The 121,896-nt window shown below is 40.6% G+C and overlaps 9 protein-coding genes across 18 annotated transcripts; 5 read left to right on the top strand and 4 right to left on the bottom strand.

The window, feature by feature from the left end:
- The first annotated feature begins 11,738 nt into the window (after nt 1-11,738).
- Nucleotides 11,739-24,183, top strand: LOC113136524 (retinoic acid receptor beta-like). 2 transcript variants are annotated; one of them, XM_026317405.1, is made up of 8 exons: nt 11,739-12,085; nt 15,274-15,422; nt 16,144-16,285; nt 20,409-20,575; nt 21,869-22,045; nt 22,578-22,782; nt 22,881-23,039; nt 23,529-24,183. In XM_026317405.1, the coding sequence occupies exons 1-8, from the start codon at nt 11,923-11,925 to the stop codon at nt 23,696-23,698; spliced, it is 1,332 nt and encodes a 443-aa protein (XP_026173190.1). In that variant the 5' UTR covers nt 11,739-11,922; the 3' UTR covers nt 23,699-24,183. The 2 variants fall into 2 exon arrangements, with proteins under 2 accessions (XP_026173190.1, XP_026173191.1); XM_026317406.1 differs by having other exon boundaries at nt 15,277-15,422.
- A 1,810-nt stretch (nt 24,184-25,993) lies between these two features.
- Nucleotides 25,994-38,522, bottom strand: nek10 (NIMA-related kinase 10). Its single transcript, XM_026317404.2, has 35 exons — nt 36,857-38,522; nt 36,568-36,708; nt 36,396-36,456; nt 36,135-36,271; nt 35,727-35,822; nt 35,571-35,655; nt 35,397-35,438; nt 35,211-35,289; nt 35,054-35,121; nt 34,701-34,780; nt 34,544-34,630; nt 33,927-34,151; nt 33,646-33,785; nt 33,071-33,132; nt 32,920-32,991; nt 32,753-32,817; nt 32,474-32,576; nt 32,186-32,314; nt 31,972-32,109; nt 31,826-31,871; nt 31,606-31,727; nt 31,036-31,138; nt 30,874-30,949; nt 30,248-30,377; nt 30,060-30,130; nt 29,565-29,848; nt 29,413-29,487; nt 29,250-29,295; nt 29,109-29,146; nt 28,847-28,947; nt 28,598-28,708; nt 28,157-28,262; nt 27,832-27,875; nt 27,222-27,277; nt 25,994-26,879 (listed from the first exon to the last, which is right to left on the bottom strand). Exons 2-35 carry the CDS (start codon nt 36,636-36,638, stop codon nt 26,852-26,854), a joined length of 3,177 nt encoding a protein of 1,058 aa, XP_026173189.1. The 5' UTR covers nt 36,639-36,708; nt 36,857-38,522; the 3' UTR covers nt 25,994-26,851.
- Nucleotides 37,476-51,544, top strand: septin7b (septin 7b). 3 transcript variants are annotated; one of them, XM_026317407.2, is made up of 15 exons: nt 37,476-37,593; nt 37,774-37,775; nt 39,471-39,573; nt 41,200-41,306; nt 42,190-42,290; nt 42,449-42,583; nt 45,182-45,299; nt 45,646-45,738; nt 45,829-45,925; nt 46,257-46,308; nt 46,486-46,614; nt 47,591-47,611; nt 49,272-49,407; nt 50,006-50,148; nt 50,283-51,544. In XM_026317407.2, exons 1-15 carry the CDS (start codon nt 37,590-37,592, stop codon nt 50,320-50,322), a joined length of 1,281 nt encoding a protein of 426 aa, XP_026173192.1. In that variant the 5' UTR covers nt 37,476-37,589; the 3' UTR covers nt 50,323-51,544. The 3 variants fall into 3 exon arrangements, with proteins under 3 accessions (XP_026173192.1, XP_026173193.1, XP_026173194.1); XM_026317408.1 differs by having other exon boundaries at nt 37,510-37,593; nt 39,474-39,573; XM_026317409.2 differs by lacking the exons at nt 37,476-37,593; nt 37,774-37,775 and adding an exon at nt 39,099-39,114.
- Nucleotides 51,300-52,736, bottom strand: LOC113136766 (protachykinin). The gene is made up of 5 exons (XM_026317800.1): nt 52,486-52,736; nt 52,160-52,262; nt 52,046-52,069; nt 51,904-51,957; nt 51,300-51,331 (listed from the first exon to the last, which is right to left on the bottom strand). The coding sequence occupies exons 1-5, from the start codon at nt 52,582-52,584 to the stop codon at nt 51,300-51,302; spliced, it is 312 nt and encodes a 103-aa protein (XP_026173585.1). The 5' UTR covers nt 52,585-52,736.
- A 672-nt stretch (nt 52,737-53,408) lies between these two features.
- Nucleotides 53,409-60,559, top strand: LOC113136365 (uncharacterized). Of its 3 annotated transcripts, none has more exons than XM_026317119.2 (12): nt 53,409-54,046; nt 54,969-55,108; nt 55,303-55,478; nt 55,578-55,738; nt 56,001-56,141; nt 56,865-56,986; nt 57,317-57,485; nt 57,849-57,994; nt 58,661-58,776; nt 58,849-58,975; nt 59,766-59,899; nt 60,350-60,559. In XM_026317119.2, the coding sequence occupies exons 1-12, from the start codon at nt 53,586-53,588 to the stop codon at nt 60,473-60,475; spliced, it is 2,019 nt and encodes a 672-aa protein (XP_026172904.1). In that variant the 5' UTR covers nt 53,409-53,585; the 3' UTR covers nt 60,476-60,559. The 3 variants fall into 3 exon arrangements, with proteins under 3 accessions (XP_026172904.1, XP_026172907.1, XP_026172906.1); XM_026317122.2 differs by having other exon boundaries at nt 57,326-57,485; XM_026317121.2 differs by having other exon boundaries at nt 54,972-55,108.
- Nucleotides 60,560-61,025: 466 nt separating this feature from the next.
- col28a1b (collagen, type XXVIII, alpha 1b) lies at nt 61,026-76,261 on the bottom strand. The gene is made up of 35 exons (XM_026317118.1): nt 76,041-76,261; nt 75,370-75,512; nt 74,360-74,925; nt 73,429-73,449; nt 73,288-73,341; nt 73,111-73,164; nt 72,987-73,031; nt 72,859-72,885; nt 72,724-72,768; nt 72,601-72,645; nt 71,809-71,862; nt 70,651-70,719; nt 70,473-70,541; nt 69,928-69,996; nt 69,465-69,533; nt 69,259-69,327; nt 68,972-69,040; nt 68,556-68,624; nt 67,929-68,000; nt 67,781-67,849; nt 67,557-67,628; nt 66,944-67,012; nt 66,795-66,863; nt 66,651-66,719; nt 66,491-66,559; nt 66,096-66,164; nt 65,924-65,992; nt 65,589-65,657; nt 65,358-65,438; nt 65,074-65,109; nt 64,862-64,898; nt 64,174-64,728; nt 62,727-62,905; nt 62,255-62,531; nt 61,026-61,556 (listed from the first exon to the last, which is right to left on the bottom strand). The coding sequence occupies exons 2-35, from the start codon at nt 75,509-75,511 to the stop codon at nt 61,384-61,386; spliced, it is 3,570 nt and encodes a 1,189-aa protein (XP_026172903.1). The 5' UTR covers nt 75,512; nt 76,041-76,261; the 3' UTR covers nt 61,026-61,383.
- Nucleotides 76,262-76,680: 419 nt separating this feature from the next.
- On the top strand, nt 76,681-86,745 carry mios (missing oocyte, meiosis regulator, homolog (Drosophila)). Of its 3 annotated transcripts, none has more exons than XM_026317688.2 (12): nt 76,681-76,814; nt 77,404-78,263; nt 78,414-78,903; nt 79,458-79,556; nt 79,904-80,158; nt 80,913-81,082; nt 81,712-81,777; nt 81,871-82,029; nt 82,750-82,902; nt 83,737-83,941; nt 84,211-84,340; nt 84,901-86,745. In XM_026317688.2, exons 2-12 carry the CDS (start codon nt 77,445-77,447, stop codon nt 84,989-84,991), a joined length of 2,637 nt encoding a protein of 878 aa, XP_026173473.1. In that variant the 5' UTR covers nt 76,681-76,814; nt 77,404-77,444; the 3' UTR covers nt 84,992-86,745. The 3 variants fall into 3 exon arrangements, with proteins under 3 accessions (XP_026173473.1, XP_026173475.1, XP_026173474.1); XM_026317690.2 differs by having other exon boundaries at nt 76,683-76,814; nt 77,411-78,263; XM_026317689.2 differs by having other exon boundaries at nt 76,716-76,814; nt 77,408-78,263.
- A 629-nt stretch (nt 86,746-87,374) lies between these two features.
- Nucleotides 87,375-105,656, top strand: glcci1b (glucocorticoid induced 1b). 3 transcript variants are annotated; one of them, XM_026317303.1, is made up of 9 exons: nt 87,375-87,535; nt 87,686-88,038; nt 92,043-92,188; nt 97,973-98,062; nt 99,880-100,005; nt 100,943-101,080; nt 102,351-102,543; nt 102,877-102,997; nt 103,318-105,656. In XM_026317303.1, the coding sequence occupies exons 2-9, from the start codon at nt 87,750-87,752 to the stop codon at nt 103,688-103,690; spliced, it is 1,476 nt and encodes a 491-aa protein (XP_026173088.1). In that variant the 5' UTR covers nt 87,375-87,535; nt 87,686-87,749; the 3' UTR covers nt 103,691-105,656. The 3 variants fall into 3 exon arrangements, with proteins under 3 accessions (XP_026173088.1, XP_026173090.1, XP_026173089.1); XM_026317305.1 differs by having other exon boundaries at nt 99,883-100,005; XM_026317304.2 differs by having other exon boundaries at nt 87,384-87,535; nt 87,737-88,038.
- A 241-nt stretch (nt 105,657-105,897) lies between these two features.
- Nucleotides 105,898-116,854, bottom strand: ica1 (islet cell autoantigen 1). The gene is made up of 13 exons (XM_026317400.1): nt 116,722-116,854; nt 115,067-115,096; nt 114,782-114,953; nt 112,784-112,856; nt 111,638-111,761; nt 111,160-111,358; nt 110,489-110,614; nt 110,145-110,243; nt 109,930-110,030; nt 109,704-109,750; nt 109,154-109,414; nt 107,544-107,633; nt 105,898-107,319 (listed from the first exon to the last, which is right to left on the bottom strand). Exons 2-13 carry the CDS (start codon nt 115,081-115,083, stop codon nt 107,198-107,200), a joined length of 1,431 nt encoding a protein of 476 aa, XP_026173185.1. The 5' UTR covers nt 115,084-115,096; nt 116,722-116,854; the 3' UTR covers nt 105,898-107,197.
- Nucleotides 116,855-121,896: the final 5,042 nt, after the last annotated feature.

Genomic DNA, 121,896 nt, shown 5'->3' on the forward strand with positions numbered 1-121,896 from the left:
TGTTTGCCTCGCAGGAGTCAACGCACTGTCCCCTCTGGTTTTCCTTGATGGAGCCGACAGGCCCCCTGGGCCAGGATGCTCTAGCCCATCCCTGGCCCCGGGGTCTTTTGTATGCCTTCCCGCCGCTATCCCTTGTGGTTCCAACACTCCACAGGGTTCTTCGGGAGGGTCACAGACTGTTATTGGTGGCCCCCTTCTGGCCAGCACGGCCATGGTTCCCACTGCTGTGCAAGCTCTGTCGCGGCAGGCCGTGGTGCCTTCCGCACAGGGCAGACCTTCTGTCCCAGCTGGGAGGGAGGATCTGGCACCCCAATCCTCGACGTTTCCAGCTGTGGGTTTGGCCGCTGCAGGGTCCGAACTGCAGTGGACAGTTCTCTCGGACCCTGTCTGGCAGACCATCCTGAACGCGAGGGCACTGTCCACTCGCCAGCAGTATGAGAACAGGTGGAAGCTGTTCGCACAGTGGTGTGTTGAGCGTGCGGAGGATCCGGTATCTTGCCCAGTGGCCACGATCCTGGATTTCCTTCAATCCCTCCTGGAGAGGGGCCGTTCCCCCTCTACCCTGAAAGTTTATGTGGCTGCGATATCATGTCACCATGTTTGGGTGGGCCACAATACGGTGGGACGTCACACACTGGTATCTCTTTTTCTGAAGGGCGCCCAGCGCTTGTGCCCTCCAACGCGTCCACATGCACCGGCATGGGACCTGCCGCTGGTACTGGAGGCCATGTGCAGGCCTCCTTTCGAGCCGTTGCAACAGGCGGAACTGAAGTGGGTATCTTGTAAAACTGCGTTTTTGCTGGCCATTACCTCTGCAAAACGCGTCAGCGAGCTGCATGCCCTGTCTGTCAGTGACACATGCCTGAGATGGAGTCCAGACGGGTCTGGCGTTACGCTGTGGCCAAACACAGCCTTCCTTCCAAAGGTGCTGTCTGGTTCGCACCGCAATCAACCCATACGGCTTGCGCGGTTTGACCCCCCCACCGGAATCAGGTGGGGACAGGCTGAGATTACTGTGCCCGGTACGCGCACTGCGGGCATACATGGCAGCTACAGCGGCGATACGAACAGCTGACCAGCTGTTCCTGTGCTATGGGGGACCTGAGAGGGGTCGCGCTCTCTCTAAGCAGCGCCTCTCCCACTGGATTGTCGAGGTCATCTCGCATGCCTACACGGCAGACAATCGCACCCTGCCGCAGAGCGTGACAGCTCACTCCACTAGAGGTGTCGCAACATCATGGGCGGCCTTGAGAGGAGTACCCTTGGCCGATATATGTGCTGCAGCTTCATGGACATCACCCAACACATTTTCCAGGTTCTATAGGCTGAATGTTGTCACTCCTCAGCCGCTGGATGTGGTCCTCCGGACGGAGGCCTGGGGGCCCTCTCCGTGAGAGGGATGCTCAGGATTCTTCGTGACTTCGCTGGTATAAGTCATTCAGTGCTTACAGCACCGCCCTCTGGCGGTCAGAAAGGATGAAATAGAACGAAAGTTACGCATGTAACTGCGGTTCTATGAATCCTGAATGACCGCCAGAGCTCTCTTGTCCCTCAGAATCCTCGCGTTCCCGCGAGAAGAATCTGTAGGAAAAGAGCCTTGGATGACGCCGGAATATATCACCTCCGGGGGTCATCCAGGGTCACACGTGACTTTGTTGGTATAAATACTCGAACTGCGCATGCGCGAAGGGAACATTCAGTGCTTACAGCACCGCCCTCTGGCGGTCATTCAGGATTCATAGAACCGCAGTTACATGCGTAACTTTCGTTTTACCTGTCTCTAGCACACCACCTTTTGCGTGGCTCACACTCTTTTACTTTACTTCATCTCTACCTGTTAACTGATTTGATTATGAAATTAACCATGTAATAAAATAGCAACATTTGACTTTTACCTGCCAACCTAAAGACATTTGAGCACTTACGAGTTCAGTTTAAGCGCTGACTGACAGTTAATACAAAACCTGACAACTGGATTGTGAGTAGCCTTTTCTCTTTATCCATCTGGAGAGCATTAACGTCACTGTGCTTTGACAATAAAGTAGGAATTCCTGGCAATACATCAAAAATCAATACATATTGTTTACAGTTGTGGCAAGTGAACACTGTTAATCTGTACAGACATTTTACCTAATAATTTTCTACATATAGTTCCCAAATTAATAAAACACAGAAACAGGTGTAGATTTTAGCAGCTTTATAGCAGTGTCAGTTGATGGAAGGTGTTACTCTGAATTACAGTTAATCTGTGGTTTTTATTTTTTATGCTTTTTAGTAAATTCACACAGGGATCACAAAGTGTTCATGGTGTTTGTCCATGTTGGTAAGAAACAAGATTAAAATGTGTCTGTTTGCCTTCCTGTGTTTCATTTCATGAACTAAATCAAAAGTCTCAGTATGTTCTGTAGTCTTTAATATTTTAAAGTGTGTTATGTGGCACAGATGTTCCTGTACACTATGCCGGCCACTTGGTTATGGCGTTCCATGTCTGCCCTGCCTGCTAGCATCTCCGACTCCGACCTCTATCAATCTTGTGCTCAGGGCCTGTTTTTGTGCTGCTACGATTAGTGCCTCTGTGCTGTCTTTCAGTCCAGCTTTTTCCAGCCACTGGGAGGACTTCTCAATATCAGCCACTTCTATCTGTTGGTGGTACATACCGTGCAGGGGTTTGTCCTGCCATGATGGTTCTTGCTCCTCACCCTCCTCATTGGGGTTCTGTTGTCTGAGGTATTCATTCACTAAGCGTTCCATCACTCAGGGCCGTCTTCCTGATGTACTCATGGATGGTGGCTCTGACGCTCACCAGTCCTCGACCTCCTCCCTTCCTCTTAGTGTACAGTCTCAGGGTGCTGGATTTGGGGTGAAACCCTCCATGCATTGTGAGAAGCTTCCTTGTCTTGACATTGGTGGCCTCTATCTCCTCTTTTGGCCAGCTTATTATACCAGCTGGGTATCTGATGACCGGCAGGGTGTAGGTGTAGCTCTGACCATTTAGCTGGCTTCTTAGGACTAGCCTACTCTCTGTAGGCATTGATGATGGATGCAGTGCTCACATGCTGTGTGTGGATCTTCTGTCTGACATTTATTGATCCAGCACCCGTCAAAGATTTTTATTTGACTACACTGTGATTATAACCACAAAATGGCTGTAACTTGGGTTTTTTGACTATGGCTGTTATGACAAAGCTTTCACATATTTGTTTGGAATGTAACATTAAATATATGTAAGGGTTAAAAAAAAATCTTTTAATGATTAACTTCATGCAAAGTGCAGTAAACTGTTCAAAAACTAAAACATTTGAGCTCCCTTTGCTTTTCAATCAGCACCAGTTCTTGTGCTTGGACGGTAAGTTACAGCAATAGCAGCAGCAAAAGCCACAATTACAACTGTAGTCATAGACTACACCAAACCCACAGGCAAGCATGGCCTGTCATCACTGCTGTAGCTACATCTGGGGCTCGACCGTGTTCAGGAAGTATGGATCAGGGTATGATTCAACTCCCACAGTGATCTTTCTACGCACCACAGATTATGGAAAAGTGACAAAGGTGACCTGCAGGCGTGTCCTGCAGCAGAGCGGTGCTGTGCACGTGATTCTGCCTGAACAAGCAGCAACACAAACCTCAGAAGTGTTATTTTATCTACCATTTGTATCGTTCCATTTTTTCTGCATGTGAAGTTATTTGTTTCTAACTTGTTAAATTTGGTTTTATGTTCGGTGTTGTCCTGTTCAATTCATGCCAGTACGTCTACAATTTAGATTTTTGTCATTTTCAAATTATTGATGTTATTCATATTCAGCTATTCAAGACTTAATTCAAAAGGCAGGTTTACAGTTCAGATACACAAAATAAAGTGTTTTTTGTGATTATTATGGATTATTATTCTACAATATTATTACAATTTATCATTAAATTGTACATTATACTTTTTTTTTTGGACTGCCATTGTTTACAGTAATTTTTCTAAGATTATTACAGCTAGATTTGAACAAGGATTGTGAAAAAGGTGGTGCAACTTAACACCCATCATCCTCATTTGCATATTTCCATTTGCATACTGAAATATGCACCTAGATGCTTCTAAAGAAGTCCCTGAAAAAATTACTGGCAGATGTGAGTACGTCTAACGTTGGGCATTTTGCTGCTGATTTTAAACTTGTGAGTATATTTTCTGTTAACATTTCTTATGCTGTAGAGCAGGGAGAATATGATGCACAAAGTCTTTTATATCGTCCTGTCCTGTCCTCTTCATTAGTTTTACTTTTTTAAAGTTTGTTTTTTCAGAATTTCATTTTCATTTAAGTACCAATTTTTCATTATTTAGGTTTTCACATAGTGATAAGCTGTACTTCCCAGAATACTTTTTTAGGATATTAATTCTGTGTGTTTCGGCTTAGAGCAAGTATTATTCTGTAAATATTTAAGCAGGTCTAAAGTCAGTGGATCTGTTTTCTCATGTTATTCTGTAAATCATTCATTTGGAGGTAGACCTTTCCTTTAGTGTCTATCGTCTTAGTGAATTATGTTTAAAATATTTGTTCTCTGCTTCTTTTTTTTTACTTTAGCAGTGAAATCGGAGATGATTTGTGCACTGATTCTGATTGTCCTTGTCACAGGTAAGAACCAGGACTGTGATTTACATATTCCTATCGCTCATGGTCTCCAGTTTGCATGTAGCTTATATTGCTTTATAGGCTTCCTTTGAATTGCACATTTGAGCCTTAAGCCTCCCATTTAGTGAAAGTAGAGAATTGCTATATACAATATATTGTATATACACCAATCAGCCATGACATAACACCGACAGGTAAAGTCAATATTACTGATTATCTCTTTACAATGGTACCTGTCAGTGTGCTGGGTGTATTAGGCAGCAAGTGAAAATCCAAGCCTTGAAGTTGATAGTTGGGAGCAGAAGAAATGGGCAGGTTAAGGATGTGAGTGACTTTGACAAGGGCCAAAATAAAAATTATATGGAGTCCTTGAAAATTAAACAACAGCAATCTGAACAAATTTATATTTTTAAATATTCCCTTTATCATCACCCCCCCAGGATTTCACTGCTCTCACTTCCCCTCTCGCATTTACTACTATGTTGGCACAAAAATGAGCTTCCCTCAAGCTCAACAGTACTGCAGAGAAAAATTCAAGGACCTGGCAACCATTGGAATCAAAGAAGAACTAAGCAGGCTGAGCAAGCCAAGTTTGACATGGACATGGATCGGTTTAAGTGACAACCCAATATCTTGGAAGGGAATTATGGGAAATGACTCTAACTCCTGGAGATGGTCAGTGACTGGTCAAACAAGCAAAAGCAAATATTCTAACTGGTCTCTCGGTCAGCCTGATTTTGCAGGAGGAACACAGAGGTGTGTGGGAGTAAACTCTTTTGGAGAATGGAATGATTACCACTGTGAAGAGCGACAAATGAGTATTTGTTTTGGTAAGAAAATAGGCTAAACACTTTCAGATGGCTAAAGAATAACTGTAAGGCTGTGGCCTTGTGCTCCAAGACTGCTAAATGTTTACTGTATTTTCTAATGTCAGACAGTCCAGTATATTTTATTTTATTCTATATTTAGTTAAAATCTATGTATTCTATATATTCTATGTTTAGTTAGTTAGTTCTCCAGATTTTTATGATGGTTATGCTTTGTAGTTTTTATCGTTACATTGGTTTTGTCAACCACGTTGTCATTATTGGCGTATCACACAGTGCATTATTCTTTAAAATCACAGACGTTAAGACAGTGGTGAGGTGTGCTGTAGGGGTGACAGAGGAGTTCAAGGTGGAGGTGGGACTGCACCAAGGATCGGCTTTGAGCCCCTTCCTGTTTGCTGTGGTGATGGACAGGCTGACAGATGAGGTTAGACAGGAATCTCTGTGGACCTTGATGTTTGCAGATGATACTGTCATCTGTAGTGAGAGCAGGGAGCAGGTGGAGGAAAATCTAGAGAGGTGGAGGTTTGCTCTGGAAAGGAGAGGAATGAAGGTTAGCCACAGTAAAACAGAGTACATGTGTGTAAATGAGAGGGACTCAAGTAGAACGGTGAGGTTACAGGGAGTAGAGGTGAAGAAGGTGGAGGATTTTAAGGATCTAGGGTCAACAGTCCAGAGCAACAGAGAGTGTGGAAAAGAAGTGAAGAGACGTGTGCAAGCAGGTTGGAACGGGTGGAGGAAAGTGTCAGGTGTGATGTGTGACAAAAGAGTGTCAGCAAGAATGAAAGGAAAGGTGGACAAGACAGTGGTGAGACCAGCAATGTTGTCTGGTTTAGAGACAGTGGCACTGAGACAAAGACAGGAGGCAGAGCTGGAGGTAGCAGAGCTGAAGATGTTGAGGTTCTCTCTGGGAGTGACGAGGATGGATAGGATCAGGAATGAGGACATCAGAGGGACAGCTCATGTTAGATGTTTTGGAGAAAAAGCCAGGGAAGCCAGATTGAGATGGGATTTGAGATTTGGACATGTTCAGAGGAGGGACAGTGAATACATTGGTAAAAGGATGCTGAGGTTAGAGCTGCCAGGAAGGAGGCCTAGAGGAAGACCAAAGAGGAGGTTCTTGGATGTAGTGAAGGAGGACATGAGGATAGTTGGTGTGGGTGAGGAGGATACAGAGGATAGGGTTAAATGGAGTCAGGTGATTGGCTGTGACGACCCCTGAAGGGAGCAGCCCAAAGGAAAAGAAGTTCATACCATAAACACAAGCTGTCATTTTTCAAATTAGCAAATTAAACAATTTGATTAGTTCACATTATGAATTTAATTGTGAATTTTAGTATGTCTCTAGAGAAGGTATGTAGCCAACCCCAGCCCTCCATCAGATTAAAAATTACCTTTAATTAGTGTGAGGTGTGACCTCGTTCTTCTTGCTGTACTTTTGTCATCTACTGCAGCTTTATGTGCATAAAATGGATGAGGATGTGAAAGATTACCAAAAAGTAAAAAGACCAAAAATAGTATCCCTCATGAGTGTAATCTGGTGACGCCCTGAACTGATTTCTCTTTTGTTGCAGATGCAAATGCCAATGGGAAAAGCTACGTGGTTGTTAACAGTCTGCTAAGGTGGCCGGATGCGCAGACATACTGCAGGAAGTTTCACACAGACCTGGCACTTGTCGAGAACGCTGAGGATAACGCTGCCTTGCCAGTCATACATGTGACGAAATTTGCGTGGATTGGTTTGTATCGGATGCCATGGAGTTGGTCAGACAAGAGTATAGTCACCTTTACAAACTTCGATGTTGGTCAGCCAGATAATCAAGGTGGAGAGCACTGTGTGGTGGACAACCCTGATCACTTTTGGCATGATGCTTCGTGCAGCATAGCCTTTACTTTCTTTTGCTATGAAGGTGATGCACAGGTTTTTTGAGTTTTATCAAGTCATTTTTGCAGATCCTTCAATAAAATTTCTGTCTCTTATGTCTCTGTTGGTTTGTGGATGTATGTCTGTTGGACTGACAAGATGCAAGTGTGCAGAACAGGCTGAGAATGAAGATTCAGACTTATGCTGACATGACGGATCCAGCCATTAACAACCAGATCCTCCAACAGGTACAAAAGCTTCTCTTCTTCATGGTCTCCTTCTGTCTTTGAATTGAAAGGATGAGGAGTAACAAGAGTTCCACTGTATAACTAAGGAGTGCTAATTAGAGTTTTACACTAAAACTTGAATTTCCTTTTAGGGATTAATAAAGTTTTTCTATCTATTTCTTCTCCCTCAACAGATTAGTGCAGCACTACAAAAACAGGGATGGACTGACCTAAAGCTGAAATGGGGCATTCAGCCCAGAAACAAATAGCAGGAGAAACGTGGAGAATAGTTTGAAGTCTCATGCTTTTTAATAAGTTGCAATAAACTACTGAATAGCTATTTAAATTGCAGTAATAGTAGTTGTTGTTGTAGTAGTTGTAGTGGTAGTAGTAGTAGTAGTAGTAGTAGTAACCCCAACCCTAACCCTTAAATTGCTTCAAAAAGTGGCAGAAATGAAAATGCAGAATTTTTATTTAACATTTAGCTGTTTTGTCATTGCTCTTTTATTTAACTAATACTATGAATAACAACCTATTTATGGTCTAAAGTTACTATTTTCTGCAAGAATGTTTTTATTTATTAGTTTTAGAAATAGGAGAACTGTGTTATTTCAATGTGGTAGTAGAAAACTCAAAAGAAAATGATTTTTATTTAAGTTGAATGTGGTGAGTCGTTTGGCATCGAACTCAACAGTTAATCAAACGTGAACGTTCTTCACTGTTGTTAGTGACAGTAAATGGTCAAATTGTCATTTGTAATAATGATGTGTGCAAATGCTTACAAACACATTACATTTCCAAGGACGTGCAGCACAGGTTGGCAGGGAGCATTGGTAATGTCCATGTCAGTCAAATCACTCCCTTTGTTTAATCCTTGGCAAATACAGCTCTACTGCCTGTTGTATAGGACAAAGAGATGTTTTCAAATCAAATTTCCTGGCACATCCACTGTGAAATCCCTAGTCAGCCAGGAAAGAATATTTGACAACTTTGCATTTGAACTCGCATTTGAAACTCAAACCAACGCTTAACTCTTTTACAATTAGTCTGCATGTCACCAGTGTGTGTTGCATGTCTATGACAAAATATAATATTAGCAATGCAAAGCTGTGCCTCTTCCTCCGCTAACGTGCTAAATCATGACACTCGACAGGTCTTAGATCAGGATTTGCAGTTAATTGACCTATTTTTTTTACATTTTGGCAAACTGAATATTTCTCCGGCCATTCATTGTTTTTCTGTGATAAAGACTAATAAACAATTCATCTGACTGAACAGTATCATTGTAGTATTTCACAGTCATTTTCGCAGCCATTGACCTACAACCTCAAATGAAAAAAATCATGCAGGCCATTCATTAATTGACAAGAACGATCTTGTGTTTCAGCTCTGGAGACTGAGCACTTCATGAAGTCACATGCAACTTCAAAGAATCTATTTTTAACCTGTTCAGTCCTTGACATGCTGTTCCTGTTTGAGTCCCAGTGAAATAAGGAGATGTATTGCACTAATAAATAACCACTTTATGCTTTACAGCTGGTTGTAAGGAAGCAAAAGGAAGGCTGAGGAGCTGTTATTCATTCTGTTCCTATGTGCCATTTGGTGCAAAGCTGTATTTGGACTCATTTCTATGCACAAAATGAAAAGAAAATAGGGCTGACTCCACAGCTTTAACCAAATATGTGGTTTGTGTTTCCAAATCACGACAAAATCCTAAAGTCGGGTAGGAAAACGTGAGAATGTACAGTGGTGAATAGACAAAAACACACAATCACCTCGCTCTATAATCCAGTAGTCACAGCAGCACAAACTATGTTTTCAACAGTCACAAGTCACAACAAGGATGAATTCTCATGATTTCGACCAACATGAGTTTTACATTCGTGGCTTTGAGTGAAAAATCTCAACAACAGCTAAATGGAAATCTAATTTCAATAATCTAATTTCAAACTAAATATCTGCTCTGTTTAGAGGTGCTGTCACGATATTTGATCTGTTGTTTGAACATTGGAAAAATCAAATATTCCACCTGTAATGACCTGTTTCAGTTTAAGTTACACTCCATAAGAACAATAGGTTGCTTTGGAGGAGCTTGTTTACAGAAAGTGGATTGATCTTGAATTACATCAGTTGAAAATTGGTTGAACTTGACTCTTGGAGATGTCACCAGTCCTAACCCTGACAGACGATGAACATGGTAAACACCACACCTGCTCCATACACCAATATTAGCTCCAGCATACTGCTGTGTCAAGGTATAATTACACAGAGCATTAATGTGGCAGAACTCATGTCACAGAGGTCACTGACCAAAGGCTAAACACAGGCACATCCACCACAGAATGAAAACTGAATGAACACTGGGAAGTGTGCTCAAAATGTGAGGAGCTGCGAGAGGATGGATAAAGGGGGACGGGGGGAGACTTAGCTGGGAGGAGGGTCCGGCAGCAGCAGCAGCAGCAGCAGCAGCAGCAGGCGGCTGCAGGAATGTTTCACATGCCTGTCCTCTGGATGACCCTGCCTCCCTGGAGTGTGGGAGATACTGGGAGTAATTAGCCCCTTTAACACTGGAGCTGTGCTGCCCCTATGCCTCAAAGGGGTTAGCAGTGGCATTGAAGGAGATCAAGTGTATTTATATTTTCAGACAAAATAGCTTTAGCATTCTTCATCTGGCACCACCCACATTTAGCACTACAGCAATAGATGATGCATTAAATTCCTTTTCAAGGTATTTCCTTTTTGTGCTGTGAGTTTTTAAGGCAGATAAGTTGTTTCCAGTCATTTCAGCTGACTGGGAGTTATTTTCAATTTTTTTAAACTGGAACAGATTTCCCTTCCCCCACCCACCAAGCCATCTTGCCGCTGACCTACTTTATCTTGGGTTGATTTAATTATGGATCCTTCTAACTGCAAATGCTTCTCACTTAGCGTCAAGGATCTAGAGTTAAGGTGGACGTGAATGAAGAGAAACAGAGCCTAAGAAGTATTGATTTTGTAAAAGGCCACATGGTTTCAGTCATGAAATGCCAATACTGGAACATCAGTGTTATCTGCTCTGCTCTCATGACCTTTGTTTAAACAGACAAATGTCCCTTTATGGCAAATCCAGGGCTATAAACCTAAATGCTCTCCGGCATCGGGACACTAATGCACTTGTGTGATTTTTTTGGGAGAGCAGAAAAAGTATCTTGTAATAATTTGTCTCCAATGAAAACAAGTCCCAAGTTTGCGCTTTTAACATTTTCAGGTTTACAGATCATTATATTCCCAGTTTTTTTTAGGCTTGTGAACTCATTTTAAAAGCCATCTAATATTTATTTATCTAATATTGCTTCTTGAAAGAAAGATTATGCAGCCACCTTGTTCCCAGTGGACAGTGGTGTGACCCGGTTGAATCATGTAGGATACTGGACACAAAATATTTACATATAAGAACAATGACATTCAAATCATGTTCATAATATGAGCAGGGTGAAGTTTTAGCCTCAGTCACCTACAAACTAGTCAGGTGTTTTACTGGCAGTCAAAATAATGAATCAATGTCGAAAAATTAAAATCTCTGAGCTGTGACAGTACCACTGGAAGAACTTTTGGGTTGCCAGGTTGTGGAAAATCTTCCTCAAGCATTCCACTTTCATCCTTTTAGCCACTGTAGAGCCCTCCAATCAAGTAGCTGACATTTGGAAAAGCAGATTTAGGGCATCTGGACCAAAACTCCACAGATAAACATCCTGAATATCAACTCTTATCCCTGTGAGATAACTGACAGCCTATAAATTGTGTTTGGAGGGGTTTTCACGATCTGGCAACCCAAAACCTGTCGTCTCATTGGCTAATATTTATCTGTAAAGCATTGGTAAAGAAAAATATGAATAAAGCCAGTGATAATGAGATTTAAAGCTGATCCAGGTTAGGCCGCTTTCACTCTTTTCCCACCGCAGCCGGTGATGTCAGCCTGGGTCATGTGAAGGGCAGAGCAGCGGAGGCGGTTCACGGAGAGTTCACTTGCATACATTAGGTGTCACCATCGGTCGCTGTGACATAACTAGTATGGAGCAGGCTGAGTGGAGACATCCGTCAATAAACGGGAGATAATAAGAAGAAGTCCTGCAGCAAACTTTGTTATGCAAAGCAGCCTCCAGTCCGGATGTGTTGGACTGCGCTGTCTGTGCGTCAGGGCCGCACTCTGCTGGCTGCAGGCTTGCGAACAACTTCTGACCGTGTGTGGGAAACGCAGACCTGTTCCTGAGCGCACACGCCCCTGAGCGTAACACAGTCATGTTTTTCTGTTGAAACGCCGGTTTCGTCAGGTCCAGCTCAGCAGAGAGACGCTGCGCTGCAGGGAAGGATCCTCTCCACCCGCACAGGGACTTCGCTGAAACCAGATCATGTTTGACTTTATGGAATTTCAAACTTTCGGGCACGGAGAGATCGTGGATTTATACAGCACATCCAGCCCTGGCTGCATGCTGCAGGAGCAGGACCCGGATTTTGCAGAATTTTTCCCCGAGCTGGTCGAGTCGGACTGGCAGGAGCGTCGGTGCTCGCAGTGTAGGTGTTCATGAATATTTTTAGATCAATTTTGGCAAAATTATAAAACTTCACCTTCAGCTAATCGTCCATGAGCAAAACATGTGGGTGTTATTTAAATCAAGACAGTTTTAGTTTGGCTTTATGGCCCAAAGTCAACATTTTTATTAATCATACCCAGGACAACCTCAACACATCCCACATCTTAACTGAACAGCAATATACCAGGAGACAGATAGACAGAGAGATTAGATAGATAGATAGATAGATAGACAGAGAGATTAGATAGCATTTACATGTACTGAGGTTACAGTATGCTCTAGTTCTTTGCCCTGCTCTGACTTTACTATAGTCTGGATCAGTCAGTGTTGATTTCCAAAGCAGCTTTAATGCAAAGTGCTTCCCATTAACATTTGGACTTAAGATGGTAAAAGAGAGAGTAAACTATAAAATAGATCATGAATAACAAATGAACATTGGCCTTTTTGTCTGTGTTTAAAGATATAAGCAGCTCAGTTTACAGCTGACAGGTAACCAATGTAATGGACGTAATAAAGTGTGTTCCTGGTTAAAGTCCTCTGTACAGCTGACCGTGTGTCAGGTTTGCGCCATAAATCACGTCAGTTCAGTCTCTTTATCACATGAACGTTTCAACATCTGGAGGATGGAACTTTGACTTTTTCATTTTTACTAGAAATATGAATCTTCGTCTAATCACATCTGTGATGAGTTTCCTCTTCCAGGAGCTTTCTGTTTGATAGAAAAGGGATCTGGAGAGCGGCACAACTGGGTGCTGGGGACTTTGAGACCAGAGCAGCTCATGGCAGTGTGGTCTGTGTTTGAGACGGGCAGGCCGGTCAGTTTGGGGTCACAGCAGGTTCACCAGCCGGTCAACAGCTCAGGAGATCAGAGGAGAGCCAGACGGCTGCTAGTACCTACTGTAAATCCTTTACTGCAGTAAAAGTACTAGAGTTACACGTCACTGTCCTACACTCAAAATCCAACGTCACATCTACATCTTTTTTGCATGGACTTGCTGGTTTCTGTTCTGACAAACTTTCATTAGTTCATTGAAATGAATTGGTTGGCTTCTCACATAGGAGGATTTTCCTTTTCAAATGTGACAGTAAAATGTCTTTGGGTTCTTTGGGTTCAGGTAAGGCAAAATTCTATTTCACCATTTATTGACATTGTCAGTCCAAAGGTACTGATCACCATGGCTGCTTTTATTATGGACAGATTTACAGGCCATTTGTTTGGTGAGACCCTGTTAACGTTTCTGTATGGTTTTTATTTAAGGGTGTAATATTGGGAATAGAGGTAATCACAAAATAAGAGTCTAATATCTTTTCCTAGTATAAGCAAAAATAGCATTTAGTAGCATCTTCTATCTGTGGATAAGGGTAAACACCTTTTTAACTTTGCCTCTTATCGATCATTGTCCAGAAACAATCCCACCCTACTAGAAGTTCTTTGTCGCTGTAAATGTTTGACTCCCACAGTGCATTGCAGTGTGGCCCACATCAAATAACACCATCTAAATTGAGTTGGGGGCAACTTCTTTTCCCTTCCCCCAACTAAATCACTTACACTGCCCCCACACACACACTCTCTTTCTGTTTCGTCCCGCTCCCTCTCGCTCCACTCATCAGTCAGTTGGGCTGGAGGCATCCTCCGGCATTGTTTCATATCAGGAGAGCACTCGGGCTGATGGGGGGGTGTCCTCATTTGACCTGGTGATTCCAGGTTCAACCAGAGGCCACGAGTTTAAGGGGATGAAGATGAGCTGCTTTCCCCTTTCAAACTGCCTTAATTCGTTTTCGGTCGGTGTTGGTCGACGCGATCAGAGCGTCAGAGGAGCCTGAAGTAAATTTCTTCCTTACTGTGAGTTTTAAGTCGGAGGAGTGTTGCAGGGAAATTAAACATTCAGCTGGAAGAAATGAAAGTTAAACCTGTGCTGTAGAAGGCGTCAACACCAGCTCTAGGTATTAGAATACCTTTCCAAAGAAATAACTGCTTCATGTAAAACCAAATGAGCTGTGCCTGGTCAGAGTGCCCACTTTCTTACTTGTGATAGTTTCAGTTTCAGTCTTTTCGTTTGGTTTCTTGGTTCCTGAAGGAAACGTACAGAAATGTCAGTCCACAGCTTTAATTGAGTAAACTGAGCAATATAGATGAACTGGGTGGGGTGAGGTGCTGATGAGATCAGTGCAGAGTTACATGAGGTCCAGCCCAGTGAGGTGGAAACACTGAGGTAATGCTCTGAAGTCATTGCTTGACTCTATGAGACTGAGCAGAACCTCAAAATGTAATGTTTTCATATCAGCTTGTCATCTATTCACATCATCTTTCTATAAATACTTTCTGCGTGTTAGAAGAAATGATGGCATTACAATAAAAAGTGACAATCCTTTAAGAGCATGAGAGCTCAGAAAACATCATCAGTCCGCCCTTTTAAAGAGATCCTGAAAAAAAGTTGACAATTGCTCTGTTCCTAAAGTCAGTGTGTGCTCAGTAAATTTCATTATGCCTTATCAAACAAATCTTATCAAACAAAGTGAGACAGCTTCCCCATTCGGGTTGTGTAAAGTGGAAGTATTCGTCATGCAGTTTGTTAGCTGTGCAATACATGCATGACTCCACACACACAGTTCTCACTGGTTTAGATTGATAGTGAAGAAAATCCTAAAATTGTAATGATTATCAGACAGACAAGTGTTTTCCTCTATGATTTGTAAGTGGATTTATGGGCAGTTTTCAAGAAGGACCTCAGAGATTGTATCTTCAGAAAGTCTAAGTCAGACTGAATCCTAAAATACAGGTACTGTGTGTGTGTGTGCGTGTGTGGTTAGAGTTGACTGCCTGGTCACTAAGGAGGGACTGCAGCCACAGAGGTCTGTGTCACAGAGCTGCTGCAGCTGACTGTGACTGTGTCGATAAATGGGCCAAATCAGCAGCTGGATTACAGTAACTAACTTTTCAACAATCAGTTTCACCCCACGCAGTGTCTTTGCCTCATGCCTCACCTGAGGTGTACTCACAGTATGAAAGAGTGTGCGATCGACAGGCCTGACCGTCTGTCTGACAAGGATAAGATCACCAGGCTTCTGCTGTGTTTGCTCAGATTGCAAGTAATATATTGTATTGTCATTGTGCCTTTGGTGCCTGTTCATCAGTGCTACGTTTGGTCTGATACTGTGTGTTTGCAGCAGTGGGCAGCCAGAGCTCCAGCTCAGACGACCTGTTCACCAGCCCGCCATCTCCACCTCCACCCCCTCGCACCTACAAGCCCTGCTTTGTGTGTCAAGACAAGTCCTCAGGCTACCACTATGGAGTCAGCGCCTGCGAAGGCTGCAAGGTAACGTGTCAGGCCGATGCTTCACAACACACTCGTGTGTATGAGGTTCATGATCCAAAAAAGGAAGATGTCTAATTCTGGTGTGACTCCAACCATCACAAGATAAATAAAAGAAATAACTAAGTAATATGTCACTGTAAAGGATGCAGGATGTTGCATTAATCAGTTATTGATCGCTCTGTTTGCTCGGAGAAAACACCAACTACTCTACACAGCTTGGACTTTGTCCTCATAAACAACGTGTGTGAGAAATGTCATGTCTTGTTAATCTATCTCCTGTCCACTCCTGTAGCACCACCAGCAGGTCAAACCTTTTTTTTCCTTAGTGATACATCTCAACATCAAATAGTGGGAATTATTTCAGTGAATGAATAACACACTGTTTTTGGACAGTCAACACACCCATATCACTATAAACTGTAAATGGGGAAATATATTTGTAAACATTATTGATTGTAGCTTCAGACATGATTTGGTTTTGGTTTTGTATACTAAGCTGCTAAGTGCCTTATGCTATTTGTACTTGTTTTTTTTTTCACTTATCCAAGTTTATTTTGCATGTCCTTATTTATAATTTTTACATTGTAGTCTGAAATTAACGAAATTTGGATTCTCTGTATGTCTTCTACATGTGGCAGGATTGACTTTGACTTTGATTATTCCCATTACTCTGGCATTTAGTCATTAATATAATTGTTTTCCTCCCCTGGTGGCTCTGCAGGGCTTCTTCCGCCGCAGCGTGCAGAAAAACATGGTGTATACCTGCCACCGCGACAGAAACTGCATCATCAACAAGATCACCAGGAACCGCTGTCAGTACTGTCGGCTGCAGAGGTGCTTTGCTGTGGGAATGTCGAAGGAGTGTAAGTGTCACCTGTAACAAATACAAAGAAAAGAACAATAATGGAGGTAAATCCAGTCAGAAAAAAAATACATAAATAAATGTTTACTGTGCTGTATAAAATCTAAACATATATGTAGCTCATAAATAGGTAAAATACCCAAGATTTCCACCCAAGAGGATAATCATCTCCTCATGCCAGTTTTTATTCATACACTGTATATTAATGGATTTACTATCAAAATCCATCAGTCTTCTCACTGTCCAGCTGTTGCCCACAAGCTCTTAGCTGGTAAAATATCAGGCCCTCTAATTATTATCGTACCTAGTAAAAAGCCCTCTATTACGGTGGCCGACAAGGGCAAACGCGCTGCAAAAGAGAAACGCTGCAAAAGAGAAACGCTGCAAAACAAAAACGCTGCAAAACAGAAACGCTGCAAATCAAAAACGCTGCAAAACAGAAACGCTGCAAAACAGAAACGCTGCAAAAGAGAAACGCTGCAAAACAGAAACGCTGCAAAAGAGAGAACACAACGGAAGTGCGCCAGGCCGATAGAGGGACCCCGAACTGAGGGGTGCAATGAACAAAGAACTTTTACAGAGGCGAGAGAGACACATGTAGTGACATAAGTCACGTCTCATTTTGGAGGCTGCGTAATGACGCAGGTTATAGTGTTGAATTGCAAAAGAATTGAATGAGCGACCTCTGATGATTGTTCTCATGTGCTAATATGTGCTAACAATGTTCTGTTACATTTGTTTACTTGATCAAAATGTCATACAACGTCGGGAGACGTGGCGGGGGGGGGGGGGGGGGGGTGTTGCAGGGTGGGAGATCTGAAGGTGCTGTAATGACTATAGGTTGTTGTCTTGTTCAGGGTGTTCTTTGGGGAGTCGGTAGGGTGAGCTAGAGGGAGATGGGTCAGGGAGGAGGGAAGAAGTGTGTGTGGAGGGAAGAGGGAGGGTGAGAGAGAGCTGTTCGGTGAGGGGAGTTAGCGTTACTGATGGGCGATACCACAGAATTTGGTATCGATCCGATACCAAGTAACTACAGGGTCAGTATCGACGATACCGATACCTTCTGCACCTTAAAGGAAAATCATTATTGCACAGTGTTGATTAATATCTTTATTGCAATGGCAACATGAATAATGCTCATGAACATAAATACTTGTTTAAATGCTAATAATAAAATGATAATAAATAAATAGCATTTCCCTTCGTAGTGGGTGAAAAATAGCACCACACAATGCTTCTTTTTCTATCTCTTCATGCTGCCGTGCCTGTCAGCACTGAGACGGAGGAGGTCCCTCCACGCTGCAGAGTGGAGAGGGTAATACTTCCTTCTGCAGTGCATGACTGGCTCTGGAAAGCTCTGACATCTGATTGGCTGCCATAATCATGTGATACGGAAGACCATTTAAAATACGCTTGGGCTGGTTTTCACACATCCAAAACTCTCAGAAGTGAAAACTAATTGCACGTTTTTTATTAGGAGTGGTATCGAGCGATACTTAAGAAAGTACCGACTCCAAAGTATGGAAGTATCGATTCCAGAGAGTCGATATTCCCATCCCTACTTAGCGTGGCTACGGCTGAAACAGTAGCCTGTTACCTGTTACCTGTTCTGACTAAAAACTTAAAGCAAAGTGACAAAAGAACGTCTGCTGGCTGTGAATTTAGCGGGCATTAGAGTACGTTTTACATTTATTATTTTTTAAACACTTGGCCGTCAAGTTTTACAGTATTATAAAAGTACAATGTTGTAAAAGATGACGGCCAAGTGTTAAGTAACAAATGGAAAACGCACCTTCAGATCTCCCAACCCCCCCGACGTTGTATGACATTTTGATCAAGTAAACAAATGTAACAGAACATTGTTAGCACATATTAGCACATGAGAACAATCATCAGAGGTCGCTCATTCAATTCTTTTGCAATTCAACACTATAACCTGCGTCATTACGCAGCCTCCAAAATGAGACGTGACTTATGTCACTACATGTGTCTCTCTCGCCTCTGTAAAAGTTCTTTGTTCATTGCACCCCTCAGTTCGGGGTCCCTCTATCGGCCTGGCGCACTTCCGTTGTGTTCTCTCTTTTGCAGCGTTTTTGTTTTGCAGCGTTTCTGTTTTGCAGCGTTTCTCTTTTGCAGCGTTTCTCGTTTGCAGCGTTTCTGTTTTGCAGCGTTTCTCTTTTGCAGCGTTTCTGTTTTGCAGCGCGTTTGCCCTTGTCGGCCACCGTACTCTATGGACCTTTTTTGCCCTGTTCTTTGACTCTGAGGCAACATCCAGCTGCCCTATTTCTCTGGGTGGAAGTTATTAGGCCTGAACGCAGGATGGCAAAAAAAAAAAGCTACATACACTGTTGAGACATCACTGTCACATCAACCCTAACTAGGCCAGTAATCAGATTCCTACAGTTATAAAAGTACCAAAACTGTAAAAATGATGCATTACAAGTAAAAGGCCTGAATCTTAACTTGTAAAACTTGTTCATTATTACAAATTATGTGAAGTATTATAAGGTGTGTATACTTTTAGTTTTAATAATTCTCATTCTTCTTGTAACTGACACACAATAATAATAATTAAATAAATTAAGATGGTTAATGGAAGAGTTAAGACAAAAGTGCCAAGTCTGTTTACCCTCAAACAGTTATTAAAATACAAATAGGAACATCTCTTTGGACTAAACAGAAGGCACCTGAAATGTGAAAAAGCTCTTTAGCAATGTGATTTTATTAGTTTATCATAATAAACTTGAGTATATGTAACTCAAGCTGTCAGTTGCACAATATTCTGCTTAGAGAAATGGTGCAATAAGAACTTTTGATGTAATTTTATGGGTTTCATAATTAGACAGATGGGTACATTCTGTCTAATTTCAGGAAAATACAGCTGATTAGAAAATAAATTCTGTGTGTTATTGTGACTATTGTTGAGAAAAACATCATTGGGTTTTGAATATTTTGTGTAATCAAGTCACTGTGGAGAGAAATGCATGCTGCTGCTGTTTCATGAATCAAACTGAAACTGGCACAGCTGGATCTTCTTGTTATTAATTGGGAAAGTGTTTTTTATGGCTTTGGTAACAATGACCCTTTTAAAATATTCATTTCCAAATGAGTCATTGAGAAGTTCTTGGAAGTGACCTAGATAAGTGTGTGTTATGTGGACAGAGCCAAGGGCAGTGATAGGGCAGCAGTGAAGGATCCACCCAGCCACATGTTCTCACTGCCTCTGGTCTGCAGTCAGACACACACATTACATAAATACATCACATGTAGCAGCCAGACACATCCTATGTAACCGGTTGCTTTCGTCACTGGGTAATTTGATCTCACTTGGAGCGTTTACACAATAATCACTGGATGTAGGGCATCCAGAGAGGAGGAGGTGGCTGGAGTGACAGAGGCGTAGACTGTGGTGTTGCATAATCCTGAGCTCCCCTGACATGTGTGTAGCTGCCTGAGCTAAGTCACTGAGCTAAGTCAGTGGGACGCACAGAAACGTGTTGACACCGTTACCGCAGTGATTATGAAAGGTTAACCTGGTTAGGCCGCGTTAGCCGTCTTCACGTGCTCCCTAGAGTAACGGATGATATACACACAGCTCACTGCCAACTGTTTCCAGCGTAAACTCTTTCTGAGCAAAGAAAGAAACTGCTGACAGTGAAATCTGCTGAGGGTTTCAAGCTCATTTCAAAACAAGTCAACAATTGAAATGCCCTTCACCTCTTTTGTATTTTCATTTGCATTGTCATCATATTTATGAAGTGAAGATTTACAGCAGTGCAGTTAATAAACTCTACACTATACATATACATATATATATATATATGTATATGTGTATACATATATATATATATATATATATATATATATATATATATATATATATATATATATATATATATATATATATATATATATATATATATATATATATATATATATATATATAAGTTGCTTCTTCTGTTTCCACAGCTTGAGTGACATGAAAAATGCTGGTGAAGCTTATTCACAATGTGAATGACCAAATCCAGTTTATGAAAGAATAACATTACAATGGTAAAAATTTGACTGAGCATTTAAACAAGCTGAATCCCTTTTTGATGTCTTATAACCTGCTGTGCTTCCTGTAGCAGTGAGAAACGACAGAAACAGGAGAAAGGGGAAGAAGGAAGCAGTGAAGATGACCATTATGGAGACGTACGAGCTGACGGCAGAGCTCGGCATGATTGTGGAGAAGATCTGCAGGGCTCATAGAGAGACTTTCCCCTCCCTTTGCCAGCTGGGAAAATACACTACGGTGAGCCATGTTATGAAACCCGACTCTTTAAATAATCTTCCACTATGGAGCCATCAAATACAAAATAAAAAATATGGTGGACCATAAAATATGCTGGACATATCTAAACTATCCCAAAACTCTCATTTCATTTTTTTAAACTTTACTGTATAAGGCAAGTTCATTTCCCACCAACTAGCACTATAGAATAAGTACAGAGGAGCAGAGTTTTCCACTGTCAGGATTGTTGAGACCTTAAAGCCTCATGGGAAATGTAGGAATGTGTTCTGTGATCCATATAGCAAGAAGAGATTTAGGATATTCAGGGGCAGTGGCATTTAAATCAGCACATGTGATTATCATTCAGAGAAGCTCTTGGTACTGAAAGGTCACATCTCGATGCTGAAGATTACTGTGCATCACCTGTAAACAACAAGCAGAGACCAGAACATCCTGGATGGTATCAAATCCAAACAATTTCATATTGATTTTATTTTTCAAATTGAAAACAGTGCATCAGTATTTAAACGTGAGCATCTTAACATACTGTAGTTTTCATTGAACATAGAAATAGATGACGGTTGCAGAACATCTGTTATAGTTTGTACTCTTTGTCGAAGATGTAAATTTAAACAGATTGTGTGTTTCTGTTCTGTTCGGTTCTGCAGACCGATGCTGGCTTTAAATTTGTTTTTGCATAGTGGTCAACAAAAACCACAAAAAGCTCTTTGTGTTGCTCGTGTGAACTGTCACGTGTTTGCTTTACAAACACAATAAACAGAAGCCTCACAGTGTAACACAATGCAGCAAACAAACCTGTGTTACATATAAAGGTGTTTCCTTTTCATACAATCAATGAAAGTATTTTATATCACGTGTTTGTGCATTAAAGAGTCAGATGTGCCTGGAGGCGTGAGTGAAACCAGAAAACAGAGACTGAATGACAGAGTCACTTATTTTTTGGTTCTGGTTAATGTTAATTGAATGTTCATCAGGATACACTTCACTCTTAAACACTGTGAAATGCCCAAACTGTCTAACTGCATCACCTTCACAGTATTTGTTTCTAAGGCGTTAAATAACATTACCAGGCTGCAGAAGTTAAAACACAGTTCTGACAGATGTAGAAGGTCAAGTCTGAGCCCACAGAGAAATTTCACCATATTAATATTTTCTTTTCAACTGCTGTGGTTCTGCATCTGTTTTCACTGATGAGCACAGAGGAGTCTTCAGGAGACATGTCCTGCATCGTCTCTGAAACATTAATCTGTCGTTAGAATGACAGATGTCCTTTATCTTGTCTCCTCCATCCAGAACTCCAGCTCAGACCAGAGGATCCAGCTGGACCTTGGCCTGTGGGACAAGTTCAGTGAGCTGGCCACAAAGTGCATCATCAAGGTGGTGGAGTTTGCCAAGCGAGTGCCAGGTTTCACTGGTCTGACCATCGCTGACCAGATCACTCTGCTGAAAGCGGCCTGCCTGGACATCCTGGTACAGCTACCACTATACTCTACTTCAAGATTTAGAGCTGAATTCTCAAAAAAGGAAAGTGTAGCAGAGATTTGTGGTGATGACCATAACAAAGCATTGAGCTGTACTTATAGTTATACTTTGTACTGCATCCATCCTCAACTGAATGACCTGAAGCACACTTAAATGTACGAAGATACACACATGCATTGTTCCTACTTCGATTTACACCTTCTGGATCTTTACTCACACTGTCCTTCAACATTCACATAAAAGACACACTGACAGGCAGGCTGGCAGGTGGAGAGTAGCCTCGAGGCTCCTGTCGTCTCCTTCATCATTCACTGTCAATCCTCTCTGTCATCACCACCATTGGAGCCTGATCATTTCTCTGACAGCAGCATTGTGTGCTGTGTGCAATCAAAAGCTCTGCTCCATTTCACTTTTATACATTTTCCCCTGATGACATGCTCTGAGATTTGTTTGCCAAGTTCTCACTTGTTCCACTGTTAAAAACATTCAGGCTTCTAAAATCTTTTCTTTTTCTGTCCAGATCCTGAGAATTAGCACTCGTTACACCCCAGACCAAGACACCATGACTTTCTCTGATGGGTTGACCCTGACCCGTACTCAGATACACAACGCTGGATTTGGACCACTGACCGATCACGTTTTCACTTTTGCTGGACAGCTGCTGCCGCTGGAGATGGACGACACAGAGAGCGGCCTCCTCAGTGCCATCTGCCTTGTCTCTGGAGGTGCTGAAGCCAACTATGTGCTTAACATGCTAAATCTTTACTTCTAATGCTGAAATGTTGAAATTCGATGTTTATGATCTGTCTCTGTATCCGATCAGACCGACAGGACCTGGAGGAACCATCTAAGGTGGAAGTGCTGCAAGAGCCTTTGCTGGAGGCTCTGAAGATCTATTCCCGCAAACGGAGGCCGAGTATGCCACTCATGTTCCCCAAAGCCCTGATGAAGATCACTGACCTCCGTAGCATTAGTGCTAAAGGTTAGGAAGCAATTTTTTATCGCAAAGAATCGTCCAACTGCACCAAATAATGAATTAGAAATTAAGAAAACTAAAAACTGAATTGAATGTGTAGTAATACTTGCAAAGAATGATGTATCACTGTTTCCCTCCTGGATACCTGCTCACTTCACTTATTTATTTTGTCTGTTAGCACAAAATAAGAAGTTTCTTTCTGATCATTACTGTGGACTATGTGCTGTAGCTCTGAGCTGTGGCTCTGAGCTGTGGCTCTGAGCTGTGGCTCTGAGCTGTGGCTCTGAGCTGTGGCTCTGAGCTGTGGCTCTGAGCTGTGGCTCTGAGCTGTAGCTCTGTATACTGTGTTTGGATTTCATCTGTGGTTTTGTGTCTATGGTCCTAGAATTCACTTTGTGATGACAGGTGTTAAACACGCTGCCAGTTGTTATCTGAAGAAGACAACTAACATGAATGTGTGTTGTAAAAAAAACATTACTGTGTCCATTTCCACAGGGGTCGAGCGGGTGGTGACACTCAAGATGGAGATCCCAGGCTCCATGCCTCCTCTGATCGAGGAGATGCTGGAGGATCTGCAGAACCTGGAGGAACATCAGGAGAAACACTCAGAGGAGAGTGGCACGGAGCAAAACACAGGCCAGCACACGCACTCCCTCACCTCATAGTACATAAACTCCTGTGGTTTCTTTCACTGAAGCTACTTTAAGAGCATTTTAACCATTTTCTCTCCCAGAGGAAATACTAACAATATAAACTAGAGATGCACAGATGCACTCTGGGAAGATGGACTCCAGAGGGTTACTTACCTCAGTCTTTGTTCTGTGAATATTTAGACTTTGTTCTGCAGACGTGATTGTGTTTAATGAAGAGATTCAGCTGTTACACTAACAACTTCCCTTGTAAAAGAACAGGTAACTCAAATCCTGCTGCCCAGATGGAGTGACAAAAGACAATGCAGTAACGTTTCATTCTTGAACTCATGGTCAACACGTTACCACTGAGAATCACTTTCAGTTTTTCTTTATCTGGTTTTAACTGTGTATTTGCGTGAGATGTCACAGGGACCAACTTTACCTCATTGAATAACAATACCTTTAGCATTAGTGTAGCAGTGAGAGTAAACATCTGGAATGGATGTTTTTTTATGGAGCCAGAACAGTAACAGTTGAACTTTGTCACTGAAAAAAAAAACTTATATCAATAAAAGCTGAGAAGATTGTAATTGTTTTCAGTATTAATACTTTTTTCAGTGCCAAGTGTTATTTTTCACTCTTCTGTCTGTACCAGATATGTGCAAAAAGAAAAAGGGAAATGAAAATGCAGGAACTTCATGAAGTTTGTACAATTAAGGTTGAATGTTACATTAACAAAACTTACAATATGATGTAGAAAATGGGAAATTTGAGTACAGAAAACAAAAAACACAGTTTACTAATTATCAGCTTGTTTCTCAGTGGGACTAAAAGAATTTTCTGGGGCAGTTGTGGTTGTTCCTTTGCAATATCGACTCTAGTGAGTCTGTAAACAGGCTAACCTTATTCTTTCATATACATATACATATCATATACATATTTTACAAGCAAAGTTTTAATCCCACCTAGAACAAACAGGATGTTATTTAAATGCTGAAATGTTGGTACCAGTAAGCCAATTTCTTCTTGCTTGAATATTAACTAACTCTACATGAATTTAGCCTGAATAAATGTGGTGTGCTGTGGAAACAACCACAAGACAGAAATTCAAATCACATTATATGGTTTTAATGCAAAACAGGAGAAAAGTGTCTGTGGCAAATGTGGTTTGAAAGAAATCAATGTCTTATCGTTACTAAATCAGGTAGGTCACATGTACCTGCTTAAATTTGCCAACAGCTTCTGTATCTGAGAAATTTATTTTCCAAATCTGTCAACCTAGAACCCAAAGTGTTAATGCTTTTACTGATTTGAGTTCCACATTTGATATTATGACTACTGTGTGAACAGATCTATAATACTTTCTTATGGTGCTTTTGTTTGTGATATTACTAAGCAGATGACATTTCATATGTTTTTCCTCTATTAAAGTCTTGTGTATTGGAGTATATAGTGCAGTTTCATGTTTCCAGTGATGCTGCAGGTTTGTTATTCCTGAATGGGACACGTTTCACTCTGTGAAGCTGTCAGGTTGAACACAAAAACACGGTGTGCACTGCCCCTTGTGGATGTTGTAGGGAATCACACTACAGCTCAGTAAATATTTCAGTGGTAATGAATTCCAGATTTAACAAAATAGGAAACATGTTAGTCTGTTGTGCAGATAGAGTAGACTTTTTTCACATATTCAGTTTGTTATATGAAAAGACATAGATTAACATTAAGAAGAGGTGATTTCTTTGTTAACATTAGAGTGCACATCTGCTCCTAAGTGAGATAACAGGACAAATGTAGTTAACATGTCTGTAAACTCTTGTTCCCAGAAAGTGAAAGTTTTGCAGTTGAGCTGCCTCTGCAGTGATTTGCTAAAGATGAAATGACGGTTTCCAAACATTTTGGCTTGTGTCTCTGGGCCTCAGGAGTTTTTAGCAGTTCCACCAAAGAAAACTTCTCACATGGTTTCATTTCAACAACAGTTTAAGACCTAAAGAGGTAAGATTACACAATATTTCACACAACTGTATAAACAATCTAATAATGTCAAACTGTATACAGTAGTATATCAGTCACTGAGCACTTTTACTTTTGATAAAATAGTGTACTGACTACGTAAGATTTTGAATGCAGGACTAGTACTTGTAATGCAGTAATTCTACATTCCTGCATCAGTATTTTTACTTGCACAAAACTTCATATTTGACATGCACATTTTATCAAAATCACTTTCTTCCAGTTTAAGATGTACTTTCCTCTCAGAACAGATAAAGAAGGCAAAAGTTGATATTATTATTAGTTGATATTGTGTCAAATGATTATAATGATATTCACTGAAATCAGATAGTTTATTTAGTAAATTATTTTACAATATTTTGCTCTTCCTTATACAGATTATACTGACAAATCCCTTTTGAATGAAAGTGCAAAAGAAAGCTTATCTTTGCCTTAATGCTTCAAATGACAATTAAAAATACACAGTGAATTACAAAAGATATATTTGATAATAAGAATATATTGGATTGCACGTTAATAGAAAACTAAACAAATCTGCAGTCAAACCTAGTGATATGTTTGACAGTCAATGCTAAATTAAGGTAAGGGCTGGGTTTCTTATCAGCTCTTTGAAAGTGAATGAGGAAAGTGCGGCTTGCAGCCACTTGAAACGCATGCTGTGGCATGTCATCCTGCAGTGAGGCATCAGAACAGTGAAACCACTGAGTTTGGTCCCGAGAAGTTAAAGTGCTAAACTCAGACAAAGCTGAAAAAACAAAACAAAAAGCTTCACATGAGCAGAGAGGCTGGATCCCGCAGATAAAAGGCTTTGGACAGTGGTGAAGGCTGAGTCCATTGGTTTCTGTTTGTGTGGCTTCCTCGTGCCGCTTAGAGAAGCTTAAAAGTTTGACATTTTGAGCTAAGTATAAATCTAAATCCGATTCAACCTTCTTTACATTCACATCTATACAACATAGTGTACATATATTCAATCATCTTTGGAGAAAAAAAGAATCGACGTGTGGTGAAATAAACATTTTACAGCTGCCTTGTTAACAGTATGTATAAACAAACCTGTTTACTTAGCACTTTCATATATGTCTTTAAAAACATACATATTATGTCTAATGGGTATTGTAATGAAGGTTAATGATACACATGTTACTATAATAGGGTCAATAAGTGTTTTCCAGCTGGTCAAAGGTCATTTCTTTGCTCTGTGACCCTAAAATAAAAACATAGACAAAACAAACAGTATAACTATTTTTTTCAACCTGTATCCAGCATTTCAACTGAAAACAGATGATGGACAATGGAAATTCAAATATTATTTAAGTTACATTTTCTGGGTTGGGGGCTTGACAATAAAGTGACACTGGAGTTCACATAGTAACTAATACAAAAAAAAAAACTGGCTGCTGACAATCAAATATTACAGGTTTAATGTTAAACCATGACGCAACTTAGAGCTAGTGAATACAAAACAGGCGTTTTAATGATAAATGATGGTTGAAATTTAGGCGTCTAATGTTTGTCAGAATAGTAAAATATAAACTCCGCTGCTCACCTGCTGCGTGTTGTTTCGTAGTAGCTGTTCTCCTCCAGCAGCTCCTCAATGATCCCCTGAAACATTTCAACAGGAAATCACTTCAGCAGCAGCAGCAGACATTAAATATGACTTTTAAACAGAAATGAGACTTTTCTTCCAAAATGTAGCACAAGATCAAGTAGGAGAAAACAAAGGTGACCACTACTCTTATAAAATAATAACAATTAAAGACTAGAAATATTCACTCTTAATTACATGAGAGGAATACTTCACTTTCTGAGAAATAACCCTCTATGTTAAATATGAAGTTAGGGCCAGCGGGAAATTACAGCTGGGAAATGGGAAGCAGTCTGACTTTGTTCAAAGGTTAAAAAAATGCTTCATATCTTGTTTGTTTAATCTGAAGGAAAATCTGTAGTTGTTGTTGTGCTTTTACTGAAGGTTGTGTGCTGAACTTTTTCTTGGCCAGACACCCTGGCACATCTTCTCAGCCAGTTCTTTGAAAGTCAATAAGTATGTTTCCCTAAATGCTGAACTATTCCTTCAATAACTCAATACATGGAAAAAGTCCAAATTCAATGTACACATTCAATTAAAGAAATTCCTTCCTCTTCTCAGAGAAACTGACCTGCATCTGCTGATAGGTGACTCCATCTTTGAGATTCTCATCATCTGTCAGAGGAAAAAAAAGGAGAATTAGCTTTACTTCTTTACCATAAGAATTTTTACATGAATTTGCGGCATTTGTGGACACTACTCTCTGCACACTGCTTCCTCACGAACAGCAAACCAGCCTGATGATAATCTAGCAAATCGCCCTCAGGAGTACGTCAGATTACAACAATAATTTCCTCTGAGTTTGTGAGCTCCGTTAAACAGGCTGCAGTGTTTTCTGTGTTGGTAAATTTTATTGGACATATATGGTGAAGCTGTAATAATAGTCCATCCTCTACCTGAGCTGTCAGCAATGTGGGAGTCTCCGGTGAAGGGGTGGCTCAGAGACCACCAGTCTGAACTGGTTAATCCTAATTCCATCAACTCTGGAGATCCTTGGAGAACCTGTAGGAAAAGAGGAGGGGGATTCTTAGTTTGCCTGCGTTCTCTAGCCACAGTATGTGTGAAATATAAAACAATATAAAACAACAATATCTAATTAAACCGGCAGCCTAAGATACTGGGAGAAAAGAATCTATTTTGTGACTTTTTTAGAAGCACAGCCAGTTTAAAAAACAAATATATCTCAGTTTGTCTCTCACAGTAGTAGTAATGTAGTAATGTAGTAATGGTGTATCTCACTCAGATGTTCAAATGACCACTTTTCCACCCAGCACATATTTTCCACTTTATTATCATTACAGCACTGAATGAATGAATTGTGATTTGACAGTACAAACCCTGCTGAGCTCCACTTTCAGGTTGCATGGATTGCTGCCACAGTGGAACAGAGACTTTTTAAATTTTTCTATAACTCGTCGTTTGATGTTGTTGTGTGGAGCCGGTGGAAGCTGGAAAAGACAAAGACAATCGATGTTACAATTCTAATTAAATTAATAAAACTACAATAATCAGATTTGGATTGTGGACCTGTGATTGTAGCTTCAAACTGAAATTTGATAAGATCTAATAAAATTATGTTTCTGTACTTGGGAGATATAAATAATTTTGTGCAACTGCACAAGAAGCCTCTGGATGGGATCATCAATCTGCCGAAGCCTCTTCTGGGACACACAGATACCTGCCGACACTGAGATAAAAGCAAAAGCGAACTGAATAACAGGCTAAATTACCAGAACAGACACATTAGGAGAGATTTTTATATCTTCCAGTGTTTAAAATGTCTCCTGTTCAGGCTCTTTTATTTACACACAATCAATTTCTTCTGAGAGATTTAAGAGCAGAGGGTACCTGGTCTTGGTTTTATATTTGCAGCAGCACAGTCCTCACTAACAAGAAAAGACAAGAAGGGAAAGGGACAGTGCTAGAGATTAGAGAATTAATGGTGGTGCTATGCCCAGTAGATACACATTTGTGAAGGTTTTCACATACCTAGATTTAAGTTGGTCTGGTGTAACACAGGCACTGCTCTTCAAACCTTTCAGTCAAAACAAACAAACTGTCTTTATCACAGTGTGTTTGTTAAGTAAACATGTACAAATAGAAACTGCTACCCAGCCTCATGATGAATATTCTCACAGCAGACAGAACTAACCGTAGTGTTTTTCTCCACAGGCAGAACTACTGTTTGGGGTTTGAGACGGTTCAGCATCATCATCAGAGGCATCATCTAAAAGCACATGCATAATTATTCACAACCTGTGCGGAGTTAGATCTTGCTGTGTTAAATCCTGTGTACTGAGGCACCTTGGCAGATTCTTTGGCGACCACAGGTTGAACTGCAGGCTGCAGAAGAGCTCAGAGTTGGATATTCAGTCTTCACTCGGCCTCCGTCCTGAACACAGTGCAACACGCTGTTTTTGTGCCTTTCCAGGAAGTACTTCTGTGCTCGTTTCCTGTCTCTCTCTGCTCTTCTTTCTAGTGCATTCTGGGAAGCGTAGAGGCCATCCATTAGCCTCATCATGAGGTCAGAAATTCTGGAGCTGACAGCCACGATGTCCGGACGCTGGTCTGCATCTGGAGTCAAACACCTGCAGGTCGTCCCATAAGACAAAAGAGTGCTGTATGAATTTGTTATGACTGTAATAGGATACCTTTAATCTACGACAGTAAGACAGTATTAGTTAAGTGGATTTTAATAACCTGCTTTTGTCAGATATCTTATTTGAAATCCTAACATATGAAAAAACCTCAAAACCCTCATTCTGTGCAGGTGCATTCATTTCAAAGTAAAAGTCTCACCATCTGATCATGTCTGTGACTCTCTCTGAGAAAGCTCCTTCTTTAATCGGCTCATAGACGCCCTCAACAATCTACCGGCACAAAGTGAGAAACAAAGAACATTAAGTAGAAGAAAAGGTGTGTGTGTGTGTGTGTGTGTGTGTGTGTGTGTGTGTGCGTGCGTGCGTGCGTGCGCGCATGTGTGTGACCTTGCTGGCCAGCGACAGCATGTTACTGCTGTAGAACGGCGGCTGAAAAGAGGCCATTTGGTAAAGGATGCAGCCCAGAGCCCAGATGTCAGCCTTCTCTCCGTACGGCTCGTTCTTCACCACCTCTGGGCTAAAACACAACCACAGGGACACACCAGTAAGTCTTTAATTATGAGGGTCACTGATATAATGGATCCCGGAGACCCTCCACCAATTTTACACATCAAATTCTGTTTACAGGTGTTGGGGAGCACCACTACAGACTGTGTAAAGTGACAGCACAACATAACAAATCTTGGTCTGCAGGGGTAAGTAGATACCAGGTTTTGATAAGGAAGAAGAATGCATGCAACAAAAGAAGGTTCCTTTTTTAAAGTGCAACACTAAATTAGTGGAGCCCTCTAAATCTGAGACTATAAAAGCCTTTTAAAGAAGTGAAAATCAGACAAAATATCCTTATTTTCCAGAACTTCCAAAACTTATTTTCTTTGCTCTTAAGTTGTACAACCCAAATTTAATCTTCTGTTCTGTTTAATCTTTTGGAGCGGCAGGTATACAGTAGAAATCTTTGGAAACATAAAACTGTTCTGCCATAATAAATCAAGCAGCTGGAAAAGTGTCCTCACCAGGAGTAAAGGATGGTCCCGACCACTGATGTCAGTTTGCTGCTCTCCTGTTTCTGCTTAGCAAGGCCAAAGTCAGCTTTAATGCAAGACAAATGTTAAGATAAGACAGGAAGCGATGTGACTGGAGATGTGACATGTGATGAACTGTAAATACACACTCACTGATGGTGACTTTGTCCTTCTCCCCCAGCATTATGTTGTTTGGTGTGAGGTCGCGGTGGACGATTCTCTTCTCCTTGTGCAGGTACCTCAATGCCAGACACATCTGAAGGAGCAGGGAGAAATTATACCAATTAAGTTGTTAAAAGGACATTGGAAAGACTTTCCATTCAACTATGATGCCTTTGCTTTGCCAGTGGAAACTATTTATATTGATATTTTAGGCTGTTATCCAAAACCTTGAAAGTTAGCACAGAAATGACTCAGGCCAAAATTCCTCAGCTGCTGGAGACACAAAAAACACTTGGCCTTTGCAGTACAGAGAGTAAGTCAATGGAAAAATGTAGGTATACTTTACATTAGGATTCCTCTACAGCAGCAGTACCTTGTTTCTTCTTGAAGGATTCGGTCAGTTTTCCAGCCACACTGTACTAACATTTAGTTGTTACTTTCAGATTTAAATTATTCTATAGTCTTTGCTCAGCAGGAGGTGTTAGGTTGACTCAGGTTGGCAGTGATAAGCTGTATTTTATTGATATTTGTCTCCCAAAGGTCGAGTTTGTTGTTTTTTACCTGTATGAATATATTCCATATTCTGTCCTCAGTGAGCTGCTGCTGTTTCTCCTTCAGAGAGTTCAAATGTTCAGCCAGAGGCACTCCCTCGATCAGCTCCATCACAATGTAAAGCCTGTCACCTAAAATGAACACTGTTCGTTTGTACATTGGATTTTTTTTTTTTTTTTTTTTTTTTTGAGGTATTCTTTCTCATAATAGTAAAAGCAATTATCTTCACCTTCTGTAAATGCCTTGTAATATTTAACAATGTTAGGGTGTGTCATCTAGGGGGGAAAAAGCCAAACAACACAAATTAGTGTGTCACTTTTTCTCATATCGTGTTACTAAATTCACTGTCAAAACATAAAACTGTAAAATTTGTGCCTGTTCTTTGATGATCGTGAGCTCAGAGATGATTTTCTCTACGTTACTGTCTCTGGACTTCTTGTCTTTGCCGAAGACTGGGTTGTGCAGGTTCACCTCCTTCAGAGCCTGGAGGTTCTGTCCACTCTGCTTTCGGACCTGTCGTTGAGTTCATTTACTGTAATCAGTGACACTAGATATAAACCACTTGAAGCACTCATGCATGAGGATGTACCTTGAAGACACTTCCAAAGGCACCAGTGCCCAGATGATCCAGTATGGAGTAACCACTGATGACTTTAAGTGGAGGTCGGTTCTGGTCCACATTCTCAATGCTTTCTCTCAGACTGTCTAGTTCCTCTTCCTCCATTAGAAAAGCACAAAAATGCCATCATTTAGTAAAGAATCTTCTTTGTTAGTCTTTTTGTTAGTTTTATTTATAGCAAAACACAGTAATATTTCTTTTTATTTTACAGCCCAAACGCAGCTGAATAAACAGATGGATTAAAACCTCTTTTCTTACAGTGTAGAGTGAAATTTTAGTTTGCAGTCCCTCGTAGGCTGTGAGGTCCCGCACATAATGGCCAACATCAATAAACAACTCAAAGAGGTCTGTGGGAAAGAGTCTGAAATGGATAAAGGATTACATAACAGCAGTGGAGCGCATCTGATAAAAATTTCTTTCCAAAGCAGACTTCCACCAGTAGCTCATTTTAAAGGATTAGTGCATGACATGGACATAAGGTTATATTCTCTTTTATCTTTTAATTGGCTTATAATTCTTTTAAATGCGTAACATCACCTCTTAAACAGATGTCTGTTTCTTTCCACACTAAAGAGAAATCGAAGAGTCCGAAATGCATAGCACTGCCAACATGACAAGAGGTTTGCAAACATGTTAGTTTCTGGAAGTTAAAACATCTTCACGTAGATCATAGTACAAAGTCATACACACATAAAGCTTTATACCTGTAAAGATGTGACATTTGCTCCAGAATTTTGTGGTAAAATCAACTTTGCTATAATGTAGACCCCATTTTCCTATGAACAGAGTGTCAAAATTAATGGCGCGATGTGATTTGCACAAAGGTGGACTGTGCACATTAGGGACTTTCCCTACCTGCACAATGTGGTGAGCAGATGTGTCATCCAGACTGAGCTCAGTCAGAGCTGTGCAGCAGGCTGGAAAATGGTTGGCTTAAATCAAAGAACTGATACATGCAATTTTCAGTCTCAGTCATCAGTCGTCTGCCTCAGACACTCAGAACAACAACTGTGAACATTAGCAGCTCTCTCCAAACCACATGACAGAACAAAGCCTGGAAATATTGATGCCTTTGAAATGTAACATTTTGAAAGTTTTTTCTAGACATTTGAAGGGAGACCTGTACTTATTCACAAAGTATTTACAGTTTTCCCAGATGAGTTTTACAGTGCTACTTTCAGACATTAAAAATGGATGATTTATAACCATTTCCACCTAAACCATAGCTATACATGTTTAGTCTGAGTGGTTTGAATTCTCATGTCATCAAAAGAAATATTAACTGATAAGAATCCTCAAGGGGGAGAATTTTCTTTAATGGCAAGCACAAGTGAAGATTTACTGTCAGTTTTCTCAATTTTACATGAACTTTTCTCAACTGGTTGAATTCTAACTTGAACACTGTAATGTCTTCTGTTACACTTGTATACCTGACTGCAGTGCCATCGTACTGTCCACCTCCTCCTGTGGGCTGAGCTCCTCTCTGACGTGCTCCCTCTGGATGCGACCGACTGCGTTGGCACTGGAAAGCGTCTCAATGGACGAGCGGTCAGACACGTAGTGCCCTTCACTGTAAGAGTTATTTTGGTGCAGAGGGTTGCCATGGTAAAGAAATCATAGCCCCTGGGACTCAACAGTCTCCACATAAACTAATATATTATTTTGAATTCAAATGGTGTAATATAACAATCAATTATGCTGTTTCACAAACCTGTTGAGCAGCCAGAGCAGCTGCTGCACCCCACCCCAGCTGCGGATCTCTGTCCTGGTGTTAGGATCCTCGCAGAGCTGGACCAGCACCCAGGTGACACTCCACAGCAGCTTCAGGTGCTGGCCATGCAGCAGGCTTAGCAGCACCGGCAGCCCCTCCAGCTCCCTCACCTGGTCCCTGACCTGCTGCACTGGAGACACGAGCCTCAGCAGCTCTGCACTCATCCTGAAGAAAACATTAGGTTAGAGAAGGTAGGGGACCATATCTTTCTTACATGCATGTAACGTTGACATTTGGAGCAGTATAGTGACTTTATTCATATGTCAGGAACATTTTAAAACCTTTATAGGCTTTAGACCTCATTTCACAAGCCTAAACCAGCACAATTTCTTAAATTACCCTATAAAACTTATTTTTACAAACTTGTTTTGTGTTACAACCTTCAAGGATTGTTTTCATCTCCATTTTCTGCCTGTAGCCTTGCTTCATTCCATGTTTTTATGGCTTCATGCTTTATCAGCACAAATGATGAGGGATAACCATAACAACTTAGACATAACATTTAAACTGACAGACAGAAAATACATCATGACCAGAACAGAGAAGTGGTTACTAACCTCTTTGACAGCAGGTTGTATTCCTGCAGTATTACAAGTAGGTTCTCCACTATTGGTAGCTTGCCAATCTCCTCCTTACATTCTGGGCTGCAGGAAAAAAATGTCTTGCAACAGATGAAATCATAACTGTATTTGCTCTATTTAAGCATTTGATTACCTCTCAGCCAAAGTGATGAGCGCCAGCAGGGCTCCCAGCAGCACACTGCTATCTGTTGTGGAGAGGAGCTTCACCAGGGTCTAGAAATTATTTACTTTATCAAGAGTTTGACTTTTTTCCCCACAAGATACATTAAAACTACTGTGATGATAAATTGATAAACTAATATGATCCCGTTCTAGTCTACACAAATACGTGTACTGTAATATTGCCCACACAATATATTAGCTCGCATAAAATCCATTACTCCAGCAATGACTTCCTAGTATGGTACAGTTTAGCTCAGACATGAATATGATTTGAAAATACACAGCCATTAATCACAGATAAGCTTATCACAACTTAGTACGTACTCTGTGAGCGCCACTCTCGATGACCCAGGCCCGTTGATTTTCCACAGCAGACAGTTTCTGAAACATGTCTGCAGACCAATCAAAAAAGCCAGGGTTGATAAGCAAGTAAACATCATTCACGTTATCAGTGTTGTTCTGTGATACTGCCTTCACTCACAAGTCATTGTGACCAGCTTTTGCACAGCAAATGCCTGTTCACCACAGGATATGTATATGGTCGTGACAGACTCCATATACTAAAAGAGAAAAAAGCAGGCATGAGGAGAATGTCATGAAATACATATGGATAAATCACATATTGAAGCATGTTTAGGCAGGTGAAAAACATCTGGTGAAACTTTACCCCGGCAAGTAAATTGATGCCTTGGAGCTGATGGAGTATTTTCTAAAAGAGGAAAGAGTTACAGTTTTGAATATTTTGTTGGACGAATATAACAAATGTGGAATTTTTTAGATGCATGATAAATATTAAAATAAATAAGCAGAAAAAGAACTGAAAGTATTGGTCATGTTGTACCTGATGGTGTGCGTCTCTGATCAATAATCGTAGGCAGATGAGAACCCTTAGGACTGACTCAGGAGGTGCATGCTCAATCCATTCACTACAGGAGTAGATATTGTCAGTAATTTAAACCCTGTGTGCAAACACTACAGGATTTAAGGGATATTTTACCTGCAGAGTCGGTTCTTGACCAGCAAGGAAAGAATGTCAGAGAAAAGTTTATGCAGCGGGTGGCTGCTGAAACATCTTTGGTCTCTGTATGTTATGCTGGAAAATTAATGCATCCATAATTAGGTCCAAAATAGTACAGATAGTATTTGAGTCTTTAAAGAAAAAGTTAATGACATTAATGAATGTTCAACCACCAACATTGACCATAAACACAATTCATGAACTTCTATGGCTCTTCTTCTTTCAGATTAGTAAGTGTGACAGGGTCCTGAAAAAATGTCACTGTAATACACATGTTGATTTTACTAAAAATGTGTCTTATTCTCTGTGTTTTGTGGTCCTTAAAACGTAATTTAAGTTTCAGCTGATGGGTAAAAGTGAGACTGCAAATTCCCTGGGAAAGTGAACCTGAATTTTTCCAGTTCAGAGGCTTCATTGTTGATGTTGCTCTCACTCCTGTGTCTGTTCGTGTCTTTTGGATGATGCAGGCCTTGAGATCTGCTGGCCCCACTGCTGCATGCTTTATTGTGACTCAGCGCTGCCACCTGCAACACAGGGTGTCTCACACTACAATATATAGACAAACCTGAAGAAATGTGAGCTGGTTTGTATCGTTATCAAAATGTCTAGACACACTGCCTCAGAGCGGCGCCACTGGTTTTTGTTCACCTCTTGTCTGGGGCCACTTTTGGCAAGCAGGGACTGAAGCCTCCTGAGATCATGAGATGCCCTAGAAAAAAAAAGTCTTATCGGTTAGTTTGCTTCTACCATATCACAGAAATTAAATTCAGATGATGTAAAGGCTATTAAACAGATGCAAGGTGGAGATGGCTCAACTTACTTGTTCTGGATTCCTGTGGATTTCTGGGGCAAATTTTCTCCATGTCTAAATTTTCTAACTGAGTTGGACATTTTCAGCTTTGCCTTTAGTTTCCATCAGTGACCTGTGGTTCAGCTGGAGCAGCAGTAGACATACTCACACCTTAAATAAAAGCAGCATTATTTAAAACTGCACTGTATTATAATTAATGATACACCTTGATGTCTATTTTTATGGCTACTTAAAAGAGAGCTAACGCTAACTTTAACTATTTTTATTCGACCCGAAGAATAAATATCAAGTCCCTTACCCTTACTCCAACCTCGAAAAGTAGCAGTAGACAGTTGTTTTGGATTGTTAAACATCTATATGGTATGTCCTTATTAAATATCCTCAGTCCCAGATACAAACGACATAGTTTTTTTATTACCCGAAGAGTAGACGCTCCAACATTAGCAAATAGGAGAAGACAATGCTAAAGTTTCCTGGATTTTAACCAATCCAAGGCAGTAGTATTAGAGAGTCTTGGTTGCCATGGATGCAGGTGGACGCTTTTCGCATTCCGTCATTTTAACTGTGGTGGGTCATTGACAAACAGCTACATGTAATAAATTAACTGCCACTAAAAATGCAAAACGGCAGACGGAAATAAGTTAACTATCCAGTGAGGTGATTTATTTAATCAAGTATCAAGTTGTGATGTAATTAATTGATGCGTAGCGCTATGTCGAGTGCGTGGGTGAGTGGTAGGTGTAATGAGTTTGGCGTGTTTGATAAGAAATTTGTTCTACTTAGTACAACGGTTGGTTACCGCGATAACACTTTGGCACTCAAAAGAATGACGCATTATCGCGAGACTTAAATGCGTCTTCCTTTGCGATTCACGTAGATTTTACGTTAGACTTCGGGCGTAATGTCTTTCAATCACAGGGGGCGTTGCGTGTATCATCGTGCATCTTCGTGCGTAACTCGGCAAAGTAGTGAGAAGGGGAATGTCGGCTTGTGAATGATCGGTTTTTGAGGCGGCAGGGAGCGTCAACGTTATGGGTGAGAATGCTACAGTCACGGATTATTTAGAAAACCGCGTTGTAAACTCCAGCTATAATGATTTGGGTTATTATTTGGTTTGCTGTTAAACATTTTGGCTTTGCCGCTATTTAGCTTCTGCAGTTGTCTGAGCAACCAACGCCCAGTCGTCCGCCTCCAGTTGGATTGGTTGCTAGCTAGCTGTTAGCCTCGGCTTCGCTAGCGGGCTGTCATTTCCTGTCTTTACTCAAGTATTTTTTTGTGTGTGCGTGTATTTTGTGCTAATAAACCGCGTTAACGTTCACGTTAGGGTAACATTCAATTGTTTCTTTTAAGTATTTGATTTTGAATTTGAGTTACAGGATAACTTTGTGTCGTCTGTTGGATTAAACAGCTCACGTTAACGCTAATTTGTAGTAATTTAGGATGAAAGGCATTTAACGTCGGTGTGTATGGTTATGAGCGTTTACTCTTGATGATATAACTAATTACAATAAAAATAGGCCCACAGTGTGCCGAGGACAGTCACTGTTGCTAGCAGTGGGTTTGTCCATGAAGACCTTTCCAGAATTCGTCTTTAAACGAGAAGAAAGCGGCTGTATGCCACAGTTGGACGTTGCATTAAATTAATGTGTGATCATTAATATGATTAAACTGCCATGACCATAACATCTAACTTAGGCTATCAACTTAAGTCAAAATTTCTGTGTATGGTAAAGGAGGGCAGGTCTGCCATGCAATTGCTGTACAGTAGCTCAGAGTTCACGTTTTGACTTTTATGCTCACTGGTCTCTGGCTGTAACGTGTAAGTCAGTTTTTTCCTCAAACTGAACCAGCATAGTTGGTGTTTTTTGCAGGAGGCTTATTCAAATCTGCATACACAAACTGTATCTCCACCTGCCACCACTTCCTTTAGCAGACCTGACAGACAATGCCGGAAAAGAAACCGACTGTCATTTTCAAAGAAGGCCGTGAACATTTTTATTTTTGTCAGTTTCATTTAACAGATAAACAGCGATTGATGGTATTTGATTATGCTTTGCTAGATATTTGCAGAATCCAATATTTAATGATTCTGAACCTGAAGCAGTTGGATGCTGCTGAGAATGTACTGCACATCCTGCAGGCAAATCAGCACAAGTCATAGCATCACACAGAAGACATGTGGGCTGCTGTTGGTAGGCAGGAGATGCTCAGGCATAACAGCAGAAATCCTCTCCTAGCCACAGGCAAAAAGAAAAAGCTGCAACAGTGAATGGGTCTTGTTTTATGGAGCTACTGACATGAAAGGAGCAAGTGGAGTGGAATATGCACCACACAGGCCAACTGTCTGTGTTGTTACAGTATCTGAGAATCTTGAATCATTTTCCTCCAGGCTTCACGGCTGGGGAAACTGATTCTGGAGACAGAATGGTTTGCTTGTCAGATGGCCTGAGATTGATTCTCTGTTGCTTTTTGTGCTCCCCCTTTTCTTTGTAACCCTGGAAATGCTGTGTCTTCCTCTCATCGGGACTGCCTCGAATTGATCTACACTAAATAGCTGTAAGTAGAGAAATTGTCTTTCCAATCATTTAGCTCTGTAGAATATATTTAATTTCTAGCCAGGAATCTCTAGTATACCAAATGTGTCCTTCTTGACTATAATAAAAATGTATATGTATATGCCGCTTCTTTTTATATATAACGGTGGCATCTTTGAGTGTAATATTTCACTTAATGTAAGAGCAAATCATAAAAATCTGAAATAAGCCAATGCATTACAAGAATGTGCAATTGTAAAACATTGATGGGAACATGTTTTGTTGTTTTGTTCTAAATTCGAATCTAGTTAGGAGGAGGGTGGTGCAAGATCAGATTTCTTGATGGTTGTAATGTTTAATTTTTTTTATGTCTTACAGCAGCAAAAGAATCTTGAAGGATATGTTGGCTTTGCAAGCCTTCCCAACCAAGTGTACAGAAAATCTGTCAAGAGGGGCTTTGAATTCACCCTGATGGTTGTGGGTAAGAACACACGCTGCTCAGCCCTTGTTTAATTTGAATCATTTCATTGTATTCATTGTGGTTGGTATTTTAGAGTCCTTTATTGTGGTTTTTTGTTGAGAGAGAGGCTGTATGTGTGTACAGCCAAATATTTACACAAGCCCCCAACTTTGTAGTGTTAATTGCTGAGTCACGGAGGAAGGTGACCACTGAAGAGACCATGAACCCAACATTAGGGCTGTACTTATCTAGAGTACTCAGTGAATCAAAAATGCAAACATTCTTTTAAAATGCTTGGATGTGGTGTTTGACACTGGGCCAAGACCCTTCTCGGCTGATCGGTCTCTGTTTGGAGGGAAAATGTTTCCTTGATTCAAAACCATTTCCTGTGGTCGGACCAGCAGAATTTGTACCCTGCATGCCTCTAAGAATAGTGCATCTCCCGCTTCATTCACACCACCCACTTTGTTTTACAGGTTTTTGCTTGTAGTGCTGCTAATAAATTCCCAAGCATATTATTGTGCAGTTTCTTTATTTCTGTTCATATGCATTTAGGGCCTTTGGCTGCTCGTATATCTTAATGTTAATGTTCTTAATAAAAGCTGGTGGATGGTGACAAAATGGTTCTCCTGGGCCTGTGAATGCCTCAGTGTATTCGGAATGAACTGTTTATTTCGAGAATACTCGGAGAAAAGATTAAAAATTACATTTTATCTAGAAAGAAGGAAAGTAGAGAAGGTCCTCTGGGCGTGCTGTTTTTTGGCATTGTCTTCTTACATGAACACACACAATATTCAGCTTGTCTTGGCTCTCATGTGCTGTAAGCCCACATGTCCCTGCAGTGCAGTGTGCCAACAGTGTGGTGTGAAAGAGGAAAGGATGATGAAAGATAGAGGAAGGGAAGGAGAGAGATAGGATTGGTATTACCAGCAGAGACTGGCACGTCTGTCCATGCCTCATGCAACACATGACCCACCAACCTGTTCATTTGACACATTGCAGAGCAGCTTTTTAAACAGGCCTGTCATCACTTCATATTGTGGTAAATTTAACAAGTGAATAGCACACCCATAACACATAGTTGCATACCATGCATAAAATGTACCAAAAAAATCAAGTGTTACATTATGTGCTCTATGTATTACCTTTTTATTGTAGCTATGGTGTGAAGGGTGGGTTGTTAAATATTGACTTGTGGCCATCAGCCAATGCAGGCAGTGCCAGTGGTCATTTCCACTAATGATCCTTTTCAATGGGAGCTTGGAAACTGGGCACACAATGGCCAATCAAGCTTGAGAAAACCTCCCAGACCACACAACCAGTCAGCTGCACAGAACAAGAGCCATTGTCTGTTTTGTCTCCTTAGCTTTTTAACTGTTAACACAAATTGATTAATCTTCTGAACAAATGTCAGTCTCATCACTGGTTAGACACGTGCTCTTTAAGTTGTCAGCAGTGACCTTTGTGTGACTATAATACAATGGGTTGGGTCTTGTAACTCAGATTTTTAGTGGGGGTTCTTTGTTTGTTTTTTTAAAAATAATTCAATTCTGTATTTCCAGACTAACTTTCTACCAATAATGTGAGGAGCAGAAAACACACTGTTCTAAAATCACTAATTTCTTCTTCTATCTTCTTATGTTTCAGGTGAATCAGGTTTGGGCAAGTCCACGTTGATCAACTCTCTGTTTCTAACAGACCTGTATTCAGCAGAATACCCTGGACCTTCACATCGAATCAAGAAGACTGTACAGGTACACTTTGGCAAACTTTTATCTTGAGGCTAAATGTACTTATGCAAGACAAACACACCTGGATTATTAACATCCACTTGAGGAAAAGTAAAACTGGATCCCTGTCTTTGTTTTTGTAAATGTAGTTGACATCCAAATAATTTTTTTCAATGTTTAAGTTGGAAGTCTGTCCTTTGCTGTGGTCTGTGTTCTGTCTGACAGCACGTCTGTGTCAGTGAGTTTGTTTTCATGTGTTCTTAGTCATGTAGCTTGCAAGTAGATTAACTGTCTTAGAGTCTTGTGACTATACATCATCTATTAGTCAGCGCAAAGCACAGAAATAGTTTCTCCTATGGCTTAGCAAACATAATGTGAATATTGCAAGGAGGAGACAATTACAGGGTTTGGTGAGGTAAATAAATACTGTATTGTTAACACATGACTTGATTTGTAAAAGAATAATAATTACCACATCATGACTAGATTGGATTGACTCTTGAAGCCATGAGGTCAATTCAGGTCATAAACAAGTAAAACTTGTCAGCTCCTGCAAAAAAACCCTTTATCTTCATCTTTCTAATTAAACAATGTTGTCCTGAATGTTGAGGGTCTCATGTGCAGCTCTTTACCTGTCTGTCTCTTGACTGATAGCATTGCTGTCTCCAGATGTTTGTGAGCTCAGGTTAGGTAATAGCACAGCGAGAGATGGCATGTTGTTACATGCTGCTAGCTTTAAGTGTTTTCTATGTGAAATACTTGGTCTGTGATGCTATTTGCTTATAGTGATATTGATTTACGCTCTATTTTGTTTTATTTTTGTTCTGAATCAAACAGTTTGATTTTAAAAGGTGGCGACTGTGGCAATAATAAACACTGTGCATCCTTCATTCTTTCTCTGTGTCAGGTGGAGCAGTCCAAAGTTTTAATAAAGGAAGGAGGAGTCCAGCTGCTGCTCACAATAGTTGACACCCCAGGCTTTGGAGATGCTGTCGACAACAGCAACTGGTAAAGAGCACCACAACTGCTGCTCAGCACAAAAAATAATCCTTCCTTTATAGTCCTTCAAATGTCAAAACAACTCTCCACTTGTCCTAGTTCAAGTAGCCTTTCTGGGTATTTTGACACATTTTTTCTTAACAGAAGTTGTAATTTGTGTTATGCAGCTGGCAACCAATCATCGACCACATAGACAGCAAGTTTGAAGACTACCTGAACTCAGAATCGCGTGTGAATAGAAGACAGATGCCTGACAGCAGAATCCATTGCTGCCTGTACTTCATTGCCCCTTCTGGACACGGGTGAGTCAAGGATACAGATTCATAAGATGATAAATACCTTTTTAGGGAATACCTTAATCCAAAGCGTGCTACAGCATCAGTGTAGTTAATATTCACAGTCCCACTTCTAATCCAATGGTTAAATGTAACTGTCTTGTTCAACACAATGAGAGGTGGGGAAGTTGGGACTCAAGAAAGGTTGGAAAGGGAATGTTGAACAGTGGAAGGAAACGTAAAAAAAAAAACTTAATGTAAGAGGGGAAATGAGAGGTCAGGCGTGCCTCAAAGGTCAGAGACGTACTAGAAGTGAAGGGTGCTGGTTTCAGCTTGATATTAAACCCTGTACACAGTGGCTACCAGCATGAAGCTGTGGTCGTATCAGCAGCTACTGAGCGGGTGATTTTGTGCGTGTGTGTGTGCGTGCGTGTGTGTGTGTGTGCGCGCGTGTGTGTGTGTGTTGTCTTACACCATCTCCCACAGTGGCTCCTCCAGGCTGTTGTTGTAAATAGGAACATGAGACTAAGTTGGCTTTTCTTGCAAAATAAGGGTTAGAACCTTGGACTTATACAAGGGGGGAGGGTGGGGGGCGGGTTCAAGCAATACAGATTAAGATGCTGGCAAAATGCCTAGCAGATTATCCTGATTGATTGTTTCATAAAGAGATGACTGTGTGGAATTTGATAGAAATATTTATTATCTGCAAACCATCATCTATACTTAGCTGAGAGCTCTTATCTTGTCTTTGTCTTCTAAGAAGTGTATGTGTCTTATGTGATGCAAAATTCAGTCAGAGCAGAAAGTGTTGGAGCAGTAAACTTGAAAAATGAGGCTTCAAGAAGTTATTTCCTGCCTTGAAAAAAGCTCTTTGTCTGCAGTCAGTACCTAATTTAAATGCATGGATGGGTTTAAAAAAATGTTAATATGGAAAGTGTGCCCCTAGACATAGCTCTTGACCTTTATTAAAAAAAAAATACAAAAGTAGATATTGCTGTTTGTCATTGTAAGGTTGCAGATTGTTGTGTTTTAGCTTGCTGCGTGGAGCTGGCCTGTGTGTGTATATGCAAATGTTGTTGTGACTTACTGTAAACAGCGAAGAAGGCTCTGTCCTTCCTTCTCCTTGCGTTCCCTCCCCCCTTCTTCAATCTGTCTGTCCTCTATGAAACATTGTGTTTGTACAAACATGTCCTCTGTACCCACACAACCAGTACTTCAGCCTTTAGGATGGGCAGCATATGTTCTCACAAACACACACAGAGCATCCCCTCATAGCAGCAGCTGACTGCTCTCACACAGCAGCACAATGACCTCCAACACTGAGAGACAATCTAGAGACTGAGCCCTCAGCCGAACTCTGGTGACTGATTTCCTTAAAGGTTTGAAGACAGTAACTTATTCAGGAAATTACCCACAGCAGTCTCTGTTAAATTATAAACCACGGCCTTCCCCAAAATGTGGTTAACCCACTTAAGAGCATCATTAATCATGTTTATTTTGTGTATGAAACTGCACAGTGCATCGGTACAATTACAGGACAAGAGAGAGGACAGCAGGAAATGAGAATAACACTAATGTAAAATGTTTTTCAGACAACAGTACATTTTTATTGCACATTAATTTAGTTCCTTATCTACAGCCAAGGCTGTAAACTAACAAGAACCACAGTAATGTTTGTCACCCTGTTTGTGTAAGACTGTTGAATGTACTTATTTGGTTTCTTCTCAGTAAAGAAACTGGTCTAGGACTTGTTTAGTTTAGCCTGACAGATGATGAATCACACTAATGTCGATGTGTTTAGTTTTTCTGAGTTGTAGCTTGTGAGCAGCACAGTCTGGGTCAAAGTTGGGAAACTCCTGACCCTCACAGCTAGTTCTATTCTAATGTCTATACAAGTTACTGCTTAAATTACATCTCCCTGTATTTAAGTATGTTTACAGAAATGCTTTTTTAGTTGAATAACTACAAAACCAACAGAAAAGGTTTTACTGTTGCTTTTCTCTGAGCCAGTCATTGTCAGGTGGTGTTATCTTTAGTGTGTCTGTGATACCTTGTTGGTGACGTGACAAACATGTATTTCACTCTAACCACTAAAACAATGATTGCTGCTGTAGAGTAGAATTAGACTCAGGGGTATTTCCACAATGCTACAGAGAGGCTGATATTATATTTTATATCAAAATAAAATGCAAAGTCAATAATTCAATAAGGCCAAATGTTATTTATTCAGCTCAGAAACAGCCAAGAATAGCAACACTTTCTCACGACTTCAAGGTCTTTTTTTTTTTTTTTTTTCTTTCTTAGACATTACAAACATCAGTTAATGCGTCACAGATGCTGTTCTATATTTGGTTTAGCTCCATGTGTCCTTGTATTGTCAGAGATCCAACCAGGAGAGAGTGATCAGATGTAAATTCAAAAGCAGAATCCCATTTTACAGCTATAATGTCGAAGTAACAAACTCCTGTGAGCTTAAATGTGCTAGGCAGACTTGTACAATTAAGAGACGAGTATTGTCAGTGCTAATCTAAATAATCAGTTTACAGTATACCGAGTCGATACAGAATTTGGCTCAACAGTATTCAGTTGAACTTTGCGTAAAGCTTTATCCTTATCTCCTTTCAGACTGAAGCCCCTGGACATTGAGTTCATGAAACGGTTGCATGAGAAAGTCAATGTCATCCCTCTGATCGCCAAAGCAGACACCCTCACCCCAGAGGAATGCCAACAGTTCAAGAAGCAGGTCAGTGGTTTCCACAGATGCATACTGCTGCGGAAAGATGGTCTGAGGCTTTGTTTTCTACTGTGGTCAGCAGAATGATGGTAATACTCAAGCAAAGACAAGTAAAGGACACCCTCACTGGTATTGCTCCAGTTTGTATAATGATGACCTACATGTCATTATCATGTCATTGTGTGGAAGTATGTATATTAAATTAATTAAAATCTGAGCGCATTTACATAAGATAAGTGTGTCTGAATGGTTTTCCCTGACTCAACATGAGGCTAAGGCAGCTCCTGTTCTTTTTAGCCGTCTTCAGTTAGCAGCTCTGCCAGAATTGTTAAAAGACCTTCCTTCTTCCTGCTAGATCATGCGAGAAATCCAAGAACACAAAATTAAGATCTATGAGTTCCCTGAAACAGATGATGAGGAGGAGAACAGGCTGGTGAAGAAGATCAAGGTACAACATGTCCACTACAAATTACTTTTTGCTGCTTTTGATAAAGCCAGCACCAAAGGTGTATTAATCATTATAATGTTCTTTTGCTAGGACAAGTTGCCGCTGGCTGTAGTAGGAAGCAATACCATCATCGAGGTGAACGGCAAGAGGGCCAGAGGGAGGCAGTACCCCTGGGGGGTTGCAGAAGGTATGAATGTTGAGTTCATGTGTGTTTTCACAATGAAAAATACTTAAATTGGAGGGATGAGATAAACAGGATGCAGTGATCCATTTGAACACATTTAGGAACTTGTCACCTCAAGAGTCAGAACAAGAAACAATGCAGTGTGCTTGAAGTTTTTGTGCAGTATTTCTCAACATCAGAACAATACAGCATTCCTGAAAAACTGCACCTTCATGATGTTACTGGTTGTTGTTTAGTTTATCAAAGCCAAGATGTCATTTAGTGTCACAATAAGTCTGCATTAAGATTTTTATCCTGATATTTTTTCTGACTGATGTTTTTTTTTCTGTTATAGTTGAAAACAGTGACCACTGTGACTTCACTATCCTCAGGGATATGCTTATCAGGTAGTAAAAAATACAAGGACATGTAATAAACACTTGATCAAATGTTGATGCTCCAATAGAAGGATAAATGATGATCACTTACTCTTTAACTGAGGAAATGCTGTAGCTGAAAGAGCAGTTTGAGCATTATTCAGAGGGCAATTTAAATGTTTTGGTTTCATGGTCGTCCATCCCCAGAACTCACATGCAGGACCTGAAGGATGTGACAAACAATGTCCATTATGAGAACTACCGCAGCAGGAAGCTGGCAGCTGTCACCTACAACGGAGTAGACAACAACAGGGCTAAAGGACAGTTGTCCACCAAGTAAGTCCTGGACAAAGTGCAAGTTTGCTTTCTGTTATTCACCAAATATCTTGAATATTTTACTGTGAAATGGAACTGGACCTCTCAGTTTATTGAGTTTGAGCCATTGGTGCAGGAGAGATGCTGCTTAAATATTTGCTGTGGCTGACAAAACCAGTCATTATATGAAAGTTTGAATCTGTTTTCAACCTTGGAAGAAGTTCATGTTTATTTAAAAACTACCAGTTACAAATGAAAATACATGTAAATGCATTTTTAAATGTATTTTTGAGCAGGGTGTAATCAGCATTGATTTATCCACATGCAGACATGTTGAGATTAAGCCAATAATGCCATTTCATATAGCAGTTTTGGTATTGGAACTTTTTTCCAGTTGCATGTGGAATATGTGTGTAAATGCAGCATTATTGAAATTTGGCCTTTACAAAGTGATTGCAGATGCCTGTGTTGTCACATCCTAATTTATTTGTGCATTTAGGTTCCAGGAAACTGGGACAGGCAAAGCTGAGGAGTTTAAGTCAATGTCCATGTATTTTCTGTTTGTGATGTTGTAAAACATCCAATGATTTTGCTTTTGTTGTTGCCTTTCACTTTACTTTGCATAAAATCATGCCACTGATTTTCATACATTGTAATTCAAAGCACTATGCTGCTTTCTACTTCATGTAGACACACGCAAGTGGCTAACTCACTTAGCTAACACTCTAGCTATACAGCTGATGAGTGATCTGACACTGCTGATGCTAACACACAGCTAAACATTTGACCAACTCTGCTAATGTGTTTAACACCCAGCTCAAGAGCTGACATTTTTCATGTTTTCCATTTGCACTGAAAAAGTAGTTGGAGTCACAGACCATGACTAATAGATTGTAATATGTTATTTTAGTGCATGACCTGATCATTGCATGCTGTGTGTCTCTCTGTGTGTGTGTGTTCACGTGTGTGTTTGGTTGTGTGTGTTTTTGTTTTTTAGAACTGACACAGTTGAAGGAATGTAAGTGGTCATTTTTTTAAACTTATTTTTCAGAACCCTTTCGAGATGTTAATTTCTCATTTGTCTTTTCTCTGTTATTCCCTGTTGGCTGCGTTTGGGTGTTTTCTGTCCTCCCTGTTGACTTGGGTCAGTTTTCCCCTCGACTTCCTCTGTCAGCAGGTGTTTCCAGGAATAGCAGGAGAAAAACTCAATTGCCACACCTTTTCTAAGTCTAGTTTGACAGCTGGGAATCTGATATGATTTTCCAACAAAAAAGGCTTAAGATTTTTCTGCTGTTGTGTTCATGTGCCTTCCATCTGTTGCTGCAGTTAGCCCTGCTTGGACTAATAATAACAGAGACCATGAGATGTTTGGAGTGGCTACCAGTGTTTATGACATACAGGGATAACTATGTTGATATCAAAACTTTAGCTCTTCATGATCTAGTGCCAATGATACGAACCGTATTTTTCTCCAGATACTATACTGTACTATACTACACTACACTGCACTATAAAGCCTAATTCATTCACACCTGAGTCGACAGCCTGATGTGACAACATGAAGATAATTTATGGTGGTAGCAATTAATTTCCATAATGTCATTAACCAGGAAACTGCATTTATCGTGGACTGGTTATATTAATATGTATGATGATATGATACAATATACTGTATGGTGACATATATGACACAGCTCTACTAGAAATAACCTGAAAAACATCATGACAAACATGGTGTATATATTGTACTGATTTTCATTTGAAATAGTATATTGCTCTTTGAGGATTATATAGTTTGTTTTTTTTTCCTGCCTCCTGATGGATTTTACAGACCAGGATCACATAATACTTGACGAGATTTGCTCCTGTTATCACTCATCACATTCTTTTATATCCACATATAATCTCTCCACATATTTCATGACTGGTCTCTGTACACTTTCACTGCAATAAAACGTCCCAGTGAGCTTTACTAACATTTAACCCACCACCTGCACTAACAACCAGCAATCGCAGGCTCCATGCTTTAGCTTCTGGGTCTCTTATCTAGTTCCCAGTAATGTCTCACAGTTGGTTTGGTTTCCTGTTCCTGTTTCAGCCTTGTTGGATCCTGTCATCCCTAAAGCTTTACCACATGGTTTGTTTTTCCTCCTGTACCCAATGTTTGTGTTTTGTGGGATTTAGGTGATTATATTGACACAACATAATTTGAGATTTCTAGAGAGCTAAAGATAGCTTCTGCACAGATTTTGCTTTCTTGTTTCCTTCAGCTCTGGAAAAGGTAAAGTTGAACATTTTACTTTGACCAGTTTTGTCATTGAGGGTAAACAAACTGAGATTTAGTTGGCACATTGTCAGATGCCAGGAATGCAGCTGTTTCATATCTCATTTTACTTTATCATCTTTTTTTTTTTTAACTCTGAAATGTTCCTGCAAGGATGCAGACAGCTTTAAAGAGGAGTGGAAATGAGATTTTAGTTTGCAGAACATGGTCAAGATGTTGAATTTAAATTATATTCAGAAAATTCAGTGTTTAATAGTCAAACTGGAACAATTATTCAATTAATGCTTGTAATGGATGACATTACTGTTAATCTGTCGTCTTCGTGATGTGTCTGTTCTTTGAGCTTTTGATCTAAATCTATCTGTGTGTGTGTTTCTTTGTGCTCCCTGTGCAGGAGTCCTCTGGCCCAGATGGAGGAGGAGAGGCGAGAGCATGTGGCTAAGATGAAGAAGATGGAAATGGAGATGGAACAGGTGTTTGAAATGAAAGTCAAGGAAAAGGTGCAGAAGCTCAAAGACTCTGAAGCAGAGGTAACGCACAAACACACACACCCAGGTTAATCAGTATCAGTCCTTGTCTTGTGACTCCTGTTAGTGTGGACTCCCTCCTTCCTCTCGTGCTCATGTGTTTCAGTGGTTAAAAGTGAGAGATATGAGACTGTTTCTGCTGATTTGTGTAAATTAATGTTTTCTTTGCCTGTTCCTTCCATTGTGTTTATTTGTCTGTCCAAAAACTGGTTTTTGGAAAATAACTTTTTATGTCAAATATAACATGCAGGCTGTTTCACTGCCTACTGGGGATCTTGCTCCATGTGTTGAACTGATGAACACATGGAGCAAGTAATCACCTTTTTGAATCGTCAACATCTGTTATTAACAAAATCAAAATTTATCTCTGCACAAATATTATGAAGCATAGTCAAATCAGGAAAACACTAAATTATAATTTGAATGTACTTGTTCATGTCGTCAAGAATTGTGCAACAGGCACATTAAAATTAAATCAACAAGGCAATCCATGCAAAAGCTGAAGGGTTCTGGGTACTTTCCGAAGCCACAGACCATGGTGTTTGTTCGAAAGTACGTTCAGTATAAAGCCGTGACACCCTCCTCCGTTGTGCCTTTGTAGCTTCAGCGGCGTCATGAGCAGATGAAGAAGAATCTGGAGGCTCAGCACAAAGAGCTGGAGGAGAAGAGACGTGTGTTTGAGGAGGAGAGAGCGAACTGGGAGGTCCTGCAGCGCCAGGAGCAGCAGAAACTTGAGGCCACCAGGTACAGTTCCTCTTGAATGGTGTGCTTTTACTAGACTGTACTAGTGCACATTCCAGTTTATGCTCATTTTGTTCAAAGTTCCCATTAAAAATGATAAAGTTACCTATGTTACACATGTCTTTCAACTTCTGCAGGACTCTGGAGAAAAACAAAAAGAAAGGCAAGATCTTTTAATAAAAACAGTCGGCAGGACCACCCCCAACCCAAGTTTTTTTTTTTTTTTGTTTTTGTTTTTGTTTTTTTTTTAATTTGCCAGTGTTGCCGGTCAGGTCACCATCGTGTGGCACTGACAACACCCCCCCACTCCTTCTCTTCCTTTTCCTCCTCCTCCTTTCCCCCCTCCTCCTCTTGTTCCTCCTTTGCTTCTGTTCCTCTTCTCTGTACAACTGTGCTCCTGCTCCCAGCCACTAGAGGGAGTCATGGGGTTATTTGTGGGTTTGTGAGGGGAGTGAAGGTGTTTTCAGAGTCGCCATCACAGACCCCTCCCCCCCACTGCCTCGAGACTCATTATCATCAAAAAATGTGTTTACCTTAATGACAAAGAATAACCCAATTTTAGAAAGGTCAGTCCCATGCTATAATTTTAATTATTATTATTGATGTTATTATTGTTGTTATAACTGAATACTGTCCCTGCCCCCACCAGCTGCTCTCTGTTTTTCCCTCAAGGTTGCTTTTAAATGACTGAAATGTACAGTTTTCTGGAGAGGAAGGAAAAAAATAGCAAGTCAATTCTGTCTGTTGTACAATCGAGTTGTGGTGAATTTTATTTTACGGGAAAGATGAAAAATAACAGTAAAACAACATTAGCTTGATCTTCCACCACGAGTTAAAGTAAGATGAGGACAAGGCAGTAACTAATCCTTTTTGTGTTTCAAGTCAACCTCATAAACCGTTAACCCTCCTCGTGCTGGTGCAACAGCGTCAAACATCCGAAACTAAGAGAAACAATAAAAATGCACCTTGGGCCTTTTTATAGATTTGTTTTTTTAAATGGCTAAAGCTTCTTTTTTCTTAAATGTAACTCTGCTTTCCTTTGTGTTTAGCCATCTCCACTAGCCTTGGACCACCATTTATATAAGTGTTATATTTCATGTTAGTTTATTTTTATATATCCCGAGCCAGCTGAAGTAATAACTTCTTTTGTATGTTTAGAAGATCCTCAGAGACTTGACTGAAGCCTCTAACATTTAAAACAAAACACATTTGACTTATAACAGCATCCAGTATGCGTTAAAACAAACAAAACATTTGTCACTCTGCAGAAACGTTCAGTGAGCAATGAAAAGTCAACACTGCAGTTTGCTTTGGCTATGTACTCCATCTCTGTATTTTTTAAAATGTATTTTTCATTTGTATTGTACAAAGTCACTTAATAAACCTGTGATGATATTCAGGAGTGCGAGGCTTTGTTATGGACAATGATGTGGACACTTAACGGTGAGGTGTGATGTTAAGATTTGTTTGTGATGCGGTTTATATTTTATATTCATTTCCACCAGATGTCACTGTTTGCTTAAATGTTTTCCCAGTAGTGTCACACTCCCCTATTAAATATAGTAATTTTATGACACAATTACCAAAATAACCTTTTTTTTGTCATTTTCAGATGAAGGAATAAATTAAACGTAGTCTTTTCTCAGAAATCCTCAGTCCTCTGTGCAGCTCAGGGGGTTCCTGCAGGGATGAAATCAGCTGTTACCAGGCAGACTTCCACTGAATTATGACTTTATGTGTCTGTTGAATTAATCATACCTTTCTCCTCAAAACTCCTTTTACCCATCAGACCCACAAAATGAAATTTATGCCCTGAGAGTGAAAACACTCGTTTAAGACATTTTAAAGCCACAGTGCCCCGTCGGTTTTTAAATGTATTCAAGAGACCAATAATACTTACGCTTACGCGTCATCTGTGTTTTTGCTGTTGAAAGGAAAGAAAGAAGTCAGTGATCAGGAGTCTCATGAAATGAATGCAGTACATTTATGAGTTACAGTTATAAAACAGCCCTACCTGACTCTTTCTTCCCCATCAGCCCGAGATGTTGACGTGGTCCTGGTTTTCTGACCATTCTCACTAATATATCCTGAATTTCTGCAGAGTTTGGCCATTTGTCCTTGTATGGGACAAATAATGTAAAGTTGAACAAAGACTGTTTGTCATATAGAATTTATAGGCACAGTCAAATTACCAAGAGCATCGAAACAGAAAACACAAGTAGTTGTTTTGTATTTGGATGAAGATTCAAAATGTCAGTGGAAGCATTGGCAACATGAATATATTATTTTGATAAACTTAATGCTAAATTCCCAAATGCGAATAAGTTTGATCATGCTTACCTCTTCTCTGCCTTCTCTCCAGTTAACATCCATTTCTTGACAGAAAACGTTTTTCAGAATCAGCACAAGTATTAGAAACAGTTTAACACGCTCCATCATTGGAGGCCGAGCGTAATTCACCCCAAAGCCTGTATATACAAACAGAAAAACAGAATGCCTTTGGTCTGGATTACAGCTAATGATAAATACTTGTGTGCGGGTATTTTACCCCTTTCTTCTGTAGTATTTTAAATACCGACAGAGAAAACAACAGCGCGTCTCATTGGGTAAAGTGCCACGGCGCTTTTACGCACAGCTTCAGTGGATGATGTGCGTCGATGGTCGTCTCCGGCAATTACTGAGTCACAGGGCTTCATTTTGACATGTGTTATAATTAGCATGTGTTTCAAGCCTTTGTCCGTGGAAAGATCATACTGGATTTAAAGACCCTGAAATATTTTGATGGGTATCAGGCGTGGGTCTGCTGCATGAGTCAGAAAGCTGTGTGGTCGTCCTAAAACTGGCTCTTCTTCCAAAACAGATTCATACAGATGCTGAAGTATCCTTCAGTAAAAGTAGTAGTAGTGCCATAATGTAGTCTACTTTATTAGAAGTAAAAGTCCTAACTAAGTACTAAGTATTTGGATAAATCAGTTTGTATTTATTGTGCTACCTTTTATAGGCTCCTGTATAAAGGCTGTTCTAGTTTTATTTCGTTTTTGCTGGTACACCACTTTTAATGTCCTCGTGTTGAATCAAGGTTTATTAACATCTGAATCCGTAAACTAGATACAAGGGGTTTTGATGGATAAGGTAAGCAAGTGAACCTACTTGGCCCAATTAGAAAACTTAAACTCTTCTTAAATGGGAATAATCGGTATCAGTTTGACTTCCAATGATTAGTGATACGCCTTTTATACCTTTCTGTCCCCGTAGGGCCGCCGTAGACGGCACCTCGTCCCGCCTCCAGCCCAAAATGTGGATGTGAAATAAGGAAGTGTTGGTTCACTTTCTAAAGATCTACGGGCTTTAAATTCACATCAACTCGTAGACTCTTTTCATGACATGCCGGGACTTTGCTGCTTGTGGTGAGTTCAGGGTCACTCGCTGTCATCGGGAACATGTTGCGTTTAAAGACTTCGCTGTTGTGGCTCCTTGTTCTTGTGACAGCTCATGTGACCGAAGGCGCGGGTAGACCGAGACAGCGGCTGAAACTGTCCGAAGATGAGGAACTGGTCTGGGGGTCGCGTGACCACACGACCAGCTTGAGATCCAGAAAAACCTCCAGTCCAGAAACAGCCGCCGGGCCCGAGCCAGGAGACGCCGCGGCCGCGTTCAAAGTGCCAACGCTGGATGGGGAGTTTTCCTACCAACCCGGAGCTGTGCGGGGCTCTCTGGTAATTCACGCCTTCACCAACAAGTCTGGGTTTCTGGAGTGTCTCTGGAGCTCGGAGGCGTCTCTGTTCAGCCTGGTTCAGGACCTACCGGAGCGCACACAGGTTCTCTTCGTGTCCCTGGACGAGTCTGCGGTCAGCGATGCTCTGTGGATGCGGGAGCAGCTGCAGCGGGCCGCCATGCACAGGTGACCGCACATGTCAGGGCTGACATCAGACCCAGTTAGTGCTGAACCCGGGCTAAGAAGAGTTCAGCACCTTGTGACACACCTGCTGCAGCGTCTCTCATGTGAACATTTACCAGTGTCCCAGTTTTCTAGGACAGTAAATGAAACATTTCAGCTTAGACCAAACAGTAGTTGTTCACTTTGGCCCCCCAAGACACATTTTAAAAGTCCCCAAGAGTCATTTTGTGTATTTTGTGGTCGATTTATTGATTTGATTGACTTTTCACTGGAAAGATTAACATCTCCCTCAAACCCTTTCACAGTTCTCTGGGCTAGGGGGACCCATGACCCACTGGGCCCCCAGGCCCATTCACTAATCTGTCCAGGGCTTTGTTAATAATAGCAACAAAAAACAGGCAGTGTTAGTATTAAACAGGTAAAACCAACCACTGAAAAACAAACAACAAGGGCTGGTAGTGACAGATAATTTAAAACAGTCACTGGTGTGGTGTGTTTCAGATGAACATTTAAAAAAAATCAATCGTCTGTTGTCAAATTTAACAGAAAAACTGTGAAATTACCAAAAATAACAAAAAAAAAAAATCATGACAACATAAACTAAACCCAGAAACCCAGAGAAAGAGGAAGCACAGTCAGAAGTTGAAACCTACTAACAGGGATCTGAAACTCACAGTTTAAAAACTCATCAGTTAATTCATATTAAAACTCAACTTGGTGACACTAGAAATGATGTGAGACGTGTCTGTTCTGCAGTTCATTGTTGGCCGATCCATGCAAAGATACTAACATGCCCTTGATGTTCGCTTGTGATTTGTGCAGTAGTTTTAATGTGATGCTGTATTTGCATGACCTTAATACACACACGAGGTTTTTGGTGCAGCGTTATAAGTTGATGTACTTAAACTCCTACGTGTTTCTGCAGGAAGAAGGAGGTTCTGTCCAGGCTGCACTTCTCTCCTGTGCCCGTCTTCGCTCTGGGAAACTGGATCCCCAGGGTGCTCTACTACTGGGGTTGCATGGGAATCAACTGTGGCCTGACCCAGGCTGTTTTTACCTCTGAGGGTAAGAGCTGCTTGGGCTTAATGGAGAAGATTTTGTGACTGATGTGATGCTTGATGTGCCTGGTTCTTTACAGAGAAACAAATGAAGTTTAAAGTATGACGTTGCAAAGTAACACCACAACCTGAAACTGTTTAGGCCGATATTAAAGCTTGATGAGAGGAGAAGCTCTGTAATTCTCATTTTGCTCCCTTCAGGGTGGAACATGCCCGTGATTGTCAAGAGACTTGACGCCAGATACGACTGGCTCATGGGCCGTTGGGGTCAGGGGTCGTATCAGCTCATCGATGCAGGAGATGGGTGTGATCCATCCCCATCGGTGGCGGGTGCTGTGGCCTGGGTGTCTGAGGGCAGATGCTCTTTCTTTGTTAAGGTGTGTAATAGTCATTATCTCTGATTATGGCCTGATTCCTTTTATTGCTGATTCTTCACATATTGTTCCCTTCAAACTGTTTGTTGTAATTCCCTCCAGGTGCAGAGCATGGCCAAATCCAACGCCTCCGGTGTCCTTGTCTATGCCCTCCCTGGTAACCCAATACAGGACATGAACTGTGTTGGGGAGGAGTGCTACTCGCCTCTGAGGATCCCAGCTGCCATGGTGCACCTGGAGCCTTCTGTCACCCAGGCTCTCCTGTAAGAGCAGCTCACCTGAAGGATTAAGAGCCTGCTTAGATTGATGTTCATCATCCTTGTACTCAGATTAACTGTTCTGGTCAAAGGGGTATTTGGAAAAACTGGGTTGTGGTCTCTCTGATTCCACTCTGCAGAGGTCTCTTAAGAACAGAGTGAATGCTTTAAACAGATTAAAACACTGTAATTTGTCTTAATTCTGTACTTTCCTTTTTCAAATGGTTCCTGTCTCCTGATGTTACGAATTTTTTAATTTGTTTTGTAGGTCTGCACAGAAGATTAATGTGTCCTTCCAGACCACTCCGTCCCCAAACTTCTTCATTGGCATTGACCAGCAGGGAGTTCTGTCTGAGATGGGCTGGTTCCTTTACCCCACGTTCAGCTTCATCAACTGGCAGGCCCAGTGGTAAGAACACGAATCATGATGGATGATTCCAGGTTTATCTGAAGAAGTCTCATATATCTAAGAAGAAAATAACTGTCAGCTTTGTTGCACAGTGGTAACATGTCCTCTCTGACTTCCTGTTTTTGCTTCCTGCATTATAACAAGTGGCTGTTATTAGCTGTGATCTGAGAGTGAGTGTAGAATATGAAACCAGTAATCACTTCTTAATCAGGTCTGATAAGTAACAGTGACAACAACATGCACAGAGTAATGAAAGTGACTCCCGAAGAGTTCATCTTACTTGTTATTTTTTTAAATATACATTTAAACCTCTGTTTATTTCCACATGCAGTGTGCACAATATATTGTTCTTGACGTGTGGATTGTGCAAAGAAAATGGTAAATGATCAAATTATATTTGGGGAACAATGTCCTCCCAAAAAGTCCCTGGACTTATCAGAGTTAAAGATCTGTGCTTCAGGTGGTGCTGGGGATTCCCTGGGGGACAGTGATGAGGGGAAGTCCAGGAGTGTCAGAATATCTGTGAACACAGAGCTCAGTGAAGCAGGACATGTTTAGGACTAAGACAAGATAAAACTGTACAATGATCAAAAAATGATCAGGGTTGCTGAATTAATTTTCCTCTTGAAAGAAATCTGTTAACCTCTGAATCTTCTACTGTTTTCATGTTTGAAAGGTATTTTATGTTCTTGCATTTATCAGGGATTTTGACTCTGTCTCCAGGTTTAATTTTTATGCAGATCTGCAGATGAAACTTGAAAATCCTGTGAAGAATGTTTCTGTCTTTGACAAAGTCCAAATGCAGGGACAGAAAGGAGCAGTGGCTACAGTCGACCTGCCTTTAGGTGAGTTCATCAACAGTATGTTGACATATGAAGTTTTAAATGCCTTTTTATTTTTTTATTTTTTTTTTTTTAATGCTTTATTATTTTGTTCTTAGTGACGATTGAATACTAGAATTCATGAGTTTCCTGCAGTTATCATCATTATTGAGATTAACAGCAGGGGAACTGAAAGTTTATCACAGATTTTGCAGAAGGTCCAAACTTCAGAACAGCCTCGATCTGAAGAACAACTTTAATGTGGGGAAGTGAGAGAATCTTCTCTTAGAGCATCAGTCGGAACCACATCAAGACTTTTAATGATACTAACGTGCATGTTCTATCTGTCTGGAGGCTTGTTAGACTTTGACACACTGGAGCTGGATGCGTCCCTTTCATGTCCTGGCAGGAGAGATGTGTCCTGTGCTCCGTGGGATCACACGGTGCAGCTGTTCGTCTGCTGCGATCAGCTCAGTCCGTACTGCAACATGGAGCTGGGCCGCTGGATCACCGCCTTCCGCAGGTATGAGGCAGATAACGGTAATGACTGCAATCCACACTTTTTTTTATACTGTACTGTATCTGAGCCATCTGTCCAAGGCTTTGGAAATATTTTTTATAAATAATCTAACATCATTGTTATATAATAAATGTCAGCTTTAGTATTTGATGTTAATGTAATACAACAAAAAGTACATTCATCAATATTCTTCTTGTACTGACATAAAGTGTTAATTAGGGAGCTTTAGAGATGCTGGCAGGCAGATTTGTTTTCTTCTGGTTTTGCTAAGTGGGATAATTGTCTCCAGACAGCAGCTTCATAATTGCTGCAGTGACATTAGAGTGGTCTCAGTATCTCAACTATCACTCTGTGTTATTTTGACAGAGGTATTGGGCGCTGGCTTACCGACGTGTCGCCCCTCATCCCCCTGCTCGACAGCAACAAATGCACCTTCACCATGAAGACGGTGCCTTGGGCGATGCCGTGGATCGTCTCCCTCAACCTGAGATTCAGTGTCAGCAACCAGACAGGTATTTAGTTTAACACTGAAGCCACTTTCATTCTGCAGCTGGAAGGGAAAGAGCGAAACCTGTTGTGTTGTTTGTGGATCTAATAAGTAGATATTGTAGCTGGACCGTTTGATGATCTCTGGGTTTATATCTCCCAGTGTTCCTCAGCTTAATTTACCAAACATGAACCATAGAATATTATTGTGATGTATATATTCATATACCATTATATAAATTATCTGTATAAGCAATCAGTGTTATCACACTGTTTAAAAGTCTAAAGAATCACAAATTCATTCATTCATTCACACTTGTAATGATAGAGTATTCATGATGCCCCAGAATGTAGCTCACATTTCTGTTTTCCAATCCATACAAAGTCAGTATGAGCTCATCAACCACAGCTCCACACAGTTCAACAACTCAACAGTAATTTAAGACTAATTTGCTTTATTGTAAACATGTATTCATCTATTCACTTAAGTATGAATTAAGTGAATAGCAACCACCAGACTACATGCAAAATATGCCTGTAGTGCCAGAAATGTGAACAGCAAAAGGTAGAAATACAAAATAAAAACAGGAAAAACCAAACTAGACAAACAAGAAGAAAAATAAGTGCAATTATAAATAAACAGGTACTTTTTTCAGTTGCTACAAACCTCTCTCTCTCTCTCTCTCTCTCAGGTGACAGGCTCCGCCCCTTCAGAGTGATGTCACTGTTCAGCGGTGGCACCTTCGACAAAAACTACAACAAGAGATACCAGCCAATCAAATTCCCCGTGCCAGCATCAACCAAAAAGGTACCAAGACCCCTGATCACTATTTGCAGTCGTGCCTGTGCAGCATCTCAGCAGCTGTGTGTCTGTTTTCAGGTGGAGCTGTTCGCTGTCATCACAGGACACGGCAGCGACGAGAACGGCTGCGGGGAATTTTGTGTTACCTCCCACCACTTCTTGATCAACGCTGTGTTCAACAACACCCACACATTTGACTCTGCAGGTGAGGAAAACACACTTTTAATCAGGAACATTTGACATAGGTAGTTGACAACTCAATCACGCATCAAGGTACAGGGTGTAGGACGTCATGTGGTCATGCTGCCGCCTGGGACTAATCTTAAACTTATTTTAGATGTGTAGTATGAAAAGTCAGATGTACTGTTTGCAAACATGTTCACCCTTGCATCTTCTTAAGGTGATAATATGTCATTGTTGTTCTGGCCTCAGCTGGTGTAGGAGGAGATTCATTTATCTTCTGAACAGATTAACTGAAGACCAATTAGAAACGTCATATTTACATACATTTGCATATTAATGAGGTAAATATGGTTCTTTTTGAAACCTCTGAAGCTTCAGATTACTGGAAGTGGGAGCCATGATGTTCTTTGGTCGTGAAGATTATGTGCCTCTTGTTAGAGAGCCTTGAAGTTTCATATTGAAGTGAATGAAAAGTTCTTAAAGTGTTTAGAAAAACAAGATCATCCAAAGATTCAGAGCAGCTTCTATTTGTCTGTTTGATGTTTAATCATGAGATGTATCAGTCAGCTCATGTGCATAATAATTACTTTGCCCGTTTTTAACTTTTCTCTCTGTTGTTCATTCAATGAATTAATCTTAAGGCAGAAAATAATGAACAGTGTCTTCAGAGTTGTTGTTTTATCCAGTCAACCTTCTGAGCACCACAAGCTGCTGAGTTTGTTATCATGTACAACAGATCTTCTCACTTTAATCTGGAACCAGCAAATCATTTGCTTCTTGACTTAATAACCGACTGAAGTGGTTTCCACCAGGGACGGCTCTGGGCTGTGCCATGCAGGTGACAGGTGGAGCGGTGCCAAACGAACATGGCACATGGCTGTATGGGCGAGGAGGCTGGTGTGATGGCCTGCAGGTCAACCCCTGGAGGACTGATATCACCAAACAGGTACAGGGTCATTTGAAGATCTATTATCTCAAGCTTCATCAGTTATTGTTTTATTTTATTGCAGGTTTAAGGTTCCTGAAATGTTGCTCAAACTGTTGTACAGCAGAAATAGAATAAATATCCATTTGTCTTCAGTGCCACCTTGAAGCCCAGTGAACCTCTGTCCCCACAGCCAAGTTAAAGGCATCTGGTACTGAAATCACATTGAAGTAAAGCGTCTGAGTGAAGTAAACCAATTAGAATTAGAGGGTGCTTTTTTATTCTGAAGCCAGTTATTGACCATAAAGACTCAGATTCAGTCATTTAAACTCCTGACTTGTTCCTGGCAGATCACAACCACCTGAATGATGTGTGTCTGTGTGTATTGTTTACACTCTGGGAGATCTTTATTCATTCCCTGAACTTTATTGCTATAGTTTGAAAAGTCTCTCTGTTTCTGTCTCCTTTCAGCTGGACATGACTGGGTTTGAGTCCAACACTGTTATCTACTTCGGTCTGTTTGACGGGCAGGATCCTAATCCGTCTCAGCAGCCGGGATACATCATCATGTCTTCTTTTCTTGTCTTCTACAAATGATCTCACTCCACTGTTTGGATGTAAATTTGAATGTGATGCTAAAAGTCCAATCAAGTCAAAGATTAAATTTATTTTCCTACTGTTTTCTGTGGATGTTTCTATTTCTCTTCCTCCTGTGTCATTAACTTGTGTAAAGAGGAAGTCCCACTTAAATCATAGCAGAGCACCGACAGCAGTGCTGATGCAAAATATCACCTGCCACACTCGTCCAGCACGACTGGTCATTTGTATTTTTCTCAAGATGTTACTCCAAACTCAACCAGAAGGCGCCTTACAGCTAAATAGGCACCCCATATGCTTTTTATGCCACAAGCTGAAGATGCATTGTTCTGAGAGCAGCCACTCCTCACTAATTATATGTAATCATGTCCAACTTGAAACTTTGGGGAGAAGAATGTGTTTCTGAGTGAGTCATTATCCTGTTGTGTTTTTTATGGGAGGTGATTCTGATTCTGTGCATCTTACAAGCTTTTGTTAAATACATAACTGTTTGATTCAGGAGACGCTTTGTTTCGAAGCGACTCACAATCAGAGCATCCAGCCTCCAACGTATGTGATCAAAACTGATAAGTTTATTTGTTTTTAAAGGCGTAACATGGTATTAAAAACATTAAAATATAAAATACATCATTGTATTATACAAAAGGTACTTTTTCCGAATAGAGGTTAGTGGTTACAGACGTTTGACTTATTTAACAGTGTGTAAGTAACAGTACAGACATTTTCTCTGCAGTAACTTGGCCTATAATAATATTCAAATCCTCTGACAAGAGAAAAAACATTTAATATCACTGAACATTTTCAAACCTTAAACTTGAAGGCTAATATGGTTTTAATGATGAGGTGAATTTTATGGCAAATTAATGTGAAGTCTGGGCAAAAGCATTTCTGAACGTGTCTCACTGACGTTAGACCTTGACGCAGGTTTTTCTGCAGCTCTTCTCAGTCTCAAACTGGTTGCTGTTTCCTAAACAGCCTCCAAACCAGAACTGAGCACAGGAATTAGCTATGGCGTCATAGTACCACTTCACCACGTAGTCCCGACATGGTCCTGGATCCAGGGTGAGGCTGCAGCGCTCCGCTGGAGACAACAGAAAGCAGGAAGTGTCAAACTCACAAATTGATGAGTGTCTGGTTTAATCCTTCCAATACAAGACATGAGTAGTAATTTACTGATTTAAATATTTTATCTGCTGAAGATGGTGGAGGTGTAGTACTTTACTTTGACGTTTATAGTCATGTCCTCAGACTTAATATCAGAACATGCACTTTTAATGTTGTTGGCTTTGATTACCGTTCTCCTTGTCCATGATTTATCTTATTTCTGAAAACCAGTTGCACTTAGGCTGATGTATGAAATATGGAGATGTTTTAGGATTTATAATAAATGCTTCCTTTACTTTTATAGAGGTGACACAAACAGGCTATGTTAATATGACAGTTTAGGAGGTGCAGATCGTGTTACGTTTGAAGAGGAACAACATACAAACAAAGTGATACGAATGTCGTGGACTAACCCTGGAACAAAAGCCAGTGTGTCTGTTTCCCAAAATGTACAACTCTTTCTAACATTGTGGCTGATTGGTGTTTGATTTGTTTATTTTTACATTCAAATCTTTACTTTCATGTTTCAGATAAAATGTTCCTCTATGTCACAGTGTAAAGTTTAGAGTTCCTGGAACTGGGATTATGTGGTAAATAGGATGTGAAATGTTAAAATCTAAAATATTCAAGACTTATTTCATTTGAACCAATAATTTCTCTTCTCTCAGGATTTACCAGGCAGCGGTGATGGAGGAGTGGGTGGAAACAGTAGTGGTGTCTCCTCCTCAGGTGGAGCCCTCGATGTAGGACCGGCAGGCCTGATGGCCTCAGTCATCCCCATGCGGCGTGTGGGGTTTTCCGTCTCAAACTGTGGGAGGAACTCTGTTTCCGGTCTGAAAGGCTCCCTGTTGAAAAATGGGAATCTCTGAGTTTCTGTGGAGGTTCTGCCGTCTGTCTTAGGTCTCCCTGGAGTAATGGGTCCTCTGTCGAACTGTGGTGCTGGAGGGCCGGGCTGTGAAACAGGAGAACAGGTTTTAATCTACTGTAGTTTCATTTCTGTAATAGCCAGTAAGGTAAAAATCCTTCTGTTGTGTTGCTGTAGTGCAGCCCCTTAAGGTCAGAGCAAAGGGACACATTTCTAATGCAACTTTAACTCTTACAATTTGTTTTACCTCAGTCTGCACGTTTACTCATTTGTTCTACTCACCACTTTGTGAACTCTCCTGAAGTCTCCTGTGAAGGTGGGGGTGTCCGTCCTGTAGGGGGGTTCCTGGACGTTACTGGAGACCTCAGGGATTCCTGGAGGAAACCTGGAGCTCGGGATGGAGCTGAACAAATGTCTTCCCTCATCTTCGCAGATACGACTCAGCAGCTTTCCTTCAAGAACTGAAAGACAGAGACCAGAGCAGTAAACAAGGTTGTTCTGAACAGTACAATATTATCCAATCTTTAAAAATGACACTACAAGTCTCTAAGGTACTTAAGAGTAAAAAAAACCATTCTTTACCAATCAGAGATATACACTGACCTCACATCTGGCACGTTTTACTATCTGTTGACAGTTGATTCAGTGATATATTATTCATTACACATATATTACTCATCATTTTTGTAAAGTTCATATTATTTGTGAGAAATCTGCTGATAATATTTTTGTAGTTTTACTTCTGTATACTGAATGCAGGACAATTACTTGCATCAGAGTATTTCTATACTGTAGTAGTACTTGTTTGAACTTTCTCAGACTAACATCTGGTGTGTTTTGTCTCCTTTCTAGGCCCAGAGTGTGAAGCAGTGCTGAGCCTCAGCCTTGTCTGTACCTACAGTACTTTCACTCTTTGGTGCCACCAAGTGTGAGAATCGCACACTTTCTGTACTTGACAAACATTTTGAACCTAAATTTGATCCTTTATGTTTCATGAAGGCAGAGAAGGTGAAAGTGTTGACTGTGAGGTACAGTCTGTCTGGACGGGTCCTGGTGCTGTTCAGGAAGTTTGAGCTTTCAGTTCAACTTTTAAATTCTCATTTTCTGCATATAATTTCCCACCAGTGGAAGTATTTTTGTGCACTAAGCAGATTCTTTGGAATCACAGTTCAGTGGAACAGGAATATTTATAACCTTTGGAACTTTAAAGGGCTAGTTCACACAAATTACAAATATACATATTTTCCCCTCTAGCAGTATCTGAGCATACTCTGGTTATACTTCAACACAGTGAAGGCAAAAAGGAGTTTTCTTGTGTTGCTCACAGTATTTGAAGGCCCTGAATATGTAACTCCTCTTCATAACATTGTATATTAATGACAAGCCACATCAAAATAAAAAATAGGCTATTAATTAAAGGGATTTGTTTGACGCTGACCAAATTCTGATTCTGATTCCAGTATTAATAAATCCTGATCACATTGCCTCATTACACAAACCCTCTTCCTACTTCACAGCTGTGATGAGAATTTTTTTTATCATAAAATAACATGTTCTCTTAAGATCAGTCACTCAAACTCAGAAGCTACGTTTTCAGGAGCTTCAAAAAGTTCAGCACTAACATCATTTCATCTTTTCTTCCCACAGAATTCACAGGTTTTCATTAAAATAATGAAAATAATAACACTAGAGATGGCACATTTATCATATGATCATAAAACACTGTCACCTGAAAGTTTTTTGAATTCACTAATCAGGTACACGTGCTCACTGTCCGGGTCCGAGGCCATGAGGTTGAGCTCCTTCTTGAACTCCTCAAACAGAGGGTCGCTCTCGTTCACCACCCCAATCACAAACATCTCGATGTTACTTCCCTGAGCTTCTCTCACCGCGCCCTCCAGACTGACTGAGTCCCTCTTATCAGCCTGCCCATCTGTGATGACGATGGCCACCTTCCTTACACCTGCCCGTGCCGCCTTGAACACCTGGTTGGCCTGTTGGATGGCGCTGCCTGTGAAGGTACCCTCACCCAGGTACGTCATGGAGCGTACCGCAGACTTGATCTCATCACGTGTGGCTTCCTGTCTGAGGCTGACCACAACCATGTTGATGTGGCTGTAGAGGACCACACCGACCCGTGTGGCTTCCCTGCTGACTGAGGCTCGATCGATCAGAGCGTTCACAAAGTCTTTGATCACGTTGAAGTGTTCAGGGCCGACGCTCTCTGAGCTGTCAATTACAAAAACGAGCTCTAAAGGGGTTTGACGGCAGGTCACTCCACAAGCTGGAGAAACAGAGCCGAGACAGACTGGTCACTTATAACCACCAGAGGGAAACTGAGGGTGTATGTAAGATAAAATGTATCGACAAACACTCAAATGTTGAACTTTAACACTGGATTCTGATTGGTTACTTACTGCATATGGATCTCACTATTTTGATGATTTCTTCCCTCTGTGGTAGACAGCAAACGGCAGACCTTTAGAATTGACGTCTTATTTGCTCAAAAATATTTAATTTACAATTATATTAACCCTGAGAAAGTCTGAAAACTCTAATATCTGACGAACACTTTGTCAAGCAGTTCATCAAGAAATTGTGATGTTTTTTGTGAGGGAGTGTTACTTACTGTAAGTCCAGGTTCTCCCTTCTGTCCAATTCTACCCTGTGAATAGAAATCACTATTAAAAAGCTCCTGACATACTAGAAGTTTTACTTGAGACTACAAAATAAATCCCTCATGAGACCCCTGCTCCTCTGTCCCAGCTGAGGCTGGACTTCAGTGTTATGCACAAGGTAACTGGACAGAGTAGGTCATAGCTGTTGTCATAAATGGACAGCACAGTTTTTTAACTCATAAAGAGAATTCGCTGCTAAATGAACAGATGTTAATAATTTCTAATATTTATATACCAAAGGTCCAACTGCTCCAGGCTCTCCAGGGTTTCCCCTGTCTCCCTTTTTGCCGTTCTCACCTCTGAACCCTCGGTCCCCCTGCAAGAGGAAAGAAGCAGCGGCCTTATTAACCGAAATAAGCTGCAGTACAAAGAGGGACACTCTTCTCTAACCAACGGAGTAACCAACAGTTCATTATAATAATTACCTTTCACTTTCATTATACACTGACTGACATTATAATCTTACCTTGTCCCCCTGAAGACCTTGTCCAGGAAGTCCTCTGGGACCAGGGATCCCTTGAAATCCAGGCTCACCCTGAAAATATCAAAAAGTCGAGGATAACTGATGAAACAAGATCTAAATAAACTGAAAGCATCTCTCAGCTTTCTCTTAGCTCTTTTTCTAAACTGCTATGCTCAAAAGTCCTTATCCTGCACAGCAGCAGACTATGGACAACACTTCCAGGAATATGTTTAAGCTAAAAAGATTACTCAAATACAAAAACAGACTGATGACACCAGTCAGGACACAGAACAGGCTGTAGTTACTGATCAAACTCAATAATCAGATGACACTGGTACCTTTTGCCCTTGGATGCCCTCACCAGGTAGCCCCTGTGGGCCAGGTGGTCCAATTTGGCCAACTGAACCCTGCAGATCCATTATAAGAAGACACCAACATGTCATTAACAGGTAATGTCTTTAAAGTTTTCACAAATCACACACAGGCCAGTGTTTAAACAGGACTGATTACCTTGAGACCAGTTAGACCAATGCCTGGTGGCCCAACAGGTCCTGGAGGTCCAGGCAAGCCTCGATCTCCCTGTAAATAAAACAGCTTTTAGGTTTATTCCCAACTGAAAGAAAAAGAATAGCTAAAAAACAGATAATGGATCAGGCACACAAAGCATGCCACCTATTACACACACAAGTACAGCAAACCACATGAAATACTAGAGTTAAATGAGTTGTTTTTATATCAGACATATCCAGTTATGAGTATTTGTGGTTCTGTATCTCACATATTTGGAACAGATATAAAAAACATTTTTTAGATTAGACCTGTTAACATTATTTAATGACATGAAATACGAAAAAAAAAATTGTCCTACTGCAAATAAAAAGACCTGAAAATGTGTAAACATTTACCTTTGGTCCAGGTAAACCAACACCTTCAGGTCCAGGTTCTCCAGGCAAACCTGCAGGTCCTCGAAGTCCCTAAAACATAGGACGGAAACATCACATGGTGTAGGGTGGGGATGAGACGCACAAAGGGAAAAAGGAGGATGTGATGTAGCCTGATACTCACTTGAGGACCATAGAAGCCTTCACCTTTCAGTCCAGGTGCCCCAGCAGGTCCTGGTGGCCCTCTGTCACCCTACAAACAAAAACACACCACTTGGTCTGGACTAATTGGGAGGATCAGTGAACAGTTCACCTGAGCTGAACTCACCTTTGGACCAGTTAAACCAATCCCCGGCTCTCCCAGAGCTCCAGCTGGACCCTGTGGACCCGGTTCTCCCTGACAAAAACCACCAAGAGATGAATTAACTAAAGTCACTGCTGCTCAGTTACAATCGCTTTGTTAGGACTTGGGCTTACTTTGGCACCAGGTATACCCCTCCCTGGTAATCCAGGTGCACCTGGTGGTCCTATGATTCCTGGTTCTCCCTGGAAGAGAAAACATGTAGTGTGTAATAATCTGCGAGAACAGATTCCACTGCATAAATCAGTTGTGGACTGTATTTAATCCACATCAGAGCCTTAATCCAATACCTGTGGATTTTCTCTGTATTATTAAGTGTTGATACAATTACATTTCCTTTAAAAGTTCATATGGATATACATTTTTTATATCTGCTCATCTAACATTTCAAGACCTTCCTTTCAGCTCTAGGAACTTGTGATTTTTAATGTTTGCTAGAATTTTACCAACTGGTTGATTAATCAAGAAAATAATTAGTACATGAATGAATAATAATCCTTAATTACTTGCCACCTTAATGTTTTCTAAACAAATCAGGTCAAATTCTCTTGAACCTCCTGCTGGTTTACAGACACGATGGAGCTTAAAGGTGAATTCATTTATTTTTACAGGCAGGTTTGGCTCTAATTTAGTAAAAAGATCTATTGATGCAGCAATGTAAGTTGAAGAAGTAAACAGTACAGTGTGAAATGATTATAGACTATGTGCATATAAAATGCATAAATGTACCTTTGGTCCCATTGGCCCCACAGGACCAACTGCACCCAGGAGGCCTCTGGTCCCCCTGTCCCCTCTGTCTCCCTGAAAAATAAAGTACTGTTCAACAGTACTCATAGTTTTCCGAACTATCTTCAGACCCACCGACACTGAGTTGAAGATAATTACATATATTAAAGCATATTTACTCTATACATATTTGTTATATACACATCAATGTGTAAATGTTTTCTTACCTTCTCTCCAGGGACTCCTTTACCAGGAGTCCCATCAGGTCCTCTGGGGCCCGGTAACCCAGCGTCACCCTGCCGACATTTGGGAAGCAAGAAATAGTTAAGATAGATTTTAAAAACAGAGAGAACAGGATTTAAACCATGATGTTACCTTTGGTCCTGGGGCTCCGTCCTCTGCTGGTTGCCCTGGTATACCTGGTAACCCTTCGGCCCCTGGGTCGCCCTGACAGGAGAATATAACATGCAGAAAGTGGTCTGACTTTTACTCTGCTCACAGTCTGTCTCTTGTAACGTCTGTGATTTGTGGATTAAGGTTTGTTTTATTGTAATTCATGTAACTAGATTAAACAAGACTATCATCTGCTGTTATTAATTTGTTTCTAAGGATGGTTCACATTTTAGAGCCCGACTTACATGTGTTACCTTTAATTTTAGATTTTTCCTCATAGTTTTTTACAATTCAAGTTGAAGACTTACTTTCTTTTTTTAAAGCTTAGGAATAAGACTGGAAGGAGACGCCTCCACAGTGGCTCTTTCTAAAGGTACTATTACCTCTATTTACTTACTGCTATGTCTCATCTGATCATGCAGACTGAAGTCTTCCTGCTAAGCTAAGCTAACATATTCTGGCTCTAGCAAACTAACATGAGAGTAGTATCAATCTTCTCATCTGACTCTCAGCAAGAAAGCAAATAAATGTAGTTCCAAAAATGTTGAACTATTCCTTTAAAGGAAACTAGTGTAGAGTGATAAGTGTTTTAGTGTTCAGAGGACTTACTTTGGGTCCTGGTTTTCCCACTCCTCTCTCACCTGGCAGTCCAGGCTCACCTTTGAGGCCCTGATTCCCCTGAACATTTACACAGGCATTGGACATTCAGTGTGTGTGTTTCTACTGTCGAGCTTAACACTAACAACCAGCAAATTAAATGTAGGTGAAATGAATGTATCACAGACTATAAGTTATCTACCAAAAACAGCTTCTCTGCTTCCTCCATAATTGAGATCCTGAGTCAGACTTGCAGGCGTTTGATTGACAAGGCAGCTGCCTTTCACTCACACATTTATGTCACAAAATATGCAGAACAATTTAGATGCAATCAGGCAGAGAATGAGCTGACTGACAATCACAATTAGTGCTTTAGTTTCTGAAACAAACATCCTGGGAAGGTAATGGATGTGACTCCCCTGTCTTACCTTAGGTCCTGGTATTCCAACGCCTGGAGCACCTCTGGGTCCCGTGGGTCCAACTGGGCCTCGATCACCCTGAGAGAGAGAAGATGAAAATGAAAACATGAATCTGTACTGGAGCAACATGAGTAGGTGGAAAACAACTTTCTGCACAAAAATGTAACTTATTTTGTTCTTTTCTAAACTGGTCAGCCTGTGATAAGTAATGTTTTCTTCCTTTGGGCTTGAGATGTGGCTTTTCACAAAAGCAAGTCAGCACCAAATAGTTTTACATCAGTTAATCCAGAGTGTACCTTTTCTCCTTGCAGCCCTATACCAGGTGTGCCAGCTGGACCTGGAGCCCCAGGTGGACCAGCACTGCCCTGGGAAAAGATTTTAGTGTATCATCACTTCATAAAGACATGCAAAAGTAATCAGTCGCCCCTAAATTAACTGGAGAATGAAAATACTTCAAATGGACTAAACATTTAAAGTGTGTTTCACTTTCAGGTATATTCACCTTGTCACCTTTGACCCCAACACCAGGAAGCCCACGATTGCCCCTTGGACCTTCATATCCTCGGTCGCCCTAAAACAAGACAGTAAGTCTGATCTACAAATCACTGTTTAACAGTTATTTTAATAAGGACAAGTACACAGCATGGCCCAGTGCCACAAACCACAGAATTTATAGCCTAAACTAAGCCCTAGAAGGAAATTCATGTAATACACACAACTTAATATGGAAGCAGATCCAGAACAGTTATAAAGTATTGTCTAATTATAAAATAACAATCTCTCTGTGACCAAATGCCTCATGTTTTTCACTCAAACACCAGCAGCTGATGGTTATGACAGCTAGTGGGCATGATGAATTCATGACATCCGACACTTTCAATTTAGCTTGAAAGAAAAATCTTCATATACTTGATTCAATGTAAGGCCTTATTTTAAACAGCAGCTTGGTTTGAGACTGTACTCACCTTTGGCCCTGGAAACCCCTCACCAGGTGGTCCAGGATATCCTTGTGCTCCTGGTGGTCCTGGGGGACCCTGGAATAGTATGACGTGTTTTACTAAAAATCTACATGTAGGTTTCAGTAAATGTTGACATAAAACAACAAAGATGCTGCTAAAAATAGGGCGGCGTGTAAGACGTCTGCACAGTGTGTGCACATTAGGCAGAAAAAGCAGTACAGATGTTCTGTGTGACTTTCACCTTTTTTTAAAAAGGTTTAATTTTCAGGGAACAAAATGCAGAGAAAAGCCTGCCCTATTTGTGATGGGTGATGGCAAAATAAATCCTATGGAAATAAAGTAAAAACAGTCACCCAGCTGTGTTATCCAGTGTTATAGTGAGTTCTAGTATATATTATATGTATGTTTAGGAAAATATTTGTATTTTATGTTGGTGTTTTGTTTTGTTTATTTACCTCCATAAGATGGATTTAAACACAATCAACTGTGTAAAATATATTGATGCAGTTATATTAATTATCACAGATGCAGTTAATTATCTCCATACTCACTAATAGTCCTGGTTCTCCTACTCCAACAGGACCAGAGGGACCTGGTCTTCCCTGAATACCCTTTTCACCCTAAAAGCATCACACACAACTAGTCAACTTAAAAACCTAATTTCAGTAAGATAATATCAGACAAAACGTTTCTTTGGGGGCCAATGGCTCATCAGACCCTTCCACCTACCTTGGCTCCAGGGAAACCAATACCAATTTCCCCAGGTGGTCCCGGGACACCAGTGGGTCCTCTGTCTCCCTGTGGGGTTTGCACAACATGTGATGGAAGCTTAACACAACAAATTAGCTTAAAATAGTAACTAAGAGCATTACTGGGATCAAATCAACAACGATGGAATGTAAGTATGATGGTGATAAATCCATGTAACTATGTTTTTGTTGGATTTTAACTGCAATATTTGCCCCATAGGGAATTAAGAATCAGTTCATCTGTCATTTTCATTTGGATGATTACTTCATAACATTAAATGCATTTACAGTACTATCTAGGAGATAATAAATAGAAAAAGACCATAGTAATATGTATTATACCGTCTTTAATCCATGAACCCAAATGAACTATAATTTTGTGGTATTTATAAAGAACAGCGCCTTGTTCCTTGTCCTTGATTAATGTCTCAACTTTTCCTGAAAGTGATATAAATCAAATTATATTTCTGGATATCTGGATGAAGACATAAAGACATCTTTGTTAAAAAGTTGTGGGACAGCTCCTTGGTGATGGAGGCATCAGCATCTTATTAGCCTTGGGCACACATTTTAAAGGTCATTTTTATGTTGCCCCTTTTTTCACTCAGACTTAGCTCACAATTCAAATGCTGTGTGGGAAAGTGTCTGTGGAGAACTGTATGTCACAAATGAAGAACACTATTCTACTGCTTGGAGTGGAAACAACCCAAACTTCTAAATCATCTTAAGTAACTTTCATACCTTTTCTAAAACCGTGCTCTGTGTCGTATGTTTATTGACTGATGAATTTCAGGCCCCAAAGTGGAAATGTTTTACGAAAACTCTGAAAGTGAAACTGCCTCAAAAAACATACAAATTATTTTTACATACTTTAAACAACACTGTACAGCATCTTAATTTGTGCGTTTTAGATATGTTAGTAGGTGTGCTTTTGAAATTTAGTGAGATCCCACTGTTCCCAGACTTTAAAGCTCAGAACTGAGCATCTCCCAGTGTATATGGTGAATTTTCTAGTGTTCGCACATGACAACAGTCCAAACAGTCAAAGCTTTGCTGAAAGAAACATGTTAAACAGAAATGACAGATAACAATGTTGAAAACATCCCAAATTTCAATTCAGCTCTTTTGTGAAACTTACTTTAGGGCCTGTTGGGCCCTCAGGACCCGCGTCTCCTAGTAGTCCCATCAAACCCTGCAAAACATATGTAGATACAATCACTGAACACAACAATAACGTTTGCTGTAATTTCACTGTACGTGACAAACTGTACAGCATCAGTTGCTTTTCTATAACCATGGAGAGTGATTTTCTTCTTGCAAGAATGCTGCATGACAGAACAATCATGTATGAACTGAAAATGAAGCTTCCTTGTTGTATGAATGATCAGGTCAAAACAAACTCACTCCAAGTACAACAGGATTAACGTCAACATTCACCGCTTGCATGCCCTTTGATTCTCAGGCCAAGCTCACAAAAGAACAAGGTTATTCTGACACTCTGCCCATAACACAAAGGAGGAGGAGTGATGCTGGTCGGCCAGGTCCCTACACTAATCCCACCACACAAAGTCTGTTCCTGCAGAAGAATAATATTCTGCAAGCCTGAATTCACTGCTTTGGATAGCCACATTAGTATCAGGATTACTCATAATCCAATATTCACATTCCATTAGTGCAGGGCTGAATACGAGACAAATTCCACTTCCATTTTTCATATTGGACAGCAAATGGATTCTCTGATGTCGACATATTGTGATGTCTATGTATCAGTATAAACAACAGGTAGTGAACTGATTTGATCACTTAAAGGTCAAATCAAGTAAAAGGGCCATTAAGATTAAGACAATATATTTCTGTGTTTGAAAATAATCAAACCAAGCTTCGTATTAGTTGCTGCTCAAATAAACCGAAAGACATATGGTCACTCTACCTGTTCTCCTTTTGGTCCTCGTGGGCCTGGAGGTCCCTCAGGACCCTGCAAGATGACACTTAATTCATTACCAGTACAAATTCTGTCGTCTGTATTGGAAATTTTATTAAATAATGAACCTACAATGTCACCCTTTTCCCCTGGAGTGCCACAGTCTCCTCTCTCCCCCTGTAAGACAACACACATATTAAAAACCCCTTGTACATGTCAGTTCGCATGATGAAAATAAAGAAATGGTAATAGTAAACAGACACCCACCTTGTTGCCTTTATAACCTGGCTGGCCCTGCAGAAAATGGAACAGTTAATGCAGTTTAAAATCTGTATTTCATCTTAGAAGATGCATATTAGTGCTTAGCTGTGTCAGAGCAAGGGATGGATTTTTACCAGTGGACCGTCTTTTCCAGGTTGACCATTCAAGCCAGGCTCCCCCTTATTAAAAAGATACCAATATACAATAAGCTGCATAAAATGACAATAAAACACTTATTTGTTTTATGTTAGGACTTACCTTTGCACCTTTTTGACCAGGAGCCCCCCTTAAGCCTTGGTCTCCTTTTCTACCCTGAAATGAGCAATTGTTGGCTGTTAAGTCTTGGATAGAAGTTAAAGGACAAGTTCATCATTTTTTTATATAATTCCTCTGTTTTGATGATAACTATGATTTGTTGATTTCTGAAAAGCTTACTGGACTTGCAGGGCCTCTCCCTCTGTCACACAGACACAGTTGTATCTTTGGACACTAACAGAAAGAAGCATAAACACTCAGTCATCATTTACACTTGTTAAATAGAGTTAAACTAAATGCTGAATTACTGAAATGACTTACCTCTTCTGATGTGACTGCAGCCTGGAAGCAAAGCATCATGTATAAACAATGTCAAGAGTAGTTGAGTTACAGTTTAATGATACTGGACACTGATAATGTTATTCAGTAACAAAACCTCAATACCTTCTGACATTTAATATAAAAAGCTATAAATGTGAAGAGGATCGACCATTTCTAAGAAGCAGAACAAGCAGTCCCAGTCTCTCAGATTGGCCCTGACCTACTGTAGATATTTGACATTTGTGAGTGTGTGGAAAATGTAAAACAGACGAGAAAACCCCCCATGCAAACACAATACTGCAACTAAGGTTTGACCCCACTATGAGGACAGAAAGTGCATAAAAAGGGGTGAACATAATCACTGTGGAAGCAAAGCTGCATGCTGCTGTCACTGTGATCAGCTGCTGGGTGTGCAGTAGATTATTAGCACTTCTCCACCAGGTGGAGAACAAAGAATCAAGCAACTGGTTATATTTTGTTACGCAGTGCACACTGCACAGGTGGGAGGTTAACTTAATCGAGGCAGTGGAAATAAAGTTGTTGGTATTGTAGTGGAAAATGTGCCTTAGACTTTGCATTGACAACAGAAGTCTGTTCTTGGTGCAACATAAATCTGCTGCCACTTCTGTGAATTTAGATGTTACACCATTTATGTGACTCTATATGTGACTGTTTATGGTGTGGGATACAGTAGAACTGATGCAGTAATATATACTGTAGTATAAAAGTATTATTTATTTCTAGCCTCTTTGTTGAGCTGTAGCAAATTAACATTATTTACAGTCATGTTTCCCCAAAAAGTACGTTAACTGATGTGTTTGTCGCTGTCTGAAAAGTCTACACCAATTAAAAAGTGATGTATTTCAGAAATGTTAGAGTTATTTCTCAGGCCGATCTTATCTGAGGTATTCACACTTAAAGCAACACTCACCATCTCTTTGAGCAGCTTCTCTTCCAGCTGAGTATCAGTAAGGCTTTGGACAAACTGCTGAGCAGGTGTGCTGGCAATGGCTCTGAGTTTGGCATTATTCTGACTCTGCTGGGCAATGTCTGATAACCCTACAGCGAACAACTTTACACCATGACCTTTGGCCTCTGCTGCAGCTGCAATGACATCAGGGTTGCGAGGATGATCCACCCCATCAGTCATCAGCACTGCAACCCTGACAGTGTCTGCCGGCGTCTCCTGCACCAGCAGCTGAGAGGCATTGGTGATGGCGTAGGTGGTGTAGGTGCCGTGGCCGATGTAGTTCATGGTGCTGACTTGACCTTGGAATGAATCCAGGTCTTTCCAGGCTGAGAATCTCTGCTCGATGGACACAGAGCTGCTGTACTGAAGCGCAGCCATTCGCACCTTCAGTGTCCAGCCAGCTACCTGCAGCATAGACAGCCGTGTGCTGAAGCTCAAGACAAAAGCCTTCTGCTTCTCAAACAGGAATATCTTTGACTTTTCAGAGCTGTCCAGGATGAATGCCACCTCCAGCGAGCATGTCAGACCTGTGGGAAAAGCAAATCACATGTTATTGTCTAAGAGACTGGCAAATATTAAATGTTAGATGTGGAGAGGCTCAACCACATCTGTGAGTGTTGGATTTTTGTGTTCAGTCAGTGGTATAAAGAGCTGCAATGAATGCAAAAAATGTAGAGACACCCAGGAAAAACTCATTTCACATAGACACAGCCATAATTTTAGTGACTTCAACTTTGAACATGGAATACTTGAGTCTCAAGCTTGTTGACTCAACTGCTACACTGCCACCATCATCCATATTTACCAAATGCAGACCTTAGCCAGCTTTTCAAGGAGGACAACAATAGAAATAAGGCCAGGATAGAGCTGCTTGCAGGGTGAATGTCTCATTTTCCAACTTAAGTCTTGTTACACCCATTTGATGAAAGTCCTTTCCCACCAACATGTGAATCCCTCATACAAAAAAATACCATTTTCTCCATCATTGTGCAGCCTGTGGTTGTTCCTGCGTCCTGTTATTCTTCTCTGGCCGGTGGCCTCATGTAGGAAAGCTAACAGAAGAAGGCAGAGGCCCAGTCCTCTCCTCAGCTTTCCCCTCACAAACATTTCCATCCTATAGCAGAGAAGGTATAGCTTATCATGAGATAAGATAAGATAATAAACAATATATACATGGAGTATATAAAGGGGAGAGCTGCAGATACTGATTGGATTTAGGTTCGGTTCCACTCACTGCATTTGGCATGAAGTTGATTTATAAATGAATACACAATTTAATATATGTAATTTATATTAAAAGCATCCCCTGTGTATTTTTAGTGCCTAAAACATTTGCATAGTGCTGTATAATACATAAAATCCTGTTTTCATGACATGTAAAATGGTTATAGATTCAGAATAATTAAATACTAATCAGTCAAAACAAGTTTCAAATTCTGCAACCTTTAGATGTGTAGCTAATCAATATTTTACTGAATAGGAATGTGCACATGTAAAGGAAATTTATAAATATTTGATTTCATGAAGATAATAATTTGCCTAACCTGTGGTACATGCATAAAAGTTGCCATTCAAACTGTAACATGACGCTGCATGTAAATCAATATACACTCGGAATGCAAAACGTTATTAAATCGTTTACCTAGATTCTCATTTAGCTGGAGTAATCTCTTTTAGTCCTGTCAGCTGTGGCTCTTTGGGAGGCATTTCGCAGCAGAATCAGGTCCCTTTAAAGCGGGTGAGACAAAGTGAGGACCATCAGCTGAGCTGATGTGATGTGGGGCTCTGGGGCCGCTCCAACATTGCAGCGCTGGCCCAGTGCAACGCGTGATGACAGAAGAAAGGACTGTCCCCACGATCCTGTTCCCTACACTCACACTGCAGGGATGAGTCCTGATCTGTAAGGATAACGTGGACTTTAGGGGACTTTTGGTCAGGGGTAGTGTTTTTGTTTTGTTTTTCAAACCACCTGTGTGTCTTTTAGCATAAGTTGGGAGGGTTAATATAGTTTTCATTCTGCCTCCCTGTTGAAGTTCATGGACATTGTTTGGACGTTGTGCGTAAAATACCAAATAAGACTATTTTACCTTTCCACTCTCACACACTAATACAAAGACTAGATGAGTTGTAGTGTGATTCCTACGTACAGTTTTTTATTTACTTGTGTGAAACATTCTGATAAATTGAGTGTTCGCCAGTGATTGAATTGAACTCGTTGCTCCTCTTTCACTTTGGTCGCGGTGGACGACACCCTCTGGTGGCTACACACCTACCAAGTGTGACCGGAACCTTGAGTAGCTGACTGTCCTGGCAGCACGGACATGTTGAGGTGTAACACACAACATTCACGTTGTCCTCGATTAGTATGTCTGGTCAAATTGAAACGCGATCGTTCATTTAAACCATTTGTATGCGGGTAAGTAACACGTTATTGTTAATATCGTAAAGTCTCGAGAGATGTTTTCGACTGTTGTGTAGCTCAGCGCCAGCTAAGCTACAGTATTTTGTCTTTATTTAATCGTTATCGTTAGCTTAGCAGAGCTAGCACGCCAACAAACTTCTAACTTTGGTTTTATCTTCTGTAGAACTTTGGTATAGAAAGTAAATTATCACCATATTTAACTTAACATGGGTCTTTCTGTTAATTAGCTAATACGCATCGCGTTGCTAACGTGTGAGCGTTTATCTGAAGCTAGTTAAAACAAATGCGCAATAAAAGGTTAAAAACAGGACAAATGACTAACTATACTCGACATAAGTAACTTTATGTAAGTATAACTAAGATACTGTGTAATTTAAATAGCAACAGTGTGCACAGGCAGATTTAGAAAGTAGGCTGGGGTGAACTGACAACATTGTTATATAATTATCACTAAATTTATGCACCTAGTAAAAAATTCTAGGCCTCATCATTCCTTAATTTTTTTGTACACACTAACTTTAATAAATAGGTGAATTACTATGGTACCTGCTAATTAATGTGTCAATCTGTTGTGTTTCTGTAGAAAGCAGAGACCTTTGACTTTTTTCTAGGTGTTTCTGAATCATGAGTGGCTCCAAACCAGACATCCTGTGGTCTCCACACCACCCGGACCGCTATGTCATCTGTGACTCCGAGCTGGGACTGTACCGCATTGGACCTGTGGGCAGTGCGGAAACTAAGACTGGTATTCTTCCACTGTCTGAGGAAACTACTGCCACTTTACTAGCTATTAACTCTGATACCCCTTATATGAAATGTGTTGCCTGGTACCCAAAGCATGAGCCTGAGTGTTTGCTTGCTGTAGGCCAAGCTAATGGCAGAGTTGTGCTCACCAGCTTGGGCCAGAACCACAATTCCACATGTAAAGAGCTGGTAGGGAAAGAGTTTGTACCCAAACATGCGCGACAATGCAACACTTTAGCCTGGAACCCTGTGGATAGCAACTTTCTAGCTGCTGGGCTGGACAAACACAGAGCAGACTTTTCTGTTCTTATATGGGACATTAGCAGTAAGTTTTCTCCAGAGGCCACTGTAGCAGCTGAGAAGATTCGCCTCTCATCTGTGGAATTGGACTCAAGCACAGTAGTGACTAAACCTTTGTATGAACTGGGCCAGAACGATGCTTGTCTGTCCCTCTGCTGGCTGCTTCGGGACCCTAAGCTACTGTTGGCTGGCATGCACCGGAACCTTGCAATATTTGACCTGAGAAACACAAGTCAGAAAACCTTTGTCAACACCAAGGCCATCCAGGGGGTTACTGTCGATCCGCACTTCCACGACCGCGTGGCTTCGTTTTTTGAGGGCCAGGTGGCCATCTGGGATCTCAGAAAGTTTGAGAAGCCTGTGCTCACACTCACTGAACAGCCTAAACCACTCACTAAGGTATAACATAGTTTGTTTTTGATGAGATGAGCTAATGTTCACGCTAATGTTGAATTTCTGTTTTTTGGATTCTGAGATGTAGCTTATGAAGTACATCACAACATTAAGTAGTTAATTCAGTGACTTTTTTTTTTTTTAAAACTCTTTCAGGTAGCTTGGTGCCCAACTCGTACCGGCCTCCTGGCCACGCTGACACGTGACAGCAATATTATCCGTCTGTATGATATGCAGTACACTCCTACTCCTATTGGTGATGAAACAGAGCCCACCATCATTGAACGAAGTGTGCAGCCCTGTGAAAGCCAGATTGGCAGCTTTGCTTGGCATCCATCCTCTCAGAACCGCATGGTGGTGGTGTCAGCTGCCAATCGGGTCATGACTGACTTTACTGTGTTTGAACGCATTTCACTGGCCTGGAGCTCCACCACCTCACTCATGTGGGCGTGTGGCAGACATCTTTATGACTGCGTTGAGGATGGGGCTGAAGGTGTTGAGAGCATGATTGAGAAAGATATTGCCACCAAGATGAGGCAGAGGGCTCAGTCCAGGTATGGACACGATACCATCCAGGTGTGGAGGAACCACATACTAGCAGGAGGGAATGATCCCCAGCTCAAGTCTTTGTGGTATGATCTGTTCTATATCCTTTATGATCATGGCGTGACAGAAATGCCTGTTTTGTGGACTAGTAATACTATTGTCATTTTAACATTGACAAGACCATATTGTGAAAGACCTTTAGATGTTACTAGTCATTTACTTAAGGTCCTTGTTGAGTTTTTGTTTCTCATTGTTTATAGCCATCTGGTCAGGTGTGGAAAGCACACTTGACTGTAGACATTGGTTTCAATATGTTATTAAATAGATTTCTACTAGAACCACTGTGTCTAGAATGCATGTGTTGTTGTCGCAACATTAGAATGATCATTCAGCAATTTCTTGGTGATAATAAATTGGTGGTGATGGCAAAACCATCCCTCCAGTAATTTTCTCCACCAAAGAGAAACACAAATGTATTTGTGAAATAGAAGCTAACTGCCAAACAATGGTAGTAAATGGTCATAAGTCTTTCATAATCAACAGTAAGCATTGTCAGATGTTTAACAGTAAAGACATTTTCTGTAGTTCCCCTTTTTGCTCTTCATTATTTAGCTTTAACTACAATATCAGTTACATTTCCTATATAAGTATCACATATGAAACAATGTGCAGAGGATATGGAGCTGAAACTGCAGGGGAACAAGCAGTCTGTGGTCTACTCCGGTATTAAGAACATTGTCAAAACCAGCTCAGGTAAGAAAGTGACACACTGACTGTCTGGCCACCTGAAAATTTAATATGTAAGAAATGTTTTCAATGAGGATCAGACTGTGAGTGTATTTGAAAATACTTTGTCTGCATTGATTGTACTTCAAAATTTGTTTTTCTATATCAGGAGTCTTCGATTCCAGTCCCCGAGGTCCACTGCCCTGCTTGTTTTCCAACTATCCCTGCCCTACCCACTGCTGATTACCTGAGTCATGTGTCCAGGCCAATTAGAAAATGCAAGGGCAGGGTTAGTTGGAAAAAAGCAGGACAGTGGACCTCGAGGACTGGAGTTGGAGACCCCTGTTCTATGTACATCCTTCTCATCCAATTAGGCACAACAGAGAGTCGCAGGTGCTGGAGTGGCTCAGACCGTCAGTCTGATGTGCCACGGTACCACAGTGACGAACGCTACCTGGCTCTGCGGCTCTGTGGCTGGATCAGCCGTGGTCCTGAAATTGAAATGGAGACATTCCTGCGGTCCCTGGAGCAGGAACGTGAGTGGGAGCGGGCAGCTGCCGTCGCTCTGTTCAACCTGGACATTCGCCGGGCCATCCAGATCCTCAACAAGGGAGCTACTGCTGAGAAGGGTGAGTGCTGCAGGGTCCACCCTGGACAATGCTGACATTGTCCAACGTTATAAAATAAAACCTTATAAAACAAGAAACTAACATCATGTTAAATACAAACCAAATTTAAGTTCAGGTTTAATAAAAATAGAGGGAGAAGGCTGTTGTTTACACATGCCCTGTCTGCGACTGTAGGCCAAACAGTTTTCTGCTGTGTTCTCTAATGAGTTTTTGATTGATGATGAGTATGACTGATGGAATGATTCATTAGATGTGGTGTGTTAACACAGCCACACTGACTGTTTCTCAAACAGCAGCTCTCACTTTATGTCATGATTGTCATCTACATATTTACACAAACATTTATTCATTTTCATATGGCAGTTCAGTTTAGTTTGACATGTTCTGAGCCTGTTTCTAGTGGAATACCCCACAAGGTAATAGTTTGCAATAAATATGAAATACAGAGGACTATATATTCTGGTTACGAGATGGCAAAAAGCCTGAGAACAGGTGGAAACAGCTAGTCTGCCTTTCCAAAGAAGTAAATCCACCTAAAAGCAACATTAAAGCTCAATAATTACAGTGCGTGTTTTATCTTGTTAATGTAATCTTATTGTTAGGCAGAGGCTTCTTAAGTAAAAACTGCATTTTGCAACATATTTGTGTCTGAGCAGCAAAACTCCATCCTGTTTGTAAAAACTTTGTTTCAATGTGGTTTTTGTTTGACCATAGTGCTGCACTTAAAGAAATATCTCTGACTACTTGTTCACAGGTGACCTGAACCTGAATGTAGTTGCCATGGCTCTGTCGGGCTACACTGACGAGAAGTCCTCCTTGTGGAGGGAGATGTGCAGCTCCCTGAGGCTGCAGCTGAAGAACCCCTACCTCTGTGTCATGTTTGCCTTTCTCACCAGTGAGCCCGGGGCCTATGATGGCGTGCTGGTATTAGATCTCTTAATATCATGGATATTTGAAATCTAGTTAGTTAGTGAGTAGACATTGAATAATCTGACATTTTAACTAGGATGTTTTTCTCACTTAACAATAGCTGTTTTATTTTCAATTACCATTACATATTTCTAACAGAGCAATGAATAGGGAGCTAATGCTCCAGTGGTCTTTACTGGAAAAATCCGTAGGTACACAGGAGGAGATGTGTTTCACATTTCCATCATCAGTACTGTAAGCCACACAACACTCGAACAAATGAACCTGTGCCCAGAATAGAGAGAATGTTTCTGCTTTTTCCACCCTCAACTGCCTCACATTCTGGCAACCAGCTGCTCTCACATTTATTTATCTCTTTAGATCTTTTCTGGCCAAAGGTAGCAACTGCACAAGAAGCACATCTAGTCACTTTTGCTTTTGTTTTCTTGCCATCTTGGTTTGCAGAAGTGGTTGAATTATGTCAAAGAGCAAACTTGCCATTAGAAGTTTTTTGTGCCAGTATGTAGGGTCATGTTCTATGTGCTGAATGTAAGAAACACATTGCAAACTGAATCTTCTTCTCCAGATTGTGATCAAATAATGTTTATGACAAGAAAGTCTTAAATGATTTGTGTCTATTTCAGTATGAGAGCAGTGTTGCTGTGAGAGACCGAGTTGCCTTTGCCTGCATGTTTCTTAGTGATGCACAGGTAATGCACTGCAAAGTCAACTTTTCAACACATTGTGGCCATATTGTGAATATGTCATTCCCTGTCACTAATAAACTGGGTACTTGGCTGCAGCTACCTCGATACATTGACAGACTAACTACTGAAATGAAGGAGGCAGGCAACCTGGAGGGCATCCTGCTGACAGGGCTGACTAAAGATGGCATAGATCTTATGGAGAGTTATGTGGACCGAACTGGAGATGTCCAGACTGCCAGCTTCTGCATGTTGAAGGTATAAAAGTATAGACAAATTATGCAAAGTAAATCTTTTAGAGTTAACATCACTTTGACAGTGCCATGTGATTTGATGTTGCATAATGGAATCTGCAGGCTCTATTATTGTTCATTGAAAGTGCAGGCAACAGAGTGAACAGATTTTTGATTGACCTCAAATACAAGGTTTAAGGAGTAAACTAAATTAAGTGTGAAGACTAAATGAAGTATATACACAAATGAGTATAGTAACTTTTACAAAAATGTCTCATATGGGTGATTGCACCATTGGGGAGATCAGGACACATGCTAAAACATGTCTGTTCGTTTTCAAAACGTTACAGCATTTATTCTTAACACAATTGCCAGCTCCTGTAACAATATGAAGAAAGTTCGGAAGAAACCTGAGGGTGGAACAGGCTTGTAATTTTTAGCGTCCTGTCGAACATTTCCTGTTTGACTTGATTTTTTTTCTGTTCTAACATGCTCCTGAAAAGATCACAGTATGTGCAAAGCATCCACCACCTACTGCATTATAGTAAATACATATGCCTCATATATGTATGTACACATTCTGCCACAGGGGAGGGTGCAGAAGAGAGGAATAGTGAGATTTCTAGAGGCTGTTATGTTGAGGTACACTTAAACTGATTTGTTATTGTGGTCTGATTCTTACGTTATACACAAACTGAAGTAAAAAAGTGCAATAACCCTAAGCATAAGAAATCTGTCCCAATAGGGTTCCCCAGGGGAAGTGTTGAAGGACCCTCGAGTCCAATGCTGGATTGAAAACTACCGCAACTTGCTGGATGCATGGAGGTTTTGGCACAAACGGGCTGAATTTGACATCCATAGAGGCAAACTGGACCCGAGCTCCAAACCGCTGGCCCAGGTAACTAATGTCAGAGAAAGATTTTTTTTTTCTACAAGTGGACAGTGAAAAATGCTAAACTTTTTTTTTCTATCTTTTCTAATGTGGGGATTTGCTGCACTTTTCAAGTATTGCAGTAACCTGTACTTTAGGAGATTGTGGTAGGCATTTTCCAGCTTTATGACATTGTACTGATTAAAAAAATAAGTTATTAAATAAATCATAAGTTGCAGCCATAAATACTTATTAATGGGGTTAGTTATAAGTTGCTGTTTCTGGAAATGCATGTTTGTTGTCTCAATAAAACAGTGTCAAAATGTGTTGGCACACTTCTTCCTCTAGTGGGAAATGGCATTTGCAAATCTGAACCAGTCTGACTTACTTTGCAGTCTTAGACATTACTGCTGTTGGAACAAAATAGGACGCATGTACTGATAATTACTGGACAAGTTTGTGCCAAGCAATTTAAAGTGTCAGTCAAGCTTAACAGTTCTGCTCTCTAATACTTCTCATAAAGCCTGTGTTGAGGCTGTTGAGCTTTGTCTTCTCCTTTTACAATAAAGAAATCTGTTTCAGACATTACACATGCTCTACTGTAATATTTTTTACAGCTCTAATTGTAAAATGTTTTTATGGTTAATTATGAGTATGCTGGTGCAACGACACTTGGCAGTACCTAAGTGCATCACTGACATTGCAATAATCACGGTTAAGCATTTTGGGTTTATTGCTCTATTATCTAATACTTATCCCAGGCTTCACTAAAAGATGATGCCCTGACAGCTGGTGAACATGCGCTTGTTTGGTTTGTTCACTGATCTTTTATTAACCTGTGTATTTGTTCTTGTGTGGCAGGTGTTTGTGAGCTGCAACTTCTGTGGTAAGTCCATTTCCTACAGTTGCTCAACGATGCCTCACCAAGGCCGGGGCTTCAGCCAGTACGGTGTCAGCGGTTCACCAACCAAGTCAAAAGTCACCAGTTGCCCTGGCTGCAGGAAACCATTGCCACGCTGCGCCCTCTGCCTCATGCATATGGGCACACCTGTTTCTAATTGCCCAGGTAAACCTGACCTTGTGGAGTATGTTGACATGCTCGGCTGATATTTCCAATAATAGGCATGCATCTTGGAGTAGGCTAAGTGGCTATAATACTTAACTGAACTATTGCAAGGAAAAACGTGGACTTTGGTCGCCATTTAGGGGCAGTTACATCTGGGTCTACAGTGGCCAATCAGTTTTTCTCATTTCTGTGATGTCACACATGCAAATGTTAATAGATTGTGATATGTTTTGATTGTTAATATTGACTTATGGATCATGTTTTTGCAGGAACAGGGAAGTCAGATGAGAAGGTGGACTTGACAAGGGAGAACAAACTTGCACAGTTCAACAACTGGTTCACCTGGTGTCACAACTGTCGACATGGTGGCCATGCTGGCCATATGCTCAGCTGGTTCAGGTGGGACTCTCACTGGAGGCTGCATGCCTGTAGATAAGCCTGGGATAGGCTCTAGCAGATCCCTGGGGCCCTGGTTAGGAATAAGCACGTATAGATAATGAATAAATGAATGAATAGGCAGTCAAATGCACATATCCAATATCCTTCAAGACAAAGTGCAAAATGAAACTATTTTCAAAAATGTTGATAGATGAAAGAAAATTACACATATGCACAGACTGAGGCATAGGCTCAGGTGTTCCAAATGTGCATGTAGATTATTTTATGGTCTAACATATAAAAAGCCACTATTACCCTTTATTATCTTGGAATAAAAGTGACTGTAATACAGTTTGTTTTCATTTGTTCCATATTAAACTGATTGGTTAGGAGGTGAACATTTCAACCTCTTTGAGGCTCATCCTCATGTTTCCCTGAGGCAGTAGCCTACAGTTATCAAAACAGGTTCCAGAATTCTAAATGTTCTTGTTGCCAGGATATAAAACCTGAGCTTTGTCTGATGTTTCAACATTTTTTCTTGCCTACATGTAATTTCTTTGTCCTCCATGTGCCTGTTACAGAGACCACACAGAGTGCCCAGTGTCAGCTTGTACATGTAAGTGCATGCAGCTTGACACCATGGGTAACCTGGTGCCTTCAGACAGCAGCTAAACAGGAGGAGCCTGTTGGACTCTGAAGCCAAACACCAGCCTGAAGCCAACCAGTGGAGGTTCATTGCTGTGCCTGCCATCCAACAGGGGGCAAAGGGTGCCAGCAGTGTCCCCAGAAGTGGCTGCTTAAATAGATTTATAGTCTAGTTAATATAACTATATGATGAAGGGAGGCAGTGTGTGTTACTGATATGACTGAGTCACTTACAAAGGGAGCAAATGCAAACTCACTGCTCTAGCTAACACAATCTCACTCAGGAGAAATACAAGAGGCTCCGCTGTAATCAGCCTCTTCCAATCTAACTTTAACCAAGCTTATGGTTTTATTGTTATCCATTTAAAAAAAAAAAAAAATCAAATGTCCACTCACATGTCACGTTGAAACAATGTGATCACAGGTGCCAATATGTCTGAGCCAAATTATGTGGCTTGTATTTTAATATGCTATTGAATGTCTGTGTTTGTCTTACGAAAGGATCTTTGCGTACCTCATGAAAGCATTGTTCACGGTGAACAACGGTACCCTGGGTGACAGCGGAGTGTAGTGCACAATAACAACACTCTCTTGCTCTCTTCATGTTCCTCTGTGCTGCTCTTCATCTGGCATTGTGTGGAAAGGCGTCCAGTGTGAGGGGTGATTTTGGGGGGAGTGGATGAGGAATTGGAGAAGGTGGGGGTGGTGGTGGAGGAGGAGGAGGAGGCCGCGGCCGTATTCACCAGCCCACTCCAGGCCTCTGGTCCATGAAAAAGCTCCCCAGAAAACAGCAGCTGCTCGGCACTCTGACAAGACCCTCCAGATTGTTCCCCTCATAAAGAACCTCAGCTGCCGGAACACTATTGACTGAAAGAGAGGGTGAGAGAACAGACAGTCTGAGCCCCATGCCCCCCTTTCTAAAACCCTACGACTTGCCCTCTCTTTCTTTCTTTCTGTCTCTCTGCGTCCCAAATTGCACCCAAAAACTATGCATACCACACATCAATCCAAGGATGGGTGCCGTCTGTGGGGGGACGGCTGTGTGTAAGCTGCATTTTAAATGGGTTTTCTCTTTCTCTGCCACCCTCCCTGCTCTGTCACTAACCCAGGGAGGCATTGTAAGTGAGAGCTGGCTAAATCACTTAGTCATGGAGTAGGGAGGAGGAGGTGAGGAGGAGTTGGTGTGGCGCAGGAGCTAATGTATGCTGCTTTCACCAGGATGTCTTCCCCATGTGGGACGTTTTATAGGCCTGCATGCCCTTTTGTGAACTATTTAGGAGTGGAGCTGACAAATTGGCGAGCCGTGTAGCGTCCCAAATAACAGAGTAGCTGGAATTTCATCCTTTCAGTGTTTTTTGTGTTTGCCTTTTAAATAAATTCCACCTGACAAATCGGAGCACTGCTGAATAGAGCGTTTTTTTTTGTTTGTTTTTTTTAATGTTTACATGATTTATTTTTACATTACCATGTTTTATAGACACAGATGGCGTGGGTCTTCTGTCGTGCGTATTCGGTTTTTAAATAAACAAATTGAAACATATTATTCTCCCACGGGAACTCCCAAAGAATCACAGACTATCATTGGAGGCAGAAAGATGTACACCAGAGAAAACATTTCAGCCTTCAGAATAGTGACTATAAAACTCTGTGTTGGTTAATTCCTTTCTATCACTTGGAAAATATTTATGGTTCATGTTGGCTTGACTGAAATTCACCTTACCCTGGAAAAAAACAGCACCACACTCTAATTATAATCAACTTTATGGGCATCTACTTTAATCAATTCATTTTTTCAACTCTAAAATATGAGGATTTACAGCTTTTCTTGGTTTTTATAAGACACTAAATGAACTATATTTGGGTTTTAGTGAGTTTGTCTCTATGTGGCCCTGTGATGGACTGGTGACCTGTCCAGGGTGTACCCCTGCCTTTCACCCAAAGAGAGCTGGGATAGGCTCCAGCTGATCCCTGTGAGCCTAAATAGGAATAAGTGGGTATAGATAATATATGGATGGGTTTTAGAGGGTTGATCAGACAGATTGATAAGACAATTTGAAAACCATTCAATTTGAATAAGAATAAAATAACCGTAGAACTTTCTACGATTATTTATCTAATTAATCATTAGTTGCAGTTCTTTTATTGGTACATGTACTGAAAATAGTTATGATGAAAGTACACTATAGCTTAGAATATTTATCTTGTCATGCTTGTAAAATGCGAAAATTATTTTGACTTATGTTTTTTTTAGGTCTGTAATTTCTAGTAACGCATTTCTGACGTGATTGGCTGAAAGTACGTCCCTTAGAAAGATTTGGACCAATCCGCAGCGTTACTGTACAACGCCACTGTCCAATCAGAAGCTCAGAAGAGAGCAGCGTAGCCCGCCCCCTCGCCTCAGCCAGTACTGTGGCCGAAACAACTGTCATTTAGCGTGAGTGGACACGATGGGGAAGACGGAGCTGCAGCTGGAAAACACGAATTAAACGTTCCAAAAAGTATAGAAAACTTCATTTAAAGTTACAAGTGTAATGGTTACAGCTTGCGTTGGCATGTGTTAGTAACTTACAGGTAAGTTTTTCCACATAATAATGCGTGCTGGGGCTTTTTTCATCCACTCGAGTGTTGGAGTTGAAATTTTCAAAAAGGAAGCTAACGTTTTCTTTAAGCTAGCAAGCTAATGTTTATCTTACCGTTCCCCTCGCCACCTCCTCTCCTTAGAGAAGCAGCAGCTTTGGCAGTACGTCTTTCTTACTGCTTTGGGAATTGCAGCTAGTTTCGGAGGATGTCAACACCCAGCAACTCGCTTCAGCAGCCGAGGGTGAGACGCAGCAATGCGGGCTCCCCCAGCTGCCGTTTGCACCCCATCCGTGCCACCGTGCCCTACCAGCTCCTGCGTGGGGGTCAGAGCAGCCCGACGCGGGCACAGACTCTCTACGGAGGAACCACGAACAGCCGAGGATCAAGTCCCACTTCCAGCCCGACACTAAGTTCAGGAAGTGCAAATGCTAAGCAAAGACTGTCCCCTGAAAATAAGGACTCTTCTTGTCCTCCAGACTCTCCAGTACCAAGAGGTAAAAACACTTATATTCACCTGTTTTGCCTAACACAGGCCAGAAAATATCGTGTCACCACGTGCTGTTGTCCAAGGGTAACTTGCCTATCTTCTGTTAAAATTTAATTGTACATAAAATATTATATTTCAGGGACTAAATCTTCAAGTCTGTAATAAGTTTGTCACTAGTAGGTTGAAACATTAACTACTTAACCTGTCATCCAGTTGCATGATTAGGCACCCAGAGAAGTATTCTCCCCCTCATTTCCTATGGACTTTTGACAGGACAGAGGGGGGAGAATAAATGGCAGAAAGACATGCTATCATTTGTAAAAGGGGCCAGTGGAATTAGTGGTGAGCGAAAGGTCAGGTGTTGCCTACTTTGACCTCATGCAAACAGCAGAGTACCCCCACACATCCAGAACACATGCTGAGTCTCACCAAGTTGCTTTGCACATGGGCAACAGAAGGAAGTGCTGTGTTGTTGCATGTCATGCTCAGCTGCTCCTGGGAAGTGATGTGGACAAACTAAAGGAGAGCATGAGGTCTCAGGCAGCCGTAAATATGTGTTTCCCAGAGCTTATTTTAATCTTCTTTGCTAGTTTCTCCTGCCAAGTATTGATGCTGTAGCCAATTTTTCAGACTTTTGCAGCGTCATTTTGTAAGTCAGAACTGCACTTTTTGCTGAAAGAATGCAACTTTTTTTCTTTGAACCCTGTGTTTTGTACAGAACACACACATAAACACACACTATCTGGCAGGTCTCAGAATGTAGCTTGCTTTTCCTTTATCTGGAGACAGAAGATGTGATAAATCACCATATGCTACACAGCACCTACAGTGCACGTGCTGTGTCATTGCCACCTCCAGTAGTCATGTTTAACAATAGCTTCAATAGCTTTGACCAAAATGGCAGCCTGTGTCTTAGTGCAGCAAGGTGTTTGTTGTAGAGTTGTCTGGATTTTTAGGTTGTTGTTACATGCAGTTCTTTGATTGAGATGACCTCCACCTTAACCAGTGGTACCATGCAAGACAGCAAACAAAATTTCTTCCACAACAGCTGAATGGATATATTTATAAGACACAACGAATTTCACGTTGTTTGCCATCGATTGGTGTTGATTCCCTAACCCATTGGCGTGCCACACATACCTCAGTCCTCGCAAAGAGATGACCTCTAACACAGGCCGATGTCCCATGTCAGTGGTGATGATGGAGACTTGACCCTCCTTCATGACTGTGACCTCCTAGTCCAAACACACAAGAGTCCTCACATGATGATTGTAATCATATGAATCAGGGTTGGTGGGCAGTAGCAGACAAAAAACACAAATTGCTAAATGCATCTTTCAGGAAGCAAAAAATAAAACAATGTGAGCATAATTTAGTCTTTTTTCACCTCTCATCACAGCAGCTCAGCTTGATATGACTGAAGCAGTTGGCTTTGCACGTTGTAATTTCTCAGCCACTATAGTGCTTTGAGCCCACTCACAGAGATAATGCTTGCCATTTGGTGGGAATTTCAGTTCAAAGTGCCTTACAGTACCACAAGTGTTAGTGCCAGACAGTGTGGATGTGGTAATGGACTGCACTGGTGCAGTTCAAGCTTTGCCCAACAATGAAGGGCATAGTAAAGAGTTTTATATTCCACATCGTGACATTTTAGGTTCACCAGCATGACATCATTCCCCTACTACACTGTCCGAACAACGAAAGTCCGGCTGTCTGTCAAACTGCCAGCTGTGCTGAAACAGCCCTGCTTCATTGTCATCAATTCAAACTGCAGAGTAGGACCGAATGTGAAAATGAGCCATGCCATGAGCTATCTGCAGTTTTATCAGCCTCCACAATGACATGATACGTTTTTTCATTCTTCATTTCTCTGAAAGTGTTAACACAGCAAGCTAGCTTGTTGTAGGTGGTACCCACTGAAGAGATGCTAATAATGCTAAGAAACCATTTCCTAATCAGCTGAGGGAGAGATACTGTAAAAGATAATGACCAAGATTACCATCATTGTATTGTGTATAACTGCCTCCTGAACGTTCTGCTTACAAAGAAGACACTTCAGTTTGAGCAACTAATGTAAAACATCATTGAAATTTGAACTTTGAGGTAACCAAGTGGTTGACGAGATTTCCCTGCAACTCTGACTTTAATTTGAAACACAGTTATTATAATCTGAAGTCTGCATTATTTTAATGATATGGTGCGCTGACTTACAGCTTCATAATTATTAACAGCATAATTCTTTGAGGATCAGCAATAGTTGCTACTACACAGAAATTTATGATCTTCAACTAGAAGTTAGTACAGGATCAAGCAAAGTTTTTTTGGATTTTCATTTCGGTCAGATTTATCCAGACCTCTGAAAACCTACAGGAAACCATTCTGCTATAGTTCACTGATTTAGGCCACATGTTTGTTTTCATATTTCCTCTGCTGTACAGTTAATAAACCACCCATTTATCCCTGGAAATGTGGATACCTTTTTTACAGCTTGCTAAATGCCTGGGGAAGGAAAGTCCTTATTAAAATTCAACCTGAAAATATTTCTTTAATATCATGGACACCAGTTACTTAACCCTTAAAATCAGAAGATGGACTGCTTTGATGTCTTAGCCTTTTTCACACAGTTTCTTTTTTCCCATCGTGTGATTATTCTAGTCTGGCAAGTGGGGGAGACGATGGAAAATAACCACAATCCCAGTTCTGAGAGCACTGGCTTGGCCTATATCAATATTGATGGAAATTTAGCCTGCTTCCTTTGTCTATAATGCTTCAGGGAATTTTATTGTAGCCCAGTGAGCTTACTTAGGCAATACCTTTGGGTGGATAGGCCTGTGTATTCTATAAACAAAGAACAACAATGAATGGCTGTGTAGTTCTGCTAGGAGAGGGTTACCTCATGTCGATAGTTTAGTCTGTGTGTGTTCATGTTTGAAAGGCCTTAATGTTAAAAAATAGAGCAAATAGGCTTGTTTCCTGATCATCATTCTAGTCCCTTATTCTCTCTTTCATACAGAAATTTTTAAAAAAGCCATTGTTTGCTTTTAGTTATCACACAAGGTGCAGTTGATGCTAATAAATTTAATCCAGTTCTTATTGGAATTGGAATTGGACTATTTTAACTATTGTCTTTTGTCTTTGCATGTTTTGTTTTTCTTTCTTTTTTTTTTTTTTTTTTTTTTGTAACTGCGTGTCACTGCAGGAATGTTGAGTGGATGCAGGCAGTATTGATGTGCATTGTGGTGTGGTTGTTTATGAGTTCTTATGTGGGTGGTGTGTGCTTCACTACTCTGGCTCACAGCAAACTGCTTTCATAGCATCACATACTCCTAAGAAATTTACATTTTCTTCAGGGCTCAGCTCTCAAGTCTGCTTTTTGCTCCTCACTCATTAGACTAGAAAAATGATCCATACTTCGACAACTGGAAGGAATTGTAAGGCCAGTTGTTGTCTTGACAAAACGTTGTAGTAATTGCAGTAGTTAGAGGTGAAGGAAGGGCAAGGTATGGATTTATACATGTTGTTTTTGGAAATATTGTATAACTTCTTCCTGCAATGGATCTAAGTAATTCATGTAAGTGTAATTTAATGTAATTCATGTAAATATATTTCCATTCCTGTAATGTGAATATCTAGCTACAGTAACTTCAGAGCTCCCAATACGACACATAGTGTAAGAATCTAGGCCAAGGAAACACACTTTGACAGGAAGACTTTCTGTGATTGCTTTTTGTTTGAGGTTCTTTTGGCAAAATGTAAACCATTACAGTTGTCATTTAAATGATAGCCCCCAGTCTTTGGCCTCACATTTGCAGAGATTTATTAAACATTTTAGCACTGTATATTGAAATTAATTGTATTAACATAATCAGGAAAGTTGGCACATGGAATGACAAAGAGGGTGTATTACTCCTGAGGGTGTATTACTCACTTAGATAATGATTCCTGCCTAAGTTTGTGTCTCAGTCTCTCTCTCTCTCTCTTTTTTTTTCTATTTTTCTTATTTCACAATAGAAAGGTCCAAGTTACAGGTTCGGGGCTCCAGTGCTATCCGGCGGACATCTTCCTTGGATGCTATCACAGGGCCATACCTCACTGGCCAGTGGCCTCGGGACTCCCATGGACCCTACCCCTCGTGTATGAAAGACAAAGCTACACAGGTACATATCATTCACAGAATCCTATCTTGGCTGTAGGTCTGTAGGGTTCAGCTATGTTCATGATAACTGAGAAACAAAGTGGGATAAGCTGCTGTTTTCTGTTGTTTCAATGTATATTCCCCTTTTTTTTTTTTTTTTTTTTTTTAAACATGTTCCTTGCTACTTATTATTGAATCAGAGGACTCATAATGGATACTATAACAATCCTAATGATTTTCATTTTGGTATGTTGGATAACACTCAGCCATCATTGCTTGGAACAAGATGTCAGTCAGATTCCAGATTCACAGAAGTAGCTAATTTAAAATTGTTTAACAGTAGTATTTGAATCCAAAGTCAGTTTAGCCTGTAGTCATCCAAATTTAATCCAGAATCTAAAAATAAATTTAAGCTGCAGAATGTATTGCCTGTTTTAAACAATCACAATATTGAGCTTTAAAAAAAGTTTAAGCTTAGCAAATTTATTTTTTTGTCAAAGTACATCTTAGAAGTTAACTTCTCCCTCGGCATTTTGATGTAGACAGTTGTACCATTGACTTTTTATCAATGAACCAGATGTTTTCTTACTCAGTAGTTCGCTTTCACAGATTTATCCAGGAAAGTTTTTTACTGATCCAAGTGACAGAAGTGCTCCAAGTGTGACTCATATAATACTGTAAGAAGAAAATAATGTGGACTTTTTACTTCTGGAACAAGGAATTACAAAAAATCGCTCCTCCCACTTTGCAGCTCAGTCTCTGGTAAATCGTTGTGATTTTAAAAATGTTCATATCACGATGTAAACAATATTATGATGTATTGTTTACATGTAAATATAGATACTAAAAGTGAAACTTAAGATCCTGGGAAGCCCCAAATACCACATGCTGCAGTGTCCAAGGTTTGATTTTGGTTTGGAACTTTTTGTTGCATATCCACTCTTTCACTTTCTTTCCTTGGTCTACGTTTGTCAAGTGTCACATAAACAGTCTTGAATTGCATCAAGATCAGTTTTATTCAGTGCAGCAGGTGACAGTGATTATCACATTGTATTTTCATGTTGAGGCAATTAAAAAGAAGAGTATGATGCAACATCAGGGAAAGTTAAGAAAAGTGGCACCAAATGTCTCTATCAATCATATTCAGGAGATGTTTGAGAAAAAGCTGACTGCACATCGGGCTGAACTTATGTAACAGCATTGAGCTAGATGCATTTTTACCTCATTTAGTGTGCATCGACATCATGTCAGTTCAACGTTTTACAAAGCGAAAGTGTTTTAAAATATCAGAATATTATAAGGCCATGTGATGCACACCCTTGGGCCAGAGTGTGTTGTAAATCCCACTCACTTTCTCTCTCCTAGCTGATTATGGTAATCAGGACTTACAAATAGTCCTTCTGTCATAGTGGTTGGTGAAAGGAGACACATTTACAATGTCCAAAGATTTTGTTACGTTGCTGCCAATACAGACGTAATAGAGTTAGTGTAAATAGTTTAAAATTCCCCCCCAGCACTACAGTATAACACTTTATGGGGCCTTTGCATGGATTGAACATTGAGGCTGGCCACAGTATTCCTGGATGGCATCACCACACTTAATCACCCACTAATCTTGCCATGTGACTGATGGCTAAATGCACGTTTTCTCTAAGAATTAATTAATTTTTGGGGGCAGGGTTTGTCGGGTGAGTTTGTGTTATGAAAGAATATTGAATATGTATGATCGTGACAATGACTGCTCCGTCTTTGCTAACAGAAGCCTTTCATGTGTCCAATGAAGACCGACAAGCCTCATTTACATGGGCTTCATCCCTTTAACCCCTCATTCGCCTTGCATTTCTTATTATGTAGGCTGAGGAAGTGGTGAGAGGGTCTTGCAAGTGTCCTTCAAGTGGTTGTATGCATGGTAAACATAAGTAATTACAGGGTTCCTGTGCTGCCTTGGAAAGACTGGACAAGTATGGAAAATCTATTTGACAATTATCAGGTCTTGGAAAATGTTAATGACCAAATACACAGTGATCTTGCTTACCTTTCAACTATTTTTGCCATGTGTGAGATTTGCCTGCTTAATTCAGATCCAGCCAATACTACTGGTCATGTCAGAAATGATGTTATTTAAGGCTGACCCAAATGATAATCTAGGTAAGAGATATGTCTGTTAAAGCTGTGGAAATTTTAGACAGAAAACATCTGGCTCTGTTGTAATGATGTGAGAGAGTGTGACAAACTTGACAGTACTTGAGCAATTAAATACACACTCCCTAAAGGATAGTCAGAGACCACTTCCTGTTAACAAGCTATGCCTGGGCCTAGCTCTTTTTATAGTACAACAACAGCAGAAAGCAGTAGACAAAAGGTTTCTGGCCTCTTTTGTTGTACATTGCACAAATTCACAACAGCCTCTCCTTTGAGCTGTAATGTAGCCCTGCATTGAGGTGAAGTTGTTTGCACCTGTCCCTCAGACTATGGCTGAGGCGAGGAGAAATCCCACTGCTTGCCACCTGGCTCTCGTGGCAGCAAGGCCCGCCTGCCTTTTGTGTGGAAGTTGAGGAGCAGAGGGTCCATACATATGCTAATCACTGTTCCGGGGTTGGTCTGGGTGCTCCTAGGCCCTGTGGTTACAGAACACAGAGAATGTCTATATGAAGATTAGGGCTTTGACACACCAAGCCAACCTCAAAGAACTAGCACCGACAAATCCACACTGATCAAACAGTGTGTGTTGCCTCACGTCTTCTCTTTCACTGGAACACAGCACAAAAGCAACAGCTGACGGTGAGCTGACCACCGACATATGCGTACATTCTGCGCCTGTGTCAGAGGAAATGGCTTATCAGTAGTGTGTATTTGTAATTTGATAAATATAAGAGAAAGACAAAGCTACTATCCTGCTCTTTTATGCCAGAATTTTTCCTTGATTATTTTTGGCCTGGAATATGAATTGAGCATGTCTGGTAAAGGTTTATTTTACTAAACATCTGTTTTTTGCTGTGTGACTTGGTGCATCAAACCATTTACATGGATACGCACAGTTAATCCTACTTCATTGCTCTGTTGTGTAGCGTGTTACATTAGTGATCCAATTCCACTACTCAAGGTTTGCCTCATGATATGTAAGTATATAGGTATGCTGTAGATGTGTGATATGCTTGTCTGAATATAGATTAATACACTTCAAAGCAAAAAATAAATACAAAATCAAAAATGCCCTTCTGGAGATTTCCATTCAGCCTCTGGAATGCTAAGGGAGTTTCAGACATGCATGAGATAACAGATATACGACGTCAACTCACTAAATCATAATGCATCTTCTCCTGTTCTCTAAAACTCATCAAATGATAGCAGTGGAACTTTGCACACATGTCTCAGCATGCAAGTTAAATAAACCAGCACAAATTCCACTTCAATTCTCTTGAAGCCCAGTCATTATTTCCTGCTTTGGAACAGAGCTGGATTCTTGAGGATGTTGCTTGCATGTAACTCTTGGGTGGGAATCATAATGGGAAGCAAGCTGCCGGCTATGGTAATAGTGTTTCATCTGTACATTGCAATACATTATCAGTCAACACCTGGCACATAAGTCTACAAAGCACACAACTCAGGCCGGAAGCTCAAGAGCTAGCATGATAACAGAGCCTGTGAGGTAAATAAAGGTGGGTGTTGTAGTTAACAGACAATTTGTTTGTGGAGAACAGAGTCAATAAAGAAAGACTGCCCCGGCAGTAATTTTAACTGTCTTAAGTGTTAATTCAAAGATACCTATGATCCTATATCTTCACACCTGTAGTCTGTCAGTATCTTTAAAGTAATTTGCATGCTTGGTATTTAAAAATAACACAGGGTCCCTTTTATGGTTGAACCATTGCGTTTTTTAGGAAAGAACTTATAAACCCACAAGCTGTTATTTGTTTAAGTTTTGGCTAAAACACAAATTGTTCTTTCTTTCTTTATTTTTTACTGAGACCATTTTTTTTTCCCCCTACGATTTCTCCTAAAGTTGCTTTTTAGCATTGCACATTTAATTGAGATCCAAGTAGTAACTAGCATGCCTCCTTGACGTCATAGAACATCTGTGAGAACTTAGTTTTCTTTCTCAACAGCTAAGTCCACAACTCTATAAAGCCCATCTGCCCTTTCACAGCAAACTGCATTCTGCATGAATGGATTAGGCCACGGCATCAAGTCCCTCAAAGTTTGGCAGAGGTATCAACCAGCACAAGTCATTTCATAGGCTATGCACAAAATGTGAATGCTGAAGTCTAGCTAGCTACACATCTGCCATCTAGCGTGGCCAAGCACAGTAGTCCCTTTATGAGAGCACAAGCACCCTTTTAATTTGCTGTCCTTTTCTGCAGAAACCAGTGCCAGCAAGCCAGTGCAAACTGCTTCACGGGTGTTCCTCATTATTCACAGTGTGATATTCCATATCATAGGGCAAGGCTTGTGTGTTAGCAGGAGAGACATAGAGGTTTTTCTGTTTGTATGGGGTCAGACATAAGTCAGTGTGAAGACGTTGACATTTAAGATGATTTTTACTACTGTGCTCACAAAAACTAAACTCCAACAAACATCAGATGTTTGAGGACCAGAGGCACTGTTGATATGCATAATCAAGGGGAAGTATGGTTTCAGACAACCATATGAAACCTTCCTGGTCTGTTTCTGTTTTTGCATATATTTACATAACTGTTTCTTAGTTTTTTGTAAAACGAGGGTAAAATGAATGACATGTCTGTGGTAAGGAATGTTTTGTAGAGCCGATGTTTTCTTACTAGTGTGCTGACAACAAATTATTCTGTTCCAGAGTAGTTTATGAATGCTTAAAAAAAGCTAAAAAGTTTCAGTATTGAAGGTGGGAAACTAACACTAGCTCCCAGTACGTTCTTGTAAATATCACCTGTGGCTGACAAAAATATCTGTGGCAGGTAATAATATATTTTGGAGTCTGTGGCATATTTAATGATCATAATGGGCAGAGTTTGGAAGGAACCAGTCAGTTTAGCCTGTAGTCAAAAAATATTTTGTGCCCAGCCATTGATGTATTTCTCTTAACCTGGTACCACTAATGGAAGCAATCAAACATACTGTGACTTTTGTTTTTCCTGCTGAATGTAGTGCTTTCCGCAGGGTTGCTATGAGATGTTATGAGATTTTCTTTGTTTTCATTAATTCCAGATTTGGTGCTTTACTTTTGAACACATGGCCTCCGTTCCTCCTTTCATCCACATTTTTCTCAACTGCTTATCCAGATATTTTGCACTTTAGGCATGTAGGTGCTGCTTCATATCCTGAGTACAATGAAGCATAAAGGACATTCATGAGGTCTTATGAGGAAGTGTAGAAGCAGTATGCCCAGTGAAGGTGTATTTCTATATACAGTATGTTAATGGCTTAATATACATGTTGTTTTTACTGTGCAAAGACATACATAATACTAACTTGTTCATAAGATATGTTATTTGATGGATTTGCATTCAACAAGACTCAACAAGAACTAGATCTCTGGCCTTTTAGTTATCTCATCCCTGTAAACAAAAAGCCACCCTGCAATATAAACACATTTTACAAACTACAGGTTGGTTAATCTTGGACTTTAGGATTATGTTATGTGTTTTATTCAAATACTTTTGCCTCTATACACAGTAGAAATGTGTGTTTATGTTCCAGGAATTCAGAATTTTACTTTGTTTGCCTGTGCAACATTAGCCACAGTTTCTTGCCGCACATTTGGCGCATAGGTTAGGTGATATAAAGTTGAGTAATGTGGTTCTGTGTCAGCATGTATGTTTTTTGTGTTTAGACTCCAGGTCTCTGGATTGAGGAAGGAACAGAACAGGGAAGTCCTCACCAGCGGTCAGCCTCCTGGGGCAGTGCAGACCACCTCAAAGAGGTAAATTCACCATTGTAACCTTAGTTCCCCCAGGTAAGAACCACTTCTAACAACAAAAACCACAGACAGTAGATTCAAACAGTGATAAGTGCCAATAATATGTCTGGCACTAAATTAGGCTAGACTAGCTTTTAGTGTTCATCCAGGCAAATTTAAGAGTGTGTTTTTGTCATTGTTGAGGTTCATTCCATTTGCTCAAAATGTGTTTTATTTGTCAGGGTCTGAGGTCAGCCTAAATATTATACTCCTTAAGGTTTGTTTCCACTCTTGTGTATCTGTCGGGTTTAGTGGCCAACCAGCAAACCACATGGAGCTATTAGGTCTCCAGTTCTCAAGACCAGAGTCTATATTTAACCCCCTTCTCCCCTCTGTTTCCCACTCTTAACTGCACCCTTGCATCTCATTATGGCCTGTTGTTTTTGAGAGACGGCAAGCTCCTCTCAAGGGTGAAGGAGCCATGTTGTTCCCTCTTTAGCGTGCACTAAGTGAACTGACTCAGGCTAACTCATGTTACTTAAAAGCATCACAGATGCCCATGCAACACAATATGTACTCATATTTTTGTGTTTCCAGAGTGAGTAGTTCCAAAGTATTAATGCTACAAAAATGTCTTGAGGTAACCAAAAAAAAAGCATGTTATACGTTTGTAATAATGTCAAGTTGATGATGCACAGGTACAGAGGTCTTATACTGTGATTTCCTTTGAATCCCAAGAGCTTTCCATTTACTTTGTTAGTCATCTGTCTTTTGGCCAGGGTATGATTATGCTTGTCTGATCAGGCCCGTTAATGTAAGATATGGATGCCCGAGAATCAGATTTTTGCCTCACATCGCTGTTGAAGTGTTAAGATATAAAGTGTTCACGTTTTTATTCTAAATACAATTGCATATGGTATGAATTTAAAATACCTCTATTGCAGTGTTAACACTTTAAGACAAGAGACTTTAAGATTCAGATTTCATAAATCACATTTGAGTGCTGTCATAAACTACAGCTAGGAGGCTAGATAAAATTAGCATTCTCTGGACAATTCCAGGCCCTGCATAATCGGTAGCCAACCACAGCCAGGAAAACCTCTTCTTTCTCATCCTCTGAGATTACATTGGGATTGCCTGGACTTGCAATTATTGACTGCGGTCACTCAATGAATGTAGTGAACTGTGTTCACTAACCTCTCTCAATACATGTGTGGGAGGACATCTATGAAAAGAGTGAGTCTCTTTGTTGACTGTGTTACCAGGATTACAAGATCAGCATTGGAGACCACACCTTTGTCTGCATAGGACAAGTGTCTGTTAGGCTCACAAAGGGTATCCTGTTTTTAGGCTAATACTGGCCCAGATACAGAAACACCCATTAACTTGTTTTATCATCAGACATGCAAGGCTGATTATACCCATGCCTGCAACAATATTCTAATCTAGGCAGTCTTTATGGAAATACAGAAAAGTATTTATTTTTGTTAAAAAGCCCAGTATTATAATATTATTGTAAACCACATAAGAGAAGAAATCCCATCCAGCCTAGAAATGATTTCAAATTTAAATTTGGCAAATAGCACAACATTATTGCTAGGCTATCATATGCTGAATGTTTCTGATCTGTAAAAATATTTTTATGCCAGTTTATTTCTAGGTCAGTAGTTAAATATGTGGTAGTGGAGCTACAGGTTTTGGAGAAACATAAGAGGACGGTTGGTCAAAGTCTTGCTGGTCTTTCTTCAATCAGAAATTAAAGTCACATGTTGACAGTCATATTGCCTCAATGACTCAGCTATGAGATTTCATTTGCTGAAGTGATGTTACTTCTCTTCCAGCAGATTGCTAAACTGAGACTACAGCTGCAGCGCAGCAAACAGGTCAGCCGGCAGAGCAAAGACAGAGAGCAGAGCTCACTGCAGCTGCCACAACAGGTGCAGCATGGGACTGCATGCCAGCCTCAGGTGAGTAGTAGTTCTCAGCATTCATGCCTTTCAGGTGAAAACATTAACTAACTCTGACTTTGGTGATGCAAGATTTTACCCAGTCTGCAGTGATATGATAAGGTAGCTAGGCAGCCAAGCAAAAAAAAAAAACATACAAATGAAGCAGATGGTGACCAAGCCATATCACATTTGTAGAAGATAAGAGAACTGAATATAAATATCCCTGGGTTGAGCACGATGGCTTTTTGCATTACTCAGTTGACAGTACTAAATGATACATTAATCAAGGTTTTGCATTTTTTTATTTGCCTGAGTTTCACTTTCATTGTGAGAAAGCTGTAGGTTATCAGCATGTGATTAGTTATTTCTCCATGTAAAGATAATGCAGGCGTTATCTGAAGGTTTGTATAATGAAAGTGCTGTATTTTAATAGTAGTATTGCTTCTTTTAGTCTTGTCCATATTTGACTACATGATTTTGCATAGTATATACATTCTGACAACTTTTGTTTAAAAATAAATAAATAAATAAATAAAAGAGAGAGAGCGAAGGCGAAGAGGACGGGGGGGGGGATGTGTCTGGGCATGTCCTGCTCTCTGCTTGTTTGCAGTTCATTCATTAACATACCCAGCAACAGTACACACCAGCCACTGTGGGAAAATTAATATAAACAGTGATATGCTCTGTCCAACACTTATGTGGGGAAGCTCACAATTATAGCTGTTTTTGTTCCTGCTGACATTTTATTCTTCTTAAGTAACATTTGCCTCCACCCATTAAATGTGTTCAGTGGCAATAGATCTTGCTGTCACAGAGTTCACAACTTGTGCATTATTATGTATTAAATTACACAGTGGAATTGTAATATGACGTGTAAGGAGTGTGGTGTGTATTTCAATATATATATATATATTATTTTGTGCCAGATTTTTACTTATTTTTTCTCTTGTTTCAGTACAAAGGAACTTCATCAGCTGTATCGACAATCCCCCTGCCAAAATCCCTCATATGCAGGGTGCCAAGCAGTGTGGAGGGCATCAATCACGAGCTAGAAAACGTGTTTATCCGAGAGGACTGGGAGCAGGGGATACAGGTACGTGTGCACACACCAGCAATGGGTTAAAGCTGTGAAGTATTTTGGACTGACTGAAAGTTGTAATTACAAGTAGAATATGTAAGTAATTTCTGACAGCAGTGGTATCCTTGTGTTGGCCAAAGGAACTGCACACATGCTAATAAAACTGTGTCAAAATGGCTGACCCTGAGTGTTCAGGGTTTAAAAATGTGTACATGCACATATATATTAAAAATGACCCATGCACAGCATAGAGCCTCACAATTAATTTAGGATGTATTTCTGTTTTTTCTGGTGTGAGTTCTGGGCTGTTTCAGTAGCGTGTCTCAATAAAAGAACGATAATTCCTACATGAACAACGCACAAAATATTTTTTCCTCAGCATCAGTTAAACTTTACATTTATATATTCATGCACATACTCATGGTTAGCAATAGTTATTTATTAAAAATACAAAGAATCATACAAAAAATAAAACGTATACAATATTGTAATGCACAATCATATACATGTATTCCTATAAGACTAAAAAGACACTAGACTAGTAACAAGAGCCTTATGATAGAAATTAAGTTTTTAAGAGTGATGTAAAAGCAGATGCTGATCAGTTTATCAGGCAGGTCTGTTCACAATGAGAGTAAAGACTCTAGTAAAGTCATTTACAGAGCTGTGCACCATACAGTCACACAGTAAGACATATATTCTTAACTCACACACAGAATTAAATTGCTTAGAGGCAACGGGGCATGTAAGTCTTGTCTGATGTGGGGTTATAAACTTTGGCAGGTCTGCAAAGCCTCCTCTTAGAAAGTCACATACACACATATTTTCAACACACACAAACGTGCACGCCTCTACAGATTTACAACCTGCTGTGCCCCAAGCCTTTTTTTCCTGCTCTCCCATTTGAATCAGCTGTGCCAACGCAGAACACTCTGTACATCATACCGTCCATCTACTGTCAAGTGTTACCATCTGGTGTGGTGTTTGCTTCTCCAATTGCCCTTTAAACAGGCAAACACCAGAGGCCTTTTAGTTCCAGTCATTCTTAGATTTTAGACGTTTTAGCTGATGCTCTTAAGCCAGTGTGACGTTGTCCAGTCAGAGACCTAGAAACTGTTCAATGTCGTGTACAGTGGTTTTCACTTTGGCTGTTATGGTGGATTGAATGGGTTGAATTGAATTGAATGGGAGTTAATGGTGTTTCTAAAAGTTAAGCACTCTGCCATGTTAGAATCTATGCACCTAGACCTCCTCTCACTACCTCCTGCACACTCTGACCTCACAGGCCATGGATGTGGTGGATGGCCGTCGCCCTCCTTTCCCTGCGCATCGCTATAGCAATGGGGGTGGGGACACACGTGACACAGACACACAGGCCCCTTCCAGCGGGGAATCCAGCCCATCACCCCGCCCCTGCAGCTCTGACCACCTTAACTCTCCTGATGGAAGCCCCTGCTCTGCAGAGGATATTGATAAAGGTGTGAATGTGTTGAAGAAGATAGCTGTGCTGTTTTGTTAATTCAGTTTGATTGTCTGACAATGTTTTAGTATCGCAGTGCAAAAATTGAGTGCTCCATTATGACACTACAGCTGTGGGAAGTTTCATTGTTTCACTACTTTCCAGAGCTGCTTTTTTTTTTTGAGGCTGTCATTAACTGCCTGCATATCAGAATGATCACTCAGGTTATTTAGATTGTTCTGTGGTCTTTTAAAAAACATTGACAGAGACATGTATAATAATATTATAGTTCCTAAAAGAATCTCAGGACTTTACACACCCATTGTAAATTGCATTTTGACTACATTTCCAGATAGTGTGTGCAGTTCTCCTCTTCCCAAGTTTGCCACTTCTCCCAGACCTAACAACAGCTACATGTTCAAGCGGGAACCCCCAGAGGGCTGCGAGAGGGTCAAGGTATTTGAGGAGTTGGTGTAAGTACTTTTATCTTATTTTTCATTTTGTGATCTGTGTTCTCCTAAATGCAACATCGTATTTGACACTGTGCCATTTCACAGTTGTGGTACTGTTTACTGTGGGAGTACTGAACATACTGATCATCAAAATCAAAACAAGACACAGTTGACAGAACTATTTCCTGTACATGGAGATCATGTGTTAGAAGCTAGCAAGCTTATTTGCATTGTGGGTGGCACTGACAAGGGCCAATTGACTGTGTATTATTAACAGCTTGTATTTAATTAGAACACTGATATAACTAATAAATACTGAGCTTAACTTCTGTTGTCTTCAGGTCTGGTAAATCAAAAGGTTTCCCTCTCTTCTCGTGCCCGGACAAAAACAAGGTGAACTTCATTCCCAGGGGCTCTGCTTTCTGCCCTGTCAAACTCCTCTGCTCCTCCCTCTTCTCCCCTGTCTCTCCCACATCCTGCTCCTCCGCCAACCCCAGTCTCCATGGTAATGAGAGCCCTGGGTCTCAGGTGACCCCGACTCTTCCCACTGCACAACTACCTACCTTTCCAGCCTCCTCTGACTGGAGCACTGACAGAAGCACAGGTGTAAACACAGACAGCAGTACAGACAGCCACAATGCCGATGTAGATGTTGGAAAAGATGGTTCAGCACAAGTACTCCTCACCAGCTTGTCCTCAGGTGTTCGTGACTAAACCATCACTGCTACTCAGGTGGGATGGTTTTTAAAATTAAAAAACAAACAAAAAAAATAAATAAATAAAATCCTTGCACGCCGTTAAATCTAATGTTAACCAGCAGGGAGTGCTCAAGGTCTAAAAATGGCATTGAATGTTAATGGTACCAGCATCCTGCAGCACAAACACTTCTGCTTGGTCCCAGGGTTTGTCCCACTGTCAGTTGATTGGTTTCGTCATTGCCACTCAGGTGTTAGAGTGTGCTGACCTTGGGCACAGACTCCCTCCACCCATCACTAACCTAGCTTTGTCATCTGTACCAAGACAACACCCTTAACAAAAACAGCTTTGCTTTCTTTTGCAAAAAATAGAGGTGACTGCTCAAATTATTGTTACATAGTGCAGGCAGGTTTATCTAGAAAAATCCAAAACCTTCACAGGAGACAACTATGAGATGTCGAAAACAATCTACTCATGTTATCTAACCAGCTTATTAGCTGTTAAGTGTTCAGCGGGCTAACATCTGAAGTACACACAGCGTATGTGCGTAAGCTTCTTGACAGGAGGGAAACACTTGTCTTATATTTTTAACATATCAGGGTGTCTTACAGTGAGAATGCTTCCCCCCACATTAACCACAATGTTTGCACTTGTTTAGGTCTGGTTCAGAATGGTACAGGCCACTGCCTATTTGTTTATGTGTTTATTTTGAAGTACTTGTGGCACACTGTCTATGTAAAACCAGCAGTTGCTTCAGTCCAGGCTCCACCCAGTACGCGAACAAGCTAAAACCTAGATCTGGATTTCTAGAGTTTATCATATTAAAACTCTGTAAGCTCAACATGAAATGCTAATATCAGCTGTTTATTCACCAAATATACCAAATAACCAATCAAAAAAATCAAGAACTCCCCCATTGCCTTGTTTTATTGCCCACACTACCCAGAACAATAACTCAGGTCATGTGGAATGTACTTGTTTGGACTGTGTTGCCTTTCCCCAATATTTATGACTTTCTTGTATAGAGAGAAATGTTTTACTTTCCTCCCTGCAGAGTGAGGTTCCTACAGACTGCATCAGCTGATGAATGTGACAGCTTATGACAGATAACATTTGAATTTACCTGTTCAGGTTAGAGTTTCAGGTGCTTTGACACATTCCAGAGATCACTGTTACATTGATCAGCTGTGAGTTCTCATGTAGATGGAACTAGCTACATAAGCTACATTTTCCAAAATTAAGAAGTTAACAATTATGTTGTTTGTTTAGCCCCTTTGTTGAATATATACCAAAGCAAGTTTTAAAACAATGAAAGACCTGTTGTATTTGGGACGCAAGAGGCATTTTTGTGCCAGAAGCAGAATGTCTACGTCCTTTGTTCACAAAGAGTCTAGCAGCATCTAAACCCTCGTTTATAGTGTTTGATAGAGTGACACTAAATGTTAAACCCAGCCTAAGCACTTAGTTGGAAGTGAGATGATAATCCCTCTTTTTATTTTAAGTTGAGCAATCACAACTTGAGTGTGCAGTTGATTTTTGTTTGAAGTAACGCTACACTAACATTTTTTGTGTGTAACACAGTTTGGCTCAAAATACTGATCCTAGTAAATGTGTCCTAACATTACCTGCACAAGTTGTATCGTGGTCACATGACTGATTTAGACAGGTAAGCTTGGGCAGGGAGGATTAAACTAGTTAATGTTTCATTCCAGAACTTCATTCTATAAAACCACTTGCACACAGAAACACAAATGTGAGCAACACATGCAGCACATTCCTCACAGATTAAATCAAAATATTCAGTTCTGCTTGTAGCTCCGGGAGTTTCAGTCATACTAATTCTGATTTTATTTACAAGCTCATATTGCAGTGCAGTTAAGAAATGGCTGCCACTTTTGGCAATGGTGATTCCATTTTTCTGTGTATTACGCATTTTTATGTAGATCTTGTGTGTTTTTCAATAAAGAAAAAATGATGACATTGATTTGGTATGTAGTTCTTTTCTAAGGTTGGAAATGGGCACTTTGACTAATAATGTCAGTAGGTAGAAGCATAGCATTAATATACAAATAATTATCAAGGTTAAGGCAATCAATATTTTAACTTATGTTTAAATATTAACAAATGTCACATGACTTGAACATTTAAAAATGACTTTACCCCTTAACAAAGTCACACTCATATTAAGGAGTAACATTATATTAATGAGGTGCTGTATTGTTGACCTGTGATTAGATTAAGGCGTTTACTCCAATGTACATCAATTTGTGCAGCATTGTAGTCAAAATCATTATTTGCATATCAATTCTTCCATTAGTTTGGCTCTGAAAACTGCACTCAAAACTGCCTGCATTGCTCCTAAAGCCAGTAGCTGAGTCCTAAATACACACATATCTAAATGATAAAACTATGATAACAAATCTCACATCAACTATTGCAAAACAATTGTTAGTTGATAACAAAACAAGACATGCAACATGCAAAAATAAGTCACAAGCATTTTAGCAAACAAACTCAGGAAAGGTTTCTTGCTGCCTGAACAAAAAGATCTTGACATTTCCAGCTCACTCTTTTGTATCTGGTGTGAAGCCGCTGCAGAATAATCTGAGTAATCAGTTGAGTAAATATACTCCTAAATTTATTGGTGAATATTTCTGTGACTGCATTAACTTCCTTTGCCTCAGCATGTTACACTTGGTTGTAAACACATGAACTATTGCACTGTGATCTTTGCCATGTTTGATTTTTCCCTCTGCTGTTTCTTATAAAGACACTTTGCCTGTTTGCACTCTTCAGTAATGAGAATCAGAAACGAAACCTGAATCCTATAGATTTCCAAGGCAGCTAATGTCAAAGGCTTATTGTTCCAAATGCATACTGTGGTTCCCTTTGCTAAACACTAAATGTTTAACCCAGCTAAATAGCCAACAGGTTTAATAAGGGCTTGTTATGTTTTTCTTTCACAGTGGAAAAGACACAAGAGCTGATAGTTGGTAGTGGGACGTTTACAGCACTTTATTGCTGCCACCATGAGTTAAAAGAAAATCTGATTGGTTTTGTTTTAACAAGATATTTGTTATTACTTTCATGATGGTACATTTTGTTATTACAAAATGCCAGCCTTCCCAACATATCAGCTTATGTCATTATAAAAAACGTCTCTCTGCAGTATGTCATAATTACATGTTGTTATGACAAGATCAAGTTATGGAAGCAATAATAATTTCAATTGTTGATTCTGATTAATTTTCTCCCTTACCTGTATTTTCTGTTGTTAATGTTGCATTAAGTTTGTTAGTTTTCTGACCAACAGACAACTTCACTTGACAACATATGCGAATAGCATCAAATCATCACATTTTAGAAGTTTGAATGAGAAATAATTTTGCACTTTTGTTTGGAAAAATAACTCAATTAATTGGTAGATGATTTAAATTGTTGCAGATGAATATTCTTATCAGTTTGTTCTCTGGTCCTGCAGCAGCATTATGTTTTAACAGAGATCACGGTGTTGCTGAGGAAGAACTAAGCAGTGAGTAGTTCATGTTCTGTGTCAGTTTTGCCGACAGCATCAGGATTGGAGAGAGGGTCCAAGTCAGCGAACAGGTTGAACCACGCTGAGAGATCTTTGGATGTCCCCCGTGTTTCTGTAAAATAAGTTAACAAGGATAAATGTCACTTATACAAGCTGTTCTACATGTACTAGAGCCATGGTTAGGTAATGCACTGATTCTGACTGAGATCCAAACTTATGAATGGAAACTACCCACAAGTTCTTAGAAAGATGTCATAAACACAGGTTTTGCTTTGAATGAGTTACTCTGTTCTTTCAGATCCTCACATATGCTTTAGTCATTTGGCCCAGTCCTACCTTGTACTGCTGGCTTAGAAGGGTTCTGATTTGCTCCAGATGAGTGCACTGTTTCCTGGGCAGTGGGCTGTGGATTGATCCCAGCCCAATCTGAAATGGAGATGGGCTTGGATTAACCAACAGGGGACATTTAACATGACAAAGCATGATCCAACAAACAAATCATCACACTCCCTCACACACATCTTGCGTAATAAATGTACAAACAGCAGTATTCAAAACATTTATCATGACTAAAATCACATCTGATATTATTAGTGCTCTATTAAACACCGAATGGCCGAATGTTTCAACTACAACAGAGCTCAGATTTGTTTGGATTTAATTTGTGTATCTAGGAAAAACAGCACGTAGCGACACTAAATATCACCAGAGAAGACAGTGGAATACAAGCAAACCAATTCATTTTAAATTACCAGCATTTTCTTATTGCAGCTCCCACGTCATCTGGTTCTAGCCTTTCTACTTTTCCTAATGTTCTGAATGGACAATTTGATTATTTTAGACAAGTGTCCGATCTTGACATGACTTTTTAAAAGAATTTCCATTTAAGTGCAGAGGCTTTGACTGGATGCATCTGAATGTGATTTGCTCATGAAGATTTGTGGATTTTCTTCATTGATTTGATATAGTTTTGATTCCTATTCTTAGGCCCAACATTAAAGTCTTGTTGCTTTGGCTCCATAGTCAGGATCATAGGAAAGTTGGTTATGCTGTTCTGTGCCATTTTACTGATTTCTCTGTCATATTGCAGAAATCTGAGAAATTTGTCTTTTATTTCTTAAATTGTCTCTTGAAAAATGTCCTTCCTGCTCAATATTCACACTAGTTTCACCAACTTATCTCAGCTCCCTTCTCTTGCCTCTTTCTGAACCCAAAGACCAGTTTATCTACTTTTCCAAGTACTTTTCTTTTCAGTGATAATTGCTGGATTAGGTGAATATTGCCAGGGTAATTTCACTCCTTTTTTTTTTAAATCCTGAGCTAATTAACTAAATTTTAAGTAGTGTCAGACCCATTATACTGCACTGGAATGCCAACGTCTTAATTTCATCCAAGACATACATACTTAATGCAGGTTTTCATTTGCGTATAGCTGTATAATGGCACTGCCAGCAGCCCTCCAAGCTAGAAATAGACAAAACCAAATCAGCAAAACCAGATGAGGTGCTAGGAGCCAGTACCCAGGCCTAGAGGAAATGGAAAGTACTGTAGTTGGCAATTACCTACGGATAAGCGAACCTAATTGCCATGTCATAATAGTCTATTACTTTGACAGACGTGGGTTTGATAAATTACTTTAAAGCCAGTGTGGAAATATTTAACTACAATGAGGGGAAAAAGCAGCTCATTTTAAGGTTTTAAGGTTTTTATTTATTTATTTATTTTTTGCGCTTGTTAATGCGCTCATTAATGGAAACACAATCACCCTTAGTTTTCAGGCATATGTGTTTAATTAGATTAGGATAATGGCAACTAATGTTGATGTTTTTGCTTGTTTTAATCTAGAAAAGAAGTTCTCAATAATTGTGGTAGCCCCAAATTAGCTCAGTGTAAAAAAAAAAAAAAAATCCTTTGACACAGACAGACGGAGACTAACGTGTCCTGACCTGAGAGGGAAGACTGAAGATTATTCAAGCTCTGGTCGAGCAACTGAGATGGCAGAAAGAAGGAGTTCTCCTTTTGTTGGTTCACTTCTACTGTTCGACCTGGTTCTGTTCCCTCCTCCGTGTCCCCAAACACGTCTGTCCACTCCTGGGAAAAGTCGCCCTCATCCACAGACATGCTGCCCAGGATCTCATTCAGTAAGGCCACACTGTCCTTCTCTCCTCCCTCTAACTTTGGACAGGCAGAAAAAGGCTCCTCATTTCCTAGAATGATCAGGCACAGTGATCAGAGGACTGGAGTTAGAAAGCAAAGTTATGTCATTTGGCCACTCGTATTTGTATCTTAACATTACATTATTTGTATCGTAACATTTACCTAACTGTTTGTATGATTTCATGAAATTATTTCATAAAAACAAACATTTTATTTCAGGCTCTGAACAAAAATGCCAAAAATTAATAGTTTCCAGCTTCTTAGATATTTTCTTGTGATGTTATTTTCTATGAGAGTAAAATATATTTTAGCTACACAGATTGAATAATATTCTTTTACCTTCTTTGGTTGTATCGCTGGTGTTTTCATTTACTATTGAGATGAGTCTATAAATGTGAGAAACAGAGGGTCAGTTTATAAAATCTTTCTTATAAACTGTACAGACGTGCAGAAATACTGTTTCAGTGTTTATGTGAGTTTTCTCTGTTGGCATGTGTTTGGTCTGCCTGCATGAGTCTAGACCAGACAACGATAGCAGTTTGTTTTTTGTTGTATTTAAACTAACTGTTCGCCTGTAGTCTCAGTTTTCTTTCCATCTTCTGTCCCTTCTTTACTTCTCTTCTTCCCCTTCTTCTTTGCCATCTTGTCCACGGGGCCTTGTAAGGTCTGCCAGACACAAACAGGTCATTGGTTCTGGTTACTACCCGTTTCTCCAAAGTAGTACAGTCTACTTTGGAAGCGTCAGATTCTGGAGCTGTAGTGGTCAAAATGATCTCTGACCTTAAGTGTGGAGAACTCATAATGTTGACTGCCCTTGAAGCTCTCGTGAATGGCTGCCATAGTGTGGGACGTCTTTTCCCAGAAGTGCAAAAGTGTTGTCTGAAACACAGTTGAATCAGACAAGGCCACACATTCATCTGATGGTAATCAAATAGATTTGAGTAAATGAGTGAAGATTTTTAAACAGTGTCTCCTTGTCTGGTGTGATTGAACCTCCATGCTGTGGTTCCATGGTTCTTCATCTTTATCTCCCGTCCTGATCTGACCACATATGGTAGAGCCACTGAAAACACCCTATTTAAGATCAATGGAGTGTGTGCAAACACCTGGGACTCGTGCTTTACCTGGTATGTGGTTAAAACATGCGAGAGGAGATTGCAGCGGCTGGCTCCCAGCAGGTCCACTTTCTGACAGACATCATTCTTCAGTTTGTCAAAGCTTGTTTTGGTAGTGCGCACCTGCGCCTGAACCTGAGACAAAGCAGAGAAGACCAGCACCCACTGTCATTTACCATGCAGGTTTAAACAGTGAAAACACAAACAGCAGAGTTCATGATTGTGCTTGTGCCAGTCGAAGCAGAAATAAACAGGCTGGCTTCAGGTCGTGTTTGAGCAAATGGATCTGATGGTGTGTTGTGACCTCTAGTGGCATTTTTTATAATGCTGTTTGTCTGGTTCTTTAGTATTCAGTCCTTCAGCAAACCAGGGTTGAAATTTTAAGTCAAGTCCTTTTTGCTAATTGCTGGATTGTTTAATGTCTTCCTGCTGCTCTCTGGCCCCTTCAGCTGGACACACATCAACACATTTAAAGACATTATCAATAATGAATGATAATAATAATGATGATGGTCAATGAAACAGCCCTGTACAATTAATTGGAAACTTAAACACATTTATCAGAGAGAATTTTAGCCATGATAGAAAAAGCAGATGTGTTACTAATAAAAATAAATAAAAAAACAAGAAACAGCTCTTTGTCTGACATTTGGTCCTGCCTGCTGCATCAAGTCTCTGACCTTGCGGAATTTCTCCATTTGTTTATGCGTATCTGGATCCAGCTCCTGAGATACATCCTTCATCCAAAGCAGCGCTCCACGGTACTCGGTCCTGGTCTGCTCCATTCGATTCACTGTCAGCCATGTGTCGGAGATGGCTCGATAGCGAAATGTTTCCACCTCCTGGTACAAACGGCACAGCGGGTTCTTCAGAGCCAATCTGTAAGTGTGTAGCATTAAACTCAGTACACAGGTGCTGCATTTGGCAGGTCTGACATTAATTATCTTCAGTAATGTACATTAACATTAAACATTTTGAGATTGTTCTGATATTAAAACCTCGTCTGGGCTTTATCATAATAATAATAATCTGCTGATTAGTAAGGAAGCTGCTGTACAAAACCAAAAGGACTCTTATATTTTGTATTACAGACGTGTGAATTACCTGGATGTATCATAAAATGTGGCGTACAGGTAGCTAAATGATGGGGCTGCCCACCTTTGCTGGGAGGAGAAGCAGAGAGCTTTCCCCGTGGCCTGCATGATCTTTCCAGCCCTGGTTTTATCCTGCGAGCCCTGGGAGCGCAGGAAACGACCCAGTTCGTTCTCCTCCTGAGAAAGAACTGCACAGTAAACATGGTGAATGTAGTCAGAAGATTCAGTCTGATATCTCTGGTGTTTCTGGTATCATTTCAGATGCATGATCACTTTCTTTAATGCTAATAAAATGTGGCTGTTTGTGGTTTCCCTCTGGCAGGTGCCACCTTATCGCAGTTAGAGGTTTCTGGGTAACCCTGAGAACTGTGTGTTTGCCCCTCAAACTAATTCCAGATGAAGCTGGAGGCTTAATAAAGACAAATCTTTATTAACTTATTTCCAAAATGACTGTTTAAAAGTCACTATCACCGCAGACTGACCCTATTTTTAGTGGAACTCCACTCAGCCATGATTCACTTTACATTACTGCCTTGTTAAAGACACTTCAAAGACTGTAATCCAATAACTCATAAACTGTAGGCTCCTGAGTGAAGCTAGCTTGGCAGTGAACTGAATGTATCAGCTGATCTAGCACAGAGAGTAGCAGAGAGGTCATCTGATCAGCACTTGGTGGTGATGTGGGAAGCTGCCAGAGAAATCTAATTTATCTGCTGCTCTGAGGGGAAACTGAAATGAGTTCCTTCACAGGGTTTCTCTGTTCAACCTTAAGGACAAGGTGATGAGCTCACACATGCACAAGACACTTGAACCTGCTGCTCTTTTGCATTTAAAAGAGCCAGAATCATGTAAGACATCTGATCTGATGTGGTCTGTGGACCTCCCTGTGAAGGCCATCTGAGTATTTTCAACAGGGAGGAGACCCAGAACATATTGGAAGGATTACTTGTCTAATAGGGCCTGAATGGGCCTCAGGGTTCTCCTGGAGGGAGCAGGGGAGAAATAAATCTGGGCTGAGCTCATCATCCAACATGCCAATGAAAAACTGATGAGTGGATGGATGCATATTCATGTTTTTATTCTGACAATGTTTTAAATGAGCTTTTATTTCGGGATTATGAGATTATTTCTGGAAATTGTGAGCAAACACACTTTATCAATGGTTTGATTATTACTTTAGAGTTCATTAATAAGTATTTTTTTAACGTACAGTAGATCCTCCTCTGGTACTGCTCGATGACCTTCAGCAGCTCCATGCATGTTCTCTGGATGGAGTGAAAAACCTGCACAGCACAAGGAAATCTGCATTAACTTAAAGAAATCCCCGATCTTTGTGGAGTTCTTGTTTATGCATTAGGGGTAGAAAGAGTTAATAATATTTGATCGTATAAATTCGGCAGTACAGTCATAGCGGTTAGCTCTGTTGCCTCACAGCAAGAAGGTTCCTGGTTTGAAACCCATCAGGGGCCTTTCTGTGTGGAGTTTGCATGTTCTCCCTGTGCTTGTGTGGGCAACGGTCCAGGAGCGTGTACATTTAACAAGCTTGCTGCTGTATATATATATATATATATATATGTATAGTATTGTATATATAGTATAGTATTTTATATGTCTGTGCTTCTGGCTCCAAAAAAGCAACGTGGTAACGTCCATAACGGCCGAAAATGGCGACTGAATTGGCTTCATTCTCGCGGTGCTTGACGGTTTGGGTGACGTCACACTGTATAGGTCCACCCCTATTCCATGACGCGGGGGGGTCATGACGCGGGGTCATGACGCGGGGGGGGTCATGACCCGGCGTCATGACGCGGGGGGGTCATGACGCGGGGTCAGAGGCATTTTGTTCTTGGACTCTGGTCAGAACGCGGGGATTTAATCCTTTGCCCCTTAGCAGCGTATAGTGCGTCACGAAGTAGGAAACGTTTTATCATATGTCAGTCATCATTGACAAACAACAAACAATGGGACTGGCTGATTTTACTGTCATTAGTAGTTGTCCTACCCTCTGGTGTGGGTTTTACCTCTGAGTCGTGACTGTCTGGTTTTCGTACTGACTGAAAGGCTAAAACCAGACGGCCATGTTTGGTTGTGGATCGTATTATCCACAGGTGTCTGCAGGATGTAAATCTACCGTCTGTTTGTGGTAAATAAACAGGGAGAACAAACGGGACTCAAACTTTTTCATGAGGACTGAAGAGTGGACCGACGGTGGCTTTTATGGCTTCTACTCCAGGATAACACGTCTTTTGGACTAAAACCTTGGAGGCATTTTGTTCCTGGACTCTTAAAAACACGGATATGCAACACCTGCCGTTTCAGTCCACGTGTGGACCCGAACACATCAGCAAAGGTAAGAAGCACCTTCTTGTTGTGTGTGTGCTCTTAAAAACATGAAGGAACTGTTGTCGCTGTGATGACTCGATCCTAAATTTATAGCATTTGAATCGTGAGGTTTTCTGCTTTTTAATGATGTAACGTTATAGTTTGTCGGACTTTAATCAAATTAGGCGACGGACTTTGTCGGAATACAGTTTCCGGGCCGTGGACGGGCGGTGGGTTTTAACAGGTAGCAAGTATAGAAATGATGCATTGATGCGTAATTTGTTAATCAAATCGTGGGCCTCAGACTGGAAATCGATTAGAATCGTGGCATGCCTAAATATTCCCATCTCTATTAAGCATAATTCCCGTGTAGAGGAGTATCTTACAGTATTTTCCAGAAAATAAACCACTGGAGTCCAGTTATAGTATCTTACTGATTTTAAGAAGACACATCTACTCAGTGATGTGATGGATAGACACAGATGGTAAAATGTCAAAGCCTAAAAAGATGAGGCTCCGATTTGGTATTTAGATATTTGGTTTATTGTCTCAATGGTTTATCCCGATACTTATAGAAGAGTTGGCCCCAATTAACAATGGATGATCCAGCTTTTATGAAGTATTGATTTCATCTATTCATTTCACTCCTGAAATGGAGGCATAGATGAGGGTGGTTGGTAAAGCAGCTTAATAAGGTTTTAAGCCTCAAGCAAATACTGACATTGTGTGACTCAAACAGCCATTTTAGTCACTGCAGAGTCGACCTGAGAGAAAATACTGTATCTCCAGTGCTTCTTCATATTTCTGGTGTAGTCGAGGCAAACATGGCAGTCCCTGTGTCTCTCATGCTGTAAAACTACAAAAAGAAATTCATCTTCCTCCTCACCTCCAGCTTGGCATCCAGATCTGCATCTGACGCCACCACATGTTCATCCTCTTTCTTCCCGGTGACCTTGATGAGTGTCTGTTTGGTTTTCCAGTACTTCTGCTGGAATCTGTTCACCACAGACGAGTCTTGGCTTTGGATGAAACGGTCAAAATGGTCTTGGGAGTAGCCACTGCAATGACAAAGAGGTTAGACCTGTTTTGATTGGTGCCCTCCTAGAGTGACCTGCATAATTGTGGAAGAACTCGTGGAAATGAGATGTGGGCTATTGTGAGATATACTCACAAATTTCCTCCCTCCATTTTTCAGGACAACCTGTAGACACAGAGTATACATACTGCAAAGTAATTATGAATACTTAAGGACCTTGCAGACAAATGCAACATTTTCAAAAATAATTTTCCAAAATGTTGTGCAAACAGAAGTAGACTTTTCAAAAAGTACAGCTTAACATCTTGTGCATACAAATATGCATCAGGTCACAACTATCTTATATTCTTATAGTTTTTATACACTTCATACTTCTACCCCACTACTTTTCATGGGCAAATGTTGTTCTTTGGACTCCACTATATTTGACAATTACTACCCACAAATTAACTATCTTGTTTCCACGCCTTATTGTGATGAGATATTGTGTTTGTGCCTGTGCAGCAGCTCCCTATAAAGTTTTAGTTGATGTACAGTAATATACCCCAGTCATAGCCTATTGTCACCATTGTTAGTATTATGTGTTACTACATATTAAAGCGTCCACAGAAAACTTAACAGGTTCCTCAAGGGTCACTTTTCTGCTTGTTTTCCAACAATCCCTGCTCTACCCACTGCTGGAAGCTGGAAGATGCCAAGACACTTTGTCTTCTCTCGGTTGCTTCACTGTTTGTTATGTGGTTATGTTGCTTATTGAGTGTGTTTGCAGTGTTCATTCGGTTTCCTGGTTTAAGCACTGCCTGTGTTTTGTCTGAATGTTGGGATCAACTGTGGTAATTATGTTTCTAAGTGAAGTTTGTTTAGCTTTAAGGCTTTGTGAGTGGGACGCATGAATGTTTGGGTCGCCTCTGTGATGGCATTGGAGTGGACTATATGCTGTTGAGCAGCTATGAAAATAAAGTCAGAGTTGTGTATTTGTCAAGTATTTTAGTAACTAGGTCTTAATGTTATTTTATATTAGACCAAATCTTAGTTTATGGGGAGGCTTTGTGAGAGTAATGCAAAGTAACTTAAAAAAGCAACTGACTTGGAGAGTAATACATCCATCCATCCATCCATCCATCCATTATCTATACCTGCTTATTCCTTAACCAGGATCACGGGGATCTGCTGGAACCTATCCCAGCTCTCTTTCAGGTGGAAGGCAGGGAACATTAGTTTATAATAACCAGGAAAATGTGGATTTGTTTTGTGATCATTGGACCATCGGTCTAATCAGGTCAACTACGACTATTTAATACTAACATGTGTCAAATAATAATATATGTCGTTTTATTTGAATATATGTAGTCCATTTATACTGCTGCTGCTACTACTAATAATGGTTAGATGTTGAATGCATAATGAAGACATTAAGTAGATTTAAGAGTACTGATGAGAACACATCACCTGTTTTCCAGAGGTGTGTCAGATGAAATGAATAATGAATCACTACATCTTATATTTCTCACGTCACGACTCGTTTTAATGCGATTGGCTGTTAATAATGAAGCAGCGAGATACTGTGATATTTATGCCTTTACTTTGAATTGAGCAGCGCCATACAGGCTGTGTTAAATAGGATCACAACGCATCCGCACCGCACCAGAATAAACACAACGCTTGACTCACCGCGCTGTGCGGAAACCCAGCTGCGCTTCTCTCTCCCTTCCATTACCTCACAAACGCCACAGTAAGAAAAAAAAAAAAAAAACGAGCAAATACCAAAACGCAGATCGGTGTTCACCTACCTCGGCGTGTCGATAACATGTAGAAACTGCGCCTTATATTCCCCGATCGTCACACAAACGGCAGCTCTGGCTTGACAGGCCGTGTTGTACTGGATGTGTGTGTACGCACAGCTGCTTATTCACTCCAGCGCATTATCCGCCTGCACGAACCGTCGCCGACGTCATCCAGGGTGCGCGTCCCCTGCTCTGGGGATAATTGGCCTGAGATGCAGCGCGCAATGTTTGTCTTTTCATTGTGCATGAGCACTGACCGTGGTGTTTGTCACTGTGCAAACTGCAGTGGAGGAAGTACTGCAATGAAATACTACAATCACAATTAAGTTTGCGTAAAATGTAAATGTCAAGCAGTATCAAACTATAAACTAATTAAAATGCAGGAGTTAACCCTTTCAGAATAAGAGTTATTCTTAGAGTAGAATTATTGTTGCATAAATGTGTAGATCACTGTAACGTTGTAGTTGGTGCAGCTAATTCTAGTTATCTAGAAATCTGGAAATCAATGAAATGTAGTGAGCCTGTAATAATATAACAATATTTATGTTAATTATAACACATATGAATATGCAAAGTAACTACAGTTTATAACATCGGCAACATTTACTTTGCAAATGTAGTGGAGAAGAAGTATAAAGTACTGTAACATGAATTGGAAACACTGAGCTAAAGTACAAATACCTCCGAACTGAAATAGACTGCAAACCAGAGAGAGCGTTTTCATCCAGATGTTAGTCACTGTGTAACAGCATCAAATAACTGTGAGATGTGATCAACAGGGAAAGTTAGGATCACCAAACTGCAGTTTATGGCCTTTGCCTTAGGTTTTAGTTCACTCTGTCATCACTGTTGTCTTCAGCAACAACAGGCAGATGTTCACAGCAGAGAAGGTGTAATAATCTCGCTGTACACTAACTGCTTAGCATCAAACATCTGGCAGACACAGTTAACGATTAGCTGGTGAACACCGAGGAGCATTTAGCAGCTAAAGAGCCGAAAATATTTCCCTCAGTACTTGGTAAATGCTACAAGGAGGTACAGGACCTGTAGGTGATATTGTGCTTTAGCGTTCTCTTTTAGTTCTCCTAAGCAAATAAGGAAATAATCCAATTATGTACAGAAACAAATTGAACACAAGGATTTCTGGGGACTCAAGGGCAGTTCCCCAATTTGTCCAGTCAGTAATCCATATAATGTAATTTCAGGATTGTTACTGTGTGTCTTTGTACTATCCAATGTGGTGGTTTCAAGCTGGGAAAATATTTGCCTCTTTTTAAATTCCACAGGTATAGTCACATACATAATTGAAAGTCTTGCTAATTAAACATTATGTTGTGTTCTTTTCTGCAGATCCTAATGTTTCACCCATGTGTTTACAAGAACACTGGTGTAAACAAACCTCAGGCAGCAGCAGTAAACAATAACTTGGGGCTTGTTGTTGAGAACGACTGTGTATTGTGTTTTAAGTGTTGGAGGTTGTGCTTTTGTTTAAATTGGGATCACTGGTGTCTATGAAGTAGGTTGTCATTTTCCTTAGTGTCATCTAAGGGACAAAATACAATTTTACAGTGTTTTTGCCCAGACCCCTGGAAACACCATATATTTTCTTTGGCTTGATTATTTGTGTCACTTACTTAGAAAAGTCACATATCAAGGTGTAGACACTTTCATAGCTGATGCATGAAATTGCCAGAAATTCTCTATTTCCAGCTTTGCAATTTGCAGGCTTCTCTGTATTAGACATATTATACAAACAAAGCATCTAAAAAAGTCACCTTGGACATTAGAAAGGCATGATTAGCATTTTCTGTATAATCTAAAGTACATTAAATATCTGCCTTCTCTCCTGCAGATCAGCATCACTCAGTACATGAAACATTTACCAGCATTTAGTTCTGTTTTTGACCAAAGGATGGCAGTGTAACATAGAGGAAGGCCAGACACCTATAATAGTCTCCTCTCCCCGGTTTGGGGCCCCAAGCTTTCATCTGTTGGCTTCAATTTATTTCATCACACTATACCGCAGTTGATCTAATAGCATGTACATTTTGCTGTCACCTAAAGGGAATTTCTTGTCATGCTCCAAATTGATGTACCTGTTTGTAGCCTTGGACAGTATTTCTGCTGCACAGTCATAAGGAGTGTGTGAGCAGCATACTGCTCAGACAGTTTTACAAATCAAGCACAGTGAAGTGCATTTCAGCAGTGGATTATGGTTTTATATTTGGAAAGTATTTTATATAGAACTAATTTCATTATCAACAAGGCAATGCTGAACTCTTTGATCCTTGAACACCCCGAGGTCAGTTTCGGCACAATACAGCTTGTTTTATCCTTGATGCGTGCAGGAAACAAGCTTGTTGTGTACTGTATGTCGGGTTATGTTGCATCTTTAGCATTAGCAGTAGCAGTAATGCCTTCTGATTTCCCGGAGGAAGATCTCCAGTGCACCTCGGCACCCTTCCAAACCCTGACCTCTGACATCATAGTAAGGCTTCTGATATGAGCAAGTAAATAGATGTGTCTCTTAGTAGAGGACGTTATCTCCATAAAGACTGGTGTCCTTCATCCCATCAGATCCACCTCCTCTACTTAAACCTCCTTATCTTCTGGTCCACGATGGTATCGGAGCAATTTGAGTTCACCTTAAGTAAGACAGAAAAACAATCAGGGATTTAAATGAAGTAATGCTTTTAGAGGTTTAATTCAATCACAGCAGAGTCGGAGAAATTCTTTTCTGATACAGATCAGGCATGTGTGTCCCTATTGATTTTTCTCCATTATTTTTTGTTCCTACTCCTAAGCTGCACTTCGTTTAGGGATGTTTTGTGTATTTATGAGCGGTTTCTATCATATTCCACAACAACAGCTAATGCCAGAATTGAGAACTTGTGTTGCATTTTCTGGGAGACAGTCTAAGCCAGACTTGAGTGAGTCCTTATTATGAAGGTTTGCTACCCCACCAGGTCCGCCCTGACCCCAAAAATTGCTCAATTGACTTTTTCCATCTGCAGTTATGTGTGGTGATGGGGAACCATGACATTTTCATTCATAACAGTCCAATATGATCTCTTGCTTGGTGCAAGTTTTCGACACAGACTGTAGCTCAAAACAGGTCACAGGATCAAAAGTGTCTCTTGCCTGAAGGAGGCACTGAGTCGATCCTTTCCATTTCTGCACCAAATGGTGTTTTCTCTCTTCTTCTCTCATTTTCTATCTCTCTCTCTCTCTCTCTCTCTCTCTCTCTCTCTCATCAGTAACTTGCTGGAACACATTTAGATCCTGAGTAGAACTCCTCAGTGCCCACTCATCACTCTGCGTGGTGTTTGAAGATTACTACGCTCAGAGACATCCTCACTGGGCATCCAGGCAGCTTAGAGGCCAAAATCCATAATCCCTTACCCTTCATGGGAATTCTCCATGCACTTGAACATGCTGAAATACAGCCTTGCTGCAGCAGCCACTCATGGTCGAGGAACTGCTGCAGCCGGAGGCCGAGATAGATGGATGACATGTCTCAATGAATGTGGGAGAAGTGGAGGAAGTTAGATTTAAAAATAAGTTATACACCTTAGATAGTTTCTGTCCGGCAATCTAATCTAAAGGGGATGTTTCTTGCGAGGATATTCTTTAATGTATTTGTGCACACTATCTCAGTCAAGTTTGCATGCACTCGTAACTGTTTTATGTATACCATAGTAGGCCAGAAGACATTATTTACTGAAAATATGGGTTCTTTGGTGGCACTCAGTAGCCGCACAGCCTCAATAAAGAATGTCCTCTGAGGCTTTAATGTCTTATTAAAAAGCATAAATAAGTGGGATTCCTTGATTTAATAATCTGCATGAAGAAGTAATATGTAAAGTTCAGCTGTTGTCGCTGAAAGACCAGTGAGGTTAAATTTTTCCTCCTCTTTGTTAGTCTGCTGTGCTAAAACCCCTGTAATAGCTTGGGGAGTTTGTGTTGCAGCAAACAAAAATAATAAAAGTAATCACATATTCACATTAGGTATTTTCTCATTATGGAAGTGCTTAACCATAAACCCTTCCCGTTATTTTCTTGAGATATATGCAAAAATGTGAGACACAGTGAAAAAGTCAGAGCAGGTTTTAGTCAAACATCAGGTAGCAGGATTACACATGTTGAGCCAGTGCTTTCCACCTCTCTACACCATCTGTGCACACATTTGTGGCACCAAGTCCAAGTGATTAATAAGAAATTTTTTTTTTTTTTTTCAACTTTTCTGAGGCAGTTAGGAAGAAAATCTCTGTCCCTCAGCCTCCCTACATTTGTCTGTAACGCGTTCAGCTATAACTTGGACAGAATGTCAGTGTGCATGCCCTTGGTCAGCCAGGAGCTGGACTGCTAACAGCACTAACAGCCTAACCTGTGTCAGAGTGTTGCAGCTCTGTCTCCCTGCTGTTTGCTGTGCTACGTGGCACCGAAGGGCTGAGGGCAGAGCATGTCACCAAGCTGGCACCGGCCTGAACCCGTTCAAGGTTACTTTGATTTAATGGCGATGCATTTTTTAAAACCCGCATCATCCCTCTCTCTCTTGCCACCGTGCCTAGTCCATCTTTGTCACAAACACTCGCTGTGCGTCTCACCTTTAGCAGTAGAAGCACCAGGAGAGGTTGTTTAAGATATAAATCAATGGCAAATGAAGCCCCAGCTCCCGTGAAAGCTGCCCCTGATTGTTTTACCTGCCAACCTGTTTTAAAGGCAGGCCGGTGAAGGAAAACTGTACTATATATTTAGACAATGACATGGGAAAATGGACTACCCATCATGCAGACAGCCTTGTGTGTGGGCACCTGCAATTAACACTGACTGAAATGCCCTGGTGTTCTGATACATACCCAGGTGAGGTGGTAAAAAGTAAAACCTTGGTGGTTTCTCTGCCCTTCTAAAGATGGAAATGATGCAGAAGTTTATTTCTTTGTTGCGTCTTTGTGTGGTATTAATAGCTTCATCTAGCTCTGTAATTCGCTGATGTTTTTGACAAGGTGATATTTGCTAATCATCACCCCTCCCTGCTGTTGTTTCAGTAAATAAACACTTACAGTGTTGTGTATCATAAAAATAGATGTTCCACCAGTTGATCTTTCCGACGCAGCTTCTTGTGAACAAGCCTGATGGTCGAGGGTTAGCGTTGTTACACGCTCTGTACGCACAAGCATA

The sequence above is a fragment of the Mastacembelus armatus genome, chromosome 16 (genome assembly GCF_900324485.2).
Source record: "Mastacembelus armatus chromosome 16, fMasArm1.2, whole genome shotgun sequence".
NCBI classification, from domain to species: Eukaryota; Metazoa; Chordata; class Actinopteri; order Synbranchiformes; family Mastacembelidae; genus Mastacembelus; species Mastacembelus armatus.

Excerpts from the sequence above, each read along its gene's own strand:
- septin7b (XM_026317407.2), top strand. Across the intron at positions 45,300-45,645 it reads GCCAACAGTTCAAGAAGCAG|ATCATGCGAGAAATCCAAGA; the intron begins GTCAGTGGTTTC and ends TCTTCCTGCTAG. Across the intron at positions 45,926-46,256 it reads CCCCTGGGGGGTTGCAGAAG|TTGAAAACAGTGACCACTGT; the intron begins GTATGAATGTTG and ends TTTCTGTTATAG.
- LOC113136524 (XM_026317405.1), top strand. The coding sequence starts at position 11,923 with ATGTTTGACTTTATGGAATTTCAAACTTTCGGGCACGGAGAGATCGTG. Across the intron at positions 12,086-15,273 it reads GGAGCGTCGGTGCTCGCAGT|CAGTGGGCAGCCAGAGCTCC; the intron begins GTAGGTGTTCAT and ends GTGTGTTTGCAG. Across the intron at positions 23,040-23,528 it reads CCGTAGCATTAGTGCTAAAG|GGGTCGAGCGGGTGGTGACA; the intron begins GTTAGGAAGCAA and ends CCATTTCCACAG.
- LOC113136766 (XM_026317800.1), bottom strand. The coding sequence starts at position 52,584 with ATGATGGAGCGTGTTAAACTGTTTCTAATACTTGTGCTGATTCTGAAA. Across the intron at positions 52,263-52,485 it reads GGAGAGAAGGCAGAGAAGAG|GACAAATGGCCAAACTCTGC; the intron begins GTAAGCATGATC and ends GTCCCATACAAG. Across the intron at positions 51,958-52,045 it reads AACACAGATGACGCGTAAGC|GGCATAAATTTCATTTTGTG; the intron begins GTAAGTATTATT and ends TTTCACTCTCAG.
- LOC113136365 (XM_026317119.2), top strand. The coding sequence starts at position 53,586 with ATGTTGCGTTTAAAGACTTCGCTGTTGTGGCTCCTTGTTCTTGTGACA. Across the intron at positions 56,142-56,864 it reads ATCAACTGGCAGGCCCAGTG|GTTTAATTTTTATGCAGATC; the intron begins GTAAGAACACGA and ends CTCTGTCTCCAG. Across the intron at positions 56,987-57,316 it reads TACAGTCGACCTGCCTTTAG|GCTTGTTAGACTTTGACACA; the intron begins GTGAGTTCATCA and ends ATCTGTCTGGAG.
- col28a1b (XM_026317118.1), bottom strand. The coding sequence starts at position 75,511 with ATGGAAATGTTTGTGAGGGGAAAGCTGAGGAGAGGACTGGGCCTCTGC. Across the intron at positions 64,899-65,073 it reads AGGGAGAACCTGGACTTACA|AGGGAAGAAATCATCAAAAT; the intron begins GTAAGTAACACT and ends TGTCTACCACAG. Across the intron at positions 62,906-64,173 it reads TGAATTCAAAAAACTTTCAG|TTCTTGAAGGAAAGCTGCTG; the intron begins GTGACAGTGTTT and ends TCTGTCTTTCAG.
- nek10 (XM_026317404.2), bottom strand. The coding sequence starts at position 36,638 with ATGTCCAACTCAGTTAGAAAATTTAGACATGGAGAAAATTTGCCCCAG. Across the intron at positions 30,950-31,035 it reads GAAGGACAAAGTCACCATCA|CTGACTTTGGCCTTGCTAAG; the intron begins GTGAGTGTGTAT and ends CTTGCATTAAAG. Across the intron at positions 30,131-30,247 it reads TGCTGTCGCTGGCCAGCAAG|ATTGTTGAGGGCGTCTATGA; the intron begins GTCACACACATG and ends TTGTGCCGGTAG.
- ica1 (XM_026317400.1), bottom strand. Across the intron at positions 111,762-112,783 it reads GTACCAGAGGAGGATCTACT|TTCTTTCTCAGGAGGAGAAC; the intron begins GTACGTTAAAAA and ends TTTACTGTGCAG. Across the intron at positions 107,320-107,543 it reads TTCTAAGCCAGCAGTACAAG|AAACACGGGGGACATCCAAA; the intron begins GTAGGACTGGGC and ends CTTATTTTACAG.
- glcci1b (XM_026317303.1), top strand. The coding sequence starts at position 87,750 with ATGTCAACACCCAGCAACTCGCTTCAGCAGCCGAGGGTGAGACGCAGC. Across the intron at positions 88,039-92,042 it reads AGACTCTCCAGTACCAAGAG|AAAGGTCCAAGTTACAGGTT; the intron begins GTAAAAACACTT and ends ATTTCACAATAG. Across the intron at positions 102,998-103,317 it reads AAGGTATTTGAGGAGTTGGT|GTCTGGTAAATCAAAAGGTT; the intron begins GTAAGTACTTTT and ends TGTTGTCTTCAG.
- mios (XM_026317688.2), top strand. The coding sequence starts at position 77,445 with ATGAGTGGCTCCAAACCAGACATCCTGTGGTCTCCACACCACCCGGAC. Across the intron at positions 81,778-81,870 it reads TGTTTCTTAGTGATGCACAG|CTACCTCGATACATTGACAG; the intron begins GTAATGCACTGC and ends ACTTGGCTGCAG. Across the intron at positions 84,341-84,900 it reads CATATGCTCAGCTGGTTCAG|AGACCACACAGAGTGCCCAG; the intron begins GTGGGACTCTCA and ends TGCCTGTTACAG.